Source organism: Chrysemys picta, chromosome 5, assembly GCF_011386835.1.
Source record: "Chrysemys picta bellii isolate R12L10 chromosome 5, ASM1138683v2, whole genome shotgun sequence".
Taxonomy (NCBI): domain Eukaryota; kingdom Metazoa; phylum Chordata; order Testudines; family Emydidae; genus Chrysemys; species Chrysemys picta.
This window is the reverse complement of record NC_088795.1, coordinates 113,912,380-114,056,558: the sequence shown is the minus strand read 5'-3', so window position 1 is coordinate 114,056,558 and position 144,179 is coordinate 113,912,380. Positions and strand designations below refer to the sequence as shown.

At 43.3% G+C, this 144,179-nt stretch overlaps 2 protein-coding genes and 1 pseudogene across 11 annotated transcripts; 2 read left to right on the top strand and 1 right to left on the bottom strand.

Moving 5' to 3' along the window:
* Positions 1 to 17,324: 17,324 nt before the first annotated feature.
* Positions 17,325 to 19,465, top strand: LOC135983765 (uncharacterized). Its single transcript, XM_065597060.1, has 2 exons — positions 17,325 to 17,901; positions 18,896 to 19,465. The coding sequence occupies exons 1-2, from the start codon at positions 17,325 to 17,327 to the stop codon at positions 19,369 to 19,371; spliced, it is 1,053 nt and encodes a 350-aa protein (XP_065453132.1). The 3' UTR covers positions 19,372 to 19,465.
* Positions 19,466 to 50,857: 31,392 nt separating this feature from the next.
* On the top strand, positions 50,858 to 143,819 carry C1QTNF7 (C1q and TNF related 7). 10 transcript variants are annotated; one of them, XM_065597058.1, is made up of 5 exons: positions 92,902 to 93,166; positions 134,779 to 134,915; positions 137,047 to 137,094; positions 137,882 to 138,127; positions 142,790 to 143,819. In XM_065597058.1, the coding sequence occupies exons 4-5, from the start codon at positions 137,890 to 137,892 to the stop codon at positions 143,419 to 143,421; spliced, it is 870 nt and encodes a 289-aa protein (XP_065453130.1). In that variant the 5' UTR covers positions 92,902 to 93,166; positions 134,779 to 134,915; positions 137,047 to 137,094; positions 137,882 to 137,889; the 3' UTR covers positions 143,422 to 143,819. The 10 variants fall into 10 exon arrangements, with proteins under 10 accessions (XP_042711384.1, XP_065453130.1, XP_065453127.1 ...); XM_042855451.2 differs by lacking the exon at positions 92,902 to 93,166 and adding an exon at positions 134,402 to 134,536; XM_065597057.1 differs by lacking the exon at positions 92,902 to 93,166 and adding an exon at positions 134,402 to 134,536 and having other exon boundaries at positions 137,047 to 137,244.
* LOC112059832 (U2 spliceosomal RNA) lies at positions 80,271 to 80,420 on the bottom strand (annotated as a pseudogene).
* Positions 143,820 to 144,179: the final 360 nt, after the last annotated feature.

Here is a 144,179-nt window from a genome sequence, read left to right as displayed (position 1 = left end):
TGGACGAGAAGCTGGATATGAGTCAACAGTGTGCCCTTGTTGCCAAGAAGGCTAATGGCATATTGGGCTGCATTAGTAGGATCGTTGCCAGCAGACAAAGGGAAGTGATTATTCCCCTCTATTCGGCACTGATGAGGCAACATCTGGAATACTGCATCCAGTTTTGAGCCACCCCACTACAGAAATGATGTGCACAAATTGGAGAGAGTCCAACGGAGGGCAACGAAAACGATTAGGGGGCTAGGACACATGACTTATGAGGAGAGGCTGAGGGAACTGGGTTTATTTAGTCTGCAGAAGAGAAGAGTAAGAGGGGATTTGATAGCAGCCTTCAACTACCTGAAGGGGGGGTTCCAAAGAGGATGGAGCTAGGCTGTTCTCAGTGGTGGCAGATGACAGAACAAGGAGCAATGGTCTCAAGTTTCAGTAGGGAAGGTGTAGCTTGGATATTAGGAAAAACTATTTCACTGGGAGGGTGGTGAAGCACTGGAATGGGTTACCTAGGGAGGTGGTGGAATCTCCATCCTCAGTGGTTTTTAAGGCCTGCCTTGACAAAGCCCTGGCTGGGATGATTTAGTTGGGGTTGGTCCTGCTTTGAGCAGGGGATTGGACTAGATGACCTCCTGAGGTCTCTTCCAACTCTAATCTTTTATGATTCTATGAAGTCTGTGAGACTGTAGCAGGTAAATGGTCACTGTTGCGGAAATCCCCTACAGGAAGGCACGAGGGCAGCATTTAACAGAGAAGTTGCTAGCAGCACAGTAGCCCACTGCCAGAGAACTGGAGATGTGCCATGAAACCTGGAGGCATAGGAACTCCATTCAGATGATGAAGTGATTCTGCTGCTACCCTGAGTGCAGATCTTTAGGGATTAAGTGGTTCAAGGCCCAAACCTCTGGCTTCTTTTGCCAGGAGGGGAATAACTGTCCTTCTTAAAGGAAGAACTGGGAGAAAAAGCAGTTTCCAGCTTCCTGTGCAGAAATACACCTCTACCCTGATATAACGCGACCTGATATAACACGAACTTGGATATAACGCGGTAAAGCAGCACTCCAGGGGGGCGGGGCTGCGCGATCCGGCAGATCAAAGCAAGTTCGATATACAGTAACGCAGTTTCACCTATAACACGTTAAGATTTCTTGGCTCCCGAGGACAGCGTTATATCGGGTTAGAGGTGTGGCTTGAACATAGGAAGACTAGGAATTTCTGCTATGCCATACAGCATATGCTTTTCTTTCCCCCCACCCCAGTCACTATTGTTAAGCATGTGTGATATCCTTATGCCTATCTCGAAGAATGAGATATGCATTTTAAAAAGGCAGGCAGCAAGCAGATGAGAGAGGGATGTTGTGTTGAAGAAGGAAAGGAATTATAGGAAATATGTTAAATGTGACCAACAGGAAGGAAGTTCAAAGAAAAATGAGCAAATTATAGCACTGTTGTCCTCAAAACACCTGTTTCTATTTTAGGGGTTCATTTCAGGGAGCATGCTGACCTTAGAAAAACAGATATGGTGCCATCTGCTGGACAATGGAAGATGAAACTCAAACAGGAGGCTTGAAATATGTTGTTATAGTATTAATTTACACAGCACTATATAATACTATTGTAAGGAATATTCGCTATTTATATTGAAGAAATATTCAGTGTGCAAAAAAACAGGAATGTTGTACCAATTGGCGTTCTGCAGATCCTGCTGAGGTTCATGGCAAAACTCCCATTCACTTCAGTGTGAACAGGACTACACCCAATGTCAACAAAAGTACATTTATGGTACTAATGATACAGCTCTTCTCAGGAGTTGAGTTGTAGAAACAATCTACTGGCTGGAGGTATAGAGCAGTATTTGGCCTGTGAATTACGGAGCATACCACTCAAATCCTCTTTTGCTGATAATCTGTCATTTAGAAAAATCCTCAAACAAAATTAAGGAAATCAATCAAAGCAGAAATGCCAGGCCAGAGAAAATGCCCAAACAGAAAATTAATGGGCAGAGATGTGCAAATATCTATATTTACCATTGCCAACAAAATATCAGGATTTCGTGGGTTTCTGAAAAGCAAAACAGAATAATTCCTTCTCACTTTACATTTTCTGCAAAAGATAAAGGGAGCTTTTATAGGCAGGAAGTATTGATTCAGCCATAAAAAATGATACATTTCTGCACACAAATTCACAACCCTTCCCCCCCCCCCAAAACATGTATTTTCCCCCACCCCCTCTTCCTGGGATGCTTAAATATATAAAGATGACAACAAGATCAAAGTCAAGGATCAAATTTTTGATTTTGAAAAATATATTCTTGCGTGGCTATTCACAGTTTGACAAAGCTTTCTTTACAGCAGCTGTAGACTTATCCTGCCCTGACTTCTGGCTCATCCCTTTTATTGCAGATGCAATTTGAAGGCAGCTTTCCTGAGCTGTTAGGCTGCCTGTCTGATGAATTGCTAACTCAGCATTTTTAAGTATGTCACCTCCAGGAAGAATCACTCCGTTCAAAAATACCTGTTCAGTGTCAGCATGATGCAGCATGGAAAGACAAGATTATTTAACCAGAAACTATGGTACAAGCAGAAACTACTTCAAATCTGCAATTTTAAAGTGTTCCTACTGGAGTTAGTGTTTCACAGACCTGTCAAGATCTGAAATCTAATAAATAGGTGCATTTGGAGGGGAAATATTATAATGCCTGTTTTCTCTGATGAAATACACTGGAAAAGAGAGGGAGTGAGAGGATCAGAGGTTAAAGTAAGGGAAAGCAGGCAGGGCACAGCTTTTAGCAGAGGGAGAGTTCTCCCTTCTGGGGTAAGAAGTTCTCTCTAGAATTGCCCTTCTTGCTTGGCTGGTGCCAGGAGAGTTCGCCACCTCATTTTTCAATCTACTTTAACCACTGGAGAAAATTATAAATAAGTAGCTAAAAAATAAGGCCTGTCCCTCCTAAATAAGGACAGCAGTGGTGTATGGTTTTCTGGTTCTAAAACTGGGCTAAGGCATCTTCCTCAGGAAGAATCCAGACTTCCAGCACACAACAGCAAGGGCCTAGTTTTTAAAGGTATGTAGGCATTAATTCCCACTGGAATTAGGTGCCCAAATACCTTTTAAAAATGGCCATAAGTCTCTTGATTACCTCAAAAGTTAGAGGAGAAGATTGAATCTACATACACACACACACACACACACGATAGTTATCCTAGTATTCTTCCAGTGTTCAGACTCCTGAGTGTGAGTTCAAAAGAAATCATGGCTGGTGCCCTACGGGAGATAGGGCATGATTCCAAGAGACTCCTAGCAAAACTGGGAGGGTTGGCAACCCTATCAGCCACTCTGGGAACTGCATGGGACATCATAAAGCAAAAACTTCCCCCACCAAACCCCGCAACCGTGGGTCAGCCTATCATACCCTCCATCTATGCCCCTGCCCCAGCCGGTGAAAATGAGAGCGTGAGCGAGGGTGGGGGAGAGCAAGCAACGGAGGGAGGGGGGATGGAGTGAGCAGGGTTGGGGCCTCTGAGCAGGGGCAGGGAAGGGGCGAGGCAGGGGGCAGGGCAAGGGTGTTCCATTTTCTGCAATGAGAAAGTTGGCCACCCTATTGCTGAAGCCAAACCGGGAGATTTTTGGCGCTGAAAGTCCGGCGGCGCGGCAGGGCTCAGGCAGGCTCCCTGCCTGCCCTGGCTCTGTACCACTCCCAGAGGTGGGCTGGAGTCTAGTCAAGAAAGATGGTGGCCCCAGGGCCACCATCATCCCACTCAAACAGAGGACATGGGGGGTGTCACTGCCAACCCGAACCTAAGCAGAGGACTGTATGTGTGTGTGTGCAGTGGGGGGCTCCTACCACCACCTGCGCTCCAAGCAGAAAATGCTCTTTGTGGGCCCTGATTACCTCAACTCAAGCAGATGGCTCTGGAATGATGTGGGCACCATTATCCCCAAGTAAATTGTGTGCATAGTAAAGGACGGATGGTCTGTTGGTTAGGGCACTAGCCGAGGACCTGAGTTTAAGTTCCTGCTCTTATCACAGGCTTCCTGTATGACACTGGGGGAGTCATTTAGCCTCTCTTTGCCTCACTTCCCCATTTGTAAAATCCCCTTCCTTATAAGGGTGTGAAGACAAATACATTAAACATTGTAAGGCACTCAGAGTACAGTGATAGGGACCATGTAAGTACATAAGGTAGATAGTTTGTGTCATGCTGTCTGAAGTGGCTCATGACTGTGAGTGCCTCCTCAGGGCAGATACCCCAAACTGGTGGTGTGTTCTATAAGTAGATATCACCAAGCCAGTAACAAATATGAACTCCAGACCTATAACAGTCTTACCACTTTACAGCGCTGAAACTTTCTTGCTCAGGGGTGTGAAAAAACACCCTCCTGAGTGATGCAAGTTTCAGCGCTGTAAAGTGGTGGTGTAGACAGTGCACCAGCGCTGGGAGCCGTGCTCCCAGTGCTGGTAGCAGCTCCCCTCGTGGGGAGTGGTTTTTTTACGACTACACAGCCACGTTAAAGTGCTGCCGTAGCAACGCTTTAACGTTGGTAGTGACGACATACCCGTAGTGATAAATAGCCATTTACATAAAAAAATCACACCACATTTAGGTTGCTTCCAGTGCCAAGAGACAAGTCACTTACCCCAGATCAATTGGTATCCTAGGTCTTACATGGAAGATGATGCTTGTAGCCAATCCTCTGAGGTGATGGCTACACTGGTGCTTTACAGCGCTGCAACTTTCTCACTCAGGGGTTTGAAAAAATACCCCCCTTAGCGCAGCAAGTTACAGCGCTGTAAAGCGCCAGTGTAAACAGTGCCCCAGCACTGGGAGCCGCGCTCCCAGCGCTGTAAGCTAATCCCCTCATGGAGGTGGGAGAGCTCTCTCCCAGCGCTGTAAGCTAATCCCCCTCATGGAGGTAGGAGAGCTCTCTCCCAGCGCTGTAAGCTAATCCCCCTCATGGAGGTGGGAGAGCTCTCTCCCAGCGCTGCTGGCACGTGACCACACTCGCACTTCAAAGCGCTGCTGCGAGAGCGCTCCCGCGGCAGCGCTTTGAAGTTTCGAGAGTAGCCACGGCCTGATTATCTAAAGCCTTATTAAGTAAGAAAAAGAAGCAAGAGAGTTATTTACAGGTTAAAGCAAGCAAACATATGCACAAATGAGTTGTAACCTAATTCCTAAGGGTGACAAGATTGTAGTGATTTGTCAATTCAAAGTGTCTTTCAGGGGAGACCCAGGAGGCAGCCCCTGGGGTTCTCTGGCTTTAGGTTGGCGACTCGGAGTTCAAACAGCAAAGAAATGGAAAATTTTCCTGTGATTTTGTTTTATTTCCTTCATTCAACTTTCAAGTCCATAGGACAAGCTTCCTTGCACATAGCATTTCCTAGGTGTGATAGGGCCATTAACCAATCCTTTGTATTGCAATGTTCCTTGATGGCCTTTGATAGTCTGGAGGTGGAGGGGGGAATGATTCTGGTGCCTGGGTTCACAAGTTCAGAGCAAACATTTTCAAAGTTATAAAGTAAAACTTACATATTTTCTTATATCATGGAACACCAACATTACAAGTGAGATTAATACATGCAGTAATTTACAAGCATTTCATAAAGTCTAAGCACTAAATACATTCTTATCAAACTAATACTGATTTTGAGCAAAACTAACATACAGGTGAACTGGTCTGGTCTCCTGCTATGAGATTGTCAATTATTAGCTAATGTCTGCAGCCTGGGCAAGAGCTGGCATCTGGCCTGCCAGCATCACAGCCTGAATCATTTCGTCCCACTACATTGAATTAGACATGCAGGGTCCAGTCCAGCCCTGGTGCAACTGGGCACAACTCCCATTAACTTTGTCACATTACAGCAACGTGAGAATCATGAGTGTAAGAAATGTGTGACACAGGAGTACTGGTAGGAGACCAGTGGCCCATCCCAAGTAATATGACATGGATCAGGCTAATCAAAGGTTAATACCCATGCCACAGGGTACAGTATTCAATGACACAGCCAGGCTTTAATTCAGGGAGTTAAAGAATGAAAAGGATCAGTCAGGATCCCATCAAATCTTTTAAGAAATATGTTTTTATTGAAAACTCCATTACAAAGTGGATTTAATCGTTTTCCATAAGACCAGGGAACAGTGGGGGAAATCATTTTGCAGCATGTAGCTCTGGTTGGCTTCCTTCTCTGCCTTTCCCATTGGATTTAAGGGAAAGGATTTAATGGGATTAGAATGTCCATCTACGTTAACCATTTAGTGACTCTTCCCCTTGGCCTGTCTGGCTCAGACTTCACTGGTGTTTCATAGGGTTTATGTCTTCACATGTCCAAAGAGCACTTGTCTCTGAATACCTCGGAAATAAAGTAAATTGGCCAAATTCATTCCCTTTGTTATTCCACCGAAGTCAGAGTTGTTACACCAGGGAGGAATTAACTCTGTGAACGAGGAACTACATTTACTAATACACACTTTAACTAAAGGCTGAACTGTCCCTGAGGATGAAATTCACCCTCAGAGTGTTTTGTTCTTGAAAGGCTCTTCCCACAGTGTATGCCCCACTGTATGTCTGATTTGAAGAAGCTGCTGGACTCGGGAGTGACTGTGCAGGGGAGCCATGTGACTTTTGTAGCTTGAAGAAGACGGCTGTTCTGGCATAGGCCAGCATCGAGAGAGTTGTTGGAGTTAGGCTGGAGATGGGCCAGCGGATTGGACATGACACCCAGGAGTGCAGGATTCAATCTTTGGCCTTAATACCCTGTGTGAGCGGTACAGAGAAGTTAGCAGGTAAGGAGGATTTTCATCTAGCATTCATCATTTTCACTTGCATGTAACCATGAGGTATAGTGTACAAGCATGGGTCAGGCTTTTGGTGAATGATTTGACCCATTAATTTCAACCAAAATGTTGTAGTTATGGATACTTCTACTAAACAAAGTATTTAATATTTTTCTCCCCTGGAAGGCCTGTATTTGTTTGATTAAGGGGCAGTGAAGACTGCTATGTGGTCCTGGTGCTAAAACACAAGATCCCCCCTGCCTGCCATCACCAGCTGTTGCCTCAGAACAGGTGCTGGATTCATTTCCTACCAACTTTAAAATGCTTTTCTGTGTGCGAGAGGGAGAAGGTGTTTGAAGTTGGGTAGATCCCATAGGGAAGGGAAGGTGTTTCCTCCACTTTCATTTATAACAATTATAGGCCTGATTTCCCGTTGCCTGCACCTTGTGGAGCAATTTATCTCTGCAAAGCCAGTGCAAAGTGCTACCTTTCTGACTTGCTAGTGTTTCCACTTCCTTCTGATTTAATTTGCACAGGTGTAGTTGACTCCACAAGGTGCAAAGTAGTGGAGAAAAATGTTCTGGGTGTGTCTGGCTGACTTTGCAAGAGAAAACAAAAATATTTTAGGGTCTCACATAAATGAGAGGTTTATTTTTAATCTCCCAGCAAAACAGAGGATAGTCAGATTGGAATGACATTAAGGTACATTCTATAACCCCCCTGCTCATAGAGAGAGTTAATTCAATTAATATAACCATAACACAAGCAGAGATACTACAGATGTATCAATTAGTGCCACAGTTCATTCACAGCACCATTTACAATAATTAGAGAAGCGTAAATGTGGACATGTGTTCCTTTAAAGAAAACCAGTAAAATCCTTTTCTATACATATTTTCTCTTCCATATATGAATGTTTGAGGGGTCTAAACTTATTTCTTTTGGCACAGAAAATGCTTTGGTATATTTTGTGTTGCTCATTCCATTTTACAGTAGGGTTTACTCCTGGGTTCAGCTAAAGATATACATCTTATAGAATATCCTGAAGAAATAAGTCTTTGTGTTGTGTTAGAGCCTCAAAAAGTCCCATAGAACAGTGTCTGAGAGAGGATGGGGAAGGAGTCAGAAGAAGGAAAGTGGGGGAGGATAGAGAAGGAAAGGGATGGCAACCAGGGGCGGCAACCAGGGGCGGCTCTATGGTTTTTGCCGCCCCAAGCTCGGCAGGTAGGCAGCTTTGGCGGCACGCCTGCAGGCGGTCCACCGGTCACGTGGATTCGGCAGCATGCCTGTGGGAGGTCCGCCAGTGCCGCGCCATTGGCGTTCTCGCCACCGAATTGCGGCCGAAACCACAGGACCGGCGGACTTCCCACAGGCGCGCCGCCGAAAGCCACCTGCCTGCCGCCCTCACAGCGACCAGCAGGCCGCCCCCCACGGCTTCCTGCCCCAGGCACGCGCTTGCTGCGCTGGTGCCTGGAGCCACCCTTGCATGGCAGCTTCCCCATTCTACTGGTTAGGAATGGGTAAGGGGAGTGCCTCTCTGAGGGTACGTCTACGCTGCAAAAAACCTCTGTGGCAGCGAGTCTGAGTCCAGGGCAAATGACTCAGGCTGGCAGGGCTCCTGCTATGGTTCTAAAAATAGTGCAGACATTGCTGCTTAGGCTGAGGCCAGGGTTAGAATAAAACCTGGTGAGGTCAGAGGATCTCGGAGTCCAGGATCCAGCCTGAGCAAGAACATCTACACTGCTATTTTTAGCCCCATAGCATGAGCCCTGTGAGCCTGAGTCAGTTGACCTGGGTTCTGAGACTCGCTGCTGTGGATTTTTCTGAAATCTAGACACGCCCTGAGGAGCTGTGGGGAAGAGCTTACATTTTGTGCATGCCTTTTCTGTACCTCCAATTTTGAATTTGGAACTTTTTGGAGGAGGGCGGCTTCCTTCTGAAGACTCAAATTAGAATTCAGACAAAAAATTAGGTTTATTATTTTTCAGAATCTTATGATTTTTACGCCACTCGCATTGTATTTTTGGATTCTTACTGCTGACTTTTCTATTCTTAAGATTGGCAATGCTACTTTCACCAAGCTACTTTGTCCTCCTCTAAATTCCTCCTTAAAACTGGCAGCTGCCCTGATGCTTACCGAACACTGCCATTTGCCAATGGGTGGGCAGGTGGCAAGCTGAGGCTAATTATTATTTATGCAAAACATGCTCATTTTGCTCTTATTTCCCTCCACACAAGTCACCTATCCATAAGCCTGTTTCATCTGCCTATTGTGTCTTGTCATTGTAACGCACTAGTCAGGAAGTGTTACGTGTCCCCCTATGTGCCCAGTCCACAGAGGATATGGGTCTGTTAGAGCTCTCAGCCTGGCTGTTTAGCTCAAGCTGTAGAAACTTACGCCTTCAGCTCTGGAGATCCCTGGTTCAACCTCTGCCATCAGCATACCCCAGGTTTCTCAAACTTCATTGCATCATGATCCCCTTCCAACAACAACCCCAGGCAGGGGGACCAAAGCCTGAGCCCCTCTGCCCCGGGCAGGGGGGCCAAATCCAAAGTCTGTGCCCCGCCACCTGGGTGCGAGAAGGCGAAGCCAAATCTTGAGGGCTTCAGCTTTGGGCAGGGGAGTTGTAACCTCAGTCTCGCCGCCCAGGGCTGAAGGCCTCAGGTTTCGGCTTCAGCCCTGGGTGCTGGGGCTCTGACTTCGGCTTCAGCCTCAGGCCCCAGCAAGTCTAATGCCAGCCCTGGCGACCCCATTAAAACAGGGTTGCAACCCACTTTGGGGTCCTGACCACGGTTTGAGAACCACTGGCATACTCCATCATAATTCTAATTTGTGAGATCTCTGTAGCAGGGACTCTCCTCTTTATTTGTCTATACTGTATCTAGCGCAAAATGGCCGTGATCATTGATTGGGCCCCCTTGGCACAAGTACTACTAATAATAAAGACTTTGATTTATTTGGTAGAAACAGTGGGTGTGGAAACTTTAAGAATGCATGTCTGTTTTAATACTCATCATAACCATTCCTACCCCTAGAAGGAATTTAGAAATGCAATCCACTACAGTTCCTGTTAGCCTCTGTTATGGCAGACTGAATATGCTTTGTTTTAACTGGATAGCTTGTTTAGTTTATTGAAGCTGCAGCTGTAACACCTGCAATGCACAACCTTGCATCATTTTCTAGCAGGCAGGAGTCGGATCTAGTTTGGCAAAGCAGTTTTTTGATGCCAAAGCTGCTTTTCTCTAAAAATGCCAGAAATGTCTCTACCTAAACAGAACAGTGAAAAGCCAAGAGTTTAGTGTGTTTGGCTTTGGGGTGTGAATATTTTCACACAGCTTCTAATCTTCTTTAGTAACAGCATTTACAGGTCCCTTCCCTATAGTGTCTGGAGGCCAAAAACAATATCAGCGCTTCTACTATCATACAGACTGCTAATGAAGATTCACCTTGAGCTCAAGAAGTAATACGGCGGCTTTTGAATTCTTATTGTGCAGTGCATATAATAGACAGCAAATATGTAACTTGGTTTTGTTTGTGAAGAGACCAGGAGTGAATTTGAAAAAAATAACTGAGTTTACTAAGAGCTTAATTCAGTTATGTCAGTGAAACTGTGTGAGCAGGCAGAGATAGCTAATTCAACTTTGAATCGGTTAAATATAAACTCCACACACACAACTCCCCCAGAAGGGTAGTGGGATACTGTATAATCACCCAGTGAAACCTGAGTTAGAAGCTTTGTAGCCTACCATCAGGGCTCAGGCTCATGCAGAACTTCATAATTTTCGCTCATTTTCAATGCAACCCATTTTGTTGAAACGGTCCACAGTTAAATTTGTGAGTTGCAAAATGAAGGCACTGAATTTCTCAGCACTCTAGAGCAGCCTGCGTGAGTGTGTCAGCCTGCTCATGTGCAGTAATCACATCTCATTGCCTCATTTCAGTGTCTTGTTTTCAGGTTACACCACTCATAGTAACATTTTATGTTAAGTCCAACTGTTAGAGGAGAGTGGCAAATTCACGGCCTTTGGCATAATGATGGGCAAGGTGATATGGAACTCCCTCTTCCCCTGACAATCTCTGCAGTAGATGCTCTCTGCTCTGATTACATGGATACTGTATCCAGTGCTTTTGGATTTCTAAGTAGTCTAGACAGCCTACAGGAGGAGAGGAAGGCTTTTAATTCCTTCTCTTTTTGGTGGGGGAGGTTGCAAGGCAGCAGCACCATTTAGGAGGACATGTGGGGGGAGGCTATAACCCCTCCCGCGTTTTGTAGGAGACATCTACTCACCCTAGCCCCAGACAGAGTTCTTAACTGCAACACAGCTTGAGTGTGGTATGTGATGAGTTCAGAAGCTGGGAGCAGTTTATTTATATATCGAGGCAGGTTGATTAAGATAACAAAGGGCTTGTCACCTTGTAAATTAAGGATCGGATCCTTAGATGATCCTGAAAGCATTGCCAGGCACTTCAGTTAAAAGATACGAAACGAAGTGCAGGAATAAATGGTGAGAATGGAGAGAGGTAAATAGTGGTGTCCCTCAGGGGTCTGTACTGGGACCAGTACTGTTCAACATATTCATAAATGATCTGGAAAAAGGGGTATGCAGTGAGGTGGCAAAATTTGCAGATGATACAAAACTACTGTAGATAGTAAAGTCCAAAGAAGACTGTTAAAAGTTACAAAGGGATCTCACAAAATTGGGTGACTGGGCAACACAATGGCAGATGAAATTCAATATTGATAAATACAAAGTAATGCATATGGCAAAATATATCCCTATACATACAAAATGATGGGATCTAAATTAGCTGAACTGGTCAGTAAAGAGATCAAGTTTTCAAGTGCCTAAGTAGCCCCTGGAACCACAGTTAAAGTTGCCTCCATTACCAAAATCTGAAATGGCATCCCTATTGCGTGACTGGAAGGTTTTTTTTTCTTGGTTCAGTGCGACAAAAAAGGGTTGATCTAATGCTTAGGTTGGTGCATTGCATTGCAGATGGTGCTCTGTAAACAAAGCATTATTGTTATTAAAAAGAACCTCACAATGTTGGCAACTTGCAATTTTATCACGAGTCTCTTGATATTTGATGTTCATCTTAACCACACATTTATTATTATTATTTAAAATCTCATGATTTGGGGGGACTGGCTCATGATTTTTGAATGCTTGTGGTAACACTGGTATTAATAACTAATGAAAATCAAGGATCACTGTGTTAAAATCACAATACTGGGTTACAGAATAATGGTGGGTCTTTTCCACGCTAAATCACATGCATGCTACTATATTCATACATTTTCTAGAGCTGTCAGACAAGCAAAAGACTTAAACTAGTTATACCTATCCGAATGAAATCTTCAGATGTGTACCAGTGAGCGAGGGAGAAATGCACAGTGCAAAATAAACTCAGACTGATGTGGATGTAAATGGAGACAGTTTAATTATATATTCCAAGCATGTCCCACTAAAGTAATTATAATAAACCCTGGGTACAGAAATGAAACACAATACAGATCTCAGCATCTAGTAACAAAAATTACAAAGGCAACTCTCTGACAATCATCCACTCTTTGCTAAAACAACTTGCAGCTGGAGGGTTCAAGCGAAAAAGACGACATCGGATTATGAATCATAATAAAAACACCTTCTTTAAATTTTCAAAGATTCTGAGCTATGCATAGCTCAGTAAATGCAGCAGGTCTGTATGTACATGCCAGTCAATTCAGAGTACTGCTATAAAATTTCAGATCTCTCTCAATCTGTGCAGTTCTGGTTTTTATTTATTTTTCTGAGGAAAATATCATATTCAATCATTTATACTGTCAGCTTCAGAAACTAAGGTGTTTGAATTTGCACACTTTTGGTAGCTAAAAAAATCTCTCCGGGATGTGTAAGGGCTATTTTGCTGTGGCTCTTTTATGTTAACTAAGTGATTTTTACATATTCTTGTAAATGATCCTGTAACGATTTGAAACTAAATCCTCACATTTCTCCATTTTAAGAGACTGGAACATCGTTTTTTTTTTTTTTTTTTTTGGGGGGGGGGGGGGGGAGTGTTGGTCTATGAAGTATATTTGCTCCTATTTTGTACTAGATAAAGGGCATACAATAATTACAGGGCTTTTATACTTTTCACCTGTTGTACTAATGTCAAGCTACCATAGAAAGCATAGAAACAGTGTAAGGGAAACTAGAATAAATATTCAATGCACTCACAGTTCACAGACTGTTAAATACATGTACATATATGAATGTCACCCAGTTGTTAATCCTAGAGACTGAAGTAGTCTATCAACAGAAGAAGTCCAATATTGGCAGTGGTACAATGTGGCATAATGGCACGCAACCCTGCCAATATGCCTGAAGTTTATTCTTGACAAGAAGAACAGGAGGACTTGTGGCACCTTAGAGACTAACAAATTTATTAGAGCATAAGCTTTCGTGGACTACAGCCCACTTCTTCGGATGCATATAGAATGGAACATATATTGAGGAGATATATATACACACATACAGAGAGCATAAATAGGTGGGAGTTGTCTTACCACCTCTGAGAGGCCAATTAATTAAGAGAAAAAAAACTTTTGAAGTGATAATCAAGCTAGCCGAGTACAGACAGACAGTTAGATAACAAGTGTGAGAGATTCAATGTTTGTAATGGCTCAACCATTCCCAGTCCTTATTTAAACCGGAGTTGATTGTGTCTAGTTTGCATATCAATTCTAGCTCAGCAGTTTCTCGTTGGAGTCTGTTTTTGAAGTTTTTCTGTTGTAATATAGCCACCCGCAGGTCTGTCACTGAATGACCAGACAGGTTAAAGTGTTCTCCCACTGGTTTTTGAGTATTTTGATTCCTGATGTCAGATTTGTGTCCATTAATTCTTTTGCGTAGAGACTGTCCGGTTTGGCCAATGTACATGGCAGAGGGGCATTGCTGGCACATGATGGCATATATCACATTGGTAGATGTGCAGGTGAACGAGCCCCTGATGGTATGGCTGATGTGATTAGGTCCTATGATGATGTCACTGGAATAGATATGTGGACAGAGTTGACATCGGGGTTTGTTACAAGGATAGGTTCCTGGGTTAGTGGTTTTGTTCAGTGATGTGTGGTTGCTGGTGAGTATTTGCTTTAGGTTGGGGGGTTGTCTGTAAGCGAGGACAGGTCTGTCTCCCAAGATCTGTGAGAGTAAAGGATCATCTTTCAGGATAGGTTGTAGATCTCTGATGATGCGCTGGAGAGGTTTTAGCCAACTAAAACCTCTCCAGCGCATCATCAGAGATCTACAACCTATCCTGAAAGATGATCCTTTACTCTCACAGATCTTGGGAGACAGACCTGTCCTCGCTTACAGACAACCCCCCAACCTAAAGCAAATACTCACCAGCAACCACACATCACTGAACAAAACCACTAACCCAGGAACCTATCCTTGTAACAAACCCCGATGTCAACTCTGTCCACATATCTATTCCAGTGACATCATCATAGGACCTAATCACATCAGCCATACCATCAGGGGCTCGTTCACCTGCACATCTACCAATGTGATATATGCCATCATGTGCCAGCAATGCCCCTCTGCCATGTACATTGGCCAAACCGGACAGTCTCTACGCAAAAGAATTAATGGACACAAATCTGACATCAGGAATCAAAATACTCAAAAACCAGTGGGAGAACACTTTAACCTGTCTGGTCATTCAGTGACAGACCTGCGGGTGGCTATATTACAACAGAAAAACTTCAAAAACAGACTCCAACGAGAAACTGCTGAGCTAGAATTGATATGCAAACTAGACACAATCAACTCCGGTTTAAATAAGGACTGGGAATGGTTGAGCCATTACAAACATTGAATCTCTCACACTTGTTATCTAACTGTCTGTCTGTACTCGGCTAGCTTGATTATCACTTCAAAAGTTTTTTTTCTCTTAATTAATTGGCCTCTCAGAGGTGGTAAGACAACTCCCACCTATTTATGCTCTCTGTATGTGTGTATATATATCTCCTCAATATATGTTCCATTCTATATGCATCCGAAGAAGTGGGCTGTAGTCCACGAAAGCTTATGCTCTAATAAATTTGTTAGTCTCTAAGGTGCCACAAGTCCTCCTGTTCTTCTTTTTGCGGATACAGACTAACACGGCTGCTACTCTGAAACCTTTCATTCTTGACAAGGTACCTCTAGGATTTAAGAGCTGGCCATTAGTGGCTCAAAGGATGCCAGTGGTGATAAAGAGTTTTGTCACAGGAACAATTGTCCACTAGGATTTGACTGAAGCCACCAACTTGTTATTGTCCAACAGTAAAAATGACAACAACAATTAATGTTCTTGGCCCTGGACTTTGTGCACAGTATGAATTTTTTGTGTTTATCGGCTGTCTTGGTTTCACTTGGGCATTGAACCAATCACAAAGGTCAGTTATTGCTTTGTGATCCACAGGATGGTCCAGTGGTTAGGTCTCTAGCCTGGGATTTGGGAGACCTCAGTATAAGTCCCTGTTGTGCCATGGTCTTCCTGTGTGACCTGGGTGAGTCACTTAGACCTTCAGTTCCTTATGTATAAAATAGGGATAATGCTTCCTTATCTCACAGGGGTGTGTCATGTACTTCTTTACCAGATATGGACTGGCTACAGAGCTTGCTTATCTACACCAGCTGTGACAGGTTTCAAAGTAGCAGTCATGTTAGTCCGTATCCGCAAAAAGAACAGGAGAACTTGTGGCACCTTAGAGACTAACCAATTTATTTGAGCATAAGCTTTCATGGCTACAGCCCACTTCATCAGATGCATAGAATGGAACATATAGAAAGAAGATATATATACACATACAGAGAACATGAGAAGGTGGAAGTTGCCATACCATAATCATAAAAATAAAATCCTTTAACGCTCTGAGGTTCTAAGGTATTGTATACACAGCACCACCTAGTGGCTGAACAGTATGATACAGTTCAGCAGTCCATCACTGGGCATTGTGATAGATAAATATGGTACAAATTGTGACGTGCTCAGGCACTGCAGTTAGGGAGCCATATAAGTACCTAAAACAGATACTGTCCAGTGCCTGAAAATAGATCCCTTAAATATTGCACAGATTTAAAAGCAAATCTCTTTTCTCTCATTCTCACCTCTTTCCCTTACTGTGTAACTCAGGTTCTCCTGCCCAGGGCAGTTCTGATCCTGTCCCTCATCTCCCAACCTACCTCTAACCTATCTCTACATGTAAGTAGTTTTAAAAGCACCTATCAGCTAGCTATATTACAAGGAAAAGGCTGCTAAGGCTCACTGTGGCCGCAGTTTGAAATGCAGTGTGGATATCTGTTACTGGCCTGGAATCTGTTACTGGATAGAAATAACTGAATAGCCATTTTAGACTTCAATCTTACCAGTTCAGTACAGATAACATCGCTGTCCTGCATCTAGTTTTTAATTATGTACTTTGAAGTCAGATTGTTGCTTTTCAGTGATTAGCTATAATAGGAATGTTAAATTACATTTTCAAAAACAAATTTACTATTGGTTTCTCTGTATTATATTACTAATTTGAATTTGTATAAGAAGAAACTGCTACAGAACTCCGAGAGCTTGATATTAATGAAGTAAAATGTGTATTTGATCCTACTCAGGAGACTTTTAGATGCTGGCAGGGATCTTGAACAGCACTGAATTCACATACTGTATAACCAACAATACAGAGAGAACTCTGTGAGACACTAGGACCATTCTTGGAGTGAAATGACAAGCCAAATTGCATCTTAGCCTTCATCAGCAGGAGAGAGGTGTGCCACATTGCTGCTATTGAAAATACCAAGGGGGATTAAAATCTCAGATCTCCAAAAACTAAGTCAGAGGTATCAAGAGAATTAGAGAAGAATGTATTTCTTTGACCAGGTAGTTTTTGAAAACAGGCTGGGGGAATCTGGATCCCCCCCCTTGTTTTAGAAAAAGATACAGTATAAAATTTCCAAGCTTCAAACTTTGAGCCTGATCCTACAGTTCATCAGCAAAGACTCCTATTGAAGCATTAAGTTGGGCGCACCAAGGGCTAAAGGCCCTATCTTTTTATCTGCTTGTAAAACTCCATGCATACCTGTGTTTCTATGGACCAGATTTTGATATTCTTACATACTCTGAGCAGCAACCTACACCACTAAGGCCTGGTCTACACTAGGCGTTTATGTCGAAGTTAGCGCCGTTACATCGAATTAACCCTGCACCCGTCCACACTGCGATGCTATTTAGTTCGACATAGAGGTCTCTTTAATTCGACTTCTGTACTCCTCCCCGACGAGGGGAGTAGCGCTAAATTCGACATGGCCATGTCGAATTAGGCTAGGTGTGGATGGAAATCGACGCTAATAGCTCCGGGAGCTATCCCACAGTGCACCACTCTGTTGACGCTCTGGACAGCAGTGCGAGCTCGGATGCTCTGACCAGCCACACAGGAAAAGCCCCGGGAAAATTTGAATTTGAATTCCTTTTCCTGTCTGGCCAGTTTGAATCTCATTTCCTGTCTGGACATCGTGGCGAGCACAGCAGCACTGGCAACGATGCAGAGCTCTCCAGCAGTGATGGCCGTGCAGTCTGTGAATAGAAAGAGAGCCCCAGCATGGACTGATCGTGAAGTCTTGGATCTCATCGCTGTGTGGGGCGATGAGTCCGTGCTTTCCGAGCTGCGATCCAAAAGAAGGAATGCAAAGATCTACGAGAAGATCTCTAAAGACATGGCAGAGAGAGGATACAGCCGGGATGCAACGCAGTGCCGCGTGAAAATCAAGGAGCTGAGACAAGGCTACCAGAAGACCAAAGAGGCAAACGGACGCTCCGGATCCCATCCCCAGACATCCCGTTTCTACGAGGCACTGCATTCCATCCTCGGTGCGGCCGCCACCACTACCCCACCAGTGACCATGGACTCTGAGGATGGGATACTGTCCACGGCCGGTTCCTCGGACATGTTAGGGGACGGGGAAGATGAGGAAGGAGATGAGGAGGGCGAGGTAGTCGGCAGCTCTCACAACGCTGATTTCCCCGACAGCCAGGATCTCTTCATCACCCTTACAGAGATCCCCTACGAAGCGTCCCCAGCCGTTACCCCGGACACAGAATCTGGTGAAGGATCAGCCAGTAAGTGTTGTAAACATCTAAACATTTATTTTTAACAAAACAGGAATATTAACAATTAAAAGAATGGGTTGTTCATGATTAGTGTGCCCTAGGCGCTTAACGGTTTAGTAAGGGGCAGTGCAAGTTTTGAAAAGAAATCTAGCAATGTCCGGTTTTCAGTGATTGTCCTGCACAAGCCGCTCTACTGTTTATTCCCTGCTACTGCAGCTACAGTAAAATGCGGTCTATGTGTCCGGGGATAGAGCAGTAATCCTCCTGGGACATCTCGATGAAGCTCTCCTGGAGGTAACTTGAAAGCCGTTGCATGAGGTTCTTGGGGAGAGCGGCCTTATTGGGTCCTCCGAAGTACGACACGTTGCCGCGCCACGAGATTATCAAGTACTCGGGGATCATTGCTCTGCACAGCAGGGCGGCATACGGCCCTGGTCTTTGGAGGCTTTCCCGGAGCATTCTCTCTTTGTCGCTCTCGGAGATCCTCATCAGGGTGATGTCGGCCATGGTGACCTGCTTTTAATTAGGTAGGGGAATGTTAGTGTTGGGACTGCTTTCCCGTTCCTTTACAGAACTGTAACCGCTGGTTTGCAGCCACGCGGTGGAGGCGGGAGAGGGGCAGCCGAAAGGGATCGTTCCCGGGGACAGCCGCGAGGGGGTGGGACAGGGGCAGAGTTCCCGCTTGCCGGATTGCTGGCAGCAGGGACTGACATTGATTTAAATGTGAAATGAGGCCAGTGGTAATATAAAAGTTTTAAACTGCCACAAGTGTACGGCTTACCATGTCTGCCTGCAACAGAAATTCCGTTGTGCTGCCTCGCTTCTCAAATGTGCTGTTCAAGACCCCAGGCACTGAATGCGAAGGCCGAGAATTCGACCTTGTGCTGAGTGCGCATGTGAAAGGTGCTGTGCATGGTCTTGTTCACAGAGAAAGACTATGTTCTTTGTTCACAACTACATTTATCTTTCTTAGGAATTCACTCCCTTTTTCCCATTTCCACAGCCCCGTCTGCGACTGTCTCACAACCTAGCCTGGAATCACACTCCCAGAGGCTAGCGCGGATTAGGCGTAGGAAGAAGAGGACACGGGAGGACATGTTCTCTGAGCTTATGGCCTGTTCCCAAGCCCAGGCATCACAGCAGACCCAGTGGCGGGAGAACTTGACCCGAATGCACCAAGCCAACATGGATCGGGAGGAGAGGTGGCGGCAGGAAGACCAGCAGGCGACTCAAACGCTGCTTGGACTACTGAGGGAGCAAATGGACACGCTCCGGCGCCTTGTGGATGTTCTGCAGGAACGGAGGCAGGAGGACAGAGCCCCCCTGCAGTCCATCTCTAACCGCCCTCCCCCGCCACCAAGTCCCATACCCACCTCACCCAAAGTGCAAAGAAGGAGAGGCGGCAGAGTCCCTGCTAAGTCTCACTCCACCCCTGCAGAGAGCTCTAGTAGCAGAAGGCTCTCATTTCCCAAAATTTGAAAAGTTCTTTCCTTCCCGCCTGACAGAAGCCCACGTCCAAGTTTCACCTCCCAATGCCATGTGTAGTTGATAATAAAAAATTCGTTTCTGTTAACTACTGTTTCAATCATGTTCTTTTGGAGGAGGAGGGGAAAGGGGGTTGGTAATTGGACAGGACAGTCTCCTTTGGCAGGGTACATAGTCGGGGGCAGGCACAGCAGCAGGGCACATACACAGTGCAGTGATGCAGTGACTAGTTACCCCGGTTAGTCTGGGAGGTTGTTTTGATGTAATGTTGGGGGGGGGGGGGTTGCTCTGTGACTTTGTGGCGGGGGAGGGCAGTTACAGATCTTAAGCGCCGGTCCTTAGGCAGGATCACAGAGCCACACAGCATGGAATCTGTAACCGTCCTCCCCCTGCCACAAAGTCAAATAGACCCCCCATACACACAGTCCCGATCAGGAGGGTTGACAGGCTCCGTTGAAACAAGCATCCCACCGCAGCGGAGCCTGTCAATCCTTGAGTTTAGAAGCTGCATTCGCGTCACAACACTACACCCGCTCCGCACCACAGTCTGCGTCCCAGTTTTAAAAAATTCCCGCGAAAACAGTATTAAAGAAAACGGTGTGCTTTAACAAAGTAGAACTATTTTTATTTCCACACGTGTGTTGGAGGGGGGGTGAAGGGGGTATGTAACTGGATAGGATAGTCAACATTACCTGGGTAAAGAAACGGGGGCAGGTTTAGCTTCTCAGTACACAAACTATAAAGTCACAGGTTACCCTGCTCACTCAGGAACTTTGCTTTCAAAGCCTCCCGGATGCACAGCGCTTCCCGCTGGTCTCTTCTAATCGCCCGGCTGTCTGGCTGTGAGTAATCACCAGCCAGGCTATTTTCCTCAACCTCCCACCCCGCCATAAAGGTCTCCCCCTTGCTCTCACAGAGATTGTGGAGCACACAGCAAGCTGCTATAACAATGGGGATATTGGTTTCGCTGAGATCACAGCGAGTCAGTAAGCTTCTCCATCTCCCTTTGAGACGGCCAAAAGCACACTCCACCACCATTCTGCACTTGCTCAGCCGGTAGTTGAAGAGTTCTTTTTCAGTGTCCAGGGCGCCAGTATAGGGCTTCATGAGCCAGGGCATTAGCGGGTAGGCTGGGTCCCCGAGGATGACTATAGGCATCTCCACATCCCCAACAGTTATTTTGTGGTCCGGGAAGTAAATACCTTGTTGCAGCCGTCTAAACAGACCAGAGTTCCTGAAAACACGAGCGTCATGAACCTTGCCCGGCCATCCCACGTAGATGTTGGTAAAACGTCCCCTGTGGTCCACCAGTGCTTGCAGCACCATGGAAAAGTAGCCCTTTCGGTTAATGTACTGGGTGGCCTGGTGGTCCGGTGCCAGGATAGGGATGTGAGTTCCATCTATGGCCCCACCGCAGTTTGGGAATCCCATCGCTGCGAAGCCATCTATGATCGCCTCCACGTTTCCCAGGGTCACTACCTTTGGCAGCAGTACATCAACGATTGCCTTCGCTACTTGCATCACAACAACCCCCACGGTAGATTTGCCCACCCCAAACTGGTTCGCGACTGACCGGTAGCTGTCTGGCGTTGCAAGCTTCCAGAGGGCTATGGCCACTCGCTTCTGTACACTCAGTGCAGCTCGCAACCGGGTGTCACTGCGCTTCAGGGCAGGGGACAGCAACTCACAAAGTTCCAGGAAAGTTCCCTTCTGCATGCGAAAGTTTCGCAGCCACTGGGATTCATCCCAGACCTGCAGCACTATGCGGTCCCACCACTCAGTGCTTGTTTCCCGTGCCCAGAATCGCCGTTCCACGGCATCAACATGACCCATTGCCACTGTGATGTCCTCGGCGCTGGGTCGCCTGCTTTCTGACAGGTCTGTGCTACTCTCAGACTTCAGGACATCACCGCGGTGCCGTAGCCTCCTCGCCTGACTTTTCTGCATCTGCCTCAGGGAAACCTTTATGATAAGCTGCGAGACGTTGAGAGCGGCCACAACTGCAGCGATGGTCGCAGCGGGCTCCATGCTCGGAGTACAGTGGCGTCCGCGCTGTCAATGACTGGAAAAGCGCGCGAACTGTTTTCCCGCCGGCGCTTTCAGGGAGGGAGGGCGGGAGTGATGGACGGATGACGACAGTTTCCCAAAAGCACCCTCGACACATTTTGTTACCCAGAAGGCATTGCCGGCTACACCCAGAATTCCAATGGGCAGAGGGGACTGCGGGAACTGTGGGATAGCTGACCACAGTGCACCGCTTCGAATGTCGACGCTTTCACCGTTAGTGTGGACGCACAAAGTCGAATTACTGTCCTTAGTGTGGACACACACGTTCGACTTTGCAATATCGATTACAAAAATTCGATGCAAGTAAAATCGAACTACTCTCGTAGTGTAGACAAGGCCTAATAGTCCCACTGAAATCATTTGTTGGTCCCCACTACCAACAAACTGCACCATCAGTGCATCACTGTTGCATGAGGGTGCCATGTGAATTAGTATCCCAGCATTCAGTAACCTTACAGAATATTGATGTTGTCATAGGGTGGCTCCTCCTGCAGCAAAACCAGCATGTCTGCCTTAAGCTTTCCCTATCAAAGACCCCAGTAACTGCATGACAGCTCTTTTGCCATAATAATGCTTCTCCTTGGGCCCGAGTTTAATACCAAAACATACATCAATTAATCCCCAGCGAAAAGTCTGAAACACAGTCCGTTTCCCACACCCAGTGGATATAGTCTTTAAAACCTCAGTCATCCCAGCAGGCACACCTCATGGTTGGGAGTCCTTCCATCCCATACGCCAGTGTCTTTTGCCACACCAAGGTTCCATGTTGGTCCTTTTCTGTCCCTCTGCCAGGACTGCCACTCCAGCCCCACAGTCTTTCTGCTGGGAGATCATCCTCACCAGGGAGCATCTCTCACTCCTCCTGGCCCTCTCTCAGTTTCCCTGGTCCAACTCTCCAGCATGGAGACATCAGCAGGTAAACCCCTCCACTGCTCCCTCACCTTCAGGCCTTGGCTTCGGCTTTCCAGCTTAGATGTCAGCACGCAATTCCCTCTGCTGCTCCCCTGCCTTCAGGCTTCTCCCAGGAACCAACTATAGCTTCCCTCCACAGTACTGCTAGCCTCTGGCAGCTCTCACCTTCACTGTGCCTGACTGACTCAATCTGTGCTCTGAGGCAACCCTTGTTCACCTGGTCTTTGGCCCTGTAATTCCAAAGATATGGTAGAAGTGTGAGGGCCTCCTAATTCAGGGACCTGATTGCACTGAAAACATTCACACTGGAAAATTAAAGCTATACTTCTAAAGTAACTCTATGGAGATGCTAATAAGCTCCAGTAAGTCATTCAGCGGGAAAGCAAAATACAGAATCTTAGGTGGTGATAATTTACAAGAGAAAATGTCTTATTTATACAAGTACCAGACATTTCTCACTCCGGTTAAATAACACATCATAGATAAGCTGAACAGCCAGTGGGTCAAATTGTGCTCTTGGTAGTATCCCTGCCTCATCTGTATGAGACCTGGTGAGTCTTAGCACCTACTCTTGTCACATACTTAATATTCTCTGGCATATGTCTGTGTTTCCTACCATTGACAATATCTATGCAAGCTTTTTGATACCAACTGCCAAAAGCAAAAAACTACAATAAATCAATAACTAGGTCCCAAAAAACTTTTAAAAAAAAGAGGCTATTTAAAAACACTGACATCCCTTTTCTAAGTAGTCTGTTTTTTCCTGAATGATTGAACTTCCTTGGCTGGCAAGGAGCAATGCAATTGCCTATTGCAAATATCTGTGTTAGCAGTGTTTGAAAGAAAATGGGGGGGGGGGCGGGCTGAGGGAGGATTTCTGTGCCGCTGGTGCAATGGTACTCATTCATTTCCATATCAGGTACCCCTCTTCCATATCAAAATCACCTTTAGCCTGAACCCACCTTGTAACATGGTCATGGTGGGATGGCTGTGGTCTCCTGACAGCTGTTAGCCAATCCTGCCCTCCCCCCAAGCTGAGAATCTGTGTTCTAGTGGAGTCCAATGCCCTTTCCTCATTAGTGTGATGCAGCCTCTGATTAATTTTTATCTTTGTTTCATAAGGATATGTTTGAAGGGCAAACTTTTTTGCTCTTTGGAATTCAGCAAACTGGCAAATGCTTTCAGAAACATTCCTATCCTACCTTAGGCCTACCCACAAGGGGCTCTTCCCTTATGTGTCATTGTATTTGAACACTAAATTATAGGGTGCGTAAGAATTAGAAGGCCACATCCTCAGCTGGTGTATAGTGAATAGCCCCATTAACTTCAGTGGAGCTATGCCGATTCATACCGGTTGAGGATCTATCCCCGAGTAACTAACTTTTTCAGTGTATACGCCAAATCCTTGAATCAATTATTTTCATGACTCAAAATCTCCTGGACCTGTGCAGTGGGCCATTCCTGAAGGAAAGCCCCATTCCTCTGAGGGGCTATGTGATAGATCTGTGGATCTGCTCACAGCTGATGGTTATTCTTGGCAGTCAGAGGGAAAGGGAGGGGCTGGTTTTGTGACTGCTTTGGCAGGTGGGGAGAGAGGAAGAGAGGGGACATGCTGTGGAATATTGGGATAAAGGGTGCACCTTCCCCACTGCCAGGGCCGGCTCCAGGCACCAGCACAAGAAGCAGGTGCTTGGGGCGGCCAATGGAAAGGGGCTGCATGTTTGGGTCTTCGGCAGTGGGTCCTTCAGTCCCTCTCGGAGGGAAGGACCAGCCGCTAAATTGCCACCGAAGAATGAAGCAGCGCGGCTTTGTTTATGTATTTATTTATTTTCTCTTCGCCACTTGCGGGGGGCACATTCCTGGGCACATTCCTGGTGGCTCCACACTGTCCAAAGTTTGTGTTTCTCATCCTTCCAGGTGATGGGGTGGATCCCAGTTTACCCTCCGGGGGTTGTCTGGTCATTCACTTGACACATTCTTCGGCCGATGGATACTTCCTTTTTAGGCTGGCACCTCCCTAACCATTCATGTACATCAAGCATTCATCGACATACATTCCACATCTTAACCATATTTTAATTTACTGTCTCCACCACTTTCAGGGTGTGTGCTAATTCATTTGAGACTTCCGGCCCTTTAATCACAGAGGGTGGGGGTCTGTTCCTAGGAGCCCTTGCTGTTACAATGAAGAGAAAGTCACTTAACGGCTTATAGCGTTTGTTTACCTTGTATCGGGGTGGTAACATAGTGTTCACTTGAAGAAAAAAGTCAATTAACTTGTTTGTAAGTTTTACATAGTAATAAAGTATCTTTCACAGGACAGATACAATCAATGGTTTCTACAGACAGTAGCTTACAAGTTTACTTGGTGAAACTGTTGGATTTTAAAGTGTGGGGGACAAATTATGGGGGGGGGTCACTGTCACTTGTGGGAATCACTGTTAGTACCTTCTTTAATCGCTACACTGCCCACTGCTCAAAAACATGGTTATGTGGCTAATCACATGACTCCCCAAGAGGGCCCTGCAGAGATACCGCCATGAAGGAGAGCTCAACATTTAAAAAACCAACCAAACAAAAATGATATAGGGCTAAAATGAGGGGGATCTTTAAATTCTCACTTGCAAGGTACACTATGGAAAAACAAATCTACACACGCACCAACTCCAGTTCTGCTGGAGACAGCTGTGCATTGGAAGAGCATTCAAAATCCTGGTGTGTAAGTAAGCACATCAGGTCTCTCCTTCCCACATCACTTGGGTTCAGAGCTTCCAGACCAGGAGTGCTACGTGGTCATAATGTTAATAGGTTAAATAAATGTTCTAATAACGAGTCATAGCTTTTCAAACAACTTTACCCAGGGCAACTGTGCAACCACAGAGACATGTCTCATGCTTGGTTAGCCCTCACCTATGACCACAGTCTGCCCTGGTGCTAGTAAAGCTGGACACATGGCCAAACACATTAAAAGCAAACAAGAATATAAATGGTTTTGGGGGATAGAATTCGGGGAAATCCTTCCACTATTCTATTGTGACAGTAAATGGAAATGAAGCTGGTGTTTTCAGAAGTACCACAAGAGGGTAGTAATAGGCAGAAAACAGTGCAAACTTTATGCTGGAATGACATCGGTAGGTGTCAGGCAGTGCTTTTCTTGTGTCTCACTTTAGAGTAATGGCAGGACCATTGTTTTAAAGCACATTATTATCCACTTGATTTCTCTCCTGTACTGGTGCATGCTTCTTCACACTACCTGGGAATGCAAATATGACCTTTATGGTTCGTCTCTGCTTTGGACACATCTCTTTGTTTTGGGGCTACATGTATTTTTCTCCTGGCACCTATGCCCTGCTGTCAATTACATCATCAGTCAACCTCTGTACAGATATAGTGCACTGGTCCCTGTAGCAGCACGGCACCCTCATTGCACTCACACTTCCACTGGGTCTCCTTTGAGAACCAATTAAAATAATTAATTTAGTGAGTAGAGCGGTGGCTGGCAAATTTCCTCCTAAAGACTTTTCAACCATTTTCTTCAAGAATGGAGTCCCAGGCATCTTCCTAAACCCATCTCACATTGGGCAGCCCATTGTGTTGCCCAGAGTAACTATCTTTTAAAAGCTAATGTGGATGCTTTAGTTCTTTCAGAGGACAACTTGTACTGTTAGATACTCTGGAGGTTAGGGTTGTGCAAGGAGCTGGATCCTTGATTCTCAGGCCTCACTAAGCCCCAACATAATGTAAAGCTGCTGGCAGGTTCCCTCCGCCAATGCAAAATTGCCAAGGTGGATCACAGCTCTGACACTTCTCTCTGCTCCAGGAAGGGGAGAGTCAGAAGTTCAGGGCCCAGAGTGGCACATCTGCACCAACAGAGAGTTCACCTCTGACAATCAGTTGCAGCCACTTTTCAGCCCCTTTGTGCTTCTAGACAAGTGGTTCTCAGCCAGGGGTAAGTTTACCCCTGGGGGTACGCAGAGATCTTCCAGAGGGTCCATCAACTCATCTAGATATTTGCCTAGTTTTACACCAGGTTATATAAAAAGCACTAGCGAAGTCAGTACAAACTAAAATTTCATACAAACAATGACTTGTTTATACTGCTTTATATACTACCCACTGAAATGTAAGTACAATATTTATATTCCAATTGATTTATTTTATAATGATATGGTAAAAATGAGAAAGTAAGCAATTTTTCAGAAATAGTGTGCTGTGACACTTTTGTAATTTTATGTCTGATTTTGTAAGCAAGTAGTTTTAAGTGAGGTGAAACTTGGGGGTATGCAAGACAAATCAGACTCCTGAAAGGGGTACAGTAGTCTGGAAAGGTTGAGAGACGGTGTTCTAGAATAACTCAAAGGGGCTGGAAATTGATTTAAGAACCTGCCCCATAGAATTCAAATATGATAAATGTTGAATTTATATGGCACTTTTTATGTCATAGAATCAAAATTAGCAGCTAAACTAATATACGGACTTTATATGTGGTCCACCTCACACATGCCACTGAAATTCAGCAAACCCTGGGGTGAAAAATAGCAACTGCTTAACAGCAGGCAATAGCCAGGCCTGTGAGTTTTAAACAGGATGTGAAGAGGAATTCAGCATCCAATTGAAAACATAGAGGTGCTCTGCATGTGGAAGGTCCCTGGCATGTGCAGATATCTGGGGGATGATTGGAACTTTGCTCAGAATCTTGCACCCTCTAGGATAACTAAAATGGTGAATAGAGTCTTTTCCTTTTGTGCATAATACTGTGATCATGGCCTGTCATTCTGGAAGGGAAGAACTATTGTGTGAAGTCTATAATCAAGGAGTTTTATTGGGAAAGAGGTGCATTTAGCAATAAATCATTTATAAATATCTGCCAAAATATCATTCATGTCCAGGCTCCACACTAACTGAGAAACAGCATTTCCCTCTATATTTGGTATCACAATGGCACTGACAGTAGGATCTGGGATTGGCAAAGTCCACACCAAAAAAATGGCATAGAGTCCTCTATCTCTGGGGAACTTGTTTGTATGTTCTTTAGGTTGTGAAGGTGAAAGAAACTCTTAACTAAAGCTGTAACACAAGGGAGCACCATGCTACATAGCCTGAAACAATAGCCATTATTCATGATTCTGCTCAGTTAACATGGTATGTTAGTGATATACTTATCTCTCCTTGTCCATAAAAGGTCCAATCCAATTCCCACTGATTTCAGTGGGAGTCTCTTCATTTACTTTAATGGGAGATGGATTAGGGCCAAAGAGAACATCTTGTGCAAGCAAAATTTGCCTCTTATGTTTGTTTCTTATTTTGTATTTTCATATCAGGTATTTTGATGCACAAAGGAGGATCTAGAGCACTTGGATCCATCTCTGGTTCCTTAAGCTGTTTTGTTCTGTCATCCTTTTTAAAGTCCTGTGACTTATGTGGTACCATCATGTGTATTGAGATGTTTACTTTCACAGCAGCCTAGTGTCTCTGCAGGGATGGCTCTTGGTTATCAACAGTGAAGAAAGTTTCTCTCTCTGATCGTTAGTCTGTGGTTTCAGTGAAAACAGGGTTGGGTCCTAAATCTGCAACACTAGGCCCAAAAGAATCTCAGTTTTTATGGAGCAAGTTTTGTTTAAGGTATGCCATAGATTCTGTTTACCCCATGTGCACTGATCTGCCTTTGATGCCACTCTGTAGGGGAAAAAAGAGTATCACAGCTGTGGATCTGACTGGAGAATCTTACCCTATCTCTCTCTCTGCAATTGTACACAAGGTGCTCAAATTCCCAGACAGTGTTAACATTGGGAACTCTCTCCTTCAGGCCAGAAACAAAGTTCAGGTAAATGGACCACGAATATAGTATTGCAAAATTCACTTTAAATAAAATAGTAGGTTACATCAGTTAACAGTATCCATTCAGCCCGCGCATGTGCCCTATGCCTCCTCGTGCCAGATACATGAAACTGTAAAAGGGTACACAGGTTCCTTCTCAACCACCTCAGCCTGAGACAGAGTCCTAGCATGTCCGCCTTGAGCATGCCTCAGCTTTTTTAATATATCTGTAGTGGTTAAGATAGTTGTTAGTATGGCTATAGTTAAGGCCCTACCAAATTCATGGCTGTGAAAAATGCATCACAGACTGTGAAACTGGTCTCCCCCGTGAAATCTGGTCTTGTGTACTTTTACCCTATACTAACAGGCCACCCTTACTTCTGCACTGCTGCTGCTGCCAGCGACACGGCCTTCAGAACTGGGCACCTGGTCAACAGCTGCAGCTTTCTAGTTGCCCAGTTCTGAAGGCAGAGCAGAGAGCAGCGGCTGCTGGCCAGGCACCCAGCTCTGAGGTAGTGCCACCACCAGCCGCAGTGCAGAAGTAAGAAGTAAGGGTGGCTCTGCCTAAGGGCCCTTATCGGCTATGATGCTGCCAAGGGAAAAACCATTGATGAGACTTAAGCTGGCTGAGGAGTCCAATTCATTCTTTACAGGCTTTTCCACATATGTGACAGGTGGTTGCTTGGAAAGAGCACAGCTGCTGGCCGGGATGCTGTACACTTTCCTTCCACCTCTGCAATTTCTCAGCCTCTTGAGCAAGGCAATTCTCTTCAAAATGGGTTGAGGCCAGATCTTCACAATTCGTGGGGTCAATGCCTCCCTTCTTAAGTTATGCTTTTAGGGCATCCTTGTAGCATTTCCTCTGTTCCCTACAGGTCTTCTTACCATGACTAAGTTGAAAAAATAGGACTTGCTTTGGAAGACGAGTATCAGCCATCCATACACAGTGACCAGCCCAGTGAAGTTGATGTTTCATAATCTTCACCTCAACATTGGTGGTGTTAGCTGCAGAGAGAACTCTAGCATTGGTGCGATGGTCTTTCCACCTGATACAGAGAATCTTCCTAAGGCAGGGCTTCCTAAGGCAGTGTTGGCACCACTCCAGAGGCGTAAGATGGCTTCAGTATGTCACCCATGTCTCGCACTGATAAAGAAGAGTGGGAATGACTACTGCATTGTAGACCAGGATCTTAGTTTCCATCCACAGATATCTGTCAATAAAGACATGATGGAGCAACTTTATGAAGGATACGTGGCACAACAGATCCTATGTTCAATCTCCACATCAAGATTGGATGTCTGGGAGAGTTGGCTATTAAGGCATGGGAAATGCACAACATTTTCCAGGGATTCATCACTGATGACAGTTTGTGGGAGAATGGGGGCCACTTGTGCTGGGGCAGGCTGGTGGATTACCTTAGTCTTACCAATGTTGAGGGAAAGTCCCAGGCTATGATAGGCACCCGAGAAGAGATCTAGGGTGGATTGCAAGTCAACCTTGCATGCGCGAGGATAGCACAGTCGCCAGCATACTGAAGGTCTGTAATAACAGTCCTGATGACTTTAGTTTTAGAATGAAGACATCGCAAACTGAAGAGCTGGCTGTCCATGCAATACTCAATCCAAATTCAGAAGAAAGGCAGTCATGAATAAGAATCAAGATTATGGCAAGATAAATGGAAAAAAGGGTTGGGGCAATAACACAGCCCTGTTTAACACCAGTATGGGTGGTGAATGGGTCCATCTCCAACCCATTACAGAGGATGATGGCGGTCATCCCATCATGAAGTAGCCTGAGAACATGAATGAACTTCAATGGACAACCAAACCTAGACAGCACCTTCCATAATGCTTCACGATTCATGGAATCAAAGGTCTTAGTTAGGTCAATAAATGCCATAAACAATGGCTGGTGTTGTTTCTCTACACGTCTCTTGGATCTGTCATTCAACAAAAATCATGTCGGTGGTGCCCTGAGACAGTCTGAAACCACATTGGAATTCCAGAAGGATGTCTTTGGCAAGAGGAAAGAGACTGTTCTTAAGAATATGAGCAAGGCTCTACCCAGCAATGGAGAGAAGGGCAATGCAACACATTGACTTGTCCCCATTCTTAAAAATGGTCATAATATTGGTATTCTTTAGGTTGGGTGGAATATCCTCAGTAACCCAAATTTTAACACAAAGTTGATGAAATTTTTGCACGCGTGTTATTCCACTGGCTTTGAAGACTTCCACGGGGATGCCATCTTGGCCTGGCACCTTGTTGTTTCTAGACTGAGTGATGGCTTGCCAAACTTTGTCAGAAGATGTGGGGGGTCAGCAAGAGGTTCTACTACTGGATGCTGAGGAATGGACTCAATGGTGGCAGCTGAGACTTCAGATTCATGGTTCAATAGAGCCTCAAAATGCCCTTTCCAACATTGCTTGAGGGCCATATTGTCCTTAAGAAGGGTGGAGTTGTCCTGGGATCGCAGAGGAATTGTGCCATTTGAACTTGGCCCGTAAATGGCTTTCGTTGCTTGAAAAAGGCTTCTCATGTCATGTTGATCAGTGAAACTCTGGATCTCCGTGGCCTTTGCTTGCCACCACTGATTTCTGATGTCATGTAGCCTCCTTTGAAATACAACTTTAAGCCAATGATAAGTCTTGTTTTTGCTGATTAGAGGGTTCATTTTGTCAAGTGCAAAATGCTCTTCTCTTCTGAAGAATAAGTGCTGGGATTTCCTTGTTCCCAAACTAATGCTAATGGCGGTGAGTGGAACAACCAATCAGTTCAGCACATGCCTTGTGAATAATGGTCTTGAACTCCTCCCAATGTGTTTGGATGTCATTGACGTTGTCAGGTAGGTCAGAGAGCCTCTCAATGAGGCGCTGCTGAAGAGTCTCACGACTAGCGTGATTTTGAAGTGCCTTGATATTAAATCTCTTTCTCGTTCCTTTTGGTTATTTATGGTGTAAGCTGCATGTTCATGATTGATCTGACTACACAATATTAGGAAAAACTATTTCACTAGGAGGGTGGTGAAGCACTGGAATGGGTTACCTAGGGAGGTGGTGGAATCTCCATCCTTAGAGGTTTTCAAGGCCCGGCTTGACAAAGCCCTGGCTGGGATGATTTAGTTGGGAATTGGTCCTGCTTTGAGCAGGGGGTTGAGCTAAATGATCTCCTGAGGTTCCTTCCAACCCTGATATTCTATGATTCTACACCTTACTCTTCTACAGACTAATCTCTGTTGAACCCCATCTTTTGCAAAATCTTAAAAAATCATTCTATTATTTTCTGGCATCCGCCACATCCCCCCAAAAAGTTATTTTTTTCCATGAGGTAGATGCATTACTTTTTTTTTTTTTTTTTTTTTTTACAGTAAATCTGAGAAATTTGACATTTAGTGTATGAGGTTTGGCATTTGAGACTGGTTTAGGAGCCAGGGACCTACAGGTTCTCTGTAAATCAAATTTAAAATCATCTGGAAGGTTGAGCACTTCTGAAAGGGGCCAGGGAACTAATTCTAAGGAGCCACCTTTTTCTGCTCCTATGGGTACTCCTATAATTCTCAAATTATTGCAGTGAGACCTTCCCTCAAGGTCTGTCACTTTAGAGTGAAGAGAAGATAAGTCTGTGAGTCTTCTCTGCACCTGTTCAATAAAGCCTTTGTACCTGAACTTCCACTGATGATATTCTCCCTTCTGTTTCATTCATCCATCCTGTCAGCACTTGCTGAGAGGAGTTAACCAAGGTAAAAGTCACTTGTATTGTGGCCTTGATAGCTACTGTGTCTGCAGCAATTTTCTCCAGCAGGGCCAGCGTAGACACAGTGCCCTCAGCAGCAGCCGTCTTGTATAGAGCATAGGGAGCCTCCATTCTCCACATTTTTCAGCTGCTTGTAGAGCTCCCAATAGACAAATCTTTGCCTGCTGACATACCAGAGATTTGGGGTACCTGTCCCTTTATTTGTGTGTGTGTGTGGGGAGGGGGGTGGCTTGGACAGAAATGGAGGATGGTTCTGGAGCTCAAGGGATCTCCTCCTCCATGTCACATAGCACCCCCTGGAGTCCAATGGAAACTTACTTTTAAAATAAGAAAAATCCAGAGTCTCCTTTACATTTCCCACTCCCCCTGACATGGGTGGAACATGAGTGGGAGGACACACTGCAGGCATCATGGGCCCAGTGGACATCTCTGAATGCTACCTTTTCAGTCACGTAACATGCAAATGTAATTTAAAAAGTATCTGTAACCACACTGCTTGGGGGAGAGGGGGAGAATAATTTGGGAGGCTCCCTTTGAGTTGAGAAAAATATGCACTTAGCAATAGTAAAGAATACAGAAAAATAGCCCCAATTCTCCATTGCTCCATCCCTGCACTGTGTGCAGGAATAGAGGTGGAGGCAAAGACAGCTTTAAACCATATTTGTGCTCCCTGTATTCTGGGTCCATTCAGGAGCTAGAGTAGCCCTGCCTCAGGCCTCAGTTAGACCAGCCTCAGGGTGCTGGGAATGAAGCTAATATTGGGCTTCTCTGCATTGGCAGAGTAACTCCTTCATGGGCCCTCCTTATAGCTCCTTTATGCTGCCAGAATAGCATAAAGGGATGTTAGAGAAAAAGAGAATCCATCCCATTGTTTCTAAACTATTCCTAACAATGTACTTTTCTTGGTTTTTCTGTATTATTTCTCCCTGGCTGTTTGGTTGGAGTTACTTGAGAAGCTGCATGGGACTTCTTTGGAAAGCATAGTGCTGTAACAATTACAAGTCTCACTCAAATATGCAAGGATAAATATATGGACTGTACAAATGTGTTTGTCTTTTTTACATGTGACATGTCACTGTGGCACTGAAATATTTGCCAGGAAATATGGGGAGGGAAGATTCTTGAACCAGGAGAAAAAAAATCTCTGCATTATTTTTTTTTAAATAGGAATCTTATAGCAAGCAAGCCATGCACATGGAACAAAAACCAGGATATCATCATTTCTCATTATAAAAAAGAAACAGTAATTAAACCCAGATTTCAGAACTATGGCTTGTTTATTTTATCTAGATTAGATTGCACTAGTAATCAGTAAGGAAATGCTCATTTGAAAAAGCAATGGATATTTTAAACTGTATTGTGTGTGTGTATATTTATTTATATAAAGGCGGGGTTAGGGATGAAATATCTTAAATTGAAATGTTCAGTCTTTCTTGTTTTGAGCATGTTTGAAACAAATTGTTAAGTGCATTGGAAGGAAGCGTAACAGACTGATAATAGCTTGTAATATCCTGGACAAACCTTATGGAATTAAAAAAAAGTGATTTAATTAAGTTAATACCTTTGGGGTTCATTGTATTAAAAATGCAATTGTGTATGTTATTGTGGAATTTTATGTGCCTTCTCTAGTAGGAGGGGTATGCTAATGTAATTCCTGTATTATCAGCCCTTGGAAGCCACCTTCCTGTAGCAGTTTGCATATACTAGTTCAAAACTGGATTTACCAGGGATCAACAGAAAGAAAGGATTTTTGGATAACCTGCATGGTTTTAAACTGGCTCAGAGCCTTCTTCCTGATCCAGCAGATGGACAGGACCCGGGTCCATGGAGAGCCCCAGTCATTTTGAGAATGGTTAGAAGGACTGGGCCTGTTGAGGCCCGTTAGACTGGGTGCTAGTTCTGAGCTGAAGCTTTTATGAACTTGTGACCATAAAAGAGACTTCTTTATGGGGTTTTGAAGGACTCTTCCTGCTATAGCCCATGATTGGTAAGCTTGTTAGCAGGTGTCTGGTTTCTTTTGTTGTTTTTAATGTTTTTTCTGTAGTGCTTTTACATTAAGACCAATCCAGTTTCTTTGCAACTTTCTATCATGACTGGGGCTTGGGCAATCAGGCCTAGTGGTCAGAGCAGTAGTGGTCAGAGGCCAGGAACAGTGCTGAAAGTCAGAGCCAAGTGTCAGGAATAAAGAGTCAGAGCCCAGGGTCTAAGATGGAGGCAGGAACCTGTCGTCAGAGCCCGGGGTCAGAAGGCCAAGAGCAAGCTGAGAGAAAAGTCCTTCACGATGACTGGAAAGAGAGTCCACCTTGTTGCACAGAGGCTTCCTGGAATGTCTTCTAGGTTCATATAGGGTGCCTGGACTAATCAGCGGCTATGAGGAAAGCTGTCAGTCTGGCCTTCAGAAGAGATTTTCCTGTGGTGTTTATCTCCACAGGGCATAGGTGCTGGAGCTAGGGATGCTGCTTCACTCCCTGGCTTGAAGTAGTAATAACAACCCAAACACATGGTTTCTGCCTTCAGCACCACCCCCTATAAAAATTGTTCCAGCACCAATACCACAGGGTTTATATGATAATGCACACGACTCAATCATGGCTGCTAGTTAGCATTTGCCAACCCACAGACCCTGGGCTCTAGCCCCCTCAGGATCTCAAACTTTCCAAAAGTACGTGCTTGTTAGGGCCATTTCAAGTTCTGTAGCTCTGTATTACAGGGTTTTCCAAATATCTGGCTATTAGCAGCATTGTATAATTCACTGTTGATTCAGGCTCCTAGGAACCTAAGTCACTTTTGAAAATAGGGCTTCAGCTGCTAAATCAATTACACACCTTTGAAAATTTGACCCGTCTTTTTATTCAAGAATATTCACACTGGCGTTTTAGCAAAGATGGTGTGGAAGTAGAGGAAGAACTGACAGGGATTTGAAGGGGATTTCAATGCATACAGTCTCTTCTGTGAGCAAGAGTTAGGCTAGCTGTAACCCTAATAACGTGAGATTTGTAGAAGCGAGGATTGTGTGAGGCGAGTGGGAAAGAACTGTGTGAGAAGTTGTTGCGACCTTGTGTAGATAAATATGGAATGTAGACTAGAGTCTAAATAGATGTGAAAAATAAGATATCAGGATGACCTATGTATAAACAAAATGCAGCTGTTGATTATTGTATGTAATAAAAGGTATAAATGCTTGCTGTAATTGTTTACCTAGAGAGAGACCTGCCTAGGAGGGGGAAACCCTGTGTCCTAGTGCACTCTCTCCCTCTATGCAATTGCTTGAGAATAAAGTATCTGACTTTGCTGCACCCAACCAAAGAGAATGAGAACTCTGTTTTTTTCCCGACAATGGCAACAGCAAAGCTTCATACGGATAATTCAACTTTCAGACTCTAGACAGGTCTCAAAACCTTCAGCCAGCAGTAGCTTCTTCTATGCTCCCATGAAACATCTTGTGCCCCAAGTCCTGATGTGTGTCTGTGTCCAGTTTCTTCCCTCCCCACCCAGGTACTTTTGTGTTCGACCTCACCCTCAGGCTTGTGTGTCATTCCAAGCCACTAACTCTGCAAAGTGCTAGGTTAACTGGGGCATCCCTGACTGACCAAAGGAAGCCATTATACAAATTCAAACAAGCACTTCTCATTTTTAAGTGAATTAATGTGTAGGTACCTGTGATGGTGTGTGCTCCCCACACCGACTCTGAGATGGCTGAGTTGGGCCAGGTGGGCCCAATCAGCCAATTAGGATGCAAGATGGGAGAATTAAGTGTGAGAGGAAAGCTCTAATTAGGAGGAAGCTCACCTGAGCAGAGGTGGGCAGGGTTAGTATTAACCCAGGAAGCTCGTGACAGAAAAGCCTGCTGGGAGGAAGTTGTGGTCACCCTCTGTTTCATAGAGGGGGAAGAGGGAACCCAGGGAAAGAGCCTGGCCCTGAGGGAAGGGTGTATCCGGAAGGAGCAGGGTGGAGAAGAGAGCCTGTGGGGTGCAGTGTAGGAGCAGACCAGGGAGTAAGAAGCAAGTTTGGGGACTGAACAGACCTTGGCTAGGTGTTGTAGGGTCTCTGGGCTAGAACCTGGAGTAGACAGGGGTCCAGGTTCCCCTCTCTGCCACTGAGGAAGTGGCACTGGTAAGGCAGTGAACTGGAAGACTGCCTGGGTCACTGCAAGAGTGACAGGGTCAGGGCAGTGGGCATGAGGACTGCCGGATGCCGCTTGAAGAGAAGAGACTTCGAAGGACTCGGCCATGGAATGGGGAGAATAGGGAGTGACTGGGCCAGAGGGCTGAGTCACAAAGAGACAGCAGCAGCTCTTAGAGTGAGAGAGAAGCTCTAGACCAAGATAGAGAGACAGAGAGGCAGCGCACAACTGGAGGAAGAGGTGTTGGCCACACAGAGCTAATCCCCAGAGCAGCCAGGAGGAGGTGCTATCCTGTAGTAAGTAGAGCCCCGTGATAGTACCATACCCAAGTACCTTTTATATAATTGTTCTGGTTGCGCCAGTAGTAGCTCACCCATTCTGATTCCAGACCAGATATTTTATTTCAGTAAGTTATCAGCTTCATTTTATTACCTCCAATGCCATAGCAATTATATAAGTGATAAAATTGTGTTTACTGTAACTTAGTCAACAACCTTCACTTGGAGAAGTACACAAGGACAATAGAGTTTTATGAACAGCAATTGACCTTAATGGTCCACTCCAGTCATTCTTGGCTCAGAGACTAAACTCCAGAGGTCATTCTTGATACCAAGTCTTCATACTTGTTTAAGTATTCTACTACTACAGCATTCTGCTACTGTACAATGGAGCCATCTGTAATCAATTGCAGTTCAGTCTATCCTACATTTGTTTTGTCTTAACTTGCAGAGACAGTATCATTAAAATTATAAGAAATCCTCAAAATGAAAGACTACTAAACTGCCTTCTCCCCATTATAGCACTAAAACTTTGGAAGCCTGCAAGACACTCCATCAAACAGCTGGAGGGAGAACCACGTAAGTGTGTGTCTATCTGTTTGGTTTTCTTTATAAATTGCCATTTTATACTGGGGCAACCTTTGAGTCATTCACAGATGGATGTCACATGCTCCCTTCCTCACACCTATGTGAGCTGCATAGACTGTTCTGAAGAACCAGGTGTGGCCTGATAATCCTGTAAATATCAACCTTGGGTATTAGATATAGAAAAATGGATTTCTGCATGATCCTCTTGTATCAAGGACAGACACTATTCAGCACTGCCTGATAGCTCTGCTTCTTTCTGTCTTAATTACTGAACCTTTGGCACACAGAATAAGGGCCAATGCCTTACTGGATGGATAATCCAATTGACCCCTCCTCCTACAAATATATGGCAAAATGCCCATGTGTGTTGAATATGTACTGTCCATAGCATGCACAGATAAGACTCTCAATCAAGCCATGTGTCAAATACATAATTGCTCTGTCTGTCAAATGTAGCCTCTTTCTAAAAAGGCAGTATCTGCAAAATGATCATAATTTACTGAAATGGAGTTGCTATTTGAATTTCACTTTTCTTGTCAAGTTTTTCTTGCCAAGTTGTTTTTATTCTATGGACTGAACACTAATAATTCATTGAATTTTTAATACTCAACATATGTGCTGTGATTGTTTATATAAATCACAAGATATTATTATTTCTATTTCCTGTTTACATAAGGGTGTATGAATTTTTTGCAAAAATGCTCATGAGTGCAAATTTAAAATTCAGTTTTCCTGACTACTCATATTTGAATTTATTTTAGGTTGTGATTCTCCTCCATGCAAGGAGCCAGTACAGGACTTATGAAACACTTACATAAGCTCTATTTTGAGACGCTTAAGTAGTGCCTAGGACATGTACTGACCCTCCGAATTCTACTCACAGGGAGCATTTTGAGTAAAACTACGGTAGTTATTCAAATGTTTGCTTAAAGCAAACACAAAAGGGTCATGAGCTTGGTGAAAGTGAATGTATTTAAATTAATGGTTTCTGTCATTTGCTTTGCAAGGCTTAGGTGATATGATTTCACATACTGCTTCCTAGTGTGTTAAGGCGAAATTAAAATACTTGAATATTTGACACTTAATCCATATGAGCATATAAAGTGAATTCCTTAACTTTGTTGGTTAAAGTTTACAAAGAAGCCAGGTTGTGGACTCAGTTATATATTAGCTGGCTTGACAAGATTAATTCCATAAAAAAATAACTGAATTCCATATGTTTATTATTTACAGTAACTCATTTGCTTCTCATCACATTTCCTGAGGCTAGAGATACTGTCTGCAAATTTCTCTGGGCTTTCAACAGATGCAGCACTTAATTTAAAGCTTTGCATGCAGATTGTAGAGAGCATGTCTGCATGTATCTTTCTGATTTGCAGATACCATTGCTCATTGATTGGCCTTCTGTGTTGGGTGACCTTGGGCAAGTCACTTTGCCTCTCTATGTCTTTGGGCAGTGGGGCCGGGAGGGGAATGCAGTTGTTAAATATAACAAATTAGGGGAAAATAGAAATGACTCAGTAGGGAAAATATGGAGTTCTGTTTTAGCCACATTAAGTTGAAGTAATTAGTGGGCAGGGGGGATTGATTTAAATCAAGACTATTTAAAGCAGCAATTTAAATCACCAAGTGGAAACCCATGATTTAAATCATCAGTTTTAATCAGCTTTTCCATTTGTACTTCAGTTATTTTCTAACAAAAACTGATTATTGTTGGTTGATATAACCATTAAAACATGTTGATTAACAACTAAATAGAGCCTTTACAGAGGCATTGGTATATCTTTTTGCTGCCTAGTTATACTTTTGATCTTCACAATATCCCCAGCAACAAGTTGCACAGGTTGACAGTGCGTTGTGTGAAGGAGTACTTACTTATGTTTCTTTCAAATCTGCTGCCTATTAATTTCATTGGATGACTCCTGGTTCTTATGTTACATGAAGGGGTACATAACACTTTCGTATTCATTTTCTCCACACCATGCATTATTTTGTAGACCTTTATCATATCCCCTCTTATTCGTCTCTTTTTTAAGCTGAACCATAGCAATCTTTTGAATCTCTCCTCAGGTGGAAGTGGTTCCATATCCCTAATTATTTTTGTTGCCCGTCTCTGTACCTTTTCCAATTCCAATATATCTTTTTTGAGATGTGGCGATCAGAACTGCATGCAGTATGGGCATATCATGAATTTATATATGAGCATTATGATATTTACTGTCTTCTTATCTATCTTTACCCTTTCCTAATGGTTCTTAGCATTGTTAGCCTTTTTGACTGACCCTGCTTATTGAGCAGCTGTTTTCAGAGAACTATCCATGTTGACTCCAAGATCTCTTTCTTGAGTGGTAACAGCTAAGTTAGACCCCATCACTTTGTATGTATGGTTGGGATTATGTTTTACAATGTGCGTTACTTTGTATTTATCACTGTTTAATTTCAACTACCATTTTGTTACCTATGTTTTTTTTCCATATATAGTGTCACTCCTCCAATAGAGCAACCTGCTCTGTCATTCCTATGTATTTTATACCCTGGTATTACCATGTCCCATTATGTATTATCATTCCACCATGTTTCTGTAATGTCTAGTGTACCAACATCCTCATTTAACATTAGATACTCAAGTTCACCTATCTTAGTATTTAGACTTTGTAATGAGGTACACTCACCACTGGTATGCCTCCTGGTGGCTGTGTTGGGGATTATCTCCACTCAGGTCTGATGCCCGACTTGCACCAGCTGCTCACACCACATCCCCTCTCACTCTCCAGGACTCACAGTGCGCTGCGTCTTTGTGACTCAGCCCTCCGGCCAGGTCACTATGTAGTCCTCTCGTTCTGGTGTATCAAAGTACTGCCGGGTCAGCTGTCTTTTTGTGCTTCAGATAGTCTTCCAATCCAAGGCCAGGTCCTGTGCCACTTTCCCAGAAGTTGGTAGGGAACCCAGGCCCACCCACTACTCCAGGTTCCAGCCCAAGGACCTACAACTGGCAGCCAGGGTCTCTCACCTTTCTTCAGGTTCTCTGGGCTGCTTCCTACTTTACCTTTTGTCAGGCTCCTTCTCAACCCTCCTCTGTGTACATCCTTCCTTCAAGGCCAGGTTCCCAGGGCTTCTATTCTCCCCTGATTTTCTCTCTTCCCTTTCTAAGCCAGAGAGTGACTGCCAGCCTTCCTACTGCTGCCCCTTTCTGCTGCTAACATCCTGGCTTTATACAAGCCTTGCCTGTTCCTTCTCAGCTGGGCTGAGTTTCTTGTCAGCCTTTCAATCCCTAGCTCTCACCCAGGTGCAGCTAATCAGGTAAATTGACTCTACTTAACCTGCTCTAACTTGTGTGGGGTGGACACTCCATCACAGACGTCTACCATTTATGTACAAGCACTTATAAAATTTGTCAATATTTAGTTGTCTGCTTTCATGTGACATAATTGGAAAGAGACTCTTTCATTTGACTATTTCTCTTCAGTTCCTACCCATACTTTATCAACTTCTATCCTTCTTTTTGCTAGGATATAGAGTATCCCTTTTAGTAAATCCTTCTCTAAGGGATGTCTGTCTGAACCGTATTCTCCTCCACACCTGACAGCTTTTCCTCAACCCTTAGTTTAAAAACTGCTCTCTGACCTTTTTAATTTTACATGGCAGCAATCTGGTCCCATGTTAGTTTAGCTGGATCCCATCCTTTCTGCATGGGGTCCTCCTTTCCTAAAAGGTTCCCCAATTCCTAATAAATCCCTCCTCCAAACACTATTGTCTCATCAAGATCCTGCAGTTCTGCCTGTCTAAGGGTTGGTCTGCACTGGGAACTTAATCGGCATAGCTTCATCTCTCAGGGGTGTGAAAAGTCCACATGCCTGAGTGACCTAGCTATGCCAACCTAACCACCAATATAGACAGTGCTAGGTCAACAAAATAATTCTTCCATCAACTGAGCTACTGCCTCTCGAGTTGTGGATTACCTATGCTAGCTGGAGAACTCCTCCCATTGGTATATAGGTAGTATCTACAATGAAGCTCTACAATGAAGCTGTAGCATTTTCATTGTAGACATACCCTAACTGGCCCTCCATGCGCAACTGGAAGCATTTCAGAGAATGCTACCTTAGAGGTCTATACTTTAATCTCTTACCTAGCAGCCTAAATTTGGCTTCAAGGGCCTCTTCCCTACCTTTTCCTCTATCACTGGTAACTACATGTATCACGACCAGTTGCTCTTCCACAGGACTGCACATAAGTCCATCTAGATGTCTGTTTAGATATTTTCAGATTCTTATTAATAGTATATTAGAAAATGGTGAGATATATTATTTACTAGATAATTAACTTTTTGCTCATGATTTGTGTCAAGTTGCATTTGGATGGCAACTGGAATTTAATTAAACAGACAACAGCATATAACATTTATTTTTATTAAACCAAACAACCTTAAAAGTTTTGGACACATAAGCTTCTCTTATTCAAAACATGTTTCACATTTACAACTAAATAATAAGTTTAGGCCTTAACATATTTTGTATTAAATTTTCAGATTTCATTTTAAATAGGTTTATTTTAAAAAATAACTTACTATAATTTAAATAAAATAAAAAACAATCTAATTTAAATAAAACATCCAATTTTCCCCCCAAAATTCATCAATTTTTATCCACCTTGTTGGTGGGACATTCAGAAAGAAATGTCAGAGACGAGCTGAAATTTGGCATCAGAACATAGTTTTTTCTATTTTCATAGTAAACCAACTGCTCTGTGCAGGGCTGGTGTAGATGATCCTGGAGATCTTTTCCAGGCCTTCCAGGGATTTATCAATTGAAATATACTCTGTGCTTACTTAATTTCCCTCAGTCCCACCCTTTTCACTCTGTGTTTGCTGCTGGCCATTCTGTGCTAAGTAAGACTTTCAACGGGTGAAGATGAATGGCAAAGCAATCCAATTACAAAATACTCAAGAGGTTAAAGTACTTAGCTAGTATATGGCATTCTGTTCTCTGAAATAAGTGGAGCATTGTAAATATGATAAGTTATTCTCAGCACAAAGAGAGGAATGGAAATAGAAAATGGTCCAAGCTGATTAGTTTCTTGATGACTGGAATAGGGATATTGAAATGTAACTAATTTTTATGACAATATTCTGAGATCAGATATGTTTGGGTGCATTCAGATTAGTGAAACAGAAAATAAACTGATGATAGAGTTCATCATCCTCTTCTAGAAGGAGGGAGGACAGAGATGAAGCTGGGATATCTTACTCCTTGGGTGAAATGTACACCTGGAAAAACAAGCCACCTACTATATTAAGATAATCTTTTTGTGGTTAAAGCAAAGGCGTGGAATTCAGGAAATCTAGGTTTTATTTCAGGCTGCATCACAGATTTTTAGTGCACCTTTTGGGAAAGTCACTTAACTGCTCTGTGCTTCAGTTTACCTGTCTGTAAAGTAGAACTGATATCAGAAGTACTTCGCAAATGAGTTATGAAGCTAAATTAGGTTTTCTAAAGCATTTTGTGGTAAAAGGCACTATATAAATTCAAAGTATTTTTATGTCTTCTGGCCTTCCTAATAAGCTAACTCTATTTTAGAATTGCAGACAATAATGGGATATTTAAGATATCTGTGTGTGGTAACTATGGATAAATGATGACTGTTCAATGGTGGCTATATATATATAATGTGTATGTATCTATATCTATATATAATGTTTTCATGGTTGGCTGTGCATGCAAGAGACAATCGTAAAAGGTGGCAGTCAGAGGTTTTCATCTCACTGTGTGGGAATTGGCAATGTTCACTACACACATGCATATGCAATGTCCCCTTACCAGGAATGCTGTCATGTGCAGTAGTGCTGTGCTATGCATCTTCTTCCAAAAAACACTCTGAGCTACATTGGGATACTCTTACTCTTGTTGAGTAGTGCCTTACTCCTTAACTAGTTCCATAGATTTAAATGGACACTTGAGGAGGAGTAATGTATAGAGCCCTGCAAATCTGCGTGTACCTGTTTTATATCCGTTGACCGTTTCTGTGGATACAGTACGGATGTGGGTACAAATTTTGTATCCTCACAGAGCTCTGACTGTAAGAGCCGGGCAGGCAGCTGTGAGGAACCGTAGCATGGATCCTCCACCTGCCCTGGGCGGGAGGCCTGGGGGACAGGGCAGATTGAGGGTCTGCCGTGGCTCCTCACTTCTGCTAGCGCGGCTCTCCCCGACCCATCTCCGTCTGGGGAGCAGTGGCTCGGAGCCACAGCCTGGCCACAGTAAAAGCCGGGCAGGGAGCTGTGGGGAGCCACGGCAGACCCTCCACCTGTCCTGGGCGGAGGGCCAGAGCAGCCCCTGGGCAGCTCCACAGGTTCCCCCTTCTCCCAGGCCAGGCCAGCATGGAGCCCAGCTGGGGAGCCGTGGTGAGCCATAGCGGACCCTCCACCTGCCTGCAGTACTGGGGCGCGGGGGAAGCTGAGAGCAACCCCTGGACGTGTCTCCCCCCCCCCCCCCAGGCTTTCCGCCCAGCCAAGGGCAGGTGGCGGTTCTGCGACTCCATGTGGGCTCCCCACAGCTGCCCACGCGGCTCTCCCCGACGGGGCTCCGGGCAGTGTGGGGGTGTGGCTCGGAGCCACAGCCCAGTCCCCAGTGTAGAGCCCTGCAAATCTGCGGATATCTGCAGATAATTTTTGCGGCTCACGGATTGGATGCGGATACACCTTTGCATATCCACGCAGGGCTCTAGTAATGTAGTACTCAGTATGAGCCAGGGTATCACAATTTGGCCCAGTATTTTCAGATGTTAATCTCTTCAGTGAGTAGCCAGGCCCCTACTGCAAGTTACAACAAACATTTATATCTCATAACTGGATGGCCTGGTGTGCTTTAGTCCACATGTGAGCTGTGTAGGTTAAATATATGAAGGCCATAGTCCTTTTAAAAAAAAAAAAAAAACTTGTTCACATCTTTACGACAAAGGGGAGAAGCACAGAGTTCTGAGCAAGGCCTGTGGGAGTTGTCCATTATACTTGTAATGAATGCTTAGGGTTGTGCTCAAGATGAGCAGACTTGAAATGACAGATTCCTGAAGCAAATATTTGTTCTCAAGTATTTAGAAAATTGACTTGCTGGCTGATCTCCTATTTATGGAAGGAAAAAGCCTTGGTGTTGGGAGGGCAGAGAAAACTGAGAAGACAGTTTGTATTGGAAGCCCAGCATGGTTTGATTATATAATGTGTTGGTTTGTAGAGCCACAAAGTAGTTATTTTTATGAAAGGTTTATTCTAAAGCAGCATTAGACCTTCTCAAACACAAAATGCCAGTGATATTTTCCCTCATGATCTGTTAGGGTTGCCAGGTGTCCAGTTTTCAACTGGAACGCCCAGTCAGCAGCGCTGACAGGCCATTAAAATCTGGTCAGCAGCGCAGCGGGGCTAAGGCAGGCTCCCTGCCTGCTATGGCTCCTCGTGGCTCGCGGAAGCAGTGGCATGTCCCCCCTCCGGCTCCTACGTGTAGGAGCAGCCAGGGGGCTCTGTACACTGCCCCTGCCCCAACCCCATATGTGGCTGGCTCTCCAGCTCCCATTGGCCGGGAACCGCAGCCAATGGGAGCTGCAGGGCAGTGCCTGCAGATGGCGCAGCGTGCCGAGCTGCCTGGCTGTGCCTCCGCATAGGAGCCGGAGGAGGGACAGGCCGCTGTTTCCGGGAGCTGCCTGAGATAAGCACTGCCCAAAGCCTGCGCCCCTGACCCCCTCCCGCTCCCCAACCTCCTGCCCCAGCTGAGCCCCTCCCGCCCTCCAAACCCCTCAGTCCCAACCTGGAGCCCCCTCCTGCACTCCAAATCCTTCATTCCCAGCCCCACAGCAGAGCAGCCACACCCCCAGCTGGAGCCCTCACCCCCTCCTGTACCCCAACCCACTGTCCCAGCCCGGTGAAAATGAGCACATGACTGAGGGTAGGGAAAGTGAGTGACGGGGGGCGGATGGAGTGAGTTGGGGGTGGGGCCTCAGATAAGGGGTGGGGCGGGGTGGAGCCTTAAAGGAGGGGGCGGGGCAGGGGCAGGGTAAGGGTGTTTGGTTTTTGTGTGAGTAGAAAGTTGGCAGCCCTATGCTCTGGCTTTAAGTTTGCAGTCCCCTTTCTCCACCTAGAATTGTCACACCCTTGAATCTATTGTACATTCTTTTAAAATAACCTTTAAAGTACAGTTTATGAACTTTTTTTTTCCAAATCAGATTTTCCAAACAGAAGCTAGTACTAGGTAAGGCTGGAAAGGCAGGGTCTAGAACTACAAATGTGACTGAAAAGCTCTGTTCAGAAATTAAGTTGAAAATGAATAAAATGTAAAGCATCAGTGGAGACAAAGCATTGGGGCCCTGCAGATCTAGGTCTGATTTACAAAGGTCTTTCAGCACCTTCAGTTGCAGATAGGTGCCAAACTGCTTAGGTGATTTTGAAAATCCCACCAGGCACCTATCTCTCATTGAAAGTAAAATAGGAGTTAGGCCCCTACCTCACAAAGGCAAATTTGGGGGGTTACAAAAGCACCTCTTTGCATCTATAATCACTGACATACCTTTTGAGATCTGGCCCCTTGTGTAGAAAAATCCTATTGACATAAGTGAGCATTTGGAGGGCCCAAGAAATGCAGCAGGATCAGGCCCTTGATGTGGGGAGGAATGGGCCAGATCAAGTGAAACTTTAACTTTGGTTTTATTTCCTTTCTTAAAACTTAACAGTGAGGTCTAGATCAGGGGTCAGCAACCTTTCAGAAGTGGTGTACCGAGTCTTCATTTATTCACTCTAATTTAAGGTTTTGCGTGCCAGTAATACATTTTAACGTTTTTAGAAGGTTTCTTTCTGTAAGTCTATAATATATAACTAAACGATTGTTGTATGTAAAGTAAATAAGCCTTTTTAAATGTTTAAGAAGCTTCATTTAAAATTAAATTAAAATGCAGAGACCCCCGGACCAGTGGCCAGGACCTGGGCAGTGTTGAGTGCCACTGAAAATCAGCTCGCGTGCCGCCTTCGGCACACGTGCCATAGGTGGCCCACTCCTGGTCTAGATCTTTAGGTAATGTAAATCTGCATAGTTCTAGTGGAGTCAGTGGAACTGCACTGCCTTACACCAGACAAGGTTCCTGATCCTCCTCCTTGTATTGAGTGATCAGACATGCTCGGAGGTGAAGAAATATTACTTAGTGTTTTAGGGTTTTTTAAAGTTATTTAATTGTTACATATTTGTTTTTAAAAGGGGGAAGTATGACAGAGTTGTCCTCAAATAGTTGCAGTCATGAAGACCCACACTCTGTCTGTTTCTGTTCCTATACTATTAAGTAATACTTTAAAGCAGGGGCGGGGGAAAGGTGACTTTGGTTAGACAATGTAATTGAACAAGTGGGCTTTAGATAATTGATGCATTTTTTTGCTTTCAAGCATATTTAGACTTGGAATAAATTTTTGGAAGGTCAGATGTTCTGTTGAAACCAAACTTTACATCTGTTGTAGATATGAAGCTACATATGGAGTTAATCTTTGGTACTCAGATGCCTGCCCAAAGTCTGAGGCTGTTGCAGCTGCTCAATCATTGGTACATAACCATTATTGAGAGACTTCCTTTCTCAACCCTTAGCTTTTGGGGCATCTCCAGATGTGTGCACCAGCTGTGGATGATGAGAGCACCATCTCTTAAACAGAACAGCCACCCACTGTCCGTCCTTCCCCATGACCGGAGGTATACACCTGCTATAGTTCTCACACCTCTCTCTGCCTCAGCTGTTGCTTATACCTCTTGCAACCCTGTCTAATATAATCCTGAGCCTCTTTCAGACTGAACAGTAACCATCTTGGGTAGTCTAGACAAACACGTCCCCTGAAAGGACTGCCATCTCCCAGCACTCTGGTGTGACAGCTCTAATATCTGAGCTTGCCTTTTTTTCAGGCCGAGGGAGTAGTCAGGAGGAGTTCTGTTCCCCCAGATTTTGATATCAGGTTGGGATCTGGAGCCTGATTTTCTTTCACTTACACCAGTGTAACTCCACTGACCTCAGTGAAATTATCCCTGATTTACACCACTATAAATGAGTGGAGAATCAGGCACCTAGGCTCTAGTACAGTAATTATGGTAGTCTGCAGGGGTCCACAGTTTTCCACTGCATCCTAGCCTCCTTCAGCATGAAATTAAGGCCTGACCAGAGTAGTTGCATTAACCTCTTCAGAGCTGAGTTGATATCTTCTGGCCACAAATGCATTCAGCCCTAGTACTGGAAAATCCCAGATCCTGACATTAAAGGGTTACTGTATTTTATGAGAGACAGTCTCATTCTTTCCTGCCAGCAAAATAACTGCTTAGAGATTCTCTGCACATGAAAGATGATAGCTTGATTTCCAGTACAGCCATGTGTGTTGGAAGTAACATCCATGGTAATTATCAGAACCTGCTGAATCTCAAACTCTTTGGACAGAGAGAGGGGTTAAGTACATCTCCAAAAAACTCCCCAGCTGCTCGCCATATGAGTGGATTAAAGACTGCTCTTTGTCAAGAATGTGGTGATGGCTTGGAATCCATAATGCATTCACTCCAGAGTGCTCTTGTGTATGTGTTATATAGATTTATTTTGTTAGCATACTAGATATATTTAAACAATTAATATCCTCACCAAAAAAACTGTAGAAGGAGAAACACTGTAAGCTTCAGAAGTGGGAGAATAAGACACGTTCATTTTATGTCTTTGTGATTTTTCAGTGGAGTGAATTATCCCATTGTTCTTAACTAGTGTATTGTGACTGCATGGAGAAGGGATACCTACCAACTACCAATTATTGTTTAGTAAGGGCTTCAGGTAGCAGGTGTTTTGAGTCACACCACATCTGAGTCTTGACACAGTCAAAAGAGGGGAAACCCATAGTCTTTTAATGAAGTACTAAAGAAGGAAATAGATGCCTATAACTTTACAAGGATAAAAACAAACATATTGGAACTGCCGTTGAGCAAACCTGTGTGGTTAAAAATAGAATTGGCCCAAATCTTCAATCAATCCTTCAAACCAAATCAAATCTGTAAGGTTTGCAAAGTTTTTTGTTAAATCCCTCCTCCAGTTTATGCCCTCAATGCCCATGAAAAGCTCAGTGGTTACAGGAAATGGCTCCAACTCGCACTATCATTGACATCCTCTACTAAGCCCTAGCTAGCTTCACCCCCTCCCTGATGAACTCTTTCTGTGACCACCTTAAGTGCCTTTCTCCATAGCATTGCTGCCTTTCTTTTCCTTTACTGGGATGAAGGACCCAGAACCTTTGGCAACCTCTCTGCTGAGCAGCAGCAGCTGCTGCTTAACCTAAATCTTGTGGGATAGATCATGAAAGGCAGTCAGGATAGCCATGGAGAGTGTTAAATTTAAATTCGGCAATAGTGGAGCAGATGAAGTGCTGGACTCGCATCACTGCTGTTGTAATAACAAGGCATAGTAAAGAATACTTAGTACTTCACAAATAGCTAATTAATCCTTAGTGTCACTGCTGTGTGGTAGATAAGTAAATTTCAATACACATTTTACTGATGGAAAAGCTGAGGGTGAGACATTAAGTGGTCTGCCCAAAGCCATTGAAAAAATTAGTTGCAGAGCCAAGACTAGAATTAGGAACTTGCTGGAGTCCAGTCTAGTGTGTAGATCATTAGAGCACACATTCTTTTGCATGTCAGTAAAAAGACCTTAAGTTTCCTCCTCTCCTCCAAAGGAGGATCGGTTGGGAAGGGGGAAAGGCATCTCAAGTTTCCCTAAACCCACTGAAAATAATCAAAATAGGGGAAACTGGAGATGAGAATTGGGGAGGGAAACAGGGTTGCTTGGGTTGTGGATCAATAGAAGGGATGCCACTTCAAGCTGGGTCTTTCAGTTAATTCAGGTAAGCATCGCAGTTTTGGTTTAAACCAAACCAAGTATCCGCCGCTGTAGATACCTGACAAAACAGTAGATTCTGGCATCTCATTCCAAAGTGAGGCTTAAGGTACAAAAATGCCATAATTTTTTTTTTTTTTGCCACACTTGGTACACTGAAGCAGACAGTATGGATTAGCATTTGTATCTTCCACTGGTTTCAAAGAGTTGTTGAATTGTGGTGACACTACTCAACCAAGTAAAGTGTGCCAGCAGGTTCACAAAATAAAAAAATACTCTAACCATATTTCGGGGAAAATGACTCATTCATAACAAACACCAGAGCTTTCACATAATAATCTAAGTTATTTAACACAGTGTGCTATAGCCTAATATAATTTAGTATTGACAAAGGACTCCATTAGAAAATACTAAGGTTTAGTTGTCCTTAAACCTTTTCTCTCCTCACTAGCGGCATCTTATATCCTAGTCTTCATCCAAAACATAGCACATTTCTCGAACTATAAATTAAAATATCAAACACGTAGTATTTCAATTCATGCAAATTGTAACTAAATCTGGGTATGTTCTAAAAAAAGTAACAATCCTCTATAAACTTCTTACAATTGATATCTTGGTTTTGGCTGGTTAGGTATCAGAGACCTTTGCATTACATCTTTCAGCAACAGTTGTAAATTTCAGTGTAATACATTCTTTCTCCAGACAAGCGCTTATTAATGTTATAGTTTTGCAAGAAAAAATTATTATTAACATTGACATATACTAATTCAGTTTATAATAAGCTGCATGCCTCTTCAACAGCAGTCAAGCGGGCCTATTTTTTTTCAAAAGTGACTTTGGGTGCCCAACTTGAGGCATGCCTTAAATGGACTCGATTTTCAGAAAGTTTTGAGCACTCCCCCCCTTGAAAATCAGGCTCCTTTAAAGTGTTGGAATTGAGGTTCCCCCAAATTGAAGCTCCCAAAAATCTTCAATCACATTTGAAAATATAGGCCTGAGCATCCATTTTTAAAAAATCATTCCACAAAGTTAACTCATATTTGTAAGCATATTCTATGCTATGGAGACAAATACACACTAATTCCCCCAAAACTGCTCAGATGAAGTTCCCAAGAATGAGGTAGATCCTCTGGAAATTGCTTACCCTTCCATCCGAGTCTATGTGGCCCTTTCTGCATGAACTCTGTGGCCTAACTTTCACAAACTTTGGGTGCCTCTATTTTTAGGATGTCTTAATTTGAGCAACTCAGAATGGAGATACCCCCAAGTTAGTGGACACTTTTGAAAATCTTGGCTTTTGTGCCTAGGGCTCTGCAGGATCTCAGAAGGCAAAGCCACCTGTAATGAGTGCAGCAGGCTCCCTGATGAAACCCATCAATATGCCTGCAGAGAAACATTCAGACAAGTGAGCAGCAGTAAAATCCAACTCAGGACTTGTACGTTCCCCCTTCCTGGGGAGGGAGTACATAACACTGGATCAACAATACAGTCAATAAGCCAGCCATGCTGCTGGGAGAAGTGTGGGAAGCCCAGGAAAAAAGCATAGAGGATTAGGAAATCCATAGAAAGTAGATATTCTGAGATCTGCACGGGACGGGCAAGGATTCAGGACCCACTCCAAAGCCAATTGAAGTCAATGGAAGTCTTTTTTACTTCAGTGGGTTTTGGATTAGGCCACTACTGTGGATCCTTGCATTCAATGTGTATTCAAGGCCATGCTCTCTCCCTTCACTTTGAGGCCAATACTCCTTCTCCCAAATCCCATATTAAGGGGAGTGTGTGCTAGGAACAGCTTGAGTCTTGTCCCTTCCCCATGTCTCTGTGTAAAAGGGGACAACTTGGTCCTAAATGTTTTTCCAAATATTATATCACATTACCTGGGGAGTCTATATCTGCTGGTAGAACTATAGGTCATGCTGCTTCAGCCTGGAGTTAGCACTTGCTCATTCCTCTATACTGAGCTCTTTCCAATGGCAGTTTTATAGCAAGCCTGACAGTCGCTTTAAATTAGAGGAGTTGGCAAGTGTCCGAGAAAAGGGGTGGGAATTTGTTTAGCTGAGAAAGACAGTTGCAAGACTTAATACAAGAGAATCAAGCTTTAAATAACTTTTCATGTTCAGAGAAGTGCATTATTTGTCATCAAGGCATTTTACTTTTTTCTCTGAAAGACTTTGAAACACCAACCTGTATCTATTTGTTTGAAGTTGCAAAATTTATGGGACAAACCCAAGGAAGCATATCGTTGTTGTGGAAAATTTGATATAATCTGCTCCAAAGTAAGGTAAGTTTAACTGATTCTGTTTTGCTGTTCTGACTTATTTTAAAGCATTTAATCAAAGGAACAAAAATGTAGTGCCTTTGGAAAATGTAGATTTTTTTTTTATTAGACCACATATGATTACATTAAAAATCTACTGCTGTAGGGCTGCTGCTAAATCTGTTTATATGTTCTGCCTTGTAGCACAAGAATAAGGCACCATGACATTTATGAACTTAACATTGCTCTTAGAAAGTTTACTGACAGGCTTTTTAAAATCCAAGATACACACATCTGACCAAAATTATTTCTAAAAAGTCTATTTTTGTCAGGTTTGGGCATTAATGTAATAGTCTTTCATCTGTAGACATAGTTCTACATATTTAGTTTCAATCTTTCATTCCATCAGCCTAACGCAGAAATTGAGAGGTTTTTTTCTCATGAAAGATTCCAACCTTATTTCATAAATTCACTTAAGCCTTGCTGCTGTGGTTTCCTGAAAATGTGGTTTGCAAAAGACTTTGTAAATATTAAATCATTTTGCTTCAGGGTCACACCCTTGCAAAGTTAAGGAAATTCCTAATTTTTTCCAGCAAAAAGTCATTTGATATTAGCTGACATGATAGCTTTTAAAAAAATCCAAGTTACTAACCTACTGTGTTTTCTTGATCTGTGGGCAGTGTGCTGTATGCAATCTGGGAAGAGACTGTACATTGTAGAATGAGAATAAGTGTTTGATGTCAGCTGTTGCACACAAACCTGTTCTGCGCAGGTGAGAGAGCAAATGTATGAACAATGACTTGATGCTTTCTTTCCTCTAAGTCTCCAGTTACCATTATTTGGATGTCTATGAAACATCATTTGTCTGCCTGCCAAGAGCACAAAACAAGCTATTCATGGCAGTGTATAGATTCTACAGTCCTCCCACTTGTGATGATGTGATTGATTCTTTCTTTTCAAGCTGAAGTTCTATGAAAAGATGGGTGTGAATTCAGAACAGTCAGTAGCCCTCTGAGCTGTGCAAGTTATGGATATTGACTCTGCAACTGGTTGGAGAAAAAGCAACCTGCTCCACAAGCCACAAAACCACACCTCTTCTTCAAGGCTGCACGGCAGCCAGCATTACAGAGTTGCCCAGAGAGAGGGACTCATGTAAGCTAGGCTCTCCTCCTCCTGTACTACACTACTCCCTACAGCCCTCAGGTCTGTCTTTTTAACAGGAGCTCAGTGCAGTTCAGTGGAATGTACCCTTCTGGGCAAGTGGAATTTTAAGTCTCAGTGACTGTCTGTTCAGTTCCTCTGATTCCCTTCATCCCCCCACTATACCACTGGGGCTGTGCAGCCTGTAGGACTTACTCCAGCTAGTAAATGCCCCCCACAGGGAGTACGCAGGGTTTTGAGGCACCTCACCACCACTTCACAGACTTTAAGGTCAGAAGGGACCATCATGATCATGTAGTCTGACCTCCTGCATGTTGCAAGCTATAGAACCTCACCCACCTGCTCCTGTAATAGGCCCTGACCTCTGGCTGTGTTACTGAAGTCCTCAAACCATGGTTTAAAGACTTCAAGTTAGAGAATTTACACTAGTTTAAACCATTTATACTAGTTTAAACCTGTCAGTGACCCATGTCTCACGCTGCATAGGAAGGATAAAAAAAACCCAGGGTCTCTGCCAATCTGACCCAGGGGAAAATTCTTTCCCAACCCCAAATATGGTGATCAGTTAGACCCTGAGCAATTGGGTAAGTTCTACCAGCCAGACACCTGGGAAAGAATCTCTGTAGTAACTCAGAGCCTTTCCCATCTAGTATCCCATCACCTGCCCTTAGCGTGACGAACTCTTGTGTGTACCTGCTGTGGATTGGCTCCCTGAAACCATCAGCCTCTGGCAACACATGTATTACCTTCCAGGCCTCTGTGGGCCTCATTCTCTCTCTGCAGGTTAGCAATAGGCACACGTCAACACTTGGGTCTTCCAAGCATCTCTCTGGAGTACTCAGCCCCTGTTTCACTGAACACTCACAGAACTATTAGATCTGCTACTCCCAAAGGAACAGTACATACCAACTTGTAAAATTTAACTCAGTATCTCCACTTAACACACAGCACGTAACTTATTCTTGTTGTCACTATATGCATATAGCTTACTATTAACAAAGAACAGAGATTCAAGTAATAGAGTATTGGAAACAAATGGTTACACATAAAATCATATCATGCTTTCTGGAAACAAAATTTAACTAACAAGGCATTCATCTATCTTTTACAAGATAGCTTTCCTTCCCCAGTGTTTTCAAAAAAGCCTGGCTGAGATCCCTTTGACATGAAACAAATTCACTGTTATTTTACTTCCTTAGTGAAGGATGCTAGGGTGTCTCTCTACACACCCAAATATACCAGAATGGACTGACAGCCCCCCTCTCCCCCCACTGTTTACCTCTTCCTGTTAATTTCCTTCTGAAGTTTCTACCATCTCTTCATTAGCATTTGAGTTACAATGCTAAATAGAGCGGGCCTTAAGGGTGGGTGGGCTGGGCCACTGCTCAGGGCACCATGCAGAGCTGTGAGTTTGGTACCTCCCAAGTCCCATGCCCACCTGACCTGCCGAGAGCCAGCTGGACTTACAGAGGCAGCCAGGCAGGTGAGCAGCGTTCAGACATGCAGCGCTGGAGAGGGTGGATGGACCCAAGCTGCAGGGAACAGCTGGACAAGCCAGGTAACTCCTCCAGAGCAGGGGTGCCCCCATCTGAACAGGAGCAGGAATGGGGGCCACACTAAGTAGGGAGTAGCATGCTGACTCACTGCACTGTGCCCTGTCCCAGGGGGGATGTTCCCAGCACTGTGGCTCTGGAGTTTTAATGGCAGATTAACCATTAAGTAGGTGGTGCCTGCCTGCTGTGATCTCTCTTTCTTTCAATCCCTGATTGCCTATCCCCACCCTCAGGCTTTATTTTTTAAATTCTTTCTGTTTCCACCAGTATATTGAAATTCCTTGGGATGGGCGGGGGGGCCTTGTCTGAGCTATTGGGCGAAGCATTGTGCACATTTCTATACTGCATCAATAATAAAGAAACTCCTTTCTTTATTGCCATCGCTAACTTAATCCCATATCCTGCAAGCCTCACTCATCCTCTGGAAGTCGATGGGGTTCCTGCTGTTAGTCTGAGGACAATGTGTGATTGTGACAAAGTATCAGGCTCTTAAACTGAGATCTCTCTCTAGCAGGGAGAGATTCTGCCCTCCCACACACACGCTTCAACCCTGCTGCTCTGGTGGCTTATAAATAGGCTTGGTAGAATTCAACTTTTATTTTTTTATAACTTTTTATCAATTTTTGTTTATTTTTAAACTTTTTTGTATTTTTAATTAATTTAAATTTTCAGTTTTGGGAAATTTGGGGGGGAAGGTTAGATAATTATTTGACAGTAGAAGTTGATATTCAAAGAGTTCAAGCTTTAAAGCTGTTAAAACACAAACTGAGAGAGACAAGGTGGGTCAGGTAATATCTTTTTTGGCCCAACCGTAGTTGGTGAAAGAGACAAGGTTTTGAGCTCCACAGAGCTCACGGGCTCACAGACCCGGAGAAGAGCTCCGTGGAGCTTGAAATCTTCTCTCTTTCACCAACAGAAGTTGGTCCAATAAAAGGTATTACCTGACCCACTTTGTGGCTCTCATATCCTGGTACCAACATGGCTACAACAACACTGCAAAAGCCACAAAGTGTCAATATCCTATGCAAAATAAATATCCTAAAACCCAGAAATGATTTGTTGATTTAACTATTCATTCACTTGTCCATTTGTAACCAGCCTAATTCAGAAGTCTAAATCACTGGATTTTGACTCTAGCAAGGTCTCAAGCAGCATTTTTCTTGCTTTCCCGATCTGTAAATTTCAATTATTATTGATGGAAATATTTTTGTGGGTTAGGTGAAATCAACAGCTAATTTCTAAGTTATCTGCAAAAAAAACCTAGAGTTTTCAGGTGCCTAAGTAGCCCCTGCAATCACAGTTAAAAATGCCCCCGCTTCAAATCTGAAATGGTGCCCCCAATGAGCCAGAAGTGGCTAGAGGGCTGCGGGATGGCCATGGGCTCTGGCAAGCTGCAGCCCCCTTGCAATAGTGCGGAGCCTGCCTTAAGCTGCAGGCCGAACGCCAGGCACCATGGGCGCATCTCTGCGGAGGAAGAACCCCACCGCCGGGGGGCAGGTGAATGACCTGCTGACTTTTCTTACCCACCCTGTTTCGTTTCACAATCTGATGCCATTCAAAAATAGTAGTCTTCCTTCTGCACATCATGTTGCACTAATGTCTTAGGGTAAATGCTTAATCTAAAATCATCCATTCTCCATGTAGTTCTTAAAATGGGGTGCTCTGCCAAGGACTGATACATAACAGTTCCCTTTGCAAAGAACAGAGACAGTAGCAGGCCCTGCACTCAGGAGAGCATAGGAATGAGCTGTTTCCTTCATGTGCCCTAGGGATGTGCAGTGTCCCAAAGGGTTTGGGAGATGTGGGACTATGGGAGCAGGCTGGACAATTCTAAGTGATGCTGAAGAGGTCAGGAAGAGATTGCACTTCTCCTGGGGCACACACCCTATTCAGATAGATGCCTTTCTGGGACAATCTAGCCCTTAATTAATGTTTTTTAAAGCATATGGCAGACTCCTGTTGGCTATATATAGCACGTGTTTGTGAGAGATAAAGCATGTTTTCTTGCTGATTCTGAGCCCGACGTTGCAGATGTGTAATGTTGTTAAAGCTAGAATGTGTGGGTTTGCACAGGAGAATTTCCCTACAAATTAATTCCTAATAAAGATAATTTCTTCAGCTAAGCACTGGAATCAACTGTTGCAATATTGAGTAGCATACGTGTCCAAGTTCAAAATGTATACCCCTTATGCCATGGTTTTTGCACTTGTTTATATATTTTTATTATTGCTTTTAATGTTTTAGCAAATGTAGAAGTTGCTAAATTATACAATTATAACAATAGAGCCCTGGTGATGCAAGTGCTGTGTGCTCTGTATTCTGTTTGACTGGTTATCATGAATATGTTTTTTAAGCCTTAATGTCTTGAGACTCCAATTCCACAGCCATGGGCAGTGGAAATTCCTGTAGTAGATGCAGTGTCCATTCTATTTTAGTGCAATGTGTGAAAGAGTGTGCTTCTGTTTAAGATTACTTACCTCCTACTTTTTTTATAAATTACAAATACAAAAACAAAACGGGTAAAAAAAAGTCTTTATCCTGTTTGTTTTAAAATATTAATTCTGCAATAACAGACCAAATAAGGAAAGCCGATCTATAAATGATTGTTTCTTAGGGCATTGTATTAAACTAGCCGGATAGAGCAGATATAAGAGACAAACTCTAGGAAGTGACGTCTTTTACAATGTACAGAAAGATCTCTTCTCTATAGTGTTTTGAAATTGATTTCCCCCCCCCAAAATCACATGATGTGACATAGTATGACTAATTTCTCGTAACTTAGCAGTACCTCTGGTTTTTTGCCTTCAGAGTTGGGTGGCCACAGAGCAGCGGCTGCCAGCCGGGTGCCCAGCTCTGAAAGCAGTACCACCATCAGCAGCAGCACAAAAGTAAACGTGGCAATATACCATATACCAGGCTATCCTTACTTCTGCATTGTTGCTGGGGTGGCATTGCATTGAGAGCTGGGTACATGGCTAGCAGCCTCCGCTCTCTGGCCACCCAGGCAGTGCTTAATTTGGGCTGGGTCTGAGCCCCGGCACTCTTTCAATACACATTAAGCCTGCAGGGGGGGGGGGCAGCGGGACCTGGGAGCTATGGGAAGATAGGGAGCTCATTGGGGCCAGGAACAATGGGGGAGTCCCTGCAGGGGCCAGGGGCACCAAAATACAAGTTTGCTCAGAGGCGCCATTTCCCCTAAGGCTGGCCCTGCTAACAGACTCTTATTGTATAACGCAATACTCAATAGTCCACCATTGTGATAAGTGTTCCCGCCCCCATCTAGAGAAGTTTATCTCACAAGTGACATGCTTTTAACTACAGAACTAGAGAACATAACTTTTATTATGAGACATAACTCATTTATTTTCCGTACATGCATGTCTTAATGATTATGATGAGCAGTGTAACACAAGCTTTCATAGAGTCCTTATATGACTTCTTTTGGTGAACCCATGGGATCCCTGCACCCTTATGTACCCCCTGTGCCTTCTGGTAGTTGGCATCAGGAGGTCCTTCGGTCATGCCTCCTCTCTTACATTGATGCAGTAGGGTCCGCTACTGGCTGATCCATAGGCATCGCTTCAGAACCCTTTTGCCTGGACAGTGCATCTGTCACTATGTTTTCTCCACCTTAAATGTAAGAACATAAGAACGGCCATACTGGGTCAGACCAAAGGCATTGGCCGACAGTGGCAAATGCCAAGTGTTTCAGAGGGAATGAACAGACCAGGTAATCATCAAGTGATCTATCCCCTGTCATCTGCTCCCAGCTTTTGGCAAACAGAGGCTAGGGATGCTGAGAGCATGGTCTTGCATCCCTGCCCATCTTGGCTAATAGGCATTGATGGACCTATCCTCCAGAAAATTATCTAGTTCTTTTTTTAACTCTGTTATAGTTTTGGCCTTCACAACATCCCCTGGCAAGGAGTTTCACAGGTTGAGTCTGTGTGGTGTGAAGAAATACTTCCTTTTGTTTCTTTAAATAGGCTGTCTATTAATTTCATTGGGTGACCCCTATTTCTTATGTTATGCGAAGGAGTAAAAAACATTTCCTTATTCACTTGCTACACACCGTTCCTGATTTTATAGACCTCTATTATATCCCTCCTTAGTTGTCTCTTTTCCAAGCTGAAAAGTCCCAGGCTTTTTAATCTCTCTCCATATAGAAGCTGTTCCATACCCCTAATCATTTTCTTGCCTTTCTTTGTGCCTTTTCCAATTCCAATATATGTTTTTTTGACATAGGGCAACCACATCTGCATGCAGTATTCAAGATGTGGATGTACCATGGATTTATATAGAGGCAGTCCTATTACCTATCCCTTAACAATGTTAGGAACCATTAGTAAGCTTTTTTGACTGCCACTGCAAATTTAGCTGATGCTTTCAGAGAACTATCCACAGTGACACCAAAATCACTTTCTTGAATGGTAACAGCTAATTTAGACCCCATCATTTTGTATGTATAGTTGGGATTATGTTTTCCAATGTGCATTACTTTGCACTTATCAACATTAAATTTCATCAGCCATTTTGTTGTCCAGTTTTGTGAGATCCTTTTGTAGCTCTTCACAGTCTGCTTTGGACTTAACTATGTTGAGTAATTTTGTATCGTCTGTAAATTTTCCCACCTAACTGTTTATCTCTTTTTCCAGATAATTTATGAATATGTTGAACAGCACTTGTCCCAGTACAGACCTCTGGGGGACACCACTATTTACACCTATCCACTGTGAAAACTGAGCATTTATTCCTACTCTGTTTCCTATCATTTAACCAGTTACTGATCCACAAGAGGCCCTTCCCTCTTATCCCATGACAGCTTACTTTGCTTAAGAGCCTTTGGTGAGGGACCTTGTCAAAAGTTTTCTGAAAGTCTAAGTACATTATATCCATTGGATCACCTTTGTCCACATGTTTTTGACCCCCTAAAAAAATTCTGATAGATTGGTGGGCATGATTTCCTTTTACAAGAGTCAACATGGCTCTTTACAAGAGTCCCCAACAAATCATGTTCAGCTGTGTGTCTAATAATTTTGTTCTTTACTATAGTTTCAACCAGTTTGCCTGGTACTGAAGTTAGGTTTACCAACCTATAGTTGCCAGGATCACCTCTGGAGCCTTTTTTAAAAATTGGCATCACATTAGCTATCCTCCAGTCATCTTGTACAGAAGATGATTTAAATGATAGGTTACATATCACAGTTAGTAGTTCTGCAGTTTCGTATTTGAGTTCCTTCCGAACTCTTGGGTGAATACCATCTGGTCCTGGTGATTTATTACTGTTTAATTTATCAATTTGTTCCAAAACCCCCCTCTACTGACACCTCAATCTGGGACAGTTCCTCAGATTTACCATCTAAAACGAATGTCTCACGTGTGGGAATCTCCCTCACATCCTCTGCAGAGAAGACTGATGCAAAGAATTCATTCAGTTTTTCTGCAATGGATTTATCTTCTTTGAGTGCTCCTTTAGAACCTTAAACAATCAGTGGGGCCACTGGACGATCAGCTGCAGGCTTCCTGCTTCTGATGTACTTAACACATTTTTTGCTTTTACTTTTTAAGTCTTTGGCTAGTTGTTCTTCAAAAAAAAATTGACCTGCCTAATTATACTTTTACATTTGATGTGCCAGAATTTATGCTCCTTTCTATTTTCCTCAATAGGATTTAAGTTCTAGTTTTTAAAGGAACCCTTTTGCCTCTAGCCACTTCTTTTACTTTGCTCTTTTCCCATGGTGGCATTATTTTAGTTCTTGTCACAGGGTCTGCACAGGTTTCCACCCTCTTGTGCCTGTGCTCAGGCTGGTCAAATAAAGATTCCCAGCGCCTTTCTCAGCTGTTGCACCCTCGTGTCTTTATTTACAGTGTTTCATGCAGTCCCCAATTCCCCTAACAGCTGTCTCCTCACAGACCCTTCCCAGGGTCTTCTGGCCCCTGAGGCTTATCTCAATTGGTACACAGGCAGAGATCCAGCGCTCCTCCCTCCTCCCAGGCTAGCCCCTTACTGAGCTTTTCCCAAGGCTTATATAGCCCTTCCAGGCCTCAGCCCAGCTGTCTCTAATTGGCTCAGCCTATTACTCTGAGCCCACCCTCGTTAGGGCCCACAGCTGGGCTCCCTGCTGAGCACCTGGGCCCCTGCACTTGGCCACTCTGCCTGGAAGCAGGGTACGGCCAGCCTTTTTAGCAGGGCATCCACGGGGATCATCTCTGCGCTGCTACAGTCCTCTTACTATATAATTTAATTTTGTAATTTAATTTGAGCCTCTATTGTGTTTTTTAAAAGTTTCCATGCAGCTTGCAGGCATTTCACTTTTGGTGAAATAATATATCAGATTTTTGGTGATGTACACTTGGAGAACGATGCTCCAAAGTAGCAGTTTTGAATTGGTACCTTTTGTCCTGTGTAGCCATATCAATGGCGAGTGGCCTTTCAGGACAATGAATTCCCTGTAAATAGGTAAGGCCTTAACTGCTTGGTTACCAACACAATTGCATAACATTCTTCTTCTATGACAGAATAGTTCTGTTTTGTGGGTGTCAGTTTTTTCTTAAGAAAGCAGCGGGATACTTCTTGCAAATGGATGAAAGTAACATCAGTACTGCTCTTAGACCTGTGCCCGATGCACCAGTGCACAGTTCAAACATCTTGTCAAAATCTGGACTGAGCAGAATAGATTTTCCAGATGGAATTTTCTTTACCTCATCAAGGTCTTTCTGACAAGCTGCCATCCACACTACTTTATTGGGTTTTGTCTTTTTGCATAAATCTGATAGTAGATAAAACGTTACTGAAACCACTTACAAACTGGTGGAAATAGGTAGCCAAGCCTATAAAAGACTGGACTTATTTTTTGGTTTGGAGTACAGTCCAGTTAACAGTGGATTCCACCTTTAAGGGATCTGGGGAAATCTGGCCTCTTCTTACCCAATGAGCTAGATAAGGGACTCTTACTGCCTGTTTTACACTTGGACACTTTTACTGTGAGCCCTGCATCTTTGAGTCTGATCAGCACAGTTCCCAAGTGATTTTTGTGGTCTGGCTAGGAATTGCTGACAATTGCAATATAATTAATGTAGGCCAGAGACAAGTCGCGATTAACAAGCCTCTGAAATGTGGCTCCTGCATTAATTAATCCAAAAGGGAACACTTTGAACTCAGAACGTCCCGAATCAGTAATGAAGGCAGATTTTTTTTCTGCTCTTCACAGTCTAAGGAGATCTGCCAATACCCTTTTGTTAGGTCTAGGGTGTTTGGGTATTTTGTCCGACCTAGAGTGTCCAACGTCATCAATTCTGGGCATAGTGTATGCATCATGAAATGTGACAGCGTTAAGCTTCTGTAATCAACACTAAAACCTTATGGTCCCATTCTTTTTGGAGAGCTATAACAACTGGAGAAGCCCAAGGCTCTTTAGTCCTTTAATTATCCCCATGTCCAGCACGCTTTTTATCCCCTTTCAAATTTGCTCCTGCGTCTTTCCAGTGGTCCAATATGCTCTGCTGGGGGCAGGTTGTGGCCCCATAGTGTTTAGCTTGTGGACCATTTTATAGGTCAGACCTGGTCTGTTGGAAAATACCCGCCAGGGGGATTGCAACATACTCATAACCCAACTGAAAAGGCAGAGGTTAACTCTTCACATACCACAGTGCTTTCTAGTGACGTGTCACTATGGCATTCAGCCATCCAATCAATGGGAGCCGCAGTCTGAGAATCCTCCTCTGCACAGCATATCACGTTTACGATGGCGTCTCGATTGTGATGTGCTTTTAATCTGTTTACATGCAGTCTGTGGTGCAGCCTTGTTGTGGGGCCTTTGTATATTGTAGATAACATTGTTAACCCTTTCCAGAACCTCAAAAGTCCCCTCCCAGGAGGTGTGCATTTTGTCCCTTTTTCTTTTACAAAGTCACCCACATCAAATCATTGCTTACAGGTACTGTGGTCATACCATACTTTCTGAGCAACGTGGCTTTTTGTGAGGTTTTGCTGAGCCATTACCGTCATATTTTTGAAATCTTCTCTAAACCTTGGCATATATTAAGCCACTGGCTCCCCCTCTACCTCACAGACATCCTCCCAGGATTCTCTGAGATCCAGGGCCCTTCTGACTTTTCGCTCATACAGGAGATTAAATGGGGCGAATCCTATGGACTCTTGGGGTACCTCCCTTAAACAAATAACCACTAGATAGGACAATATTACATCTCAGTCACTTGCCCTCTTGGTTGCATACAATCCCAGCATAGATTGAACCTTTGAACCTTTCAACTAAATAATTTGTCTCTGGTGAGATTTGGGGGCAGATCTCAGTTGTTTTACCGCACACATCCTCCATTGCCCTCTAAATAGCTGGGATGTGAAATGTGACCGACAATGTGATAAAATCTCCTTTTGGAAAACCTACTTGGCTGCATTCAGTGAACAGGGCCTTAGCAATTGTTTCAGCCTCTATATTATTAAACAGAGCAACTGCCTCCGGATACCTAGTGATGAAATCCACTGCCACCAATATAATTTTTTCCCCTGTGGAGGCCTTAGCTAGTGGGCCTATAATGTCCATGGCAGCCCTATAAAACACTTCCTTGATTATTGGCAAGGGATCCTTGCAGCGCCCTACAGCCTTTTTCCACTTCTGACATAAGTCACAAGTCCTGCAGTAATCCTTTACCTCATTTTGCATATTGGGCCAATAACAATTTTTCTTTAATTTTTCATATGTCTGTGTGTTCCCGAGTGGCCTGCAAAAGCACAGTTTGGCGCTAGTAACATTAACTCTGCACAATGTTTTGAGAGATCAATCAATAGCTTATAGGTTCCCGAGGACTTTCCCCCCCCCCCCCACTGGGGCCTCCCTATGTATCCTTCCCTTTCTGTAAAGAACTTTCCCCTGTTCTCTTTATATGGGGCATTACTGAGGATAGCTGTCTTTATGCTTTCTAGATCTGTACTCTGTTCTGCAGCAAATTCCGTTTGGCTTCTGCTTGCCTGGAGATCTGGTGCAGGCAGGGGGTAAGAATCCCCCACCCTCTTCCCTTGAGACACATTGCCCCTCTCTGCTGACAAGGGTGCAGAGGGTTCTCCCCAGCTGCTTTTCCCTCCTTGGAGGTTGCCTCTGTGAATCAGGGATATATTTCACTTTACTAAAGGTCACCATATTAACAGCCTTGGGCAGTGGTATTGTCATTCCCAGCCAGAACATCAGCTGGTAAATTCTTAAGAACGCCCATTTTCAAAGTACCCCTTAAATCTTCCCATTCCAATTGATGCAGGCCAAAGGCACCATGGTTTTAAACTGTCTTAAAGCTAGTAGTTTCAATGCCTCCCCAAGGAGGGTAGAGCTCTTCTGAATCCTATCCCTCTGGACAAGGGAAATCTGAGTGCCAGTTTCTCACCACTGCCGCTACACACTACCATTTATTTTGGTCATTTTTGTAACTCTTTGTCTATTTCCAGGAGGTCAGACCTGACAAAGTTAACCGGGGCTCCCTCTACCACCACTGAAGTTTGGCTCCAGTACAGCTGCATTAACCTGAACAGACTGGGGAGTGAATGTGGATCCCCCACATTTGGGACATTGCCTTTTCATGTGATCAAGAGACCCATATGAGAAACTCTTTTGGGGGACTCTTTTTGGACTGTGGTCCAATAGTTAGGGCTATGAGGAGGAGACCATTACTGGGGTGGTGTGTACTTCACTCCCTTATTCCCAGGGACAAACTGGGAACCCACTTTTATCCCAGGTTTTTGCTTTTTCCTTTGGAGTTGCAGACCCTGAATAGCCTTGCCTATATGTATAAGTCACCCACTTCGGCAACTGCTTCCACTGATGTTGGAGTTTTCTCCAATACAGTGGCTCGCACTTCCTCAGCGCAGACCTCAAAGAACTGCTCCTGAGCAATCAGGTCTCCCAACTTGTTATGGGCTTCTGTCCCTTTACTCTTTATCCATTTTCTCTAATAATCCACCATCTTATGCACATATTCGCTGTGACTTAACGTATCAACTTTTTTGAGGTTTCTGAATTTGAGGCAATATGCTTCTGGAGTAATGTGAAACCTTTTTAACACAGACTCTTTGAATTGAACATATTTCATAGCCTCACCAGCATCCATATTATTAAATACTTGTAAAGATTTACTAGTCAATTTAGGGAGTAAGAAAGTCATTCTCTGTTCATCAGGGATTTTATGTATAGTGCATATGTAACCCACACACCTTCTGGGTGTGGTGGGTTACATCAAGAAGGACCTTACCTTCTGGGTGTGGTGTTGTGTCCCATCTAGTGGCACCAAGACCACTTAGAGAGATAAAATGAGTCTGCTCTACGGCCTTAGCTAACAGCCAGTTGGCTTTTAGCTCATGATGTAGGGGCTCATACACTAAGCTCCAGAAATCCCAGGTTCAATCCCAACCGAGGTCTGTCGGTGTTGCACTATACTTTCAAAGGTGGTTAGATATTCTTCAATGCAGTTGGTCTCTCTGTAACCTGGGTGCCAGCTGTGTGATCCCTGGTGAGTGTTACATGTGTGCTAAAGAAATCAGTTTTTGTAGGTCTGATATGTTCAGGATGTGCTGCCTCTCTCTTTTCCTAGGGCTTTTACTTCTCAGGCTTCGCGCTTTTTGTCTTCTAGCACCAGTGCTCTTTGATGGGCCGCTTCTAGGGCAGATCTCTCTACTTCTTGCTCTCTGTCTCTCTCTGCAGCTCCCCAACTCTGGTGCTCTCATTCCTTTTCCACTCTGTCCATCTCCAGTCTGGCCAGCTCTGTCTGCAGAACTGTTTCACTGTTGATTGTGCCCTGCTGGTTTTGTGAAAAAACACCCCCCTGAGTGATGCAAGTTTCAGTGCTGTAAAGTGGCAGTGTAGACAGTGCACCAGTGCTGGGAGCTGCTCCCCTCGTGAGGGTGGGGTTTTTTTTTTTTACAGTGCTGGGAGAGCTGTCTCCCAGCGCTGGTGCCGCGACAACACAGCCACGTTAAAGTGTTGCCGCAACAGCACTTTAACGTTGGTAGTGAAGACATACCCTAAATCTTTAGGCATTTTCGGAGAATCCAGTTGTCCCTTCTGTCACTTGTCATAATCCACTAGTAGGGCTTTTAAGTCTTCCACTTTTTTTTTTTCTGCTAGCCGGGAAGCAGCACTCTGTACACAACTCTTCCAGCTGCTTTTTGGCATACTTAACAGATGCTTCTTTGCTTATCTTGCCTTTTCTGCTGCTCAATTCCCCATTAGAAATAAACACAAGAAAATAGACTGTAACCTTTCCTTTACCTGTTCCCAAACTTCTCACTTGTGAGTTGCTGAGTAACTATATTATCTGGTATTTCAGTGCATGGAGCATGATCCTTAGCTAACCAGAAAACTGGGTGTAAATCCTGCTGACTATTCCACTACGACAATTCCCAGGGCTGTGAGGCACCTCACCACCACCTGCCTGTACTGTAAGAAAGTCTTGTCTGTACCTGCTGTGGAGCAATGCTCTGAAACCAGCAGCCTCTGGCAACACAAGCTCTGCCTTCCAGGCATCTGCAGGCCTCACTGTCTTTGTACAGGTTAGCAATAGGCACACACCAACTCCTGCTCCTCTGGAGCGCTTAGCCCCTTTTCACTGAACACTCTTAGATCCACTATTCACAAAGGAATAGCACATGATAGTGGGTGAGTGGAGACACACAAATGGAATGGATATTTTACCTACTAGGTCTGTATTAGTACTGGTGAATAGAGTAGAGAGATGAACTGGAGGTCTCTGTTGTGTTAGTTTAAATATATTGGGTGTGTCTTTAGTCCAGCCAATAGGTCTTCCTCATCCATAAGTTATGCTTCTCAGACTTTAAAGCTGGGCTATATAATAAAACTGATTTCAACTCTCTAACAAGATTTAGTAAAGATATTTGCTTGAGTTCAAACTCCATCAGGCCACAATGCTATTTTCATCTCATGCCCCCATTTAGAAAGACCCCAAACTCAAAATCAGACCATTCCATAAACAAAAACATCTGTTGAGAGTCTGGAATTAAAGCCAGGGGATATTGTTCTCCATTGGGACACTTAACAAACCTTACCTCTCTGCAGGAAACACTCTCTCTGCTAGACTAGATTGTAATTTCTGTCTTCTGTTTTATTTTTCACCTTCTTCATGCCATTCCTTCAATAAATATACTTTTCTTTTAGGAAAAGGAACTAGTGCAGGGGAGGGACCTGGAATTTAGTTACTCCTTCACTTTCCTTTGCACGTGGCTCCTCTCTGCCTCTCCACCCCACATTTTGTGTTGGTTATTGTTATTTTGATTAATTTTATTTAGATGTTTATTTAAATATATTAAATATATTTCTCATATATTTACAATACACCTAATAAAACACTTTAGTATAAGTCTAAATGGATCAAAACAATACTTTTGAAACAAAGCTTTCCAACTTTTTCTGTCAACATTTTTTGTCAATATCAGCATGTTCCTACAAAACATTTTGCTTTAGAAAGAACTGCATTTATTGATGGAAAACTGCCTCCTCGAAAATGTTTTGATTGCCTGTAGTTTAGGACTGAATCCTACAAGGAGCTCTGCATGGGCAGACCTCTGCGTCAAGACGGAGCCCACTGACTTTGCTGGGGCTTTGGGCAGATGGAGGGAGTCTGCCCTCACCAAGCTTGCTGTAGGATCGGGGGATTAGGCCATAAACTATTCAGAGCAGGGACCTTCCATTCCTGTCATGCTCTGGGGGAAATGTGGAATTTGTGTGACTTTGATCAATGATGGAGTTTGCTGAATTGGAGACACTTCTCGACTTGAATGTGTCTCTTGTTCTCAGTAATAATTAGAAACAAGAACCAAAAATCCTTTCCTTTTCATCAGCCTGTTGTTAGACTAGTTATGGTAGCATTGCATTAATACTCTTACACTGCTCTGGTTTGTTGTCCTCTAACAAAGCTGGGGACTGATCCTGCAAGCTGGAAATCAATAGGCTCTCTGCAGGGGCCTGATCCAGCTCCCACTGAAGACTCCCATTTACTTCAGTGGGAGTTGGTTAAAGCCCTTAATCATGTGTGGTCAGAATATCTGCATGTTACATCTGAAACAGTGTTATGTCCCATCTAATTTTTTTCACATTTTTACCCCATTGAGATAGAAGAGTGGACATGTCTCTCTTGTGACCAAAAAAAGAAAAGTCTGTATTTGTCAAGTCCATTATTTACTGTCTATGAGAGATAAATAGTGTCAGTGTTTTATACAGAGCATCTGGCTCTTCAGGGGTTGTCTCCAGTTCTCCCTCTGCACAGTGATATGCTGCCATATCCCAAGTTAACTATGGGCTCCTTCAACTTTTGGCCCCAGTCAGCGATACATGCAACAATCTCTGAGTAAAATACTCTTCCCTGTTACAAAATCACACCAGTTCCACACTCTCCCACCCACCCCACCAAAGTCCATTCATTCTCTATGCTTGTTCCCTCTCTTCAGCTAACCCATTCCTTCCCTGTCCCAAGTCCAGCAGTCTTCCCTGTTCCTTCAGCAGTGGTAGCAGGCAAATAAGCGGCAGTCTAGCTGTGAGGTGGTGGATCCCCCTGTTCATGGGCTGGAAGTTGGTTGGAGAATTAATCCCCTCTGGTTCTTGTGGTGAATTAGGTCTCTTCTTGTTGCTGGGAGATCTCCTCTTGCTGGTGTGCAGGGCTTGGGGGAGCAATTCTCCCCAAGTTAGTTTGGCAGATCAAGGGGACCAAGTCGCCTCTGGCTAGTGAGTGGGGATACCGGGCTTCAGGCTCTCTTCCAATATGACTTCTTCAGACTCTCTGTTGGGGTGGGACAGGCAAGCACCACCAGAAACAGATGGGTTGTAGTGACTATAGGAATCCTACTCCTGGAATAGTGGGGACAAAGTGGTGCACCCCTATAAACAGCAGTTAAAATGGGGGGCAGTGTTGGGGAGCAGAGCTCCCATTCCTCTGCTACCAGCCAGGGGAGGAGGTTCCCCTCCTCTCCTCTCCCTGGCTTGGGAAGCGGTGCTTTCCTACTGTTTCCCCGTTACCTATGAGCACCCTAGAGGCCCTGATTGGAAACACAAAGAGTGAGTTCCCTTGCAGTGGCTGTTGCAGTCACAGGGATGTCAGGTACACTCAGAGGGGGCTGACCATTTTAAGCAGCAGAGTTACAAAAATAATTTTTGCCACCTACACTCGGCCTTCCCACCCCACATACAATACAACAGCAAATAGCTCATTTCTGTCCTGGATAATCACAGTGCTATGCCCAGGATGGCCTAAGGATATGGGGGGAGTGTTGGGGAGATGATTCTTGGAGATATACCCCAAACTTAACTGATTTATTCTACATTCTGAATGTGTGTGTGTCTGTGTGTACGCGTGTGGGAGGGAGGGGGTTTTCTTTATGTCCCCCTAGCCTCCTGCTGCAGGAATGGAGCCCAGTTGTATATTCCTTTTAACCTTCACAATGGGTTGACATCAGTGTATGGTTTTCAAGGCTACATTCTCAAGGAGAAGGGCTAGAGACTGACTTTAATCTTTAAATGAAAACAGATTCTCCTTTACAAAGGAGCTCAAAAGCTGAAGCAAGGGATACTTTTGGATCACCAGGTCTATTAACAGGAGGCAGGGGATATGATAAAGGTGTATAAAATCATGACGGGTGTGGAGAAAGTAAATAAGGAGGTGTTAGTTACTCCTGATAACACAAGAACTAGGGATCACCAAATGAAATTAATAGGCAGCAGGTTTAAAACAAACAAAAGGAAGCATTTCTTCACACTACGCAAAATCAACCTGTGGAACTCCTTGCCAGAGGATGTTGTGAAGGCCAAGACAGTAACAGGGTTAAAAAAAGAACTAGATAAATTCATGGAGGATAGGTCCACCAATGGCTATTAGCCAGGATGGGCAGGGATGGTGTCCCTGGCCTCTGTTTGCCAGAAGCTAGGAAGGGACAACAGGGGACGGATCACGTGATGATTACCTGTTCTGTTCATTCCCTCTGAAGCACCTGATATTGGCTACTGTCGGAAGACAGGATACTGGGCTAGATGGACCATTGCATAGCTGTTATGTTCTAACCTCCATGCAACTCACCAGTGATTGTGCAGCCCAATCTTCACCTTCTCCAAACATGTTCTCTCCTTGTGATCCGTGGGCCACATTTAAGAACCACTGGTAACATAAACCAAGGGCTCATTTACACAAGGAAAGAAGCCTGCAATAGCTGGTACACACTATCTAGTGTGCACTAGTTGCTCTGCACTAACTCCCAACATGGACAATCTTACTGTGCAGTAAGAGTGTCTTCGTGTGCATTAGCTTAACATACTTTGGAAATGTTTTAACCTAACTGCCAGAGGGCACTGATGGGCTATTCTACATGGCCCTATAGTTTGGACTATGGGTGTGGGAACTGCAGCATGCACTAGCACGGGGAGTTAGTGCAGAGTGGCAAGTGCACACCAACTACTGTGGGCTGCTTCCCACAGTATATCCCAATACACTGCAGCAAAACACATTAAAGCACTAGTGATGAAACCCAGGCCCCAGTGAAGGCCATAGGCGTTTTGCCATTGATGTCATTGGGGTCTGGATTTCACCCAAGGGGAAAATAATGGGCCAATTTCATCTTTGGTGTAACTCCATTGAAGTCAGGGATACATTTAGATCGCTATGTCTGGCAGGGTTCAGTCTGTGTGTTCCGCTTTTGCAAATATTGCCTTGAAGCACAGAGGTTTGTTTTCATACCTCCTGCATGAGGTGACGGTGAATGTGACAATGAACGTGAAGTGAATTTGACACACAGCATCTCTGGGACACTTTCACTCTGTCTCAGCACTCAGGAACTTCCAGTAGAGCTGCCCAACATTGAATGGCATGTTACATTAATTTCCCAAGATTAGCAGCGTTTTCTTCACTAAAAGAATTAGCTGGACTGCTCTTTTTGCATACAAGAATAAATGCCATTGTTTCTCATGTTGAACTGACCTCTGTGGTTACTCTGGAACAAGCTTTGGATTCTTTGAAATTAAGGCTAGAGGATCCCATAACTGAAACAGTTTTGTTTAGACAGAAAAACTGCCAAGATGCCCTTAAAAGGAAGGATCTGCCTAGCGCATGCTATTCAAAACATTCATTGCTATTTTGACCTTCAAAAATCAATCTAACTACAGCATAAATGAAGCCATATAGCTCCTCCACTGATTGTTACACACACAAGAGTGGGCCCAGTCCTCTCAATCATCACATTCAGAATTCAACAAGACTGTGTAATGACTGCAGTACCAGACCCATTATGAACAACTGAGAAACTCAGCCGGGGGTTTGTACTCTATCCTTTTTCCATTGAGTCAGCAGACACATATGTTCCTAATTTATCATTAAAAACAAACAACTTAATCCTTCAAATATGCAGTGTTCGGGGGTCTCTTCTTAAAACTGAATTACAAATTGGGTAATTAATGTAAATTTGTCAATGAAGGAAATAAAGGCACGTTAGATACTGTCACCAGCTGCTTCCTTCCTATCATTTCTGTAAATCCTTTGGAATAGCTCAAAGTCTAGATATTTGTAAATCTGAGGTTGTTACATTTTCCTGTTCTGGTGGTCATACGTGGCTGACAATGCTTTCTTTAAACTAGAGCCCTGGGCAGGTTGTGAGGGAGGAGCAAATTCTGTCCTCATTTACAACCATCGTGTCCCACTGAAGTCTTGGACAGAATTTGGCCTAAAAAGTTAATAGCTATTTTAAAACATTTATTCATTTACCATTGTCACACCCAAGGGCCAGCCTGAGGACTTGGGGGAGGCTAGGAAAATGAGTCTTTGGGACAAACCCCTCAAAGGTATTTGACTCCTTTACATGAAACTTGGGGCAGCAAGGGAGGAGTCATCTTAGGTCATCTATCTGGCTGCAGAAGTGAAGTCTGCTTGTTCCTTTTAACCCTATTGCCCTGTGTACAGGATTTCAAAGCTGTCAGCACAAAAGGAAAGGAAACTTCCTTTTTTTAAATGAAAGCTGAAAGTCTCTTTTACATTTCTACTTCCTCTGGCTCTGTCTCCTGCGTCTGAGACTTTTCCTCTTTCGGGGGCATATTTGTAGACAGGCTCCCTAAATTTCACTCACAAAATCTATATGTGGACATGCAAAAATCACATTTGTAAGTGCAAAATGGGTACTGGCACATGGAAACAGGCACTCTCATTCATGTATTTACCCATTCTGCATGTACAATGGGTGCATGAACAAATATTGCAGCTACAATTTAGATGACCTGTTTTGAAAGTTTGGCCCTTTAGGCCTTTGAGGTATGTGTTAGTTATAAATTGTAATAAAATACTTGGAATTCAGCTAGTTATTGAGGGCATGAAAAATCAAGCCCCACAATAGAGTAGGAGCAAAGCTGTGAGACATTGTACTGATAAAACAGCACTTCTCTCTTAAAAATTGTTTTTCTTTTGAAAAACCGCAGCTGCTCAGAGCAGTATACCCAGGGCTTTGGAACAGTGGGAGGCCTGATTCTCCTCTGCTTTTCCGCTAAACAGAGGAATCTGATTTAAACTTTTTTCTGTTATATTAAAAGCCAAACAGCCGCCCATAAAAAACAAGTATACAAGTGGAATAAAGGTAGGAGAGCAAGAAAGGCAAAAAGGAAGCAGAAGGGGGTAAGAGAAGAGAAAGGAGATCTGAGTGAATTGCAGAGCTGAGAGAAGAATCCAGGAGTCCTGACCCTCAGTGCTGTGCTGTAGCCACTAGACACCCCTTCCCAAAAGAAACATGCATGACCGTTCTCCCTATTTAGAAGGATCGGTTATATGCTTCGTAGAAATGGTATCATTTTCTCATTCTGTACTTTCAAAACAGTTAATCAAAACCCACATATTTCAAAAGGAGCTAAAGCTTTGTTCCCTGAATACCCTCTCTTCGGAAGCAGTTAAACAGATACTCTTGAATAGCAGACGCGACACAACTAGACGCGCTGACCTCTGCAACTGGACTAGATTCCAGTGCTGGTGCGCCTCCCATCAGGTCAACACAATGAGCGCTCCACTACCACTTATCCTGGACTGTATTTTACACCTTAAACAATTGGGATTATCCACCAGTTCCATTTGTGTGCATTTGGCAGCCATCATGACCTTCCACTGCCACATAGACAGCCACTCCGTCCTCACACACCCATTCACGAAACGTTTCCTGAAGGGCCCCCAAAATCTTTACCCTCACATACAGGACCCAACCCTGACCTGGGACCATGGCCTCATCCTATACTCCCTTACTAGACCTCAATTCGAATCAATGGCAACATGATCCTATGTTCACTTATAACCTCTGCCCTATGGGTTGACGAAATTGGGGCCTTTATGGCCTCTCCCCTGTACACACACTTTCATAAAGACAAAGTTACGCTATATCCACATCCTAAATTTTTACCCAAGATACCATCCCCTTTCCATCTCAATCAACCTATCCACCTTTCTTGCTTCTTTCTGAAGCCTAAGGGCAGTCAACAGGATGCAGTTCTGCACACCCTGGACATCAGCCGACAATTAGCTTTCTACCTGGACAGAATTAAACCTTTCAGAAAATCGCCACGATTATTCCTTTCAGTGGCTGAAAGATCCATGGCACAGCCATCTCTAAGCAATGCCTTTCCAAGTGGATCTCGCAGTGTATACATTTGTCCTACCAACTACACAATTGACAACCTCCTACTGGAATTAGAGCACATTCCACCCGCTCGTTCTCCATCTCCATTACTTTTCTCAATCATGTCCCCATTGCTGACATTTGCAAAGCAGCCACATGGGCATCAATGAACACTTTCGCCCATCACTATGCCATCACTCATGACGCTGCAGCTGATACTCTCCTAAGACAAGCTGTCCTATCATCTGCAGTAAATGCCCCAGGCTTCCAATTAGGGGCACTTCTTTCTAGTCACCTGCAATGGAGCACCCATAGGGACATCACTCGAAAAAGAAGAGAAGGGTACTTACCCTGTGCAGTAACTGAGGTTCTTCGAGATGTGTGTCCCTACATGTGCACCATTACCTGCCCTCTTCCCCTGGACTTTGGAGCTGAAACATAAGCTCTGCGACAGAGAAGGAACCAGGGGCCAGTCGGACTGCACAGTGCTATATATATGTCCTGTGAGAGCGGGGAGGTGCACATGTGTGGTCCTACGGACACTGCTGGTAAAGATCTCTGATCCCTTGCACAGGGGGCACTGCTGCACCTACAATGGAGCAACCACAGGGACACACATCTCAAAGAACCTCAGTTGCTGCACAGGGTGAGTAACCTTCTCTTCTTGTGTTATGTGAAGGGGTAAATAACTCTTCCCTACTCATTTTCTCCACACCATTCATGATTTTATAGCTCTCTATTATATCCCCCCCTTACTCGTCTCTTGTCTGAGCTGAGCAGTCCCAATCTTTCTAACCTCTTCTCAGATGGAAGCTATTCCATGCCCCTAATCATTTTTGTTGTCCTTTTCTGTACCATTCCATTTCTAATACATCTTTTTTGAGATGGAGTGACCAGAACTGCATGGATAGATTTATATATAATGGGTCATGCTGAAAGTGATCCATATCAATGCAGTATCCCACAGAGACCAGGGAAACCTCAATGATCAGATAATTGACACCTAGCAATCAATGACTAAGAGGAAGGAGGTTTTCCCCCCATTTCTCAGCTGGGAAGCTGAGCAGAGGCCAGAGAGATGACAAGCAGGGGATGAAGAGGCTGGCTGCTCTCACATGGCACTGACAGGATCAGAGAGAGACAGAGCCTGAAATGGAGTTCACAGCAGCTTGGCTGGTGGATTGCTGTGGCTTAGCCAGATGGTCTGTGACTTAACCTTTCTCTGTGCAAACTTAAGGACTTCCAATGCTGTGTTCCAGTTGACTAATAGACCCTGTTGTTTTGATAATGCTGCCTGGTGTCTCTGAAAATCCTTGCTGAAGTGCATTAGTCCCTGAAGAATGTAAAAGTCTCTGACTAGGAGTCCATCTTAGTTGGACTTGCTGGGCAGAGCTCACAGTGTGAAGCAGGAGACCTGAAGCCATAGTCACTCTCTCAGAGGTGGTGAGGCAGGATGGCCTATCCTGATGGAAGATTGAAATCCTTTGTGATCCTGGCACAGTGAAAAAGCTTCCTTGAAGAGACTGTTTAAAAGCTGGGGTATAGCACTGATCCTGTGACACTGGTATTTGTGGGTGAGCTGGGTATTGTTTGGGTTGATATTTTTATTTCTGGCTGGTTACCTTTTAGTGTTGCTGATGAGCTGAGGTTGCTGATTTTATCTTCTCTGTGGTTGTATTTGTAATCTTTGCAAAAGTTGTCTAGAACCTGTGTAACCCACACACTTCCTGAGTGTGGTGCTCTGTTCCATGTAGTGGCACCGTGATCACATAGAGATTAACGAGTCTGCTACAGCCTTAGCTAACAGCCATATGATTTTTGGCTCATACATTTAGCTCCAGAGGTCCCAGGTTCAATCCCATCTGCTGACAACCGGGGTCCGTTGGTGTTATATCTAGAATAGGGGCTTATCTATCTATCTAGAGATAAAATGAAGATGCCATGTTTTGAGGTAGACTCTTCAGTTGCATTAGTCATTCAATGGAAAGCTGATTACCAAGGTAAAACAGGCTCATTTTCCAATTCCCAAGGAGCCTGCTCAGCCTTGCTCAGTAGTAACTAAAACCCGAGTCTGTTGACTGGGAGAAGAAAAAACCCTTACTGGGGGGATGAGCAGCTCTCCTGGTTTAAAGCCTGCTCATAGCTCATCCATGTGAGTATTTTTACATACTCCTAGCTCATAGTAGGAAGCCCTGACTACTTTTCAAAGGGCAGAATCAGGCCATTCATACATATTTTATTGGTACATAGTTTTAGTTTTTAAGATTCGTTTTATTGATACATGTGGGTGTTCATAAATTGTTCTGCTCAATGAACCATTTAGAACCAAATATTAAAAGCACATGTGGCCATGATATGGAGCCTAAACACTGTCTTTGATGTGGATATGTAACTACAGTAGTTGTCAGGTTGTGGGCAGTATTCTGATGGTTCCCACATGATAAAAAAGAGAATGTAAATGCCATGGTACACTGTGGGCTACATACTGAGCTGGTGTAAATCAGTATACCTCGACAGTCAACGGAGCTGTGCCAATTTATGCCAGCTGAAGATTTGGCCTTTGATTTTAGAGAGTGAGAAATTGAAGAGATAGTTCATTGTGTACTATACGTTTTAAAAAAGCCATATTGGCCCTGCTTTATTCAGAAGAAAATTCTTTTGCACTGAAGTGTAATTTCAAGCACCACTATGAATGTGAGGCCACACAGACCCTGCCCATTATTCACTAATTCATCCATTAAAACAGAGCATTTGAACAGCGTCAGCCTGGAAATACTTAGCCTGGCCCACCTAAGAGGACACATTCTGGCACATTTTCAAGATGGTGCTTTATCTTACTGGCCTTCTACAGGGGTGTGAAAAAAGAAAACCAAACTGGAGTGTCATGTGAGGCAAAGTGAGCCAGGGCTGGTCCTCTAAGCAGGGCTGTAATTTTTTTTCTTTCCCCCTGTATTTTTGCCCCAGTGAGCTGATTGTCTTGTTCCACATCATTTGTAGGTCTTGGCTAGAGCACAAAATACTGTCGCTCAGTAGAAGCTAAACAGTGAGGCCAGAGTACCAGGGTCATGCATCTAAGGCACTAGCAGGCTCAGATTTTAGCTCTGTAGACTGTCTTGTCGTCTTTGCTTTGTCCTTCATTGCTTCACAGGATCTGCTTTTCAGTTACAGTTTGAATTTGAAAACAAAAATAGATTCCAGATGTCTTGTGTTTACTATTCCAGAACCGCAAGCTAAGCTAGCTAGTGACATTTACCATAATGCAATTTTGGGGTAACTATAACATTGATTCTCACTATCAAATGCAATTGATTGTGATCTTTCATGTTTTCCTCCACCATTTTTTATTAATTGATTTTTCAATTGGTTGGAAAGGCGGTATTTTAAAGGGAATCATTCAAGGAGTGATCCATAATCCAGCTGCCTGGCATGTGTACAGCAGCAGCAGCATAATTAGCAGCACATAGTGCAGTCTGAGTGAATGCTGCAAGTATCTTCATTTTTTTCCCTTTTAGGGTTCAGCTCTGGAACCTGTTCCAATGCTAGTATCTTACAAGTGGCTATTTTTCTCCTCAGAAATGAATTGTAGAAGTAGGGTAACTTGCAATCTAGCTATCATTATCTCAAGTACACAACTGCATTTAGGAGATGAAGATCGCCTCAGTGCTAGGGTGCTAGCCTGAGACTCAATTGCTTGCTCCGCCACAGACTGCCGGTGTCATCTTGGACAAGTAATTTAGTCTCTCTGTTCCTCCATTCCTCATCTATAAAATGGGATAATAGCAGCACTTCCCTACCTCAATGGGTATTGTGAGGATAGATATATTACAAAGGTTGGTGTTCAGATACTGTGCTAATGATGAGCATACATGTACCTTAAATAGATGGCAGGCCAAAATTTTTGTGAAACATAACAATTGTATAATATTAAGAAACATATTTTTCAAATGATATTTCCCTGCCATGTATTTTTACATCCACAGGAATAAATGTGTCAGTATTACTGGCTCAGTCATCACATGTGACAATGAAACCATACCTCACAGTTTCTATTGTTTCTACCTTATAGTGTACCATACTGTTGTAGTTGCACCATTAAAGATAAATTATAGGATGTGATTTTCAAAAGTACCTTAGATTACTAGACTCTGAGGCCAGAAGGGACCATTGTGATCATCTAGTCTGACCTCCTGCACATTGCAGATCACAGAACCTACCTCGCCCACACACACCTGTAATAGACCCCTAACCTCTGGGTGAGTTACTGAAGTCCTCAAATCATGACTAAAAGACTTCAAGTCACAGAAAATCCACCATTAACTCTAGTTTAAACCTGCAAGTAACCCCGGCCCCATGTTGCAGAGGAAGGCAAAGAAAAAAAAACCACAGGGTCTCTGCCAATCTGTTCCCGGGGGAAAATTCCTTCCCAACCCCAAATATGGTGATCACTTGGACCCTGATCATGTCGGCAAGACCCACCAGCCATACACCTGGGAAATAATTTTCTATAGCAACTTATAGCCCTCCCCATCTCGTGTCCCATCATCGGTCATTGGTGATATTTGCTACTAGCAGTCGCAGATCGGCTACATGCAATCGTAGGCAGCCATGGTGGCTTGCTTTTGAAAATTCCACCTCTAGTTGTTATTTCCCTTCTGAGCCCAAATATTTTCTAGCTTGCATAATATCTGCCCATTTCAAATTGACCTCTACACAATATATCATTTGTTTAGCCTCACACATCATTTCACAGACATAACTTTTATTTTCCACACTGTAATATTTTGCAACTATTATCAGAAATAGCAACTACACTTTGTTTTATGATACAAATTATACATAGCTGTCACACTGACAGACCAGCCAACCTGTGTATGAGCCACAACAACTTAACAAGAGACAATACAATTATAATCAAGACAATCCACATATGAAATAGGTATCAAAGAAATGTTAATTAGGCTAGCAATCTCCAACTCATTCACTTTGTATTGATAAGAATCAGAGAGTAACTGCAAAGTCTATTTGTCTGTTTACCTGTGTCTTGTTAGAAGTGTACCAATGTAACCCAATTAGCTTTTAGATGCTAATTCCCTTTCAAGTCTTAATTGCCTTATATTATATATGTGTCTATGTCCAGTTAACCTTAAAATCAAATATGTGACATATTGCAGAAAACTAATAATTTTATCTACATTGTCTTCAGTTTAACTATCTCTGTTATAATGGAGGACCAGTTAATTGCCTTATGTAAATAAGTGTAGCCAGTTTACCTGTGTGTGCATAGGAAATAGAAGATTAACATCAAAGCAATGGTCTGTAAGCTATCTGCATGGCCTATTCCTCCTTGGAGGAAAGCCCTGGTATGACAATTTCTGTGAGGGGGCTTGTCAGCCTGGTAGAAGAGCTATAAAAGAGAAGCCTCAGGCCTGGTCCTTTCATCTCAGGGCTGCTTAAACTTTAACAGGAAAGGTTTAAGCCATAGGACTGAGGTCTTCAGGTAGATACCTGGATTACCCTGGAATTCTCTAACAGACTCTACACCTGAACTGCCTAGTGGACTATAACCCTTTGAATTGATTCTAGAAAGACTTTTTACAAATCAGCAGCCTGACCATCTCTGCTATGAAACTGACCTATGGACTTTACACACAGCTGTATGTATATTGATCTCTTAACCATTTATAACTCTCTTCTTTCTTCCTTCCTTTTTTTTATAAATCTTAGATTTAGTTATTAAGGATTGACTGACAATGTGATATTTGGGTAAGATCTGAGATTCATATTGACCTGGGGATAAGTGTCTGATACTTTGGGATTGGTGAACCTTAAATATGGTGAATCAGGTTTTCAGTAACCTCACACTATATTAAAAAGAAGAACAGGAGTACTTGTGGCACCTTAGAGACTAACAAATTTGTTAGTCTCTAAGGTGCCACAAGTACTCCTGTTCTTCTTTTTGCGGATACAGACTAACACGGCTGTTACTCTGAAACCTCTCACACTATATTAGACTTGGTTGTCTAGATGGGAGCCAATGACTGGAATGGCTAAAGAGGACTGTCTTTGGCTTCTTGTTAACCAGTGTGGTACTACAAAAGCTCTTTTGTTACTGACTTTGTGAATTTAATTATAGAATAAACCACTAGTTTTGGGGATTGTCTGCCCTATTTCTTGCAGTCTGCCCTGAGTGTGGCATTCTCCGTGGGGCCCATGTAGGCACCTGGTCACATACTAGTCTCATAGACCGTGATCCTACATTTCTGGCATGCCTAAATTCCTACTGAAGTCACTTGGGGTTCTGTGTGTGTAACAGAAGCTTGATAGAGTGCCAAAATTCTTCCTCCAAGGGAATTGTTTGTATCTTTCCATAATGGTCAATTCATCTTTGAAGTATTCCATTTGCACCACAAAACATGATACTCCAGTTTCTAATTTGATAATGAATTGTTGGTACTGAAAGATAATGTGTTTTCTTTACAACAAATGAGTCAGTCACTAAAACTGTTATCTCAAGTGTTTAACATTTCATCAGCATTTAACATTGCAATTAGGGAATGCGTCAAGACAGTAGCAGCCAGCACTAACCTTAAACTACCCTTTCATCCAAGTCAAACTTGATATGTATATCTGAACAAAAATATAGCTTGTATATTCTAAAATGAAAAGAAGAATTAAAAAAGGATAAGAATTCTGGTTATTAGAGAAACCTATGTGCAAGGCTTATTATTTCAAAGTGCTGCAGCAGTGCAGCATTAGCACTTAGTGGAGATGATACCTACGCCCAACGGGAGAGCTTCTCCCATCAGCATAAGTAATCCACTTCCCTAACAGGCGGTAGCTATGTTGATGAGAAAAGCCTTCCCGTCAACATAGCACTGTCTACACCAGCAGTTAGGTTGGTATAACTATGTGCTCAGGACCGTGGAAAATCCAGACTGCTGAGCAATGAAGTTATATCAACATAAGTTTATAGTGTAGACCAGGGCTCAGAAATAGAGGCTTATAGAAAAGGCACTGCTGATTGTCATTTGAGTACCTTTTATTCTTTGTTTACTCAAGTGGTCAACATTAATGAGCGAGAGTAACAAAAGGTTTTGTTTTGTTTTCCTCTATAAATATCAGATTTATTTTTTTTATTAAAGCTAATGTTAAAAAATTAGTTAGTATACAGGTTAAGAAAAGAGTGTCTGTACATCTGGATATAGTGCTTAAATTATGCACAAATACAAAGTTTGTTTTTAAAGTCATAAGATACATATAGTGCATAATCACGTACACCCAAATTTAGGTGAATAAATTTAAGAATACAGTTTAGATATTAGCATCCAAAGTATTCGGGTACATCACTCATGAAAAGTTATACAGAGAGTTGAATGTGGAAATATAGCAATGAGTGAAGATTGTCCCTCAGTAATTGAGAATTTAGGGTAGGTTGTCCATTTAGAAAATACAATCCATGAGGAAAGTATTTTAAACCTTCCTCCTCTTCTGCTCCTATAAACTATTCCTAATCTGGGGGAAACATTTACAGAAACTATTCCCTAATCTAAAACAGTGACATTTTCTCAAGATGACACAGATGAAAGAGTGATCCAAACCACACACTTTTGGAAGGTACACTAATGAGAGCAGTGGGAGCACCTACATAGAATAGACTAAGAAAAGAGTCATTTAAATGGCTTATAAATAACAGTAAAGTAAAATTAAGAAAAGCAGCTCTCCCCCACCCCAGCGACTCCACTAAGAACAAAATACAAATACAAAATACAAATAACTAACCTACAATAAGAAGAAATATACTAACATTACAAACAAGACAGTAACACAACAATTTTTTTCACTTTCTTTTAACCAGAATATTCTCCCAGATGGGAGGTGCACCTTTCCTGGAAGCACTGCAATACAAGGTTGATGCATGGAGTGGATGGAGCAAGCTCCTATTCCAGCTCCCTGTTTCAAAAATCCATTTAATAAAAGGTGTTGTTTTGTTTTCCTCTATAAATATCAGATACTAAGATATAACCAAATCCTGAGCAAGGTTCTGATCCTATATAAGACCAGATTCCAGTAGAAGTGGCACAATTTCACTCAGCTGAGAAGCCAAGTCATAACCTGTATGGGAGACTCTAAGGGTATGTCTACACTACGAAATTAGTTCGAATTTATAGAAGCCGGTTTTATAGAAATCGGTTGTATACAGCCAATTGTGTGTGTCCCCACATAAAATGCTCTAAGTGCTCTAGTCGGCGGACCGCGTCCACAGTACCAAGGCTAGCGTCGACTTCCGGAGCATTGCACTATGGGTAGCTATCCCACAGCTATCCCACAGTTCCCGCAGTCTCCGCCGCCCATTGGAATTCTGGGTTGAGATCCCAATGCCCGGATGATGCAAAACAGTGTCGCGGGAGGTTCTGGGTACATGTCATCAGGCCCCTCCCCCTCCGTCAGAGCAATGGCACACAATAGATTCGCGCCTTTTTACCTGGGTTACCTGTGCAGACAACATACCACGGCAAGCATGGAGCCTGCTCAGCTCACCGTCACCATATGTCATCTGGGTGCCGGCAGACGTGGGACTGCATTGCTACACAGCAGCAGCAGCAGCTAACTGCCTTTTGGCGGTAGACGGTGCAGTAGACTGGTAGCCTTCATCGGCGATCTGGGTGCTGGCAGCCGTGGGGCTGGCAGCCGTGGGGCTGCATTGCACCAGCCCCTTGCCTTTTGGCAGTAGATGGTGTATTACGACTGGTAACCGTCCTATTACAAGTTGGATCATCGCACATTAGCAGAGTCTTCCCTGAGCAGCAGATCGTGCAATAGGCCTGAAGGCCATCGTAATACACTAACTGCCAAGCGCCCAGTATTTGCTGCCAAGCACCGAGAAAGATGCCGAGGGCTATCAGTCACGCTGCACCGTCGTCTTAAGATGTAAAAAATAGATTTGCTCTGTTATCATTTGCTTCCCCTCCCTCCGTCAAATCAACGGCCTGCTAAGCTCAGGGTTTTCAGTTTAATCTTTGGGGGGACCATTGTGTGTGACAGTTCTTTGTGTTTCTCCCTGATGCACAGCCACCTTTCTTGATTTTAATTCCCTGTACCTCTACGCCATGTCGTCACTCAACCCGCCCTCCCTCCTTCCCCTAGTCCGTCAGATACTAGTTTCGCGCCTTTTTTCAGACCAGGCGCCATAGCTAGCACTGGGATCATGGACCTAGCGTCGACTTCCGAAGCATTGCACACAGTTCCCGCAGTCTCCGCCCCCCATTGGAATTCTGGGTTGAGATCCCAATGCCCAGATGATGCAAAACAGTGTCGCCGGAGGTTCTGGGTACATGTCGTCAGGCCCCTCCCCCTCCATCACAGCAACGGCAGACAATAGATTCGCGCCTTTTTACCTGGGTCACCTGTGCAGACAACATACCACGGCAAGCATGGAGCCCGCTCAGCTCAGCTGAGCTCACCGTCACCATATGTCCTCTGGTGCCGGCAGACGTGGGACTGCATTGCTACACAGCAGCAGCTGCTAACTGCCTTTTGGCGGTAGACGGTGTAGCATGACTAATAGCCGTGGGGCTGGCAGCCGTAGGGCTGCATTGCACCAGCCCCTTGCCCTTTGGTAGAAGATGGTATATTACGACTGGTATCCGTCGTCGTCATACTGCAGTGGCTGTCAATCATGGACACCTGGGCAGACATGCTACTGTCTCGATGATGATGGCTATCAGTCGTAGTATACTATTTTCTGCCAATTGCCCAGTATTGTCTGCTGAGCACCCAGAAGAGGCCGAGGGCGATCTGGGTGCTGGCAGACGTGGGGCTGCATTGCTACACAGCAGCAGCCCCTTGCCTTTTGGTAGAAGATGGTATATTATGATTGGTATCCTGTCGTCATCATACTGCAGAGGCTATCAGTCATGCTGCACCATCGGCTGCCAGCTTAAGATGTAAAAAATAGATTTGTTCTGTATTCATTTGCTTCCCCTTCCTCCATGAAATCAACGGCCTGCTAAGCACAGGGTTTTAAGTTTAATCTTTGGGGGGACCATTCTGTGTGACAGTTGTTTGTGTTTCTCCCTGATGCACAGCCACCTTTCTTGATTTTAATTCCCTGTACCTGTACCTGTTCGCCATGTCGTTACTCGGCCCTCCCTCCCTCCCGCCCTCCCTCCTTCTCCTGGTCCGTCAGATACTAGTTTCACGCCTTTTTTCTGACCAGGCGCCATAGTTAGCACTGGGATCATGGAGCCCGCTCAGATCACTGCGGCAATTATGAGCACTATGAACACCACGCGCATTGTCCTGGAGTATATGCAGAGCCAGGACATGCCAAGGCGAAACCCGGACCAGCCGAGGAGGCGATTGCAGCGTGGCGAAGAGAGTGATGAGGAAATTGACATGGACATAGACCTCTCACAAGGCACAGGCCCCAGCAATGTGGAAATCATGGTGTCACTGGGGCAGGTTAATGCCGTGGAACGCCGATTCTGGGCCCGGGAAACAAGCACAGACTGGTGGGACCGCATCGTGCTGCAGGTATGGGACGATTCCCAGTGGCTGCGAAACTTTCGCATGCGTAAGGCCACTTTCATGGAACTTTGTGACTTGCTTTCCCCTGCCCTGAAACACCAGGATACCAAGATGAGAGCAGCCCTCACAGTTGAGAAGCGAGTGGCGATAGCCCTGTGGAAGCTTGCAACGCCAGACAGCTACCGGTCAGTCGGGAATCAATTTGGAGTGGGCAAATCTACGGTGGGGGCTGCTGTGATCCAATTTGCCAGGGCAATGAAAGACCTGGTGATATCAAGGGTAGTGACTCTGGGCAACATGCAGGCAATAGTGGATGGTTTTGCTGAAATGGGATTCCCAAACTGTGGTGGGGCCATAGACGGAACCCATATCCCTATCTTGGCACCGGAGCACCAAGCCACCGACTACGTAAACCGCAAGGGGTACTTTTCAAAGCTGCTGCAAGCCCTGGTGGATCACAAGGGACGTTTCACCAACATCAACGTGGGATGGCCAGGAAAGGTACATGATGCTCGCGTCTTCAGGAACTCTGGTCTGTTTCGAAAGCTGGAGGAAGGGACTTTCTTCCCGGACCAGAAAGTAACCGTTGGGGATGTTGAAATGCCTATCGTGATCCTTGGGGACCCAGCCTACCCCTTAATGCCATGGCTCATGAAGCCGTACACAGGCAGCCTGGACAGTAGTCAGGACCTGTTCAACTACAGGCTGAGCAAGTGCCGAATGGTGGTGGAATGTGCATTTGGACGTTTAAAAGCGCGCTGGCGCAGCTTACTGACTCGCTCAGACCTCAGAGAAAAGAATATCCCCATTGTTATTGCTGCTTGCTGTGCGCTCCACAATATCTGTGAGAGTAAGGGGGAGACATTTATGGTGGGGTGGGAGGTTGAGGCAACTCGCCTGGCCGCTGATTACGCGCAGCCAGACACCAGAGTGGTTAGAGGAGCACAGCAGGGCGCAGTGCGCATCAGAGAAGCTTTGAAAACAAGTTTTGTGACTGGCCAGGCTACTGTGTGAAACTTCTGTTTGTTTCTCCTTTGTGAACCCTCCAACGCCCCCCCCCGACCCGGTTCACTCTACTTCCCTGTAAACCAACCACCCCACCCCACCCTCCCCTCCCCAATTCGAGCACCGCTTGCAGAGGCAATAAAGTCATTGTTATTTCACATTCATGCATTCTTTATTAGTTCCTCACAGAAGTAGGGGGATAATTGCCAAGGTAGCCTGGGATGGGTGGGGGAGGAGGGATGGAAAAGGACACACTGCATTTTAAAACTTTAACTCTTATTGAAGGCCAGCCTTCTGATGCTTGGGCGATCATCTGGGGTGGAGTGACTGGGTGGCTGGAGGCCCCCCCACCGTGTTCTTGGGCGTCTGGGTGAGGAGGCTATGGAACTTGGGGAGGAGGGCTGTTGGTTAAACAGGGGCTGTAGCGGCGGTCTCTGCTCCTGCTGCCTTTCCTGCAGCTCAACCATACGCTGGAGCATATCAGTTTGATGCTCCAGCAGACGGAGCATTGACTCTTGCCGTCTGTCTGCAAGCTGACGCCACCTATCGTCTTCAGCCCGCCACTTGCTCTTTTGATCCCGCCATTCAGCCTGCCACCTCTCCTCTCGTTCATATTGTGCTTTTCTCATGTCCGACATTGACTGCCTCCACGCATTCTGCTGTGCTCTATCAGCGTGGGAGGACATCTGCAGCTCCGTGACCATATCATCCCGCGTCCTACGTTTTCTCTTTCTAATGTTCACTAGCCTCTGCGAAGGAGAAACATTTGCAGCTGGTGGAGGAGAAGGGAGAGGTGGTTAAAAAAGACACATTTTAGAGAACAATGGGTACACTCTTTCATTACAAGGTCGCATTTTTCCTCTGCCTGCCAGTTTGGTATGAGAGATCACTCACGCAGTGTCCCAGGCAACATATTTTGGCTTGCAGGCAGCCATGGTAGGCCACAGTGTTTTGGCTTTTTTAACCTTCTTAACATGCGGGAAAGTTTTCAAACAGCAGCGCATTTCCCATATCAAGGATGAATTGGGTTGGCCATTTAAAATGGGTTTTCAATGTAAAAGGAGGGGCTGCGGTTTCCCGGTTAACATGCGGCACAAACCCAAGTAAACCACCCCACACACACACACACCCGATTCTCTGGGATGATCACTTCACCCCTCCCCCCACCACGTGGTTAACAGCGGGGAACATTTCTGTTCAGAAGAGCAGGAACGGGCACCTCTGAATGTCCCCTTAATAAAATCACCCCATTTCAACCAGGTGACCGTGAATGATATCACTCTCCTGAGGATAACAAAGAGATAAGGAATGGATATTGTCTGCATGCCAGCAAACACCGGGACCATAGGCTGCCATGCTTTGTTATGCAATGATTCCAGACTATGTGCTACTGGCCTGGAGTTCATGAAGGAGAGCTTTCTGGAGATGTCCCTGGAGGATTTCCGCTCCATCCCCATACACGTTAACAGACTTTTCCAGTAGATGTACTGGCCGCGATTGCAGGGCAAATTAATCATTAAACACGCTTGCTTTTAAACCATGTGTAATGTTTACAAATATTTACAAAGGTACACTCACCAGAGGTCTCCTGTGTGCCCTGAGGGTCTTGGGTGAGTTCGGGGGTTACTGGTTCCAGGTCCAGGGTCACAAACACATCCTGGCTGTTGGGGAAACCGGTTTCTCCGCTTCCTTGCTGCTGTGAGCTACCTACAGTACCTCCATCCTCATCTTCCTCGTTCCCCGAACCGTCTTCCCTGTGTGTTTCTCCATTGACGGAGTCATAGCACACGGTTGGGGTAGTGGTGGCTGCACCCCCTAGAATGGCATGCAGCTCCGCGTAGAAGCGGCAAGTTTGCGGCTCTGCCCCGGACCTTCCGTTTGCTTCTCTGGCTTTGTGGTAAGCTTGCCGTAGCTCCTTAATTTTCACGCGGCACTGCTGTGTGTCCCTGTTATGGCCTCGGTCCTTCATGGCCTTGGAGACCTTTTCTAATACTTTGCCATTTCTTTTACTGATACGGAGTTCAGCTAGCACTGATTCATCTCCCCGTATAGTGAGCAGATCCCGTACCTCCCGTTCGGTCCATGCTGGAGCTCTTTTGCGATCCTGGGACTCCATCACGGTTACCTGTGCTGATGAGCTCTGCGTGGTCACCTGTGCTCTCCACGCTGAGCAAACAGGAAATGAAATTCAAACGTTCGCGGGTCTTTTCCTGTCTACCTGGTCAGTGCATCTGAGTTGAGAGTGCTGTCCAGAGCGGTCACAGTGAAGCACTGTGGGATAGCTCCCGGAGGCCAATAACGTTGAATTCCATCCACACTACCCCAATTCCGACCCGCAAAGGCCGATTTTATCGCTAATCCCCTCGTCGGAGGTGGTGTAAAGAAACCGGTTTAAAGGACCCTTTAGGTCGAAAGAAAGGGCTTCGTCGTGTGGACGTGTCCAGGCTTAATTCGATTTAACGCTGCTAAAGTCGACCTAAACCCGTAGTGTAGACCAGGCCTAAGGCTCAAGCTATGGAAAATGCCTATGTGACAGCTCTGCACATTCTGGGCTCTGCAGTAACTGTGAGGTTGAGGATGCCTTCCCCCAGCCCTGCTGTACTTCAGTGCATTTTTCTTCCTTTCACTCAGACTTTGCTTCACTTCTGAGTATTTGACCAATGGTCTCTAGAGTCATCACGATGTTACCAGAGGACAATCAAAAATACTGTAGCTGTAAGAACCCACCTGCAATCTTGACAAATCTGTGAATGCACATATAATACTTAGTAAAACAGTTGTCTCTTAAACATAGCAATAACATGCAGACTACTGTCTACTGCTCCTACCCAGACCTGAAGAAGAACTCTGTGTAAGCCTGAAAGCTTGTTTCCCCTACCAACAGAAGTTGGTCCGATAAAAGATATTACCTCACCCACCATGTCTCTCTAATACCCTGGAACCGACATGGCTACAACAACACAGCATACTGCTCCTACAGTGGGACAATCATGTACAATAGCAAGAGATGTTAAGAGTAACAAGAAGGGTTTCTACAGGTATGTTAGCAAGAAGAAGAAAATCAAGGAAAGTGTGGGTCCCTTACTGAATGAGGGAGGCAACCTAGTGACCGAGGATGAGGAAAAAGCTAATGTACTCAATGATTTTTTTGCCTCTGTCTTCACGCACAAGGTCAGCTCCCAGATTGCTGCACTGGGCAGTACAGCCTGGGGAGAAGGTGACCAGCCCTCTGTGGAGAAAGAAGTGGTTCGGGACTATTTAGAAAAACTGGACGTGCACAAGTCCATGGGGCCGGATGCGCTGCATCTGAGGGTGCTAAAGGAGTTGGCGGGTGAGATTGCAGAGCCATTAGCCATTATTTTTTAAAACTCATGGCGATCGGGGGAGGTCCCAGATGACTGGAAAAAGGCTAATGTAGTGCCCATCTTTAAAAAAGGGAAGAAGGAGGATCCGGGGAACTACAGGCCAGTCAGCCTCACCTCAGTCCCTGGAAAAATCATGGAGCAGGTCCTCAAGGAATCAATTATGAAACATTTAGAGGAGAGGAAAGTGATCAGGAACAGTCAGCATGGATTCACGAAGGGGAAGTCGTGCCTGACTAACCTAATTGCCTTCTATGATGAGATAACTGGCTCTGTGGATGAGGGGAAAGCAGTGGATGTGTTATTCCTTGACTTTAGCAAAGCTTTTGATACGGTCTCCCACAGTATTCTTGCCGCCAAGTTAAAGAAGTATGGGCTGGATGAATGGACTGTAAGGTGGGTAGAAAGCTGGCTAGATCATCGGGCTCAACGGGTAGTGATCAATGGCTCCATGTCTAGTTGGCAGCCGGTTTCAAGCGGAGTGCCCCAAGGGTCGGTCCTGGGGCCGGTTTTGTTTAATATCTTTATTAATGATCTGGAGGATGGTGTGGACTGCACTCTCAGCAAGTTTGCAGATGACACTAAACTAGGAGGCGTGGTAGATACACTAGAGGGTAGGGATCGGATACAGAGGGACCTAGACAAATTAGAGGATTGGGCCGAAAAAAACCTGATGAGGTTCAACAAGGACAAGTGCAGAGTCCTGCACTTAGGACGGAAGAATCCCATGCACTGCTACAGACTAGGGACCGAATGGCTAGGTAGCAGTTCTGCAGAAAAGGACCTAGGGGTCACAGTGGACGAGAAGCTGGATATGAGTCAACAGTGTGCTCTTGTTGCCAAGAAGGCTAACGGCATTTTGGGCTGTATAAGTAGGGGCATTGCCAGCAGATCGAGGAATGTGATCGTTCCCCTTTATTCAACATTGGTGAGGCCTCATCTGGAATACTGTGTCCAGTTTTGGTCCCCACACTACAAGAAGGATGTGGAAAAATTGGAAAGAGTCCAGCGGAGGACAACAAAAATGATTAGGGGTCTGGAGCACATGACTTATGAGGAGAGGCTGAGGGAACTGGGATTGTTTAGTCTCCAGAAGAGAAGAATGAGGGGGGGATTTGATAGCAGCCTTCAACTACCTGAAGGGGGGTTCCAAAGAGGATGGAGCTAGGCTGTTCTCAGTGGTGGCAGATGACAGAACAAGGAGCAATGGTCTCAAGTTGCAGTGGGGGAGGTCCAGGTTGGATATCAGGAAAAACTATTTCACTAGGAGGGTGGTGAAACACTGGAATGCGTTACCTAGGGAGGTGGTGGAGTCTCCTTCTTTGGAGGTTTGTAAGGCCCGGCTTGACCAAGCCCTGGCTGGGATGATTTAGCTGGGAATTGGTCCTGCTTTGAGCAGGGGGTTGGACTAGATGACCTCTTGAGGTCCCTTCCAACTCTGATATTCTATGATTCTATGATACAAAACAAAGCCTGCAGAATGCTTTTTTCAGCTTACACAGCTGTGTTATGGCTGATGCGGACTTGAGTACTGGGAACAAACTAACAGCATGTGCGCACGTGCTTAAGGTGCACTGCACACTGAATCATTTCTCTTTACTAAAAGCAGAATCCTTGGATTAGCAATAGAAGCGCACTTGTGGCTAACTGGCTCTGAAACTGGTTATGTGCTCCAGATATTTGTACTGAAAATGTAATTATAGAACAGAATCGGATTTGGTTTTCAATAGTGCTTTATTCTGAGAATCTCAAAGTGCTTTACAAGGTATTGGATAAGTGCTAGTACAGCGACTGTCTAAACAAGCAATTGGCACTCAGTACTAGCACACAAACTTCACTGGATGTTAAAGCCAGCATACTACAACATTAGGGTAAGTTCCTGAAACCTGAATTGGTAAGCAGTCCTGTTTTGTTCATGCAAACTACATCTCAAACACTCTACGTACTAAAAGTAAATAAAAATACACCTATGAAGCTGAATGAAAAATAATAGCACAGTTAAATTAAAATGCATGAACAAGGTAGAAAAGATATGTTTGTGGATGACTGAGGGCTTGTGTACACTTGAAACACTACAGCGGCACAGTTGCAGCACTGAAGCTGCACCACTGCAGCACTTAACTTTCAACACTACCTAGGCTGACGGGAGAGGTTCTCTACCCCAAGAGGTGGTAGATAGGTCCATGGAAGAATTCTTCTGTCAGCCTAGTCCTATCTACTCCAGGGTTTAGGTCACCTTAACTGGAATGTTCAGGAGTGTGGATCTTTCATGCTCCTGAATGACGAATCTGGATCAACCTCACTTTCTAGTGTAGACCAGACCTTAATAAAGAGGAAGAGTCTGAGGCAGAGTGACTCAGGAAGACTGTTCTAGATGTCAGGAGCTGCAGAAGAGAAGGCTCTTGCAGTAGCAGTGGCAAGACTAGGTGAAGGGGCTGAGAGGAGTGAGAGCAGAGCTAGGGGAGTGAAGGGGAGATCTGAAACAAGATCCATTGGGTAATATAGGGCTAGCCCATGAAAAGTGAAAAACAAGGTAGGAACATTTGAACTGGATCCTGAAATGAACGGCAGTCAGCGGAGTAATTTGAGGATAGGGATGATGGTGGCGTACTTCTTTGTATGTCTAAGAAGGAAGATAGCAGGATAGGCAATATAACTGGAGTGTAGAGAATGGAGATGCGCGGTGGGAGCACATGGAAAGAGGATTTGCAATAATCCCTGTGAGAGTTAATGAAAGCATGGATGATGAATTGATCAGTAATGGAATTATCCCAGGACTTGGGAAGTGTGGCAGGTTTGGTAATACAAAGACTTGTCCTATAAGGCAATAAGGTTATCAGGAGTATTATGTTTATCACCTACTCTTCTTGAAAAGTGCCAGAGGACCTTTGGGTCAGATTCTTAGCTGGTGTAACTCTATTTATCTCAAAGGAATTAGGCTGATTTACACCATTTGAAAACCTGGCCCTTCAATTTCTACCTCAGTAGTCAATAGAAAAGGACAGTGGTTTGTTTGTCTCATCCCTCTACTGCACCACTGCGGTGCCACTGCTGGGTATAAGCCCACTTCTTAGTGGGCAACTTGAACCCAGGACCATCTGAGATGATTTTCCTGTGTTGAGATAGTTATTTGTATCCATGCCAGTTTTAAAGTAACCTCCTAGCTTAAGAAGTATTGATTAGACTAAAAAGCCAACAGTTTTAAATATATTTGCATTTCAACACACACATTCAGTGAATTATTGCATTTTGCTTTTTAAAACCAGTAGGCAGATAAGACGGGAAAGAGAGAAGCACTGGAAAAAGATGAAAGGGGAAGGGTTAAAATGAGGAGACTCTTAAAACCCAAAATGTACACAATTTAAGAGAGGAAGTGGATATAAATGGAAACTACATTGGGGAGTGAGAACTCTTCTCTCATTCAACTCAATATATCATTGTTCAATAGCCAGCTACAACTGGAAAAGGAATCTCAATTACAAATAAACCAGGCTTTGAAGTTGTGCCTGTGTTTTAATGTCTTCAATAAAGTTTACAAATAAAAAAGAGACCATGACTAAACTTCAAAGAAGACCTTTACAATCCAAATTTAAAATGTTTAGAAAGTTGTGGAGACCCTTTGACAGCATTTAAAGTCATGTCAGGTACTGGACGATTGAGCTCCTCGTAATTTTTCATTTTAATTTTTTTCTCAACAAAACATGATCTTTTTCTGAAACTGGAAATGTCCATAAAAAGCTTCCAGTTTTTTTAAAAAATTCTATTTTTTCATTAAAACCAGAAATTTTGAAATGTTGATGTTTTGAAATTTTGGGTTTTGTTTTTGTTTTTCCCCTTTCTCTTTTTTGCCACTGAATACAGTAGAATAAATGAGGACCAGCTGTTCTTTCTTTTTTCATTTCTTTTCTTTTGCTATTCTGTAGTTTATCAAAACTTCCTCAACTTTGGAAAAGTTACAGAGCGTCAAAAGGGAAAACAAGTGGGAGGAAAGACCCTGGGGTATCATTAATTCTGTTGTATTCACTGGTAACATGAAAAGGCGGAAAACACCAAAAAACAAACATATCAACATTTGAAAAAGTTTTGTTAACATTTTTGAAAATCTTTGTCAAACTGTTTTTCCTTTTTTGATCAGTTCTACAGTACAGTGAATGCAGGAGCTCTGCCTTCTACTTTTAGATGAGAATTGTAATTTTGATTGATTTTTCCAAAACCCTGAAAAGATGAATAAATGTCATGTATAATAATTTTGTAGTTTAATGTTCTTCTTGTGATTTTGTGTGTGTGTGTGTGTGTATACTAAAAATGTACCAGGTACTTCACAACTAAATACATTTATCCTATAGGCTTCATTGCTATATCATCTCTTCTACTTATGTGCCCTACCAGAGTGGTAGCTATGTGAAACAAGATATCAGAATGCTAGCTTAAAGAGACTTCCCTTCTCACATCAAAGGGGAAAGTGCCTCTAATGTCAAGGATGAATAAAGATACTGATGTGACCCCCTCTTGCTCTTGGATAAACTATCACCAGAGGGATCACTTTAAGAATCAAATATACCAAACATAGTGAATGAAAATAAAGAAAATCAGTGGCTACGAGAACAACTTCAGTGGCATGTTTCACCTTTAAGAATTATTACCATGAGTTAGGGTTTGTAGGATTGAGGCTAAAACGGGTGAGTTGTTCAGCACCAAAGGAAGTAGCAGACAGTAAAGATATAAAGGGAGGGTCAGAATAGGTTCTTGCTTATAAAAACAATTACTATTACAGAAATGGGGTTTTCCTTACTCCTTTATTTATATTATATTGTATGCTGGAAGACAAATCTCACTGAACAGGCAACTGAAAGACTAACATTTAAAATGAGGAACTGATCTGGCACGTTTTAATACCATTTGCCCATTATTTTATTATTATCTTCCCTCAAAGAGCATGGATCTTCTTTCTACTCAAAGCTTATAGCTATTGATTTTTTAGCTATATTTTGGTCTGGATTATTGTCTTTTGCTTGATACAGTCTAACCATTTGCTCCACTGGCACTTGCTCCAAATGCTTGTCTTGTTGTTTTACAAAAGCTATAGCTATTTTTGAAATGGCAAACAAACAAAAAGAGAGAAAATGGAAAAAAACGTCATTTTTGGAGGAGGGAGAAATCTGTAAAAGGCTGCTTGCTCCCAGGCTATGTATGATATCATGAATGCCACGTTTTAGTCTGGGATACATTTACCGGCTAAGATATTAAAACTCTTAGAAAATCCAGTTTTATAACAGAAAAGCAAAAGTAACCTGTTTAGGAATATTAATGAGAATAAACGGAAGGCGCAGAATCTGAAAACCCTAGGGCTTGGGTATTTGTGAAATCAAAGAGAGAAGGTTGTTGCATTTATGAACAAAATAAAAGCTGAAAACATGCACAATGCAGTTACCCCAGTGTGTCTCTGCAGGAAGTAGTGTTCCTATAACTTACCAATGTTTAAAATGTCATACCACAGTTCCTATGCTAAAATTGTTCATTCTTATGTTACTGCTCAAATATGCACTGAGGAGAGGGCCAACAGATATAGTAGATTTATTCTAGTTGCCAAGGTCAAGGATTCTTTTTTGGATTCAGCCAGCAGGGAACTCTTTCCTCAGTAACAACCGATAGACTGTCTGCGTTGCATTCTGTTGTCAGTGTGCACCACTGATTAAAAAAAAACAAAACCCTATGTGAGAATATTTTTAAAGGGGAACCAGGAAATTATTTATCAATGTGAAGCACCAGAGAGTTATGTATAGTCTTCAGTGCCAAAGTTAGGGGGTTTGCAGCACAACATCTGCATTCACTATAATTCAGACTCCAGCTGCTGGAAGCTCTTGCAAGGCATGTAAGTAAAGGGCTTCATTTCTCTGAAGCAAACTTTCTTTATTCTCTTGCCTCATAAAGATGCTCAAGCAACCCAAATTTCAAATGGGTTTGGTTATGCTATGTCTGTTTTTATCTGGCAGTCTTGCACTGAATAATGCATGCCCGTGTGCATGATAAATAACTTGCCTATTCTAAGAATGAATTGCGTGTGAACTGTGATAAGAGCAGAGTCTGTACGCTGATCAGTCTCTCTTTTCTTTTAAGTTCACTGAGAGCTCTGTTCTCCATTTGTGATCTGCATGGAGAATGATTCCATTTCTTTGATTCTGTACCATGTTTTCAAGGAAAATGTGAAGCTGACAGCAAAATGTAAAACCTGTGTAAATAAGAGTGATTAGTAGACAGCAAGTGTTCACAGAAATGTCAGAGTCCAGTAGCATTGTATGAACTGCACTGAACAAGGGCTGTTGGTGTAACTTATATGTTGTAGCCATTAGGTTTGGATGGGCACTGACTGTTCAGCAAAAAGAACGTGAAAAGGCGTATCAGACACTTGGATGCTTGATAAAAGCTCGTCTCATTTTTCTTGTTTGTATTTAAGTTCTGAAGTAGTCATTGTTGTGGAGTCATTTGAGGGGTATGTTTTTTTGTTGCTCTTCCAGCTTCCAGGTTCAGCGTAGTCACATATTTTATTAACATTGAGCCAGATCCCACAGTTCCTCCATATTCTTAACTCGGGGCAAAATCCTGCTGACATCAATATGCCAAAGTAAGGACTGCAGGGTCTGGCCTGTTCTTGTACTGATTTCATACCTGCAGATAGTACGAAGTGTGAATGATGAACCATTGTGTCCAAAGGTTCCCAAAACTAAATGTCCTTATTAAGCAGGGCAGATTTAGTTTCATGTGAAGTCAAAAGTTCAGTGGTTCATCAGAAGCCTGTCCAAAACTTCAGGATGTCTCCTATCACTCAAACAGACTCCCAACTCCCTGCAGCTTTGCTAAAGCACCCGGTCCTTCCGACTTTCATCTCTACTTTCCTCCCAGTGTCCATCTATCAGTACCTTCAGAGAGGTCTCTCCCTCTATTCCTGCAACACTCTGAAAGGCACAAGGCCCTGGAAATCTGGCATCTTCCCACCTGGCGATACTGGTTATCATTATTTATCATTTATGTTACCACAGTGACACATTGTGCAAAGTGCTCTGCAGATGCAAAGAGATTGCCCCTGCTTCGAAGACCTTGTTGCCATTCCCAGTCCTTCCACAAACCTTAGTTTCCTCTCTCTCTCCCCCTATGACTTTTCTTTGCTTTTAGAGACAGGGAAGTTATGGGGGTGACGTACAAGGGCCTGATCCAAAGAATACTGAAGTCAATGGAAAGACACTCTGACTTCACTGAGGTTTGAATAAGGGCTCCAAATGTATAGATGGGTCTACTGGAGAGCTGAGGTTGAAGGTAAAGCTGAGGAGAGTTGAAGTTGAAGGTAAAATTCTCTTTGACTTCAGTGGGAACAGGATGCAGCTCAGTGTGAGAAAGCTTGCAGGGTGGGAATAGTAGCATATTAGATGGTTATAGGGATAAGAAGGAGTTATTGGATAGAGGTGGGGATGCCAGAAGATTCACCAGGAAGACAGAAGTCTCAGTCATTCAGGGAGTAGTGGGAAATGTTCACAAATGTTCTGAGTGTGAAAAAACATTCAGGTTCAACTTGAAGATGAAATTCTTTTATTTCCCTTTCTTGCTCAGTTTCATGGCCAACTCATCCCTAGTCAGAAAAACGTTACTCCAGTAAGAACATAGGTTGTATTTTCAGGATTTGTGTGTGTTCATGTGTTTTATTAGTCTCTTGGCAGCAAATACATCTTCTGAGCAGAAAAACTTTCTGAAACTTTCATAGTCTATTGCTTTGATGCAGCAGATGTCTATGATAAGCAGATGGTTATAGCTTTGGATTTTTTTTAACATCTTCAGATATTCTGCTGTGTATTTTTTCTATGAGCAGGAATGTATGGGGTCTCACCATACAAAATTGATCCAGTGAATGAAGAGCATCTATGTCTGGGTGCATGATGTCATTTCCTAGCCCACAAACTCATAAACCACATGTCATCTAAGAGGTTTTGTTGTGGGCTATTTTTGCCCCATTACTCAATGTGTGTAACATTTTCAAGTTAGAAACTGAGTGCCAAATTCTGTTTTCAGATGCACGAGTCTGGTGCAAGCTTAGTCAATGCAAGCAAGCAAAGAGAGGAGTGAGTGGAGTTTCAGCAGTATAATTGCAGACTAAATTTTGATTCTGATGTATATGTAGTAAAAAGGCTGAAATTTCATTACTGCAAAATTTCTTAGACAAAATAATGCAGTGCCTGTGGCAATACCGAAGACATGTTTGCATTTTTATTCTAAAACCTTATTTTCAAGAGCTGCGATATCGATGAAATCTGCTCTGTGAGTAATCTGAGAATGTAAGATCTTAGCCTAGAAATAGATTTTGGAACATAAATTGGAAATATAAGGGTGAGATCCTGGCCCCACTGAAGTCCTTTCTCCTTCCCACTCTTCCCCCACTTTGAGACATAAACAGGGTTTTTTTTGGAACTCTACAGACAGCCTGTGACGTGACAATATTGTTTAAAACTGAATTAGTTAATTTTAGAAACAGATTATTGCATATGTACAGTATATTTTTAAATTAAAAATAACATAAGAATTGTTACCAACATGGATTGAATATGCACGGAAGGCACGAGTATTGACCTGCTAGAGCATAAGAGCCTCATTCTGGGAATTTTTCAATTACAATGCCATCAGGACTTCATACAATGGAAAGCTGATACTGTCTATTGCTGATAATTGCTTCCTGCAGGGGTTTTTGCATCTTTCTCTTGAACAGCTGGGACTGGCCATTGTCTCAGACCGGGTACAGGCCTAGACTGACTGTTGGCTTTTCCCAGTGTGGCAATTCCTGTGGGTTTTTTTGGAAGCATTAAATTCTATTTTGTGTCTGATACTGTAGGGAAAAAAATATAAATAAAAACAAATCTAAGTAGGTTTCGTCCTGATGGCCCACAATGACTATTATTACCAGATGACACAAAGGGTTAGGAATTTGTATACCAAGTGGGAGAGAGTTGGCTGAAATATGAGACTGTTGGGATGCTTTTCTCTTTTAAATTGTGACTGTTTAAAGGCTGTGAACACGTTAATGCACTAAAAATTCCAGGTGGCACTCTGCTACCTGACAGCGACATTGTTTGCAGAAAGGAAATAAATCCTGTTAACCTACTTTCGGGGGCGTGCCAAGCTTCTTTCACATCAGTCTGCATTCTAACAGATTAGGTCAACATTCTGATCACCGTGTAGAGCCCTCGTGCACAGGTATCTATTTTAGGTACTCATATGACCCCCTCTCCCATTTCTGTAGTATTTGAGCACCTCATAATCTTTAATGTATCTATTCTTATAACATCCCAGAGTTTGCAGATGGGAGAAGTGAGGCAAGACTAATTGTTATGCCAAAAAACCTCTCTGGGGGGGATAGGGATTTGAATCTGGGTCTTCTGAATCCCCAACTAGCACCCTAACCATTGGATCATTCTTCCTCTAGGTATAGCCTGCTCTGAGCATCATTGGAACTACCAGTAACCTCAGTGGGAGTCAACACTATCACCTGATTTTTGGGGCCCTGCTTGAAGTGAGACAGGGGGCTTGGTAACTAGGCAGAGCTGGGTAACTTGCATGGCTCTGCAGGTTGGCACCTTGGATCTGCTTTTGTTCTCTTAGGGAGTGGATTCAGAGGGTTTGCCTCTGGGGAAGATTATGCCCCCAAAATTCATCCATTCGGTTGGTGTAAATCAGTCCACCTCCACAAAGAAAAACTGCAGCGTTCTCTGCTATGGTGAACGTTCTCCCCCAGAATCTAATGGTCTTTGGAGGATCTTGGCTCATGAAGAAGCTGTCAGATGATGGAGTGTGGAGACCCAACATTGGCATCACAGCAGTTGGGGAGAGGTGTGGTTAGTGGGATCCCTATGGTAGGCAGAGTGACAGACAGTCCTGTTGACTTCTCCATACTGCTGTGAGAAGATTTGTCCTGCACTCGTTCTAGTCTGATGCCTCCTATTAGTGCTCTCAAGTCGACTGAGGGCTCTCATACAAATTCTGCAGTTTCATTTTGGAATACTTTGAACTTCTAATAAATCTAAATGCCCATTTTGTTTGCAAGCTTGGTGAGAAAGACCATTAAGTCCCACCAGGTCTACAAAGAGTCCCATGAATCTGCTCACTGTGTGGCACTTCGCTTCCTGTGGGTTTCCCATGGGAGGGGCACAATGGCCATCTAGTATCTCAGCCTTCAGAAGGAGCTTTTCAGTGTAGGATTTAACCACATGAACTCTTCCAACTTTTAATGAACTTCGCTTCTGTAGTCAAAGCCACTATGTACATCACGCTAAAAACTTGTCCTTATGGAGTTTCACCTTCAGATAAGCCTGCTGTCCTCTGTTGTGGTTAGGTTTTAGGTATTTCCTTCTTGGGGTGCTGGAGTATTTTCTGGATTATTAGTGTCTTTTTCCTAAAGTGTCTGTGTACTACATATTATAGCAGTGCATCATTTCCCTGTAGCTTTGAGAATCAGTATCTTTTGCACTGGTGTTTAGCACGAGGTAATGCAGACTTCATGCTTGGCTAGTTTTTGCTTCATACGGCTTCTACCATCTTGTCTACATTGCTGCCAGTGTTTTCTATCACCTCCACAGGGACACCAGATGCATCTAACGGCTCCATCTTCAGTTTCCAAACTGAAACAAACCATGGAAAGCAGCCATGTGTTGTTCAGATGCTGGTGGGGGGCGGAGGGGGGGGGAGGGAGATTGTTTCTTGCTCAATCAGTTCACTCACTGAGAATTTGCTTTGTCTCAAATACTGTCACTCTTTTGTCCCTATTTTTCTACACCTAATTATAACATTTAACTATAACTGAAGAAAGGAAAAGAAAAGAAAAGAACACTTTGAAAACAAGTGCTAGTATGTAGCGAGGGACAGTAGACTTTGTTCCCAACTGAAGAAATAAGACAAGCGGGAAGAAGAATTTAAATGCAAAATAAGCAGGCTGCGGCCATTCCAAAAATAAGCAAAAAGCCAGACACATGCTCCTACCCAAATCATGCATAAGCAGATACAAGGTATAATGTACTAGTGTAACTTCACAGCACAGCAGCTCTTCCAAACTGAAAACTAGCAGGGATAAAAGTACTTCTGTACCTTGTACCATCTCAAAAAAAGATATACTGGCATTAGAAAAGGTTCAGAGAAGGGCAACTAAAATGATTAGGGGTTTGGAACGGGTCAGTCCCATATGAGGAGAGATTAAAGAGGCTAGGACTTTTCAGCTTGGAAAAGAGGAGACTAAGGGGGGATATGATATATATATAAAATCATGAGTGGTGTTGAGAAAGTGAATAAGGAAAAGTTATTTATTTGTTCCCATAATATAAGAACTAGGGGCCACCAAATTAAATTAATGGGCAGCAGGTTTAAAATAAATAAAAGGAAGTTCTTCTTCACACAGCGCAGTCAACCTGTGGAACTCCTTGCCTGAGGAGGTTGTGAAGGCTAGGACTATAACAGGGTTTAAAAGAGAACTAGATAAATTCATGGAGGTTAAGTCCATTAATGGCTATTAGCCAGGATGGGTAAAGAATGGTGTCCCTAGCCTCTGTTTGTCATAGTGTGGAGATGGATGGCAGGAGAGAGATCACTTGATCATTACCTGTTAGGTTCACTCCCTCTGGGGCACCTGGCATTGGCCACTGTAGGTAGACAGGATACTGGGCTGGATGGATCTTTGGTCTGACCCAATATATTCTTCTATGTTCTTCATATGTTATGTTCTTAGCTCTTAATTCCATTAGCTGTGTTTCCAATGTTGAGTAGTTATTTTGATTTGTGCTTCATAGCATAGCTGATTTTTTCCATTTATAAGGATGCATCTTGTAAATTGTCACAGGAATTCATACTATATGCACTGAGCAGCGCAATCAGGCTGGAGTGTTGGAATATATTTCCTTGTTTGTTTTTCATTATGATTATTCCAGCTGTTTTTTGTCACTGACTTTTTCCAAGTGTAACCCCCCTCCTGTTCACCATTCCACTATGCAGTTGTTCAAGATAGCAGTGTTGCCAACTCTCATAATTTTGTCATGAGTCTCATGATAATTATTCTTTTCCTTAAAGTCCAAGTTCCTGGAGTCAAGTGGATATGTGACAATTTCAGCCTTCATTCTTAAAGAAAAAGTAAGTTTCTAGCCCTCCTGGCTGTGGAGAAAGCTTCAAAATGTGAGCCCGGTGCACCTTAAAGGCTCAAACAGAAGAAAGCAAAAATAACACCAGATCTATTATTTTTACATGATCTTATGATTTTAAAGCCAGTCTTACAATTTTTGGTGAGCCTGACTCATGATTTTTCAACATTTTAACATTTTCATCCGAATACCCAGTCAAAAGGGGACCCTTCCCAGCAAGTGAAAATGAGCAAGTGAACGAGGGTGGGAGAGAGTGAGCAACGGAGGGAGGTGGGATGGAGTGAGCAGGGCGGGGCCTCAGAGAGGGGCGGGGCAAAGGTGTTCAGGTTTTTTGGTCAGAAAGTTGGCAACCCAACCTTGTGGCTTTTTGCACAACTTTGGGAAACCAAGCCTGAGGCTCCTCAGTGTGCTCTGCGTTGTGTGTTAATGTGTATTCACTTCAGACCAGACCCACTGAGACAAAACACCAGGAACAAAGTTGTATTCCATAAGGAAACACAGAATAGGATTACAGTCCAGCAGCCTCCTCTCTGCTTGCTTGCTTGATGCTCCCAGCTTCAGTCAGTGCTGAGACTTTCTGTTGGAAGGGCAGAGGGGACTTCCTGGCAGGAACCAGGGAGCTCTCATACCATGTAGTAGTTTGTAGTCAACAACTTGTAGTTCCCCCTGCTGCTGCTGCTGCTGCTGAAGAACCCTGGACGTTGGGCTACACCAGTTTAGTGGTTAGTAGCAATGCCACAACCACAGTGAGCAAATTTGGTGTGTTCAACAGGAAGCTGTGTTAGTGGCTAAGATTTATGCTCTGCTACTAGGCAGTGTGCTCAGATGAGCACCACAGAAATATTTATAAATAAGTAAGTACAGCAGTGAAAAATGGAGCTCAGCTAATAAGAGGCTGTGAATGATATTTTCAATTGTTTTGTCCTTCTCAGCCATTAAAATAATGTGAAGAGTTCACAAACTAAAATGCTATACTAGATGCTAAAGAGGAAAGATAGCCTTGTCGTTATGGCAATGAGCTAGGACTCAAGAAGACGGGGGTCAATTCCTATTTCTGCCACAGATTTCCTCTCTGACCTTAGGCAAAGTCACTTAATCTTTCTGTGCCTCAGTTCCCTGCGAATAACAGTAGGGAAACAATGTCTCCCTTCTCCCACCCTTTGACTGTCTTGTCTATTTAGTTAAAAGGTACAGAAGAGCCTGTGGGAGTTGGAGGTGCAGGAGCTATCTAGAGAAGAAAATAGGAGTTTTTAGGCGGGCAGGGCTGGATGAAGGATGGAGTTGTATAAAGAATGGAGGAAGTCCATGTGGCACCTGGAGTTTCTCCAGAGAGGCTGGGTTGCCAAACCACGTCAGAAAGTACCAAATAAATGAATAATCAAAATCTTACACAGATAAAACATAAAGCCAGCTGTGTGACGTGCCAAGGGACCTCTGAAAAAAATAACACTTTAAAACCTTGCTTAAAAGAGGCCAGCCCTGGGACTCTTCTAATGTCAGGAAGGAGCATCAGAGACACAGGAGCAAAAGTACAAACACTTCATCTTGCTTGACCTCTGAAAAAAGTCTCTATGGATCTGCAAACCTAAGAGGGAATATAGTGTCGGGTACCTAAGATTTGGAGAGATACTTGGGGATCGAGCCCTTGAGAGCTTCCAAATTTAAACCACAATCACCATAAAGCACATTTCAGCAAACAAACAAACAAAAAAAAAACCCTGATTCTACTAATTTTCAGGTTTTATCTGGGTTCTTCCAACAACTGCATGAGTAGGTGGTTACCTGCAGTATTACTATTCTTATGTATTACCTGGTTCTAGTGTTTTATTAACTATTCAGCCCTGCTGCAAATTGTTGAAACAAGGTTTCTGTCTTGTTAGGCCACACGGGGAAAATGCTTCCCCAAACACACATTTCAAATGATGGAGGTGTGCACAAAAAAGTTTTGAATTGCAGGTGTTGGAGAGAAGGAATTTTTCATCTCAGGCTGCACAGCCATTGCTGGAGACTGGAGATTGCAACAGCTCCTGCGACATGGGAAGCAATGGCCGGTGGTTCTCTGCAGCAGTGAATTCATGTGTCTGGCTCCCAAACAGCTGTGCTCCTCAATGCTCAGTGTGGACTCCCCACATCCTGCCCCCTAGCTTTTGCTGTGGAATTACACTGTCTTCTGCATCTGGAGAGAGGAGTGAAACAGGACTTTTCTTTATGAGATTAGATAGGTTTCTTTGATTTGCTGACGTGTTCAAGCATTTGCTGCAGCTGTCAGTGAGGTATCTTTTGCTTCAGACTGGATTTACTTTAAAACCAATTAGCCTAATTCATCTAGATGCTGATGATTACTCAAGATGTAATGATATCACTACCAGGATCTTGGATTGCTTTGAAATCAGTACTGGACTCATAGGTCCTCTCATCTGAGCCCTGTTTTAGAGACATGCCAGGTAAACTGGGCTCAAGAGATTAGACTAAATTTGTTGGCTGTTGTTTGTGAAGGGTTTTTGGAGTAAGAACAGACAATCCATCCAGAAGACATGCATAAATGATCAAGTGTTTGAATCCAAGTCATCCAAAAGAGATGACTGTTACTTCCAGGCCACCTGCTGATATAATTCCCAAGTCACAGATTGATAAAAAAGGGGTTGACTGGCAGAAAGCAGTGAACAGAAAGGAGGAGTGAGAAAACAACATTGCTGATAAATGAGCAGGCTGGCCGGACACAGGTGGAGCAATAATTCAAGACGCACCCAAAGGAACTGCAGGGGGGGGAGGAAATGGCTGTTTTGTTTACTGGGGCATAAGACAAATGACAGCAAGCTCAGTGCATTTGGCAATGGATATCATGTATTGCCAGTACACTAGGAATGAAAGTATTAACCCTTTTGGAATAGCTTTAATACCTCAAGTAAAATAAACCATCGGCAAGGCTGTGAGCAGGAGGAGATTGCCAATGGTTTTTATGTTTTGCCCTTTGATTTAACAGTAAAAGAAAATCATGCCAGGTCATGTCCTTAATTGCCCAGATTTCCTGCCTTCTCTGGCCTGTCTTACAAGGTGGGTGTGTAAGTAAAAAGGTGAGGGAGCCTCTTTATCCCCTGCAAACAGTCAGGCAAGACACCTTAATGAAGCCTGATTCATCACTGCCTTGCACTCTGTGTTGTCACTTACACCCGTGCAAAGGGAGTGCAAAATGCTACTAGCCTCGCATGCCATACCCAGGTATAAATGACTACACAAGGGGCAGGCAACAGTGACTTGGACCCACAGTACACAGGTGTGTGCTGGGAAGTGCAGCCAGGAAATGCACCAGCCTGCACAGCAAATCCACAAAAGGGTAAAGTATGTAGGTTAGGAGGTGTGCCTAGGTCCCCAGCCCAGCTAGCATAGACACTCTCTGCAAGAGTAAAGCATAAGCAAAAAGATGTATGTTGTTCATTCCTGTGTCCCAGGCCTCTTGGAGAAATCTCACCTTCATGAACAGGATTCCTCAAGGAGACAAACAGCTCTGTCCCCCTTTCCTGCCCTGGCCAGGGCAGGAGTTGGCCTTTCGTATTTTTGAACAATAATAGTTTCAAGCAACACAAATCTTCTGTCACTGAAATCTTTTTCAGACTCTTGTGCAGAGTCTTAGAGTTGAAGACAACGTCATCCTTGTCCTTGTTTCTTATGACCTCCTATCTCTCCCCATTTCTTCCCACTGTTCCTTTCATTTTCTTCTCTCACTCTCATATTTGTGCTATTCCTCTGGGCAGAGACCATGTCTATGACATATTTAAGTCTTGTAGAGCAAAGAATTCACTGTCAGTGCTTAACTGACAATAATCACTTTATTCCGATGCTCAGAGATGATTTCTTAAGAACAGATCTGAAGCACATTGGTGAGAAAATTTTGCATTGCTGCTCCCCTTGCACCATTTGTTCTATTGGCAAATCGAGGACTTCAAATTCAGATGCAGTCAGCCTGGTATTTTCATGGATTTATTTGAGAGGTTCCTATAAATATATCTGTGTAGAGGAGGCAGTTTAAAAACATTGGGCCAACTTCTACTCAATTACACCAGTCTACATCTGGAATAATTCCATAGCAGTCAGATGAGTTACTCTGGATTTACACCAGAACATAATTTGGTCCAGTGACTTTATTACATCCAAGTGGGATGTGTTATTTATTATTATTATTATTATTATTATTAATTATTTATTTTATTATATCCCAGTGGACATGGATATGGTATAGTATGTACTATAACCTACTTGAATGTTTAATGTCAATTGTGTAATATTGTCATTCAGCAAGAGTTATTTGAAAAAGTCTATCTATAATTATTTTAAGGTTTGATACTGCTGCCCAATACCATAGTCTCTGAGCACCTCCACATAAATTCTGTAATTGCAGAGAAGTCCCTAGTGGACTTCATGGAGTCTCTGGCATGTCTCCTTTTTCAGGGTCGAAACTGTGCTTCAGGTTGGGTTTAGTTTAGATTTGTTATTGTTGTTTTCAGATTTTGTTAATTTTGTCTTATTTTCTTCAAAAAAGCTGTTATGTGCAGAAATATTTTCAACAGAAATGTTGAAAAAATACTCCACAATGTGCAATAGTTTTGTGATTATTTTTAATTATTGGTAAGAACCAGTTTAGAGCCAAAAGTGAGCTATTCTATCTTCCTTACAAAACTGATATACACAAAACTCTGGTCTGCTGGTAATAATGTATCAACCATTTTGGCAACTTGTTGATAATATTCAAAAAAGTAGGAGTTACGGCAAATGTGCAGATGGGGGAGAGTTAAATGTTATTAAAAGTAGTTTTACTTAAAAATCAGCTATATAACAACTGTTTAGGTAATAAATTATCATGTGGAAAAAGGCCCTGGGGTGATGTGTTGATTAGGCTTATTTGGATACTATCCATGCTGTTAAGATGACTCACAAAGAACAATAACCATTATCCAAAGTCTACTGAAGTCAGTAGAAGGACAGTCATTGACTTCAGTGCACTTTGGATTAGACCTTATACGACCATAGCTTGCACATCTGTCTTATCTGAGCCCCAGTCCTATAAATGCTTCTGCACATACATAACTTTATTCACACAAGTATTTCCACTGACTTCATTGGGATGAGTATAGCTGCACACTTGCATAAATGTTTGCCGGATTGAGACCTATGGTACTCATGAGCAGTGGGAATTCGATATTCATCCTTTGACCAGTGAACATCACAGGGAGGTGAAGATGGCCTTTCCAAGCATTTCTCATATTTTCTTATCTAGTAGGGGAGAGCAGGAGGAGAACACTTGATGCATTTATGAAGGGGATTATCTGATGGAGTTGCCCGCAAAAGTAGAAGACTGGACACGGTGACCCAGGAGGTTCCTTCCATTCCTGTGTCCCTAACAATGTTCCTTGCAGATCTTACAGTCCATATGAGCTGCACCCTGCAATGAAAACCTGTTCAGTGTTGCACATTAATTTCCATGTGGTGGCCCATGAATAGTATAGCTTTCTAACATATCCTCTTGCCAGATCTCTGCAAGAATTATATTTGGTTCCATTTGTGTATATCCTACACTTCAGAAAGGATACTAATAACCTGTGTGGTAAAAACAAAGAGCATCCGTATGCCCTTTAGCTGATTGCCACATGTACCCAAAGAAACACATTTTTTTTTAATCCTCCAATTTCACACCCCAACTTGATCAAAATATATAATATAAATTCCTTCAATGGCAACTATAATCTTCACTCAGTTCCTGTGTTATGACATTTAGTATGACAAATGTGGGATTTAGTTCTGCTTGTTTAAATGAGTAACACCTTCCTTCTGTTCCACTTGCTATGCAAAATACTGGCACTAAAAGAATTTATCACATATATTAATAGTTAATAATGACTGTTATTGTGTTTATTATATTACTTTGTATGTCTACAGCATCTGTCATCACAGGATCTCAAACCACTTTACAATGGCTAATTACAGTTAATTATACCTCAGAAAATCCCTGGGAGGGTGCAAAGTATCATACACCTCTACCTCAATATAATGCTGTCTTCGGGAGCCAAAAAATCTTACCGCATTATAGGTGAAACCGCGTTATATTGAACATGCTTTGATCCACCAGAGTGCGCAGCCCCACTCCCCCGGAGCACTGCTTTACCGCGTTATATCCGAATTCGTGTTATATCGGGTAGTGTTATATCGAGGTAGAGGTATACTCATTTGGCAAACTGAGGCAAGGAGCCTCTAGTTACTGTCACAGGGTCACAAAACAATTTAGTGATAGAGTCCAAGAAAAGAACCTAAGGGCCTTATCTCACAGGCAGAGCCATCCCCTGGGTATGGCGAATTGGGGTGACTGCCCTGTGCTGTGGGGGGTCCTATGCTAATTTTAAGGAGGTGGGCAGGGAGGTGAGGCAGGAGGCGGGCGGGCAAGCGGGGTGAGGAGGTGAACGGGGAGGCAAGCAGCAGGTGGGCGGGGGGGGTGAGGAGGAGCCCCCCTACGAGAACCTCCCCCTTCCCCCAGCACCTCCTGCTCTCTGGCAGGCCCTTCCCTCTCAGCACTTCCCCCTCCCTCTCAGCACCTACCGCGGATCAGATGTTTTGCTGCGTCAGGAGGCGCTGGGGGAGAAGGGAGAGGAGTGAGGGTTGTAGCGTGCTTGGGGGAAGTGGCAGAACTGGGCAGGGAAGAGGCAGGGTGGGAAGGGGTGGGGACGGGGCGGGAATAGGCGGGGCAGGGCTAATCAGAGGTGGGAAGGTGAAGGGCTGGGGTGGGGCCTTGGGGGAAGGGGTGGAGTGGAGGTGGGGCCAGGGCAGGGCCAGGCTGGGGGGAGAGCACCTCAGGCAGATTAGAAACTTGGTGCCTATGTCCCAGGCCCTGTACCCACCTAGGAACGGCCCTGCTCACAGGACCGTGGTCTTGTCGCAAGACAACACTATCTTATTATAGTAGTACACAACATTACACAGTGGTCTGTTATACTACAGGGACTAACTGTCCTTTAAGAAATTAACTAATCTCAGACCATCCCCTCAAACGCTAATCGCACATTACTTGGGTGAAATATCTCACCTTTACCTCTATTGTACTCTGTCCTCTAGGACTTTTTAGCAGCTCTTCTCCACTGCCCTCGCTTTCAGAAGGGCTCCACTGCATAGGCTTCCAGAAGTCTATATGGTTACACAGTCTCAGACATGCACATGGAAGCATGTCTGCTTTGCAAGAACAGGGAAAGCCCTGGCAGCTATTTTCTTGTGATAGTATGGTCCAGCGGTTAGGCTGTTATCTTAGGAGTTGGGAGACCAAGTTCAATTCCCTGTTCTGTCTCAGACTTTCTGTGTAACCTAGGCCAAGTCATAAAATGAGATTAATAATACTTCCCTACTTCCTAGGGGTGTTGTGAGGGTTAAATACAGATGTTATAGTAATGGAACCATATAATTATCTAAGATAAGTAAGTAGTGGAGAGACATTAATGCTGGAGTCTCAACTTGGGCAGTACTTTAGGATTGGTAGTGCTTGCTCCAAATAATAATAGGTGGGGGGGAAAAGGGAGGGCAATGGTGGTGATGTGTATATGGGAGTGAGAATCTTGAAGCAGAACCTACGCTTACGTAACTGGGCAATTTGCCATAGAGAGACTCATGCACCTGGGGAGGAGGAAACAATTGAACAATTTTAAACTTTTAAAAGTTGTTTTATAATTAACTTTTTTTTAAATGTGATGCTTAGATGTTTACAAGGCAGTGCAGTGATGTGGAGGGCTTTGTTGTCAGTGTGCATGTATTTGTTGGGAGATATACTCATGGATTCAGCTGCGTCTCTTAACCCAACATTCAACCAAGCCATTTTCTCCACCAGAATATCTTCTTAATTGCTTGCTTTCCAGAGGCTGCCAAGAATTCCTTATTTGCTTTTTAAAATCTTAAATGGAAATTGAAAAGTCTCCAATATCGTCACTGAAATGTGCAATGGGGACAAGGGAAAAACTAAATTTATTACTGGAAAAACAAGGCTGATATTTTTGTGGGTTGCTGGAAATCGTTTTGGCATTCAGATTATGGCATATACATTTCTTTCGTTATTAAAAAAATATTTTTCTGAATTTTCTTTAAAAATGACCAGTGGTGATTGTTTTTATCTGTGGTTTTTGGATTTTGATTTTGTGTGATTTCAGTGCATGGTAAAAGCACAGCTGATAAAACTCAGTGTCATTTAAACCAAATATGCCATCTGTGCTACAAAAACTCTTCATAATTAAGGAAAAATCCACACATTCAATCTCCTTTCACTGGCAGTGAAATCAGGAGTATAAAGTATGCCTCAATACCATTGTTCATTGTTACAATACTTCTGTTTCTGGAGTGTCATGCCAAATTCATTTTTTCCCAAACTTGTATTAACTGAGCCTATAAATCTTCTCTTTAATAAAGGAATCTGAGATGATGATTGCAACTTCCAGGTATCCTCTATGAAATATTTTGGCCTTCCTTACAGTATTCATATTACACTACACCCAGTTATGATGATAATGGCAGGAGAAGTATGTAAGCCCATGAACACAACACTCATGTAAATTGCTGTTTGGAAACTTTCCATGTCATTGGTTAACTGCAAAGGATCCTTTGCCTTTTCATTTTTTCCCCAAGAATGTGAAGGGAAGTTCTGGTTTGTTATCTGACTGTACCAAGAGGGACTCAATAATCAGACCCCAAGTTTCAACTGCAAATTCATACATCCTAATCCTAAGAACATTCAACTCTCCTCAAAATCAAAGGGAGTTGTGTGAGTGCTCCACACCTCTCTGGATCAGGCTCATAATTTCAAACAAGATATGGGAGTGTATGAACCAAAACCTCAGGTGTGAACAGCCAAAACTTTGGGGAAGTTTGACTCCAGATGTGAGTTTGTCACCTCAAACCAATCTCTGCTTCCTATAGCCAGGATGTACCTTTAATACCAGTGCTACAATAATGTGATTGTTTTGTGTGGGGAAGAGTTTGGAGAGTACTGGATAAATATAGTTTTTGAAAAGTGAAGCTAAGATAAAATCTAACGTTAGTGGCGCCATCTGAGACCGAAGTTATTCCATTTTCCCCCTCACCCTCCGAGCAACGTGAATTTCAGTTGTCCCTCCGAAATGCCTTAAGACCATCAGGCCTTTTCATTCATCTTCACTCTAAAAAGAACCTCACAATTTCAAATTTTATCCACGTGGATCCACCGTACATGCAAAATCAAAGTGTAATCCAGAACTATATTTTATTTAAAATGTCACCCAACAAGTTTTAACTGTAGCGATAATCTGCAATCTTAGTACAAATAAAACATCGTCATAGCAATAATTATCTGTATTGTGGTAGTATCTGGGGCCCTAGGCATGGATTATGGCCCCCATGTGCTAACTGCTGAACACAGAACAAAGAGACAGTCCTAGCCTGAAGAGCTTACAGCCTGTGTCTGTTAGTATTGTCTAGTATTTTTATTGTGTTTTTCCATCTCTGCAGGGTGCTTTACAACTATTAACTCTTCTAGCACTTCTGTGAAGGAGTGAAGTTATTACCTCAAATATACAGTTGAAGAAGCTGAGGCCAACTAAATGATTTGCTCAAAACCACAGAGTGAATCATTGTCAAAGTCAGGATTTGAACTCATGATTTCTTAGCTCCTAATCCTGTAGTCTGACTAATAGAGCCCGTCTCTCTGTCGCCTCAGTAGTGAAAATTGAAAGCAGGATCAGAATGCCATCAGTCTTTGGGAACATTTGATTCTGAATCCCAACTTGGCATTTCAGGCTCATCTCTGACTGGTAGGAATGCATACTATTGATGCATTTTGGCAGTAAAGAGAACCTCTCAAATGTTTTGAGAAATGCCTATTCTCCTCATGCATCTGAACAAAAGCAATATTAGAAGTACACTTTAAACTATATAACCCCAATAGTACATACATTTTCAGGAGCAAAGTGATGCACACAGCGGCATATGTGCTGCCATCTAGTGGTCGAAAGAGAGTATAACTAGCAAATGTTTATAAAGCTCAAAAGTTAGTGCCTAGGACATTGTGGGTGCTATCAAAAACTACTACTAAATAATAATTAATACTTTACACATCTATAATGATTCCTATTATGGTTTATTTGTTGAGTGCCAGCTACGTGCTTGACACAGTACAAAACACAAAATGAAGACCATCTCTGCCCTGACGAGTTTACCATCTAGGAGACAGGCACAGCGAAGCCAGGACCCAGGAATAGTTTGGGGTTTGGGGATTATTTTTAATAACTGTTGGCTCCCTTCTTGCACATCCAGAAAGAGTGAGATTTTTGGAAGGACTGGAACAGGGTGAGTGGGAAGGTTTGATGGATAGTGAAGGGGAGGGGATTCCGTGTGTAGGAGGCAGTGTGGTAACAGGTGAGGAGACAGGAGTGAAAAAAGGAGACTAAAGGGGCATCATTGGCAAAGGGAAAGAAACAGGGAAATGCAGCTTGATCCATAATTGGAGATACAGGCTGGAGCACAAAGGTGCAGGACACTTTAAGAGCACTTTACAAATGTAATATTGAATTAAGGCTCATAGTATTCCTCAGTCTCCATTTTATAGGTGAGGAAACTGAGGCATGAAGCAATTGCAAGGTTAAGCAAGGTCATAAAGAAAGTTAGTTTTGGAGTCAGAAATAGAACTTGGATCTCCTGATTCTCTCATCTTTTGAGAGAGTATTTAGGTGGCCAGTAGTCAACACTTTCTCTCATATGTGGAAATACTTGTTAAAGCAGAAAAAAATGTTTACTTTCATATGCCTCAATCATAGACTATGAATAAGCTATCTCTTTCATTTCTTAGGACTTGCCTACACATAAAAGTTGTATTGCTTTAACTATACTGGTACAGTTAAAGTGATACAAACTCTCCAGTATGGATGTAGTTATACCAGTATAAAGGTGCTTGTATTGGTATAGCTTAGACTATGTCTACACTTGAAATGCTACAGTGGCACAGTTATAACACTTCAGTGTAGACACTTACTGCAGCAATGGGAGGGGTACTGTTGCTGTAGATACTCTCTCTCCCTTAGAGGTGGTAGCTAGGACAGACTTTTGTCAACCTAGTGCTGTCTACACCAGGGGTTAGGTTGGCTTAACTATGTTTCTTGGGGAGGTGGGGGTGGATTTTTCACACCCTGGAGAGCCTGGAAGGTGGGTAACATCCCCCTTCAGGTAGGCTAGCCCACCGGCCCTGCCTCTTCTGCCCAAGGCCCTGCCTCCCTCCTCCCCCCCCCCGCATGCCAAAGGCCAAGCTCTCTTCCTCCCCACCCCCCCATGACCAGAAGAGCCCTGAGGCACACCCACTCCCCATGGCCAGAGGAGCCTCGGCCTGCCCGCTCCAGCCACGCCGGCTGGCCTCCCCAGCACTGGGCTGGCCCCAGCGCCAGGCCGAGCCGCTGGCCCAATCCTCCCTGGGCCAGACTGAGTACTGCCCCTGGCCACTGGCACGTCTGAGCTCCAAGCCGCTGGGTGGAGCTGAGCCCCCCACCAGCTTCAGAGTAGAGGGGGAGGGAGGGCAGGACCTCCCGGCAGAACATGTGTGGGGCCACGGCCTGGGTCAGGTGAGGCTTAGCCTTCTCTGGTCTTTGATACTTACTGCCCAGGCCTGAGAGACGTAGCAATGCAAATTTAACTTTTCTGTGTAGACTAGCCCTTATTCTTGTCCATTAAGGGGACTAAGCCATTGTGGAATAAGGGACCTTTATAATGAGATATCTGTGTCTACACTAGAAGTTGTACCAATATAACTCTCTCAGTTAAAAAAAAAAATCACATCTCTACCCAATATAATTATACCAGTACAAAAACTGTGTGTAGACCAGTCCTTACTTATGTTTTGTCTAAAGACCAATGACTCTCTACAACATTAACAGCTTCTTATGTTTACTATACAGCTCCTGACACTGGCCCATTTAGGCCTTTTTCAGACTGGGGGAAAACAATGGTTTTTCATACCACGTTAGTTATTGTGTTTTAATTAAGGGCTGTCTAATATGATAGCTCCTAGTGTAGAGAGTTTAAAAATGTGTTAGCTGGTCACAGTCAACCCTGGTGCTGTTTAAAACATGTTAGCATTTAATGTTGACAGAGCGGAACAATCTCTTGCTGTTTTGTGTGGGGAAGGGTTTGAGTAGCCTTTTGTTGACCAGAACTAGCTTGAGTGATTTTAAAGGTGTTAAACTCTTTCTAGGTGGCTGAGCAACAAAATGGCAGATGAAATTCAATGGGGATAAATGCAAAGTAATGCACTTGGAAAACATAATCCCAGCTATACATATAAAATGATGGGGTCTAAATTAGCTGTTACTACTCAATAAAGAGATCTTGGAGTCATTGTGGATAGTTCTCTGAAAACATCCACTCAATGTGCAGCGGCAGTCAAAAAAGCTAACAGAACGTTGGGAATCTTTAGGAAAGGAATCAATAATAAGACAGAAAATATCATATTGCCTCTATATAAATCCATGGTATGCCCACATCTTGAATACTGCCTGCAGATCTGGTCGCCATATCTCAAAAAAGATATACAAGCAAGTCGCATCTTAGGCACATTTAACATGCGCGAATTCAGCTTTGCGCGGTCGGCAAAAACGGGGGGGAAAAAGAAAAACAATATAAAAATTGCATCTGTAGTGCGGGCGATTCTGCCTGCCATTGAACTCAATGAGTGTTTCACTATACGCAGTTTTCGCTTTACGCACTAACCACGGAACGGAACCCCCACGTAAGATGAGACTTGCCTGTATTGGAATTGGAAAAGGTACAGAAAAGGGCAACAAAAATGATTAAGGGTATGGAACAGCTTCCATATGGGGATTGATTAATAAGACTGGGACTTTTCAGCTTGGAAAAGAGACGACTAAGGGGGGTTATAATAGAGGTCTATAAACTCATAACTGGTGTGGAGAAAGTAAATAAGGAAGTGTTATGTACTCCTCATAACACAAGAACTAGGGGTCACCCAAAGAAAGTAATAGGCATCAGGTTTAAAACAAACAAAAGGGAGTATTTCTTCACACAGTGCACAGTTAACCTGTGGCACTCTTTGCCAGAGGATGTTGTGATGGCCAAGACTGTAACAGGTTCAAAAAGAACTAGATGAGTTCATGAAGGATAGCCCCATCAGTCGCTATTAGCCAGGATGGGCAGGGATGCAAAAACATGCTCTGAAGTATCCCTTGCCTCTGTTTGTCAGAAACTGGGAACGGGCGATAGGGGATGGATCACTTGTTGATTACATGTTCTGTTCATTCCCTCTGAAGCATCTGGTATTGGCCACTGTCGGAAGACAGGATACTGGGCTAGATGGACCATTGGTCTGATCATTCTTATGTTCTACACAAGGCACTTTGGAACAATCTTTAGTTAAAATGTGCTCACTAACACATTGGTAAAAATCATCTTTCCTGCAATCAGTGTCACATTGGTTGAATGTGCTTCAATAGCTGATTGATTACTATGTAACCCAAACCAGTCCAGTATGCTCCATCTTGTCTACACACAGTCTAGTACAAGGTGTGTTTTTTAAACTTATTCAGTTAAACCAGTACATACCTCTGTGTGGACCCTCTTAAATCAGTTTGGAAATAGCTCTCACTGATTTAGCTTATATCAATCCCTTACTGAATTCAACTAAATCAAAATAAGCCATTTCTAAAAAAAAGTTTTGAGTATCCACACAGGAATTTGTCCTGATTTAAGTAATTTAGGGTATGTCTACACTGCAATTGGAAGGTTATTGCAGCTTGGTTAGGAATACCCGTGCTAGCTTTGATCTAGTTAGCACAGCTAAAAATAGCTCTGAAGACATGGCAGCACAAACCCAGGTATGGACTAGTAATGTGAGATACTCCGTTTCCATGAGAGGCAGTAGCGAGTTCGATGAGAGAATTCTCCTGTCAGTCTAGCACTATCTACACCGGGAGTTAGGTCGGTTTAACTGCGTCGCTCAGAGGTATGGATTTTCTTCTTACCCCTGAGGGTCATAGTTATATCACTTGAATTTCCTAGTGTAGGCTAGGCCTAAATCTCACAGGTTTATAAGCTTCTCCAGGGGTGAAAATAAATCAAGGCAGCGGGGGAGCACACCATTTAGAGATGTGATGTTGCACCATTCTGTACTGATAGGTCACAGAAAAGAGAATGGGGAAGAATGGAATAAGTTTGTGTCTTCAAGCAACCAAAAGTGGGTTCATGTCAGAAGTGATGAGGAGCTGTGGAAGGTCCTCAGACAGGCGCCAGCACATTGTGGTACTCCCAGTTTAGATTGATTCCCCGACCTGGTAAATCCTCACCTAATCAGCCAAGAGAGAGGGGAAGCAGACCTCCCCCAAGCCAGAGGGATGAGGGGGAGCTCTCTCTCTTTTCAGAGAAACCAAAGTGGCCTTCCCTCCTGAATACACATACACAAGTGCTGACTTATTTCTGAAACAGACTCTTTGAGGCTTTTAGACATATCTGGCAGCTGCATTCCTTATGTGTGCTCTCCATAGGCTCTGGCTCTTCACCAGCTTAGCAGCCTCTGACCATTTGTGGTGGTCATCGAAGAAGAAAAGCTTTACGATATTAGCCCTGCTGTCCCCTGATTTGAGGATGGGGCACAGAGCCAGGGTGGAGAGAGAGAAAAATTAAAAATCCTGCAGCTTACAGAGGAAAATATGTGATATAACAATCTCTTTGCATAATGGGCTTCATGTTTTTGCCAAAACCACTACACTTGCTTTTATGCTATGAGTCATTATTGGCTACTCTACCCTTTCTCCGCTGTTGGGGGCTCCGAAAAGGAGATTGTTTTGGCTGCAATTAGAACTGTACAAGTGCAAAATCTTTACTTCATGTTTGGTCTACAGCAGAGGGTTAGTCTCTTACAGGTTAGTTGTCAGAGAGGACAGGACAGAGTATGTGAGTGGTGGTTTTGTTCCATACTATATTAGCTGCTTTTTTTTTTTTTTTTTTTGGCAACTACTGGCATATTGCATGCCTACTGTGGAGTCTGGATAGACCCCAAATGGAGAGGATCCACTATGAGATCCGGGCTTGTCATAGCTTGATTGTTTACTGTAAATAAACCACATTCTAACATATTTCCTGTAGAAATAGTTCCATGGCCCGGGTGGCCTACCCATAAGGTTGGCCCTGCTTCCACATATGAGACTTTTCCATTTAGGGGCTTTTGTAAGTGGTCCTTCAACTCAACCAGCCATCCCAGAACTTTTCCCAGAACTGCCTCTGCACAGTCAGTGCCTGTGATGTATAATCATACAATCATAGACGATTAGGGATGGAAGAGACCTCAGGAGGTCATCTAGACCAACCCCCTGCTCAAAGCAGGACCAACCCCAACTAAATCATCCCAGCCAGGGCCTTAAAAACCTCGAAGGATGGAGATTCCACCACCTCCCTAGATAACTCATTTCAGTGCTTCACCACCCTCCTAGTGAAATGTTTTTTCCTAATATCCAACTTAGACCTCCCCCACTGCAACTTGAGATCACTGCTCCTTGTTCTGTCATCTGCCACCACTGAGAACAGCCTAGCTCCATCCTCTTTGGAACCCCCCTTCAGGTAGTTGAAGGCTGCTATCAAATCCCCCCCCTTTTCTTCTGCAGACTAAATAAGCCCAGTTCCCTCAGCCTCTCCTCATAAGTCATGTGCCCCAGCCCCCTAATCATTTCCGTTGCCCTCCGCTGGACTCTCTCCAATTTGTCCACATCCTTTCTGCAGTGGGGGGCCCAAAACTAGACACAGTAGTCCAGATGTGGCCTCACCAATGCTGAATACAGGGGAATAATCACTTCCCTTGATCTGCCGGCAATGCTCTTACTAATGCAGCCCAATATGCCATTAGCCTTCTTGGCAACAGGGGCACACTGTTGACTCATATCCAGCTTCTCATCCACTGTAATCTCCAGATCCTTTTCTGCAGAACAACTGCTTAGCCTGTCGGTCCCCAGCCTGTAGCAGTGCATGGGATTCTTCCGTCCTAAGTGCAGGACTGCACTTGTCCTTGTTGAACCTCATCAGATTTCTTTTGGCCCAATCTTCCAATTTGTCTAGGTCACTCTGGACCCTATCCCTACCCTCCAGCATATCTACCTCTCCCCCCAGCTTAGTGTCATCCGCGAACTTACTGAGGGTGCAATCCATCCCATCATCCAGATCATTAATGAAGCTGTTGAACAAAACTGGCCCCAGGACGGACCCCTGGGGCACTCCGCTTGATACTGGCTACCAACTAGACATTGAGCTGTTGATCACTACACATTGAGTCCGACGATCTAGCAAGCTTTCTATCTACCTTGTAGTCCATTCATCTAACCCATACTTTTTTAATGATCTGACAGAAAGACATCTGCTCCTGTTGCTCATAGGGCTAGTTTGTGCCTAGACCTACACATGTGCACATAGATCAGGAGAGAGTGGGTGGTAGGATCCTTCCCAAACTTTTGCGCTATGCATGGTAAGGGCAAGACTTGGTCATTGCGCTCCTGGCACTCAAAGACCTGGGAAGAGGCTCTTGAAGGACAACAGTGCTGAAAGGATAGAGAGTAGGAGGGCTGTGTATCAGGAGGCAGAACTGGACAGATACCAGAGAATGAGGGAAGTGCATACTGCACCCTATAAAAGGGTGTAGCAGATGCCACCGCTGTCCAGTATGGTCTCAGCCTCAATGCTCCCAGAGGTTCTTTACAGTACTGTACTGTACAGTAACTTAGCTGGTGGAGCAGAATTGGGAGAACAGGTAAGGACTGGTAAGGCACTGATATTCAGTAACACACCTGGGTTCGGTTGGCTACTTATCCTGACTGAAAGATGAACTTAGACCATTTGGCCTTTAGTTGTGAAAAATGTGAAATTAGTTTTTAAGGGATTAACCACTGAAGGTTAATCTGAAGGTGAAAGGGTCTTTGTTCCAATTTTCCCCTTAGCCATTTAGTCCTGTATCTGTATCTCCTAACTTAAAGTACAGTTTTACTCTAGAAAGTAACTATATAAATGGTAGCTTTTTGCCCAACAGATCTGTTTTTTTTTTCTTATTCGGAATAATAGCCACTTATTTTAGTGATAAAAATATGTTTCCCTGCATATCACTCATGCTAACATTGCAGAATAAACACAAGGACTGAGGCAACTGGATTCTATTCCATCTTGCACATCATCAACAGAATCCTAATCAGCTATACTTGTGCATTCTCATTGAAGCCAATGGGTTTGCAGAGATGTAACTGGGGACATAATCTGAAGACAATGGGGTTACAGAGATCTGCAGAACCTTAATTATTGATGATGATGCTCATGGTGGAAAGAGCACAGTTGACACTCAGAATTAGGGTTGACCTTGCAGTATTTAGGAAAAAAAATCTTTTTATTAGTATATTGAGTGTGTCTGATATGGAAATATTTGTGCCAACAGCATGGAACCCTTCAATGCCAGTTTTCAGAAGATAAACACATTTTCAAACATGAACGATTAATATAAAAATGAGGCAAAGTGGAATTATTATTTTATTTGATGGCATTATTTTGTTTGTGGCATCATAACCATCCCAATTATGATGTCACAGGAATTGATGGGTTTAGGTGAGGAATAGGCAGCAGGAATGGATGAACTTCTGCCTAGACTTATTTTCATGAAAATATTCCAGTAAAAAGACAAACAGAGAATAAGGAAAATACATGGGAGATATTCTGTATAAATAGAATTGTCTCCTAATAGAATGTTGTTTTACGTTTTCCCCCCGCCCCCCATGAGGTATCAGTGGGTCTATAAAAACTTTAGTTTACTTTTTTAACTTTTTAGTTTATATATATTTAAATTTTCTCAAAGGAAAGAAGAGAAAATAGAACTCACAATAAAACACAGTATCTTATAGAAAGAAAATGAGACTTCTAAGCAAAACAGATATGTAGGATAATAGTAAGTCCTCTATTAGGTTTGAGTAGGGGAGAGTTCTCCATCAATAAATGTAATTATGCCATTCAATACATAATCTGTATTTAAAGCAATAAATAAAATCACAAAAGATACCATATTCTGCAATTTGGAATGCAAATATCTGTGACAAAGATAAAACAAAGAAAAAAAAGCTAATCAGCTAGAGAACAAATCTAAGTTGATAGTTTATTTAGGCTATCAGAGAATATATTTATATTGGAGCAAATTAACTCCATTATTCATAGTCAGATCTTTAGAATCTTTAATAATATCTTTGATGGAAAACACATCCAAATGAGCTTCAGGGTTTTAAAGAGGCACTAAATGAGAATCAGGAAATCTTTGACTTGGTGAAAATTTAAATATATATAACAAATATTTCCAGACAAAATTATGCACTTGGGGTGGGGAGAATAGCTGCTTGGGCAGGTGTGAAAGAATTCAAATATAAAGAAATTCACTTTTTGTCAGGTTTATATTTTTGATTCATCTTCTTATAGCTTCAGGTTTATGACTGGAAAGGACATTTTTAACAAAGGCAATAGAAAGTTACTTAGTGCTTTTAGTATTTTCTGCCTGATTTGCAAGTCCATGCATTTTCCACTCGCTGTAGATTTTCCTCAAACTGGAAATGGCAAAAATCATTTCTCAGCTTGGAATCTTGAGGTGTATGTACCTTGAACCTGCATGATTCCTCTCTTTTTATGCTTTCACTGTGTGTTTAACTGTGCAAAGAAACTTCTAAGGGCTAAACTCTCTTTTCATGGTTTAACTGAAATACCTAAAAAGACCATGGTTGTATGCAATGTTGTTGTAGCTGTGTTGGTCCCAGGATATTAGAAAGACAAGATAGGTAAGGTAATATCTTTTATTGGACCAACTTCTGTTGGTGAGAAAGACAAGCTTTCGAGCTTATTCAGGTTTCAGAGTAACAGCCGTGTTAGTCTGTATCCGCAAAAAGAAGAACAGGAGTACTTGTGGCACCTTAGAGACTAACAAATTTATTAGAGCATAAGCTTTCGTGGACTACAGCCCACTTCTTCGGATGCATATAGAATGGAACATATATTGAGGAGATATATATACACACATACAGAGAGCATAAACAGGTGGGAGTTGTCTTACCAACTCTGAGAGGCCAATTAATTAAGAGAAAAAAAACTTTTGAAGTGATAATCAAGCTAGCCCAGTACAGACAGTTTGATAATAAGTGTGAGAGTACTTACAAGGGGAGATAGAGTCAATGTTTGTAATGGCTCAGCCATTCCCAGTCCTTATTCAAACCGGAGTTGATTGTGTCTAGTTTGCATATCAATTCTAGCTCAGCAGTCTCTCTTTGGAGTCTGTTTTTGAAGTTTTTCTGTTGTAATATAGCCACCCGCAGGTCTGTCACTGAATGACCAGACAGGTCAAGAGCTTATTCAGAGCTCTTCATCGAGTCTGAGAAACTAGTTTTCTAGAGTTGAAGAAGAGATCTGTGTAAGCTTGAAAAGTTGTCTCTCTCATCAACAGAAGTTGGTCCAATAAAAGATATTACCTCACCTACCTTGTCTTTCTAAAAAATAAACATGGCAGTCAGCTGGCACTGATTTGCTTTTTTAAACACAGACTTTATCACTGCTGTGGATTACTGCAGTAGATACCCAAGATGATGTGCTGTAGCCCACGAAAGCTTATGCTCAAATAAATTTGTTAGTCGCTAAGGTGCCACAAGTACTCCTGTTCTTTTTCCAAGATACTACAATAATCCACCATCTGACAGTCATATTGAGCACTGGTGGAATCTCTGGGAGTTTTACCTATGAATCCCTGTTTTCCTTGAAGGAATTTGTAGACTTCGACACTGCTAAACTTCCAGACACTACACAGTCATTACAACATGATGGCCTTACTGGGAATCAATCCAAACCATCAAATGCATGCCAGCAAAGACCCCTTCCTAAGTGTGCTTGAGCACCAGAACACTACTATTGAAAACTGTTAAGTCAACTGGGCCAAGTGTTGATGCCCTGTACAAAGAAACATTGGGAACCTGACACAACAAATCCTAGCCAGATATTGATACAAGTTAGACTACATGACAGCCATAGTATTACTACAGCAAGTCAGCTAAACCTTTTTCAAGGTGAAATTCAGCTGAGGTGTAAGGAGTTGCACGTCACTTAATTGTAGTGACGCTGTGCCCACTTGCATTAGGACTGCATTTGGCCTTCAGCAACGTACCTGGCACAAGTGATGCCATTAGAAAGTCAAAATCTGTCACCTGTTACCACATGACCTCTCATGCTTTACATACTGGTAAGGCTACGATTTAGTCATGGGTATTTTTAGTAAAAGTCATGGACAGGGCAAGAAACAAAACAAAAAATCACAGCCTGTGACCTGTCCATGACTTGTACCATAAATACCCCTGATTGAATCTTAGGGGAGGGTACTGCCGGGGGGAGCTCGTGGCACCAGCTGTGGGGGAGGGAGCCCCGGGGGACCAGCAGCTACTCCAGCTGCTGCCTGGGGTGGAGCCCCAGAGCCAGTTGCTGCTTCAGCCGCTCCAGGACTGTGGCTCAGGCAGTCCCTGGGACCAGCCACCTCTGCCGCTGCTTGGGCTGTCCCCAGGACCAGCTGCCTGGGGCCACCAGAGCAGTGGCTGGTGCAGCTAACCCTGGGGATGAGTTAGCTGCACCTGGGGATGGGTTAGCTGGCCCCGCTGCTCGGGCGGCCCTGGGGTCAGCCACACTGGCTGCTGCAGAAGTCACAGAGGTCGCAGGAAGTCCCGGAATCTGTGACCTCCGTAACAAACACAGAGCCCTGTGTATAGGGAATAACTGTGCAGTAACTGTTGCTGAATGCGGCTTTCAATGAGTGCAAACAACATCTGAACTCTGCTTGGGAAATAAGACACCTTTTCTCCATTAGCAGAGTAATATTGGCACTAATTATTCATTATTATTATTATCATCCTCTTCCAGATGGGGAAGCTGAGGCACGGCTAGGTTAAATGATGGTCACAAAAAAAATAGTATGTGACAGAGCTGGGAATAGAACTCAAAGCCCCTAACACCAACTCTTGTGCTTTAACTACAGGACTATCTTTTTTTCCTCTGGATAGGCCTTGTCCTGCAACACTGAAATTAATGGGAGCTTTGCATAGCAGGATCAGGCCTACTATGCAATAATAAGTTTGAGTTATGATATAGCAGTGCTATATGTGAAAGAGCTTTTAGGATATATTGCAACTATGGTAAATGGCCAAATAGATTTACAGACTCGGAGGAGCTGTATGTAGCAATGTGGTTTTAAAACAGCTTGGCCAAACCAGGCCAGCAACAGACTAGGAGACTCTGGCCTGCCCCTACCCTTGCTCTCACTTCCTCCCAGCCTTAAGGCTCCTGCTAACAAGGCTGGAAGGTGTGGTCAGTTACCAGGAAAGCATCAGGCTATCTACCCAGCCCCAACACAAACCCCTATGATGGGTTGGATCACAGAAACCCACTTGGGGCTGCCAACTGATGTGCCAAGACTACTTCTGCCCCTGCTTTCCCTGCCCTCCCAGCTTGGGACTTCAGTGCCCTGCCTGGTATAAGCCAGACCCACTAGCCTGCTGCAAACCCAGACCCAGGTCTGAACCATGTCACCTAACAGCTGTAGGCTTAAACTGAAAGCAGCTTAAGAAATGTTCCTGTCTTTAACACTCAGATGCCCAACTCCCAATGGGGTCCAAACCCCAAATAAATCCATTTTACTCATAAATCCATTTAACTCATAAATTGTTCGCCCTCTATAACTGATAGAGAGCTATTCACAGCTGTTTGCACCTCCCCCCCCCCCAGGTATTAATACATACTCTGGGTTAATTAATAAGTAAAAAGTGATTGTATTAAATACAGAAAGTAGGATTTAAGTGGTTCCAAGTAATAGCAGACAGAACAAAGTGAATTACCAAACAAAATAAAATAGAACACGCAAGTCTATGTCTAATACAGTAAGAAAACTGTATACAGATAAAACCTCACCCTCAGAGGCGTTCCAGTAAGCTTCCTTTTATAGACTAGTCTCCTTCTAGTCTGAGTCCAGCAATCACTCACCCCCCCTGTAGTTACTGTCTTTTGTTCCAGTTTCTTTCAGGTATCCTTGAGGGTGGAGAGGCTATCTCTTGAGCCAGCTAAAGACAAAATGGAGGGGTCTCCCAGGGGTTTAAATAGAATTTCTCTTGTAGGTGGAGACTCCCTCCTCTCTCCTATGCAAAGTCCAGCTCCAAGATGGAGTTTTGGAGTCACATGGGCAAGTCCCATGTCCATGCATGACTCAGTTTTTACAGGCAGCAGCCATTGTTTACATGCTACCCTGAACTTCCTCCGGGAAACTTTTTATGGGGATTGGTGCCTTCCAAGATTCATTGTCCTTTAAGTATTTCTTGATTGGGCACTTAATTTGCACATTCCTTTCTCAAGAAGCTGACCGAATGCTTTACCAAGGCTACTTAGAAATCAAGCAAGTACACAGCCAATATTCATAACTTCAAATAGAACAATGACACATGCATACAAATAGGATGAAAATATTCAGTAGATCATAACCTTTACATAGATATGTTACCTGGCACATGTAGCATAAAACATATTCCAGTTATGTCATATATACATTCATAAGAATATTCCCATGAAGCCTTATAGGGTGCAACGTCACACACAACGTCACACCCCCTGATTGGGGCTGGAGTGGCAGGAGCTAATTAAGGCCTCTAACAGCATCCCGCCACACTGTCTATTTGAAATGCTATCTTCTGTCCAAGTCTGTACATTATAAACACACACAGAAAAGATGAACTACAGATTTAGCGCTTGAATAAATGAGGAGCTTTTTTAAACTGGCTTTTAAGTTTTAAAATGTCTACTTATAGTGAGGTAGTGTGACCTCCCTCTGAGCCCGACAGGAAGGACCCACTGTGCATCCCCTGGTGGGTGGAGCCACGCAAGCCACGCCCCCATGCCAGAATCAGAGGGGTAGGACAGAAAGTTTAAAAGGCTGGCCCTACAATTCAGTTGTGTGAGAGCCTGGGAAGGGAAAAGATGTCCCTTTCCAAGCTCTGTGCTAGAGACTGAGCTTTACAGTGTCAAGGACCCAGAGTAGGTGCTGGGACTGCCAATTGACCAGTACCCAGAGGAGCTACTGGGACTGCCACTGGCTGTGTACCCTGGGGAGATGGAGGAACTCCAGGAGACAGAGGTACACTCAAAAGGGGTAATAGGAAGTAGCCGTAGGACACCAGACATTAGTCTGGTTATATTGTGAAACTCTAGGTCTGGGCTGGGACCCTGTGGAGTAGGGTAGGCCTAGGTCCCTCTACCCTCTGCTGCCAGCCCCACCCCTGTGATGATAACCTACCTAACTTAGGCCGGATGGCCTGCATTTGTCTGCTGTCTCCCCCAGCCAGAGAGCTGGGCCTTAGACAGCTTACTCGTAAAATCATAGAATATCATGGTTGGAAGGGACCTCAGGAGGTCATCTAGTCCAACCCCCTGGTCAAAGCAGGACCAATTCCCAACTAAATCATCCCAGCCAGGCCTTTGTCAAGTCTGATCTTAAAAACCTCTAAAGAAGGAGATTCCACCACCTCCCTAGGTAACGCATTCCAGTGCTTCACCACCCTCCTAGTGAAAAAGTTTTTCCTAATATCCAACCTAGACCTCCCCCACTGCAACTTGAGACCATTACTCCTCGTTCTGTCATCTGCCACCACTGAGAACAGCCTAGCTCCATCCTCTTTGGAACCCCCTTTCAGGTTGTTGAAAGCAGCTATCAAATCCCCCCACATCCTTCTCTTCTGAAGACTAAACAATCCCAGTTCCTTCAACCTCTCCTCATAAGTCATGTGCTCCAGGCCCCTAATCATTGTTGTTACCCTCCGCAGGACTCTTTCCAATTTTTCCACATCCTTCTTATAGTGTGGGGCCCAAAACTGGACACAGTACTCTAGATGAGGCCTCACCAATGTCGAACAGAGGGGAATGATCACATCCCTCGATCTGCTGGCAATGCCCCTACTTATACAGCCCAAAATGCCATTAGCCTTCTTGGCAACAAGGGCACACTGTTGACCCATATCCAGCTTCTTGTCCACTGTAACCCCTAGGTCCTTTTCTGCAGAACTGTTGCCTAGCCATTCGGTCCCTAGTCTGTAGCAATGCATGGGATTCTTCCGTCCTAAGTGCAGGACTCTGCACTTGTCCTTGTTGAACCTCATCAGATTTCTTTTGGCCCAATCCTCTAATTTATCTAGGTCCCTCTGTATCCTATCCCGACCCTCCAGCATATCTACCACTCCTCCCAGTTTAGTGTCATCTGCAAACTTGCTGAGGGTGCAGTCCACGCCATCCTCCAGATCATTAATTAAGTTATTGAATAAAACTGGCCCCAGGACCGACCTTTGGGGCACTCTGCTTGATACTGGCTGCGAACTAGACATGGAGCCATTGATCACTACCTGTTGAGCCTGATGATCTAGCCAGCTTTCTATCCATTCATCCAGCCCATACTTCTTTAATGTGCCAGCAAGAATACTGTGGGAGACCGTATCAAAAGCTTCCTAAAGTCAAGGAATAACACGTCCACTGCTTTTCCCTCATCCACAGAGCCAGTTATCTTGTCATAGAAGGCAGTTAGGTTAGTCAGGCATGACTTGCCCTTTGTGAATCCATGCTGACTGTTCCTGATCACTATCCCCTCCTCTAAGTGCTTCAGAATTGATTCCTTGAGGACCTGCTCCATGATTTTTCCAGGGACTGAGGTGAGGCTGACTGGTCTGTAGTTCCCCGGATCCTCCTTTTTCCCTTTTTTAAAGATGGACACTACATTAGCCTTTTTCCAGTCATCTGGGACCTCCCCCGATCGCCATGAGTTTTCAAAGATAATGGCCAATGGCTCTGCAATCACATCCACCAACTCCTTTAGCACACTCGGATGCAGCGCATCCGGCCCCAGGGACTTGTGCTCGTCCAGCTTTTCTAAATAGTCCTGAACCACTTCTTTTTCCACAGGACTAAGAAGGCCAGAGCCCTTAGATGGTTTATTGATCTGCTATGCCCAGAGGACCAGAGCCCTTAGATTGCTAATTCGTCTGCTGAGTATTGCAAAATGTAGTGAGGTGGGGTGGCCTCCTTCTGAGACTGATGGGGAGGGACAGCTACAGAATCACTACAGTATTCAAGAACACTTCTTATGCTTCGTCAAAGAAGCAAGTTAGCTATTTAGGGTTTTATTATGCATAGACATATGACAAATGTCAATCATGTCACTTAATATACTACTGGAAGGTGTGCTAATACTATAATGTTGAGTGCAGAATAAGAATCTAACTAGACTAGAACTATCTTGTACTTATGTAGTTATTCCCACCATTGTAAAATGGATGTAAAACACTCCCAGATCAGGATGCTATAGTTTTACTCCCACTTTGTACAAGTATAAACATCTGCACAAAATATAAGGCAATGGAAAATCAGCCCCATAAACTAGAAATACACAAACTAGTGTTTATTATGAATTAATATATTTACTTAATATTAAGAAATCTGTGTCAGGGAATGCGTAATAAGTCAGAGACTGCTGGAGAATGGCTTGCGGTAGCTAGGTGGACAGGTTTCCTGAAAAAGAAGGAATATTCCATTGTGCCTGCTAACACACTTAGCTCATTGCTCATCTTCTGGGCTGCTGGAATGTGGCCCAAACCCTACTACAAATGGAGATAATTGAGAGTAGGCCTAGGTGGAGCTGGATTTTCTAAGTGTGATGAAAGCAGAGACATCATTCTTTTGACTTTCATGTGGAAACTCAAGTCTTTCATTTGAGTGAAACTATTTCTTCCCCCAACCCCAAGCTTTTAAATTGAAGTTTGAGTCCAAATGGTTTCTAGATCTTTCTCTAACGCAAGTGTTCTTTAACTTCAGTTTCATAGACACAGAGGTCAGGCTCACTGAAAGTCATGATGTTATTCAAAGGTATGATTTAATTCAGGAAGATGCATTATTTAAGCAGCTTGTTAAAGTTGACATACTTAAAAACCCTTCTATTATCAAAAAGCAGACATTACGTAGATTTAATTCTATTTTTATATCTTTCTGGCTGTTACCTTAAGAATCTGACATGAGCCATAACAATTACATACAGCATGTACCAGGCCAGATTCTGTTCTTTATTATACTAGTGTAAATCTGGGATGATTCTACTGAAGTAAATGGAGTTACTCCAGACTTGCACTGGTGTTTAAGATTAAGTAGAATTTGACCCAGAATGTCCACTAGTACCAGACAATCTGGGAACTATACATTAAGCTTTGGGGCTAGATTTTTATCTCCTCAGTGACACAGCTGCAAATCCAGAAAAACACTATTGAAGTTAATAGAGCTATTACAAAAACAACAAGGAGTCTGGTGGCACCTTAAAGACTAACAGATTTATTTGGGCATAAGCTTTCGTGGGTAAAAACCTCACTTCTTCAGATGCATCTCAAGTGCATCTGGTTTTTACCCACAAAAGCTTATGCCCAAATAAATCTGTTAGTCTTTAAGGTGCCACCAGACTCCTTGTTGTTTTTGTAGATACAGACTAAAACGGCTACCCCCTGATACTTGACACCATGCAAAGAGCTATTACAGTTACACTTGTCTAAATGAGATCAGGATCTAGCCCTTGATCTGTAACAGATTCGTGACTGGGACATCTGAGATCAACATCTCAGAATACTTCAGTTAGTGTTACAGGGTAAAATTTTCAAAAGCACCTAAATGACTTGGGGGCCTAAGTTCCAATTTCAAAAGTGACTTTGGCACTTAAGACTGGCAATAAAACTTAGGCTTCTAAGTGTCTAAATCACGTTTGAAAATGGGGACTTAGGCTCCCTTTAGGATCGTCATAAAATTTTATCCACAGCTTTTAACAGCATAAAGATTCCTTTTTACTCAGAAATCTTTTCTTACAAAACACCCATTTTCTTTGGCAATGTCTGTTTTGAAATGCATTGTCATGCATTTTTGTAATACACATTTTGAGAGTTCTCATACAGAGTTTTGGGAGTTTCAGCGAGAGAATTGGATAGCCTTTGCTTAGAATGGGATTTCAGAAGTCCTCAGTATTGATCTAACTCTCTTCCCATTGATGTCAAAGGAAGTTTTGCCATTCTTGGAAGCATAGGTAAGGCCAGTGTCAAGCACTTTTGAAAATTTCCACCATTCAATTCTGACATAAAATGTCAACCTGAGGGAAAGATTAAAAAAATCAAGCTTGGTTTAAGATGATAGCATCAGATTAATCAGTAAGAATATTACTTAGCAGTTGTAGAGTGTTTTATATCTTCAAAGTGTTGCACAAATATTAATGAGTTAACCTACAACAGCCTTATGGGTTACACAAGTATTTGTCCTAATTTTGTAGCTAGGGAAACTAAGACATAGTGGACTAGATCCTCATCTGTATTTAAATGTCCATGTGGTGCAGCTGAATAATGCAAAAGCAAAGGTGGCTATATACGACCTTTGCGCTCCCAATCTGCCGGGGGCTGAATTGCATCTATTTGCAACCTCCCCCTGAACTAGGGAACTAAGGGTGTGTTTATATTACTATACACCCCTGAGGATGGCCCATGCCAGCTGACTCAGGCTCATGGGGCTCGAACTAAGGGAATTTTTAATTGCGGTGTAGACATTTGGGTTGGAGCCTGGGCTCTGGGACTCTTCCTCCCTCACAGGGTCCCAGAGCCCAGGTTCCAACCCAAGCCCACCACAATTAAACAGCCCCTTAGCCCGAGCCTCCCAAATCAGCAGGCACGGGCCAGCCATGGGTTTTTAATTGTAGTGTGCACATACTCTCAAGGGCTAGCTATGCCAACTCTACATTAGTTGTGAAATTGTCAATGCAGAAGAAGCTATCCCTTTGGGTCAGCTTTACATTTTTTTTGTGATACCAGAGAAGCATAAAGAGTCCCTCGGCCTGGTCTACACTTAAAAAGTTTTGGCAGCATAGTTATGTCAGGGACGTGTGTGGAAAAAATCACACTCCTAGCTGACATAACGATACCAACAAAAGCCCTAGTATTGTACCAGTTATACCAGCAAAAAAGTTCTTTTGTGTAAATTCTTTTGCTTGGGGAACTCTTTTGCTAGTATAAGCTATGTCTCCACTAGGAGGGTTTGCACCATAACTATACCAGGAAATCCTTTCTAGTGTAGACAAAGCCCTAGTGTGGGCCAGAGAAGGTAAGTGGCCAAAGAGCCAGTCAGTACCTGTTTCTGGCTCTTAGTCCCATACTGAGTTCACCAGACCAATGATTCTCAAAGTTCTTAAACCTGGGGATGACCCCTTCCTCAGTCAAACACTTATCTGTTTAATCATAGATTCATAAATTCTAAGGCCAGAAGGGACAATTGTGATAATCTAATCTGATCTCCTGTATCACACAGACCATAGAACTTCCTCAAAATAATTTCTAGAGCAGATCTTTAAAAAAGCCATCCAATTTTGATTTAAAAATTGTCAGTGATGGAGAATCCATCATGACCCTTGGTAAATTGTTCCAATGGTTAACTACTCTCACCGTTAAAAAGCCATGCCTTATTTTCAGTCTGAATTTGTCTACTTCCGCTTCCAGCCATTGGATCGTGTTATACCTTCTTCTGCTAGATTGAAGAGCCCATTATTAAATATGTGTTCCCCATGTAGATACTTGTAGACTGTGATCAAGTCAACCTTTAGCCTTTGTTAAGCTAAATTGATTGAGCTCCTTGAGTCTGTCACTATAAAACATGTTTTCGAATCCTTTAATCATTCTTGTGACTCTTCTCTGAACACTCTCCAATTTATCAACATACTTCATCAGAATGGTTTCCTGTCCCCTTCCATCTTTGCTGGGGATGAAGTGAGGGCTTAGGTCTCTGACTAGATGTTTATTTTGGGGGGAATTTTTAGCACATATATAGCGGCCTGGGTGATACCATTTGATCAGCCTCCAGCACTGAATAATTTGTAAGTGGGAGGAAAAATCCCTTCTACGGGGGTATGGGAGTATCCTTTCCTGGTATTTTTTAATGTTGGTATTTGGTGCAATTTGGTGCCTTCCAAAGGCAAATGGGGAAAAAATAACTCTTCAGAAGTCTCTACATTCTAATAACTTCCACCATGACAGGAATAGGAGGTGAGTGATATTGGAGACAGGGATACATTCAGCAAGGAAATCCCCCACTCCCTCCCTGCCCTACATGCACAACTGGCTTCCCCTTCTGCCCTGCACCATTTGTACCTATGCAAAGTGAGTACAAAATACAACCCAGTCATTAGAGAAGCATTTTACACATTTATTTGCTCTCGTTATGCACAGGTATGGCATTGTGGCACAAGAAGCAAGGCAGTGAAAAGTCAGTCCTGGTGTGTGACACACACACACACACACACACACACACACACACACACACATTATTTTTGGTCTTTTGTCTCTTCCTATGCCTTTCATGTTCTCTTTCCTGCCCTCTACCTCTATCTCCCTTGCTCCTCTTCCCTTTCTCCCTGACTGTATTATCCCCTTCTGTCCCACGTGTGACATTAGAGATAGTATTATAACTGTATCGTGTTTGGTAAGGCAGAATGTTCTAGTGCAGGAGTCCTCAATCTGATCAACTCTGGCAAGGGTATAGAAAAGTGACTGTGGGAAACCTGAAAGGACCAAGCCAGTCTGAAATAAAAGAAGGACAATGGAAGTTATCTGCCTAACTCACTGAGGCACTTTCGTAAATTCTATGAGGCGCCTGTCTGTATCTTTAGGTACCTAAACACCTTTGTAAATCTGGGCCCCGGTCAGATATGTCATTAAACCTGCAAACTGAGGGGCATCCAAGAGGACAGCTTTGCTCTGGCGATCTGCACTATCTCTGTTTTTGGAAAGGTGATGGAAACCCTTCAGAAGCAGCTCTTTTCAGACACATATTTGTGTCCTGAGTTTTCTAGTGTTAGATACTGATCATTCTTTTTTGTAAGCCACTTTCATTTTTCCCACAAGGCTGCTGCAAATTGCATGAGTGACTGTCCTAGATTCTGAGCTTTTTTGTGTCAGGAACAAAAAAGCACAAAAAGACAATATCAACAGCATGATTTAATGTTTTGTATGTGTTGGCAGTAAAATATCTGTCCATTTGTGCCAGCCCAAATATTACAAATACACTGTGGCTATCCAGGCCAACACGGAGAGTCAGCCTAGCTCACAGCAGGGATCCAGAACAGCTTGTAGGGCAGCTTTTAGCAAAATAGCTGGGACCAGAAAGAACCAGATTGTTTGGAGCCAGAGACTGAAAACTAAAATGAACCCCAGCTTGATGCTCCTCAAACCACGCACAGTGGTGGTTGATTTTATGTCCCATGTTTTCCATGTGTCCATGGCCATGGAATTGGACACAGAATCAACCTCAAGTCATGGAATCTGGCTGTAGAATACACTTTTTTTTTTTAACTGTATTGAAGCATGGGATGAGAGTTTAAATGTCAGCATTGTTAACTATGTCATTACGGATCACTTTCTCAGAAAGATTCACCTACTGTGCTTATCCGTTGTCTTCAGTGGCAGATATCTTTGGGGATAGTGGGGCATTATTGGGGTGGGAAACAAAAGTTCTGTCTATACAAAAAGTTTCAGGTCACCTCTCCCCTTATTACACATGGAGGAAGTAAAGAGAAAATGCAAAGCTTCTATAATCTACTGGTCTGTGAGGGTTGCACATTTCCCACTGTGCCTGATCCATAGAGCATGCAAGTCTGTTACAGTGCCCTGCTCTGGAGTCTGGATCCTATAGCTATAGAGTCTTATGCTTTCAGCAGTGGAGGTCCCTGGTTCAATTGTCAGTGCATGCCCAGATAGACATCATCACACTTCTGCTGTCTCTTGCAAGCTAGAATGCTAAACTGCCAGAATCCTCAATTGCATCCTGTCCAAACCTTCAACTTTCTATTCCAACATATTTTATAATGCAGAACAGCAATGCCTACGCACAAATTTTGACACACACAATTTGTGGACAGTGTAAAATACTGTTAATCCCTTTTGACCTGAGTGAATAGTCAGTGTTCGGGACCCTGAAGGTGTTCCAGTTGAGTAGAAATTGACAACAGAGTCTGGTATTTTCTTTGATGCAATCTTGTTTATTTACTAGGACTGTACAAAGTCCTGCTTCTCCAAATGCAGGAGGAACCAAAGCCAAAAGGAGAGAATTTCTTTGCTTACAACCCAAGCCTCTTCAGCCAGCACGAGACTCAGAAGCCCCCTCTCTAGATTCTTCCAGGGTCATACACCATGCTTGTCCAAACTGTCCGTCTCTAAGTCTTGCTTCAGTTTGTCTGTTCCTGTGTCTGTACGATGGGGTATACAAACGCCACACTGGGATGAAAGGGGTTAAAGGACACTAGTGGGCCCAGGTAGCCCTGCTCCTGCAGACCATGCTTCAGCTGGAGAAGGGTTTGAAAAGGGAGCAACCCAGCTCAGAAGGGGCCAGGCGGGGGAGGAGGACAACCTCTTTGAAGCCTCTTTGAGGGAATAGGACTATATGCCGAGTCTGGTTGGGGTGATGATTTAGTTACCTTTTCTTTTTCTTTTCACCTTATCTGGGGCTGAAAGCTGAGAGAGGAAAGCAGCGGTAGGAGCTGACCCAGGAAGGGTAACTGAGAGGGCACTTTTGGAGGCCGGACACTGTCCCTCCTAGGGCCCTATGTCAGAGCCTGGTGGAGTGGCTTCTCTACCACTGCTCCCACTACAGGAGGGGCTCAAGCCACCTGTACTCATCACTATGCCTCTGAGGCCAGGTCTACACTATAAACTTACATATGTATAACTGCACCCACACCCCTGAGCAGCATGGTTATACTGCCCTAACCCCTGGTGTAGACAGTGCTATATTAACAGGAGGGCTTCTCCTATCAACATAGCTACTGCCTCTTGCAGAGGTGAATTAACTGTGCCGACCAGAGACATTCTCCTGTGGGGTTGATAGTGTCTTCACTGAAGTGCTACAGCTGCGCCGCTGCAGCATTTTAAGCAGTGGCGGATTTAGAGTTAGTGGGGCCCTGTGCTCAGTTTCATTTTTGAGGCCCCTCCTCGGACCCAGCCAAGAAAAAGAACATTCTCTCTTATCTCCCCCATCCCAGTTTTTCATTCTTTTTTCTTCATCCTCGTCCTATATTATAAGTAATAGGAAATAAATGAAAATAAAGTGAGGTACCTTGATTGCTTTTGTAGTCTAACCTTTTTTTTCCACAGACCACTTGAAAATTGCTAAGGGTCTCGGCAGACCACTTAATGATCTTTCCAAATATTGTTTGTACCGTTCGCTAACTATTGTAATGTGCTTTGGATAGGAGCACTTTATAAAAAAAAACGTTAAAAAACATTGGGGTGTGGGGTCTGGCCAGGAGTTAGGATGTGGGGGGGCTCAGGGTTGGGGTGTGGGGGCTGGCCAGGAGTTAGGGTGTGGGAGGGAGCTCAGGGCTGGGGCAGATGGTTGGGGTACAGAGCGCTTACCTAGGGCAGCTTCTGTTTGGTGCGAGGGGTGCAGGTGGGGATGGGGGGGTGCAGGAGCTCCAGTTTGGTGCTCAGGGCAGGGATGGGGATGGGGGGTGCAGGAGTCAGGGAGGTAAGGGGCTGGGTGTGTGTGAGAGGAGTGCAGGAGTCAGGGCTGGGGTTGTGGGGGGGGACAGGAGTGAGGGCAGTGCGCGGATGGGGGGAGCTCGGGGCTGGGGCAGTCCCAGTCGTGGCCGCTGGGTTACCTTACTTGGCTGGCTGGTGGATGCGTCCCTGCCCCGCTGCTGCTCCTGTTCGCTGCCAAAGGGAGCTGTGGCGGCAGCAGCATGTGAGAGCTGAGACCCCCTGGCCTGCCACTCCCATCCCCAGGCTTTTTTCCAGGGGCCACCAGCAGCAGTGCATGCCAGGGACTGCACCTGTGCTTCCCGGCATCCAGAGAAGCAAAGCAGCAGGACAGGCGCGGATGGACGCCCCACTAGAGGAGCACGCATGCCTTCCCTACAGCGCACCCCCAGCCGGCCCCTCACCTGGCTGCCTGCTGTGGTGTGTGGGGCCGCCAGCGCCAGCTTGCTGCAGGAGTCCCAGGAGCCAGCAGGAGCCCAGCTTACCAGCTGGGAGAGCACACTGCACGCCGCGCCTCCAGCACAGCTCTTAAATGGCTCCCTCCCTGCTCTCCCTGCACAGCTTCTGTCCCCGCAGCGCCCCCCCCCCAGGGGGTGCTGGATGGTGCTGGGCTGCCTGGCCTTGGGGCCCCCTGTAGTTGGGGGGGGGGGGGCCCATGCCAGGGCATTGTATGTTTCATTGTAAATCTGCCTCTCATTTTAAGTGTAGACCCGTGCTGAGTAGAGGATGAGGGGGCACTAGGTGTGCTAATCCTTTGGCCCTCAGCCCATGAAGGAATCTATTATAATCTCTCAATTTATGTCTGCCCTCCAGCTTGTCTTACCCTCACACACACAACCCCGAACAAACAATACCTAGTCAAAAATCTCTGCCCACATGGTGCTAGTTTTTGAGCAGACTCCATTATGGCTTTTTTTAGGTCAGGCTCCTTAAACATCTCTTACAGTTATCTTAAATGAAGAGCACATTCATACCCATCAGTTTCAACAAGGTTGTAACCACAACAATACATTGAAAAATATTTCATAATTAAGATTTGCATTGTAATCAACATAAAAATAAATAACCTATAAAATGCTGGACTGTTTGGATTATTTATTTAACTAAGAACCACTATATAATGTTATAAAATTCAGCAGTTAAGCCACAGAAGTCAGGGCATCAGATTATATGGCACCTCAGATGTTAGTTATTATCATCTGTGCTTTCTCTGCACACACAATTTAAAAACAAGAGAGGTCAGAAGTCTTTTACCTCCTTAAATGTGTGTATACTCTGGAATTAAACTAAAAAGGCTAGGGAGGGCAAAATTAGGGATACAGCCAGAATAACTAATAAGTCTTAGCTTTTAATACAACCTTTATTTTCAAGAGATTCAGGATAAGTCTCAAATGGAAATTTTTCTTTTAAATCAGTGATAATTGGTGAATTTTAGAATTAAGCTCTCTTCAACTGGGCAAGGAAGAAGGATCACATCACCTGCAGAACAAACTCACATTAGGGAAATTTGCTACAATTCTTACTATTCTTATCCTAAAAAGTTAAAATAATATTTGTTGAATATAATGAAAATACAGTATGTAGTGAGATTATTTCTAAAGGCTTGATGCAAAGAAAGCCCATTGAAGCTGATGGAAAGAGTCTTTTGGATCAGGCCTTAAATGAAGATTCAGAGCTCTGCACGTTAGGGAGTGCAAAAGTGATCTGCAGGGGATCTCTTAAAGTCAGGTCTGTAATTTTAATAGTTTGTAACAAAATGTTAGGACTGGAACAGCCTGATTTTATAATATATAATGCTACAAGGCCCAGATGATCTCTAGGCATTACACACAAGTGTGGGGGTGATGGTAATACTAGGATTCTAATGGCGATGGAAAAGATAAGTCTCCTACTCTTATTTCCAATAGCAGTGCACTAATTATTGTATTTTAGAACTGAGGAAAATATGTCTCATTATTTCAGAGCATACTGTACCCACCCGCAAATACTTAGTCTTGCTCTCTAGCTCTACTTAGTGGAACTGGCTCCAGAACCATAACATAATAAACAATGCACATATTGAAATGTTACTTGTTGAAATTAGGAGAATTGCATTGATAACACTCCCATTATCAGTAACAGTGAGTGCTTGTGTAACCCATGTGCCTACTAGGGAGAGAGCTCTTTAAGAGACCCATTGCGGGGAGGTAGGAGTGAGCTGTGTCTGGGTCATTGTTGCTAGGCAGATTAAGCACTCCACATCCAGAAGCTTCTGGAATTGGGTGTGGTAGTTTTGGATATGCTCCAATAGGTTCCCTGTTGCTGGGGTCAGACTCCATGAGGGCAAGCGGCAGGGCAGCTGCTTTACAAACGGCCATGTGCCCTGTGTGAGTTAGGAGAGGTTCAGTCCAGGAGCAGGAAGCAGGCTGTTGTCCCTAACTCGGAAGTATTTTGCAGGAGGTTAATGATTTTGTTAACCCTCCAACAGGGAAGCATGGGCAATGCTAATTATAGCAAGGGGAAATTGGGAGGAAAAAATAACTTCTATTTTAATTGTATGCTTTGAATGTTTTGATTTTTGCCAAACTGTTCTAGTTAAATTGTCTCAACTAGTCCGATTCACCAATTTTTCTTTAAATGTAGTAATAGGGAAAGAGTCATTTCTATTTTGCTATTCTCAGTTTTGTATTTTCTTGTAACAGGGTTTTCTTTAAATCTATACACTTAACTGAGTGACTGGCTAGCAGTGATTTCAGCAGAGGAAGAGATTCCTACAAGCAAGTGGACGTTGTTTTAGACTCAGCAGACTGTATAGATCTGGTGACCAAAGACTAACTGAGTTAGGTGAACAAAACTTAAGCTTTTGGGAACTTTCAGTTTCTTCTCACTGTATTTCTGTGGGGACTGAACTGTTCAGATTTTAATTTGTTTTCTTTATTTGTGTATGTATAACTGTGAAGGTAATGTCTGTGGATTATAAAATAGCCATGTCATGCTGTAAAAATTAGATTATTTGTTTCTTTATCATAAGATTTTATAAAGTTGTTTAATTAAATTCATTTCTTTAGTTCCTTTTGGGACTTGATTGTGGGGAGGTTGACCCTGGGCAGTCCTTGCTGAAAATCGTTAGAGACTGAACTCTGGGTCTCTAGCTACTTTCTATGGGAGTTGGGGTTTCCCCCTTTCTCCCCCTCCCCCCAAGGTACCAGAGATAGGAAATGAAGTGAACTCTAGCCCACCCAAAGGTTACACTTGTTCTAGCTTCGAAGATGTGCAGAAGAGTGGACTTATGAAGTTTGTTTCCTTGATGGAAGAGAAATTATTTGGCACAGGTCACTGATATCATTTCCTAATCTAAATTATTGACAAATATGTGTTCCTTGGAAGAGGGATACCAGCTATGAAAAGTGAAGTGCATCTTATAATTCAGGGATTTAGTTCCAATTTTAGCACTTCAGTGAAACAGCTGTGATCAAACATTTTAAGTCATCCTGTGTTCCTTCCAAAATTACAAGTATCAATCACTTAAACTAAAGGTGAGTCTCTCTATTAGCTGTCAACAGTAAAGGGACTAAAGCACAGTTAACCAATTCTGATTCCATCCAGTACAGAGCAGTAGCATACATACATAGTAGCCAGTTCATTACACACGTGATTATTTGTACTTTCCCCAAATACTCATTTGCTATTCTGTAACTGCTTTTTTTTACCCTCGCGCTCTCTAGTTGCTGTGCATGCACTCCCAAAGCCGCCACTCTGTCATCTTATGGGCTTCTTTAGTTCTACCTGCTGAGGATGCATTGGTCATGTAGCTCTGAGAACTGGACAAGTGGAGTTGTTCCTTTTTATCCAGCTGATCTCAAACATAAAAGAAAGCCCACTGGTATTCAATGAACCATGCTCTTAAATGCAAAGGGTCATATTCTTCCCTGATTTAGACCCTGTATGATTCTGGTAACTTCAGTAGGGCTGCAAGTGGTATAAATCAGAACAAAATTTAATCCAAGTATCAGGGGGTAGCCGTGTTAGTCTGTATCTACAAAAACAACAAGGAGTCTGGTGGCACCTTAAAGACTAACAGATTTATTTGGGCATCAGCTTTCGTGAGTAAAAACCTCATCCGAAGAAGTGAGGTTTTTATTCACGAAAGCTTATGCCCAGATAAATCTATTAGTCTTTAAGGTGCCACCAGACTCCTTGTTGTTTTTGAAAATTTAATCCAAAGTCTCAAGTGTTGGTTGCTAATTACCATCAGCAGTTCGGTGCTTATTGCAAGAGCAATAAGTGACATCTGTTAACCTAATTGTTAGAGATCTACTGTGTCTGCAGTGGCTGTTGACCCATACTGTAGGTGCCCATCACATTTCAATAAAGTTCTTAGTATAGTCTTGCCATTTTTGATATGGGATTGTGTATGACAATCAAGAGACACAATAGCCATAAGGGATCTGGAGCATTTCTCTTGTGCTCAAAAAACATGTATTTGGTTCTTTTATCAGTCTCCACTAACACCTGACCATATTCTCTTTCTCTCTCTCTCTCTCCATTGCCATTCCATTTTATTTTATATTTGATAAAATAACTATGATCTGTATTAAAATGTGTAGTTATCTGGTGACCCAGTGAAAAACCTTTTTTCCCAACTGAGCTGATCTGGGCCTGCTACACACCAAAGGAAAACTCATGAATTATAGAGGACTGTAAATGGCTCTAGTTTTACAAATAAATTATCGCATCAAGAACTAGTATGTCCAACAGGGTGCCTAGATATTGTGGAGACAGGTGAGTGAGATGTGGATTTCTCTGGGAAAGTAGTCTGATTTTTTGTGCAATTTGCCTGAGTATGTATTTCCTTATAATAAAGTCGTAGATAGAATCAAATAAATCCGTTTATATACTCTCATAATAAAGCCATAGATAGAATCAAATAAATCCATTTATATGCTGTCATTCCATTTACTTTTTGCCAGAAACTAGAAGACTGATTTTCTTGTAAGCTGTAAATTAGCACTGCAGAGGTGAACAATTCCACATAAATACTCTGATCTGGACACTGAAATAGAAAAATACAACTCTACTTCCGGAATCACAACTCATACTAGTTTCAGGCCAGTCAGTCATGGGTAACACTGATTTAGGACATTGTTGTATGGCAGCAGGTTACTATTGTAAGCTGTTTCTTCTTTCATCATGTAGTATATTATAAAACCAAAAAGCACAACTTTAAAAATCTCTGATTATTTAATCATGAAGACAGGCAACTAGTAAAACAGAATATTCTTGTGAAAGCATGTTGGGAGACTATGCAATATAATCAGTTTGTATCACATTCAGAACCAGACTTGAGAAAAGTGTGAACAGTCTATTCTATTCAGACTTGACTCACAACCTGAGAATAGCTGGCTGATTCTTCCTCAATTATCACAGTGAAATAGTTAACTATACTGTAAACATCAGAATTTAGAGTTAAATTCCCATTCTCTTAACTGACTTCACACCTCTTTTAAGGATATTGTTTTTATCTGTCTGTAGTCTGTATGACACACTGCATCAATTCAGATTTGGAAGATTTTCTTTACATAAAAGAAGGCTTGAAAATTAAATGAAATCTTTAAATTCTGCAGAAACTGGTGGGGCCACCACAGCAGTGCTAGTTCAGTGTGCTGCTCTGAATTGGCTCAATCCATATTATGTTTAGGATTTTAAAAGTGTGAAGTATATATGCCTATAATCTAAATAAAAACAAGCTGAAGGCTTGAATAACAAGATATGCATTCATGGTCTGTACATATGTATTTTTTCCAGAGCCAAGGATGTTTGCATTGCTTTACGTTACAAGTTTTGCCATCTATACAAGTGGACAATCTCTTCACAACCAGCTCAAAGGAGAAAATTACTACGCGAGATATATTTGTAGCATTCCTGGCTTGCCGGGCCCTGCAGGTCCCCCCGGAGCTAATGGATCACCAGGGCCTCATGGGCGTATTGGTCTTCCAGGAAGAGATGGTAGAGATGGCAGGAAAGGAGAAAGGGGTGAAAAAGGGAATGCAGGTATTGAATATTTGTGCTAACTAATGGAAAAAAAACAAAAAAAAGAAACCAACAACCCAGGACCTTCTCCTGGAACTTACTGTATTTTTTTTTTTTAAGTTTTATTTATCAGTGACTTCCTGAGCATAAAATACTAGCAAATATAAATGTAAGATACTGTTGTTATGTATGTAACAAAAAATGACAAATTATATCAGATTTAAACCCATAAAACAAGAACATTGAATCTCCAGGGGGAATCTTCATTATTATTATTTTTTTCTCACAGATAAAAACTACCAGTAACTTAAAGTTAAAACATTACAGGGATGTTGTAATTATCCAAAAAACAAATATTACAAACACAGGACTCAGACTTGAGGTGAAATTTAAAAGAAATCCAAACAAGTTCAGAAAATAAATACAGTTAGTGTACCCAAGTAACATTAGCTTCATTCTGAAATGATACCATTTAATAACCATGCAATTAAGATTAGAATATCATAATTTTGTAGTTCTGGATTAGATTAAACTGACTTTTAAAGACACATTAGCTTTTCTAATGTTTTTCCTCATGGTGTCAAGATTGTTTAGGTGCCTTAACTAAGCATTTCCAGATCTTAACATATTTAATTTTTTGGGGTCTACTCACCTCTATAAAGTTGCTCATGTGGATGACTGTTAGAAAGATCCTGGCCTAAATGAACACACAACACAATAAGCAATAGTGGCAAACAATGGGTGGGAGATAAGAGGAAAGGACAATGTGTGTGTAAAAATAAGGTTTCATAGTTACAAATAGTAAGTTATGTGTAATTCATGTTCCTCAAAATGCATATACCCTTTTAAAAACTTCCCTACCCTGTGTGTTTCTAAAACATCCCTACTCAGCCAAAGGATATGGTCAACATTAATGTACACCTTTCTTGCTCATTACTGTGTCACTCCCCACCTGGTCCCACCATTGCCCGTTTGCTTGTTGCTTTTCAATATTTTTATAAATTTTGATATAAAATCTCACCACATTTGCATTGGTATTGCTTCTTATTTGTTACATAAGGTCATCCTTTATTTTGGAGACATCCCTCATAAGATTTTGATTTTAAAAAATGGAACAATATAAAATTAACAAGGCATACATTTAAATAGATTAAAAATTCATCAGCGGGCAGGTGTGTTTCTAATGGGGTCCTGCAAGGATTGGTTCTTGGCCTTATGTTATTTTTATCAATGATCTGGACGAAAACAAAATCATCACTGATAACGTCTGCAGTGACACAAGTTGGGGGAGTGGTAAACAAGAAAGAGGACAGGTCACTGATACAGAGTGATCTAGATCATTTAGTAAGCTGGGTGCAAGAAAACTATATTTTTAATATGGCTAAATGTAAAACCAGTAACAAAGAATGTAGACCATACTTACAGGATGGAGAACTCTATCCTGGGAAGCAGTGACTCTGAAAAAGATTTGAGGGGTCATGGTGGAAAATCAGTTGAACATGAGCTCTCAGTGAGGTGCTGTGACCAAAAGGGCTAAAGTGATATTGGGATGCGTAAATAGGAGACTCTCGAGTAGGAGTAGAGAGGTATTTTTACCTCTATATTTAGCCCTGGTGTAAGTGCTTTTAGAATACTGTGTCCAGTTCTGGTGCCCACAATGCAAGAAAGATGCTAATAAATTCTGGTGCAGAGAAGAGTCAGCAGAAGGATTAAAGGGTTAAAAAACATACCTTATAGAGATAAGCTAAATAGATCTTGTGCTATCAATCTAACAGAAGGTTAAGGGAGTGACGTGGTTCGGTCACAGAGACCCCCTTGGAACTGTCACCTGATGTGCTGAGATTATCTCTGAACCTGTTTTCCCTGCCAGCTTGGGACTCCAGAACCCTGTCTTGTTGAGCCAGACACACTAAAGGTCTGTCGCATCTTACGCGCATAACATGCGTGATTTCAGCTTTATGCGGTCGGCAAAAACAAAACAAAAGAGAAAAATAACAATTTTAATATTGTACCTGTAGTGCGGGCGATTCCGCCCGCCATTACACTCAATGTAATTTTGACTACACGCGATTTTCGCTTTACGCGCTGACTGCGGAACTTAACCCCACCGTAAGATGCGACAGACCTGTACTCGGCTGCAACACAGAGCCAGGGTCTGAACCACGTTCCCAAAGCTGCAGGCTTTAACTGAAAAACACTCAGCAGGTACTCCTGTCTCCAGCACCCAGCTCCCAATGGGATCCAAACCCCAATTAATCCGTTTTACTCTGTGTAGAGCTTATATAGAATAAATTCATAAATTGTCCACCCTCTATAACAGAGAGAGAGAGAGATGCACAGCTGTTTGCTCCCCCAGGTATTAATCACTTACTCTGGGTTCAATAATAAGAATAAAAAGTAGGATTTAAGTGGTTTCAAGTAATAACAGACAGAACAAAGTAAGTCACCAAGTCAAATAAAACAAAACACGCAAGTCTAAGCCTAATACATTTAGAAACTGAATACAGGTAAATCTCACCCTTAGAGATGTTCCAATAAGCTTAATTCACAGACTAGACTTCTTTCTAGTCTGGGCCCGATCCTTTCCCCTGGTACAGTTCTTGTTAGTTCCAGCAGGCATCTTACGTGAAAAGCAGGGGATTTCACATGACTGGGACCCCCTTTGTTCTGTTCCATCCCCTTTTATATCTTTGGCGCAAGGCGGGAATCCTTTGTGTCTCTCTCTGGGTTTCCACACTTCCTTGTAAATAGAAAAGCACCAGGTGATGGATTCCAGTATCATGTGACATGTTCACATGTCCTGTGAGACTTCATTACTCATTGACTGGCACCCACGTGTCACATGTACAGGAAGGCTTACATGTAAACAGAGTCATTTACAACCAGTTGTCCTAGTTAATGGGAGGCATCAAGATTTCAAGCCACCATTAATGGCCCACACTTTGTATAGTTACACTAGGACTTCAGAGTAATACTTTATATTTCTAGCTTCAGATACAAGAATGATACATTCATACAAATAGGATGAACACACTCAGTAGATTATAAGCTTTGTAAGATACCTTACAAGAGACCTTTCGCATAAAGCATATTCCAATTACATTATATTCACATTTATAAACATATTTCCGTAACATATGGAGTGCAACATCACAAAGGGATGACTTGATTACAGTCTCTAAGTATCTACATGGGAAACAAATATTTGATAATGAGCTCTTCAATCCAGCAGAGAAAGGTATAACATGATCCAATGGCTGGAAGTTGAAGCTAGATAAATTCAGACTGGAAATAAGGCATACAATTTTAACAATTAGAGTAATTAATCATTGGAACAATTTACCAAGGGTTGTGGTGGATTCTCCCTCACTGACAATTTTAAAATTAAAATTGGATGTTTTTCTAAATGATCTGCTCTAGGAATTGTTTTTGGGAAGTTTTTATGGCCTGTGCTATACAAGCGGTCAGAATAGATGATAGCAGTGGTCCCTCCTGGCCTTGGAATAAATGCATCTTTGAAAACATAGGTAACTATTACAGTATAATATGTATACTATAATATAGACATAAGAAAATACAGTTTAATAGATAGAGTTCAGTTGAGAAAACTATTTAATACTTGGTTTTCACATGTCTATGCCATACAGCAGCGGTCCCCAAACTTTTGAGGGTCTTGCCCCCCATTACTTCTGTCTGCGCCACCTCGTATCCATCCTGGAGCCAGGAGTGGAGCCACGGCTCAGGGTGTGTGTGTGTTTGTATGTGCAGTGTGGGGTAAGGGGGCCGAGGCTGAGGCCACAAATGGGGGTCGGTCTGGGGCCAGGAAGTGGGGCCGCAGCCAGGGAGCTGAGTCTGGAGGTGGGGGCTTGAGTGGAGTTACAACCAGTCTGTGGTGGGTGCCGGCAGCCGGGCCCATGGCCAGATATAGCTCAGCTCCTGGCCTGGCCCCCAACAGAGCTGTGGCCAGCAGCCGAGGCTGGGGGCTGGCATGGGGCTGGGAGCGGAGCCAAGTGAGGACTGGGCTGGGCACCGGGCCAGGAGCCATCAATGTGTCTGGGGGTGGTACCAGAGCAGAGCTGGGGGCGGGGAGGGGCTGGGTGATGCTCCCCCCTTCCTTCGCACCCCCCCCCCCTCTGTGGGGGCTGGCCCAGGCCCCGCCATGCCATCTTGGATGTTCCTCCACTCCCCCCCAGGGGGTGCTCCAAGACCTCTACCATACAGTAACTGGAAATTTTAAAGAACTTCCAGTCTAAAAAATATAAGCTATTTCCTGTCAATAGTGACATAACTTACTAATAGAATTTTAAAGCCCTTATGGCTATATCCTATCATTGTTCTGCACACAGAACTTCCAGTAAGAATAATGGGAGTTTTACCTTTAAATAAACAAATGCCAGATTAAGGTCCTTAGTATTAATATAACGTTTCACCCTTGTTTGACATCTGATGAATTTTATGCATTGTCAGTGCGCACACACAAAAAATATAGACAAGTTTTTAAAATCTCAAATTCCATTCTAACTGTGGGGTGTTTTTGAAAATCTGACAAGGATTACACCAAACCAGTTTCATTATGTATTTAATTTTATTCAAACATATCCAGTAGCCCATGCAATTATTTGCTTTGCCACCTACAAAAGAGATTGCATATGTAATAATTAATAATATAAAATGTTCTTCAAGGTTTAAGAGGCAAGACTGGACCTTTAGGAACAACTGGAGATAAAGGAGACCCAGGACAGTCTGGTAAAAAAGGACCTACGGGATTGGTTGGTGCCAAAGGTGAAGTGGGTCCAGCTGGACCACCTGGACATAAGGGAGATAAAGGAGACCGAGGAGAACAAGGTGTACCAGGGATCTGTAAGTGTGGAAGGATAGTGCTGAAATCTGCCTTTTCTGTTGGCATCACTACGAGCTACCCAGAAGAAAGATTACCAATCGTATTCAATAAAGTCCTTTTCAATGAGGGTGAGCATTACAATCCTTCCACAGGGAAGTTTATATGTGCCATTCCAGGGATCTATTACTTCTCTTATGAAATCACCTTAGCAAATAAGCATCTTGCAATTGGGCTGGTTCATAATGGGAAATACCGAATAAAGACATTTGACGCTAACACAGGAAATCATGACGTAGCTTCTGGATCCACGGTGATCTATCTTCAGGCAGAAGATGAAGTGTGGCTTGAGATCTTCTACACTGACCAAAATGGTCTCTTTGCAGATCCCACTTGGTCAGACAGCTTGTTTTCTGGATTTCTCTTATATGTTGATACAGATTATCTCGATGCCTTATCTGATGACGATGAACTGTGATATGGGAGATGTCAAAACATCTCCAAACAAACTAGACAATCTGACACAGGATTTGATTTGGAGTGTATAGGAGACAAAACAATAATGATATGAGCTGGAATTTTATTTTTGTTTTGATGGGACCACAAATCAAATGTGGAAGAAGGTTTCTAGCCTCTATGCAGGACATTTTACCAAAGAGCAAGGATAACAAAATTAATAATATACTAATGAATGACTGTCACTCCAGACCCGGATCCTCTTAAAGATTATGTTTATAATAATATTTAAACAAATTTAAGATAACGTACAACAAATTGTATATAAAATATATTGAGTTGTGAAGTGACAGAGTGGTATTGACTTATTAAACCTCTGGATACTTTGTATTTGTTATTAAAGGAAAATTGAATGCCTGACATCACTAACAGCCTTGGTCATTCTAGGGAGGTAAATATTTAAGAGATACATGTGATAAGAAATTTAGAAAGTAGAATGAAATAATACAGTAATGGCCATTTGAGAGTGATGGACCCTGAAAAGACCATTACTTTACTTTAGTCAGATACCAACACTAACAAAAGACATATAGAGCCAGATGACTTCTGAACGGAGCCACGCAGATTTACACCAGCTGAGAATCTGGCTCAATTACATTAATTAAAAGGAGACCAGAACCAAGGGTCTGTATCCAATAAATTGATTAAAAACTGACTAATTTAGTGAACTCAAAAAGTAATTGTAAATGGGGAATCATCATCCAATGTGGGTGTTTCTAG

What these genes read in the sequence shown, in the direction of transcription:
- LOC135983765 (XM_065597060.1), top strand. Translation starts at nt 17,325, where the DNA reads ATGCAGAGCTCTCCAGCAGTGATGGCCGTGCAGTCTGTGAATAGAAAG. An exon ending in ATCTGGTGAAGGATCAGCCA is followed by an intron (nt 17,902 to 18,895) that starts GTAAGTGTTGTA and finishes CCATTTCCACAG; the next exon opens with CCCCGTCTGCGACTGTCTCA.
- C1QTNF7 (XM_042855450.2), top strand. Translation starts at nt 137,890, where the DNA reads ATGTTTGCATTGCTTTACGTTACAAGTTTTGCCATCTATACAAGTGGA. An exon ending in GGGTGAAAAAGGGAATGCAG is followed by an intron (nt 138,128 to 142,789) that starts GTATTGAATATT and finishes ATGTTCTTCAAG; the next exon opens with GTTTAAGAGGCAAGACTGGA.